General features: G+C 45.2%; 1 long non-coding RNA gene across 1 annotated transcript; it reads right to left on the bottom strand.

Moving 5' to 3' along the window:
• Positions 1-58,362: 58,362 nt before the first annotated feature.
• LOC134929335 (uncharacterized) lies at positions 58,363-111,196 on the bottom strand. Its single transcript, XR_010178485.1, has 3 exons — positions 111,082-111,196; positions 99,904-99,968; positions 58,363-58,418 (listed from the first exon to the last, which is right to left on the bottom strand). It is a non-coding gene; the product is annotated as an uncharacterized LOC134929335 (long non-coding RNA).
• Between the last annotated feature and the right edge of the window lie 32,983 nt (positions 111,197-144,179).

Below are 144,179 nucleotides of genomic sequence, written 5' to 3'. Positions count from 1 at the left end.
TGATTGGAGGGACAATCCCAAATATAGAATTAATACGCCATTGGAACAAAGAAATAGATTCCTCCCATTAGAGAGAGAGAGTTAAGGGAGGATCCGGCATTCAGCAGGAATCAGAAACGATTACTGACTCCGGTTCCCTTATCATAGACACAGAAAATCAGAAAGAGATAGAACCAGAAAGAGGAGGGATCAAGATCTTCAACATTAGTTCTCACAATTTGTCTATTTATGAGACTAAGGTCCTATAGAAGGGTATTAAATACTCCCCCACCACCTCTATTAATAAGTTCTCCACTTTTGTGGACATACATAAGTTAATTAGAAAACTGTGCCTTAAAAAGTTTTTTCTAATGAGGGAATGTACACAAGAAGTAAGTACTATAAACATAGAAGCCACCACCCCCTTTAAACCTAGATCTATCTTATTCCCGCAACATGTAAAAGGCAATTTTATGGAAACTTTTTCCTCTCTAGTACAAGATGACCTGAAAAGTATTAATAATCAAGGGGTCAAACTCAAATGTAACCTTACAATGAAGGAGAGGGAGGCATTAAAACAACTTAAAAATAACCAAGAGCTGGTGATTAAACCAGCAGATAAAGGGGGAGTTATAGTGGTCATGGATAGAAGCTGGTACGTCCATGAAGTAGAGAAACATCTGAGTGACAAAGACACTTACCAAAAGCTGAGAGCGGACCCTACAATTAAAATTCAAACGAAACTAGAAGAATTAGTCAAAAGGTATGGAGATATAGATGTACTCACCAAAAAAAGAACAGGAGTTCATCGTGAATAAGGATCCTACAGTCCCTGTGATCTACCTTTTACCAAAGGTTCATAAGGATGCACGGCATCCACCCGGGAGACCAATAGTCTCAGGGATCGGATCAGTGACAGCCAATTTATCCGAAATGGTGGATTTCCACCTGCAATCTTTGGTATTGAACAACAGATCACATTTACAGGACACAAAAGACCTTCTGAACTTTCTACAAACAGTCCCATGGGAAGATAATATGTACATGGTAACGGCGGACGTCAAGTCCCTTTACACCATCATAGACCATCAGATGGGTATAAGAGCTGTAGTAGACTCTCTTAGCTCAAGTGCTATAGAAACGAACACTCAGAATTTCATCATTGAGAGTGTAGGCTTCATTCTGGAGAATAATTACTTCATGTTTGATGGTGACTATTTTATGCAGAAAGTCGGCACGGCCATGGGCACCAGGTTCGCCCCAAGTTATGCGAATATCTTTATGGGTAAATGGGAAACCGATTTTATCTGGGGATCCCACCCATTTGGGGCGAACTTGGTGTCCTGGAAACGTTACATAGACGACGTTATTTTTCTGTGGAAGGGTGAAAGGGAAAAACTGGATAAGTTCTGCATTAATCTTAATGACAATCCTTGCCACATAGAATTCACCTTTAATGTGAGTAACGTTGAGGTGAATTTCTTGGATGTTACCTTGTACGTAAAGGATGGTACTTTATGTACCAAAACATTCACCAAACCGACCGACTCACAGACCTACATTGATAAAAACAGCTGTCACCATAGGAATTGGCTTGATTCAATTCCGAACAGCCAATTTAAACGTATCAAACGTAATTGTTCTGATGAGGCTGTATGTAATGAACAATTAAATCAGCTGGAAAGTAGATTCCAAAGATGTGGCTATGAAGAGGCTTCCCTAAAAATAGTTAAAAACACAGTTTCTCATCTGGATAGGAAAACTCTCTTAGATGATAGAGAAAAAGTAGAAACAACTAACAAATTTGAATATGCCTTCACAACAGGCTACAACGTACAACACAAAATTCTAAAAAAGTCTTTTAGAAAACATTGGGGGGTACTTAGAAAAGACCCCATTTTGAAGGAAGTATTGCCTGAACAACCCCTCTTTATATATAGAAAAGCCCCGAACCTTAGGAACGCCTTGGTGAGAAGTGATCTCCCACCTATTAAAAAGGAAGGTATAAGGAACTCTAAGGGATTCCATAGGTGCGGTTCCTGCTTAGGGTGCAGGGAAATTACCACAGATAGTGGGAAAAAATTAGAAAATCTTGATATTAATGGGACGGTCCATGAAATATGGGATTTTATCACGTGCAATGTAAAAAATGTAGTCTATACCATCGAATGCTCGTGCCATTTATTTTATATTGGACGAACTTCGAGACAGTTAAAAATACGCGTGGGAGAACATCTTAGGAATATCAGAAGAGGGTTGGACACTCACGCATTGTCTAGTCATTTTAAAAAACATCACAACTGTGACCCTAAACAGATTATCAGATTTGTGGGCATTAAGAGGGTAGAATGTGGTCGTCGACAGAAAGACATCTCTAAACATCTGGCTAAAGCAGAGATGGAATTGATTTACAAATATAATACACTTCTACCCCATGGGTTAAACTCAGATTTCGAGCTGAAGTGGTTTCTTTAGTGGACTCCCCCCCCTTGTATACTCCTTTCCCTGTTAATTAGAAACTTTTATACACTACTAATAATTTTTGGTATAGTTTGAGGGTTTTATATAGTGTTTTATGTCATGTGGACATTTTTTGTTTTAGGATATTCTATGCTATTTATGCTCTTTTCATATTTGAGATTATGATAACAATTTTTAAGATTATATTTTATATATTTATTAAATGTTTTCTCTGTGTATTTTGTATTTTGTATGCACCATCTAAGGAATCCAATTCTCTATTGGCAGTGACGATTTCTACAAGAGAATGGGTGAATTTGGTATTAATATGTGAACCTACTATGAAATGTAAGAGAAGCTGCCCGATATCCATTGATTTTCACAATAACAGATTTGGACACTATTGTCACTTAGCAACAAGACCTGTGGCCAGGATAAGAAGATTCCCTAATGATTTAACCAGGGCGGATATGATGATCGTTTGGTGCTCGGGTAAGGGCGGAAGTGTCCACTCGATGATAATAAAATTGTGTGGAGATGCATGGAGTCTCGCGAGAATATGGATGTGTTGGTCGGGTAAGGGCGGAAGTGCCTGCCCGACATGCAGAGCTTGACGACGGAGTGTCATGATGAGAGGGCAGATATGACGGTTGGGTAGGGGCGGAAGTGCCCGCCCAGCATATAGAGACTAAGAAGGATGCGGCCACGCGATAGGATAAGGGGGAGAATATGGGACATGTTGTCACGTGACCCGACACGTGATTGCATGTGATTGGACACTAGAGACGGTTTCTAAGGTTACTGTTAATAACAACATGGAGGCAGCCATTGATGAACAGGTGCTGCTATTTGGAAAATTGGATGTTCTTGCTTATTGGTTGTCTCTTAAATAAATAGGTTGGTTTTTTTTGTGATGACACACTTACCTTGAAAAAGGGTCTGGAATAAACCTGAAACGCGTTGGTGCAGTACAGGGAATCACCCAGACGATATTTGGTGGAAGTGACTACCGGATCCAGGGAGCTGAAAACCCGGGAGGCTGCCTGGGACTGCTATAACATCCATGCGATTTTGAGAACCTGTTTGGTTCTCCGAAACGTCCGGTAATTACATCACCATTATTTACTGGGATTTGTCCTTGTCACTTGTGTGTTACAATCATAATGTGTATGATTTTATTCGATCTTGTTTGTCTGCATATGTAATTAAAAAAACGGTGCTACACTATTCTGTCATCATTTCCTCTGTTTTATGGTCATCTTGAGAGGGAATAAGACAAGAAGAGAGACACTACACGAATCACGGGGAGATTGACCCATTATATGCTGAAGATTCAAGTTACTTACAGGAATGTATACCGTCAATTTTTGACACGCTGTGAAAATCTCTTTCAGTTGTGTACTTTTGTGGTTCATTTAGAAGGGCGCCTTATATCCTATTCACCTACTTTTTGTCCACTATTGTATCTTTGGGGGTGAGGGAAACGCCCCTGCTGTGTGATTTGGATCAAGGCTGCACCTTGTTTATTGCGCACTTCTCTGAAGTCAGATCTTTCGTGTTTGATATTGTTGCATCCACTGTCCATTCCTCAGAGGCCGTGGACCCATATCTCTATGGACTTTGTCACCAAATTGCCCCTCTCCAAGGGTCACAATACTGTCTGGGTAATTATCGACCGTTTCTCTAAGATGGCACATTTTGTACCTTTGACCGGGTTACCATCAGCTCCCAAGTTGGCTTTGTTATTTATCCGAGAACATTTCCGCCTGCACGGCTTACCTCAGGAAATCATCTCTGACCGGGGGGTACAATTCACTGCAAGATTCTGGAGAGCTCTCTGTGCGGCCTTACAAATAAAACTCAAGTTTTCATCCGCTTACCATCCACAAACCAATGGGCAAACTGAACGCGTCAATCAAGATTTAGAGACTTTTCTCCGTGTTTATCTCTCTCCCTCGCAAGATGATTGGGTGGGACTGTTGCCATGGGCTGAGTTTGCCCATAATCATCTGTACCACTCTTCGACTGGTGAGTCCCCATTTTTCATTAATTATGGGTTCCATCCTCAAGTTCCTGAATTACCCATTTGTCCTCCGGAGGATGTTCCTGTTGCAGCCTCTACTCTTCGGCACTTCAGTCAAATTTGGAGTCGAGTTCATGCTAATCTCAAGAGAGTCTCCGGCCGCTATAAGTTCTTTGCGGATAGGAAGCGACGAGCAGCTCCCCAATACAAGGTTGGTGACAGGGTATGGCTCTCCACCCGCAACCTCCGGTTAAGGGTGCCCACTATGAAGTTCGCCCCAAAGTTTATTGGTCCTCACCCCGTGTTACGAGTCCTGAACCAGGTTGTCTGCAAATTGGGATTGCCTTCCCACCTCCGGATACCAAACTCCTTTCATGTCTCTCTCCTTCGCCCCCTTATTTTAAACCGGTTCCATTTAAATTCTCCGAGGCCAACCTCTGCAGAGTCTGAAGCTGGAACGGACTTTGAAATCAAAGCTATTCTTGACGTTATCTTCACAAGAATCTACAGTATTTGGTGGAGTGGAAAGGTTTTGGCCCCAAGGAGAGGAGCTGGGTCAAGGCTACTGAAGTTATGGCTCCCCGACTGGTGCGGATTTTCCATTCCAGACATCCAACAAAACCTGGAAAGTGTCCGGGGGCCACTCCTGGAGGAGGGGGTACTGTCACACGCCATAGGCGGCGTTCACCGCGCTTACCCCTGCATGCCTGCTGGTCTGTGTTGCAGCCTCCGCCTTCGGTGGTCCACGGGCTCTGGCGTCTGGCTGGCGCAGCTCCCGGCGGCTCCCCGGGGCAGGGGCGCCGCCATGACACCCGGCATCACGTGGGCGGGGAGCAGGTGATGTCATCAGACTGTTCCGCCAATCCAGCGGAGGCGGGAGATTCAAAGGCAGACGCCGGGCAGAGCCTCGGCGCCTGAGTATCGTCTTTTCCCCTGAAGTGGATGCCAGTGTTCTTGTTCCCGGCGAATCTCTCTGCAGTCGTACCCCAGTGTCTCCGGCACTTCCAGGTGCCAGTTGCTGCACAGTTCCAGCGTATACAGCAGCTGGTGTGTTCCTCTGCAATCCAGTCACCAGTGCTTCTTGGAGTCAGTGTGGGCTGTGGGCTAAATGCAGCTCTCAAGTTCTACAAGTCATCAGTGTCTTTAAACACCGCTCTCAAGTTCTACAAGTCATCAGTGTCTTTAAACACCGCTCTCAAGTTCTACAAGTCATCAGTGTCTTTAAACACCGCTCTCAAATTCTACAAGTCATCAGTGTCTTTAACCACCACTCCCAAGTTTTGCAAGTTGCCAGTGTCTTTAACCACCGCTCTCAAGTTCTACAAATCATCAGTGTCTTTAATCACCGCTCTCAAGTCATACAAAACATCAGTGTCTTTAACCACCGCTCTCAAGTTCCACAAATCATCAGTGTTTTTAATCACCGTTCTCAAATCATACAAATCATTAGTGTCTTTAACCACCGCTCTCAAGTTCTATAAATCATCAGTATCTTTAGTCACCGCTCTCAAGCCATACAAATCATCAGTGTCTTTAACCACCGCTCACAAGTGTTTCAAATCATCAGAGTCTTTAACCACCGTTCACCAGTTCTTCAAATCATCAGTATCTTTAAAAACATCACTCACAAGTACTTCTTTTCCTGGAATCTTTAACATTGCTTACAAGTTCTCCTATAGGCCTGGACATTCCCCCCATACGTTCCTTCTCTGCTATGTGACATTGTGTTGCTCCCTTCCTGCAATAAAGTTCTTTAATATTTTCACCAAGCTTTACTGTCAGAGTCCTGTATGAGGAAGACCTATATCAAGCCATCCCTGTTCCGACCCAACTGTGGTTCCTCTCCCCTACCATCGGGAGAACCCCCGAGTTCACAACACCCCCAACCTAGGTCAGTGACAGGTATAAGTAAGTCTATTGGGCCTGTTTCAGAGAGTCTGTAAGCAAAAATGTGTGACATTATAGTAGCGCACAATTTGTTCCCTTACGTAATCTAGCATAGCATACTAACTTCATACAATTTAAAAGTTTTACTTTGCGTGAAGTTCTTTCTTAAGTATAAATACTTTTGAAAATGTTTATTTTTATTATTAGGATTGTGCCAAATGTAAATACACCCTTAGAAAAACAACATCTTCATTTTAACACCTTATAGTAATCCAACTGTGTTCACTGATATGTGCTAAATTTAATATAGTTATTAAAAAAACAATATTGGAATAACATATTGACATCAAAAAATAATATCCTGAGCACCTGGTGAAGACTAATAAATCATTAAACACTGTGAAACATCAATGGGTGGGCCCAGCATACAGTCTCCTTCTGCCAGTGAACATAATTTTATACTTCCAATATACATTATTTTAAAATATATATACAAGTGTGTGTGTGTGTGTGTGTGTGTGTGTATATATATATATATATATATATAAGTTGTAACACTGTAGGGGTGCAAGGTGCCTTTTCCTGGGGAATATGGCAGCACGCAGCAGCTGAGGAACAACACAAGTCCAGTTTATGGTACAACTGACCCCGGCCAGTTTTATTGAAACAGAAAATAAAACAAACCCCAAAATAAAAATACCTTGCCTGTCCGGCACTAACTAAACATAAGATGTTCCTAACTGTCACTAAACAAAACACAGAGTTCTTCAGTACATACTGTATAGCTTACTTGCATCAGAAAGCGTGTCTCTCACACACAGATCCTGCAGCCTTCCCAGGCAGTCTGCCCATACTAATCAGGTTAGAAGCACTATATCACTCTTACACAGCTGAAACCCTGATTAGCCCTCTGTGAGGCCAAAGACCCGAACTGGGCCCAATGTCTAGAACTCGCCTTATCTCTCTCTCAGAGCCTTTACCCAGCTTTTACAGCAAACTGAAAAGGTTCAGACAAAACAAAAAGCATTTTTCCTAGAAGTTAACATTTTCTAAAACATGTAAGACAAGAACCTGGGACAAATATACCTGCCCTCAAACACTATCCCAGTGTTCTTGTCACATATCCCCCTCCCCTGTTTCGACCTAGGGGCCGGAACACTTGTAGCCCCCAAACAGAAGATGCGAGACAATGCATCTGCGTTGGCCAATTGTGTTCCCGGTCTATGTTCGACAGTAAACTTAAAGTCCTGCAACGCTAGAAACCATCTAGTTACACGAGCATTCTTGCCTCTATTTACATACATCCATTTTAAAGGGGCATGGTCTGTCACTAGTCTGAATTGTCTACCCAAGAGGTAATATCTCAAGGTATCTAGTGCCCACTTAATGGCCAAAGCCTCCTTTTCCACAATGGCATACCTTTTTTCATGCTCATTGAGTTTCCTACTCAAATAAATGATAGGGTGTTCGTCCCCATCTCTGGTTTGGGACAGCACAGCACCTATCCCTACCTCTGAGGCATCTGTCTGTACCACAAATTCTTTTGAAAAATCTGGTGTTATCAACACCAGTTGTGAACACAAAGCCACTTTTAACGCTTGGAACGCCTTTTCTGCATCAGGGTTCCATTTCACCACATTTGACTGCTTCCCTTTGGTAAGGTCTGACAACGGCACCGCTGTGGTCGCAAAATTAGGAATAAACCGTCTATAGTACCCAGTAATTCCCAAAAAAGCCCTTACCTGTTTTTTATTCACTGGACGAGGCCAGTTTTGAATAGCATCAACTTTATTCAATTGGGGCCTAATCAGACCTCTGCCTATGGTGAAGCCCAAGTATTTGACCTCCTCCATTGCGAGGCAGCACTTCTTTGGGTTAGCAGTTAACCCTGCCTCTCTGATTGAGTCCAGTACTGCTTGTACTTTAACCAAATGTGACCCCCAGTCTGTACTGTGAATTACCACATCATCCAAATAGGCAGCTGCATATTTTCTATGGGGCCTCAAAATTTTATCCATCGCCCGTTGAAAGGTTGCTGGAGCCCCATGCAACCCAAAGGGTAACATCTTATACTGGTACAGCCCCTCCGGAACCGAAAAGGCTGTTTTTTCTTTGGCGCTATCAGATAAAGGTATTTGCCAGTAACCTTTGGTCAGGTCCAATGTGGTGAGAAACCTGGCTGTTCCCAGCCTTTCTACAAGCTCATCCACACGGGGCATGGGGTATGCGTCAAACTTGGACACCTCATTTAACTTACGAAAGTCATTACAGAAGCGTATGCTACCGTCGGGCTTCGGGATGAGCACTATGGGACTGGACCACTCACTGTTAGACTCCTCTATGACTCCAAGTTCTAACATGGTTTTAACTTCCTTAGAAATAGCTTCTCGCTGAGCTTCAGGAATCCTATATGGCTTTAAATGAACCCTGACCCCTGGTTCTGTGACAATGTCATGTTTTATTATGGTCGTTCGGCCAGGCAGCTCTGAAAATACCTCCCTATTTTGGATGAGAAATTCTTTAACCTGATTGTTCTGATCAGCTGATAATGTCTCTGACACCTTCACTGCGGGAAGCAACCGGGGTGAAGACACCGAAGGGCAAGGCTCCGCTGACAGAGACAACCTATCTTTCGAGGGTTTGATTAAGTTAACATGGTAGATCTGTTCGGGTTTTCTCTTTCCCGGCTGGTATACTTTGTAATTAACCTCATTCACTTTTTCCCTAATCTCAAATGGACCCTGCCATTTAGCTAGGAATTTGCTTTCCACAGTGGGTACCAAAACAAGAACTCTATCTCCAGGAGCAAATTCCCGTATCTTGGCACTCCGGTTATAGACCCTCTGTTGAGCACTTTGGGCCTGTTCCATGTGCTCTCTGACAACAGGTACCACGGCTGCAATCCTATCCTGCATTTGTGTTACATGCTCAATAACGCTTCTATAAGGAGTGGGCTGTCCTTCCCACGTCTCTTTGGCAACATCCAACAGCCCTCTGGGGTGTCTACCATACAACAAATCAAATGGAGAAAACCCCGTAGAGGACTGAGGAACTTCTCTGATGGCCATTAACAAGTAGGGCAACAAACAATCCCAGTTTTTCCCATCTCTCTCAACAACCTTTTTTAACATACTTTTTAATGTTTTATTAAACCTTTCCACCAACCCGTCAGTTTGGGGATGGTAGATGGACGTCCTGAGGTGAGTGACCTTAAATAACTTGCACAATTCTTTCATGATCCTTGACATAAATGGAGTACCTTGGTCAGTCAAAATTTCTTTTGGTATTCCCACTCTACTAAATACCTGCACCAGCTCCCTAGCTATCGCCTTGGTTGTGATAGTGCGTAAAGGGACAGCCTCAGGATATCGAGTGGCATAGTCCATAATTACCAGGATATACTGATGGCCCCGAGCAGACTTTAACAAGGGCCCCACGAGATCCATGGCTATTCTGTCAAACGGGACCTCTATAATAGGCATGGGAACTAGTGGGCTCCTGAAATGGGGTCTAGGGGCATGATACTGGCATTCAGGACAGGAAGAACAATATTCAGACACTTCTTTATAAACCCCTGGCCAAAAGAACCTTTGTAAAACTCTTTCAGTGGTTTTTTCTGCCCCTAAATGTCCTGGGGTAACGTGACTATGAGCTAAATCTAGTACCGTTCTCCGATAAGGCTGGGGAACTACCAGCTGTTCCACCACATCCTCACCCCTTTTGACAATGTGGTACAAGAGCTCATTACAGATGGCCATGTGGGGATACGTAACCCTGTCACCTGGTACCACAGGTTCCCCATTAACAATCTTAACATTCTCTCTAGCCTTTATTAAGGTAGGATCCTTTAACTGTTCAGACGCAAACAGATCCTTCTTTACCTCCAGGTCAGGCACGCTTTCAGTTCTAACTACTATGTCTCTGTTCCCGGCAAGAGGGTCCTCACTGGACTCCCCATCTGTCACTTCCCCAGCCAAACTAGCAAAAGGCAAAGGGCCAGAAAGTTCCGAAGACCCACGTACATCCATAAAATCACCGGTATTATCAACTGGCTTTTTACTTCTCACATCTGTTGATAACCGTGATTCCCACAGTTTCCAAAAATGAGGAAAATCCCTCCCTATTATGGCCTCATGCACCAAGGTAGGGACCAGTCCCACTTTAACCATTGCTGACCCACAACAAGTTTCTATATTCACCTCAGCAGTGGCATAATGTTGGGTATCCCCATGTATGCAAGTTACCCCAATAGGTATTTGCTGGACCTTTAAGGGGTTCACTAACCCAGCTTTCACGAGGGTAACTAAACTTCCTGAATCTAGCAAGGCCTCTACCCGGTTACCTTCTAAGAACACATCACACATTTGTTTTTCCAGCTCAGGTGAAGGTACCACAGTACAGGCTAACCTAGCAAAGAAAGAAATTCTGCGACATTCAAAGGCAGCATCACATTGCATGGGTTCTTGCGTGACTGGGCAATTGGCAATAACATGACCTGGTATACCACACCTAAAACATTTAACCACACGATTATCAACCCATTTGGGCAGCATAGACCGTTCTAGCCCCATTGGCCTGTTTCCAGGGCCAGTGTTTACAGTCTCTCCAGCCTTGCATTCTCTTAACCGCCCAGCAACGTTTTCCCACGGAACAGTCTTACCAGTCTTTACTGAAGGGCGCTGTCGAGGATCTATGGGTTGCTGGGTGGTCATCAGTAGTTCCTCTGCTGCCAAATACCTCTCTACCATGTCCACTAATTGGTCAGCAGTACCCGGGTTTCCATGGCTCACCCACTTGCGCAGGACCATGGGCAAAGATCTCAAGTAGCGGTCCATGACGACTCTTTCCACCATCTGGGGACCAGTTAATGTCTCTGGCTGCAGCCATTTTTTTGTTAGCTGAATAAGGTCGTGCATCTGGGAGCGCGGAGGCTTCTCCATGGCGTACAGCCAACGGTGCACCCGTTGTGCTCGTACTGACAGCGTGACTCCCAGGCGGGTCAGGATCTCAGTCTTTAGTTTATCATAGTCCCGAGCCTCAGCAGGGCTTAAATCAAAGTAAGCTTTTTGGGGCTCACCTGACAGGAAAGGTGCCAGCAGACTGGCCCACTGTGCTTTCGGCCAGTTCTCACGCTCGGCAGTCCTTTCAAACGTGGTCAGATAGGCCTCCACATCATCAGCCTCTGTCATTTTCTGCAGGAAGTGACTGGCTCGTATAGAACTAGAGCTGGTTGGAGCACTGACGGCCACATCTCCAACCCGAGCTGCAAGTCTCTGCACCACTTCTGCTAAGGTCTCTCTATCCTGACGCTGTTGCCTGTAAAGTTCATCAACAACTGCCTGCTGTTGTCTCTTATTTTCCTCCATTGCCACCTGCTGCTGTCTGTTGGCCTCCTGCTGTAGTCTCCAATTTTCCTCCATTGCCACCTGCTGCTGTCGGTTGGCCTCCTGCTGAGCCGCTGTAGCTTGCAGCAAGGCTTTAAGCAGATCCTCCATGTCAACAGATTTTTCAGGCGGCTTTGCAGCTGCTTTCACCCAGGACATATATCAAACCCTCAGGGGTGAGTCTCAGTAACTTCACACTGGGCTGTATCTGCATAAACCACCGTTTTCTGCAGGCCTCACAAAGCTGCTGCTTTCACTTATGCGCAGAACGGCCTGCTCGCATTCTCCACCAAGTTGTAACACTGTAGGGGTGCAAGGTGCCTTTTCCTGGGGAATATGGCAGCACGCAGCAGCTGAGGAACAACACAAGTCCAGTTTTATTGAAACAGAAAATAAAACAAACCCCAAAATAAAAATACCTTGCCTGTCCGGCACTAACTAAACATAAGATGTTCCTAACTGTCACTAAACAAAACACAGAGTTCTTCAGTACATACTGTATAGCTTACTTGCATCAGAAAGCGTGTCTCTCACACACAGATCCTGCAGCCTTCCCAGGCAGTCTGCCCATACTAATCAGGTTAGAAGCACTATATCACTCTTACACAGCTGAAACCCTGATTAGCCCTCTGTGAGGCCAAAGACCCGAACTGGGCCCAATGTCTAGAACTCGCCTTATCTCTCTCTCAGAGCCTTTACCCAGCTTTTACAGCAAACTGAAAAGGTTCAGACAAAACAAAAAGCATTTTTCCTAGAAGTTAACATTTTCTAAAACATGTAAGACAAGAACCTGGGACAAATATACCTGCCCTCAAACACTATCCCAGTGTTCTTGTCACAATATATATATATATATATATATATATATATATATAAAAATATAGATATATACATATAGATATATATATACAAATGTTCAAACTTACTCAGGGCAGTGTGGACCCTAAAAAAGCAGCTTACTGGTGTGCCTTCCCAGGGATTTAGCAAACCCCATGTATACACCAAGAACAAAGAGGCGACACTCCCAGCTTGATAAAAGTGAAATAACCTTTAGTGGTACATCGACATTATGGGGGATCTCACCCTGTCATCAGGATAACATGTGAACAGTGTTTTAAAAAAACTAAAAATCTCATTAAATTTAAAAAAGACAATCTAGTTAAGTGCAGGATTATGCTGAACATAGGGGGTCATTCCGAGTTGTTCGCTCGTAATTTTTTTTCGCAACGGAGCGATTAGTCGCTAATGCGCATGTGCAATGTCCGCAGTAAATTTGCTATGCAGTTAGGTATATTACTCACGGCATTACGAGGTTTTTTCTTTGTTCTGGTGATCGTAATGTGATTGACAGGAAGTGGGTGTTTCTGGGCGGAAACTGGCCGTTTTATGGGAGTGTGTGAAAAAACGCTACCGTTTCTGGGAAAAACGCGGGAGTGGCTGGAGAAACGGAGGAGTGTCTGGGCGAACGCTGGGTGTGTTTGTGACGTCAAACCAGGAACGAAACTGACTGAACTGATCGCAGATGCCGAGTAAGTCTGGAGCTACTCAGAAACTGCTAAGAAGTGTCTATTCGCAATTCTGCTAATCTTTCGTTCGCAATTTTACTATGCTAAGATTCATTCCCAGTAGGCGGCGGCTTAGCGTGTGCAATGCTGCTAAAAGCAGCTTGCGAGCGAACAACTCGGAATGACCCCCATAGAGTTTACAATTGGCTGCATACCACCAACAGGCCCCCTAGGAACATTATTCATCTTGCCAAGTACATGGGACAGCCAAGAAGACCAGTAACTTATACCAGCACTTCGGCAAGCGACAGTGATCAAGCTCAAGCACCATCAAATGTCCCTTTAGGCGTGGATACCCAGGTATACAAGGCCGGGTCAAGAATAAACCCATGAGAAGAGGCAGGCAGACACAGAGGCAGAGGTGTAAATAGGCCGCCAAAGGGTCCGAGGACCTGATCTTCAATCTTTCTAGCACTCCACTGACTGATATTGAAAAACAAGTTCTATGCAAAGGACTTAGCTTTGCGCCAACGCATTTCCATGATGAGTTTCAATGGAAAGTTGATCATTTCAGATTCCATAGAAAACTGAAATTAAAAGAAGTTTTTGACAAAAATAAGCACAAACATAAAATGAGTACACAGGTGTCAAGTCCAGTGTCGCAGAAGAACAGTTGACAGGGACTGCACCAAGTACATTTAAACCGGCTTCGACCCTCAGTCATTTAATCCTTCAGTTCGTACATTCTCTAGATTACTTGACTTAAGCAGCAGAGATCCATCGGGCTCCTCCACCTTTGTGCACCACAATTTAACCAAGGAAGAGCAGTTAGCTCTCAAAAATTTGAGTAAACGCCAGGATAACATAATCCGGAGTGTTGACAAAGGTGGGGGAATCGTTGTGATGGATCTTCCTATGTATAAATTGGTGTGTTCAAAACTGCTGGATGATGCGAATACTTATATTAAACTTACTTATGATACTACTGAGAGATTTAAAAGTGAACTTGAGGCATTAGTACAAGAAGGAGTTAATAAGGGTTATATTGACACTGATACTAAAGTGTATTTATGCTGTGGGGCCCATTTTTTACCATATTCACAAGGTGGACAAGTATGCTCAGAATCCCCCTGGCAGACCAATTATTTCTGCCATCAGTTCACTGTGTGAACCTGTAGCAATATTCTTGGATTCATTTTTGCAGCCAATTATTCAGACTACCCCCACACATCTCAAGGACACTTCTTCTTTGTTGAGATTGTTAGGTGATATTGAACAAATCCCTGACAATCTGGTATTGGCCAGCATAGATGTGACTAGCCTCTATACATGTATCCCGCATGATCTAGGGTTGTCTGCAGTTTACCAGCTAATAGTTGACAATCCATTATACACAGGCCCTGATATACTTTTTTTTGTTAAACTTTTGGAATTTACGTTAAAGTATAACTACTTTTTGTATGATGGGTGTTTTTTTCTACAACAGGTGGGGTGTGCTATGGGGAGTTGCGTGGCCCCGTCATATGCTAACTCCTTTATGCACATTGTAGAAAATAATTTATTTTTTTCAGACATGGCCATCAAACAATGTGTTTAAATATCATGGTTACATCGACGATATTTTGCTATTTTGGTCAGGAGACATTTCTAAATTGAATGAGGTCATTGCACAACACAATCGTCTAGTAGTCCAGCTAAATTGACAGCTACTACCAGTTACACCAAAATCCATTTTTTGGATGTTATTATTAGTATTATTAACAAACAAGTGCAGACCAGTTTATATGTCAAACCGATAGATCGTAACACTATTCTGAGGTATAACAGCTTTCACCCGAATGCTACCATAGATAGTTTACCTTTTTCTCAATTTTTAAGAGTTTGCCGTATTACCAGGGACACCGGGGACAGAGAGGTACAGCTAGAATTAATTAAACAGAAATTCTTGCAGAGAGGATATCCAAACGCATTATTATTACAAGCTAAAGCCAAGGCATTGTCCTTTGACAGACAGGATCTCATCCAGGAGAAAGTGAACAAACGCTCATCACCCCATCAGAGGATTCCATGGGTGACGAGATACACAGTTAAGAGCAAGAAGACAAGTAAAAGAGCTAAGCAGCTCTGGCCTATTATAAAAACGGAACCGGAGTTACCCTTGCTGCATAACACACAGATCCTTCCTAGTTACACACGGGGACCTAATATTAGGGACCTTTTAGTCAGGACGGACATTACAGGGATGCGGCCGTCCAAGCAACATTTCCTGAGCAAGAAAGGGGGCTGCTATAGATGCACAGGATGCACGAAATGTAGTGCCCTGATTACGGGTAAAGAATTTGTCATCAAGTTTCCTCTGACATGCACTTCAAGATTTGTTGTGTATCTCCTGTCTTGCCCATGTGGTTTACACTATGCGGGCAAATCAGAGAGACAGTACAAGGAGCGCATTGCACAACACAGAACAGCGATAAGAGCTGCACTCATAGCAGGTACTAGTGACCAGGCTGTGGCGAGGCATTTCGCAGTGGCCAGATATAGCATCTCCACTTTGCAATACAGAATCCTAAATCATTGAGGGGTGGTGATCGCTCAAAAAAACTCCTACAATTAGAGGCAAGGTGGATTTTTACCCTTGATACCGTTAATCCCAGGGGTTTAAATGAATCCATTAGTCTTTCATGCTTCATTTAAAGTGTAGAACAACATATTTAGTATTATCATAGAGTCCTCTTAGGTCAGTGTAGTGCGTTCATTCTCTGTAATATGCCCAATTGGTTCTTTAACTATATATATGCAGGGATGCACAAATGTGTTCTATTTATAAGCCAGAGGTTTTTCTATACTGTAATCACTGCCGCAGATGTAATATTTGGGATATTTAACTCTGTGGCATCTCATGGCGACATTGTGAATAGAGTTTTATATATCACATATATTCTGTATATCTGTTTTGACATTGTAGATTAAGCTTGGAGTGATGATGCATACTGTAGATCTGTGCCATTGATTGCATCACAGATATTATTTCTTATTTAATTTGGTTGTTATTTTATGTTATACATTTTGTCACCATACACAGTGGATTGTTCACTTGTATTGTGAGACATTTGTCTCACATCTTATTGATGCTTTGCACAGTTCACATTATGTATTATGTGTTTGTTTATTGTTAACATGGTGACCTAGTATGTGTGCTCTGTGTTCCCATTCTCCCCTCCGGCGCAGGCCCCAAGGGTTTGTCACTTCCAGTGATGTCATTGACTGGAAGCCGGAAGTCTTCAGTGGAGTTCCGGGACTGCGGCCGGCGGCGAGCGGGAAAGGACTCGTCTGTGAGTATAAATGTTTGTTTTAGCACTGTTCACATGTTATCCTGATGACCAGGTGAGATCCCCCAAAACGTTGATGTACCACTAAAGGCTATATCGTTTTTATCACGCTGGGAGTGCCGCCTCTCTGTTCTTGGTATATATATATATATATATATATATATATATAATACAGAGTTCCCCCACATATGGTGGAAGAACGATAGCACTCTCCAGACTTGCGTAATTAGTATAAACACCAAATTTATTCAAGGAATAACCCTCTCTCTATATTTCTAAAATAGAGGGGGGTTAACCATTAGTGACCGTCAATATTTTGTGCCGCCGGGGCACCTGGCCACCCGGGTGCAAAGACAAACACGAAAACACACCGACTACCTTGTGCTCATTACTCACAGCATCATCACTCTGTATTACCTGTGGGCGGACATGTTGCTATATATGCCCGGTTCTGCCTTTGACAGGGCCAGATTCAAAATGTCGTATGTCTGTGCAAATAGTATCCCCCTTGTCACACGGGTCTGATCTATCTGAAGAACTCTGCTACTGGGGGACCCCACAGGCGTTAATCACTGTATTTATATATGTTAGTATACATTTGTGTTTTATATATATGTATGTATAGTACGTATATGTGTACATATATATATATAACATGTTTCCTCACAGTTTCTTATTATTATTTTTCTTCCGGAATTGCTATGTGCGACTCTCAGGTTCCCGGTATACCTTACCAGTATACTAGCAACACTATGGCTAGTATACTGTATGTCCTTTCCTATGCCGCCCCCCCATCGAGTTTAGCTTCTAACTACACCAACGTTGCCGTGGTAACCGCATGACTTCCGGTCCTGACCGGAAGTGAGGTAGCGGCAACAGGTTGTTGCCGTAGCAACCCACACGCCGCCGTCGCCGCAGCTACGATGCTGCCATCGTTTTGCACTTCGGGACACGGGTAGGATTATGGTGACTTTAATAATCCTCCCCCATGCGCCCACGATGCACAACTTGGTGTTTACATCGGTACGGGTCCGGTCGCGTCGATACTTCCGGTCTGGACCGAAAGTGACGCACCCGGCCGTGGCCGGTCTACATCCACTGATTGCAGTGTACTCAGGTATATATAGGGGGCCTGGGAGGCTCTTTACAGATTTTCTGGTTCCTATTGTGTGCTGCTGATAATGCCGCTGTTGTACTGGACTCTATGTTGACTGGCAAACTACCTTGAGAAAGGTCCTATCATGGGACCGAAACTTTGGTGAGCCCTTTCCAATTTTTGTGACTTGAAGTTTGATGGAACCAATTCCTTGAATAAATTTGGTGTTTATACTAATTACGCAAGTCTGGAGAGTGCTATCGTTCTTCCACCGTATGTGGAGGAACTCTGTATTGTACTATAAGTCTGACTCTTGATTGGGCCAGGCTTTGATTGGCACCCCAGCCGCTATCTGTGTTGGGTGAGAGTGTGGGACTTCCCTTGTATATATATATATACATATATATACATTTTTATATAAAACACACATTACCCTGAATGTGCTTAATGCACTCAAGAGTCACCACAGTCTGGTGGTAAACAGTTCTTCCAACTCTTAATTAATTGTACCAGCACAAATGTCCATCAGATATTCATCGGCAAGTGGCCTGCAGCTGAACCTAATTAAAAACCCAAAGTCTGATGCAGGTCACAATTTCTATCAAAGACAAAGAGGCAGCGCCCCATAATGCATTAAAAGATTTATTATTGAAATACAGGTAAAATATCCCTCCGGTATTTTGTTTCCCATACCGTAAGAACAAACTCTTTGGATTGATTACCACATCATCTATAACAATAACTGCACCGTGCAGTGCTCCAAATCTCAACACTTATCTCCTCCCGGATACCTGCTTCATGCTGTCGGCTTTCTCACTGTTAGCTTTTACGTGTCAGGAACACAGTAGTAATCTACTGGGTGAAGCCACTGCTCTGGTGACATCAGGGAATCCCGCCCTAATGCACTTCTTATCCAGAGGGCTGACACATGAAAGCCAGCAGTGAGAGAGCGGGCAGTGTGGTGCTCCTCGGGTAACGCCAAGAACCATGGATTAATATTTACTTACATTAAGATGTCTCACATTTATATCTCTATAGATTTACCAAGTTTTTAACACTCATTTATAACCGTGAAATCAGGACAGTTAGTATATATATAAATGTATATAAAACAGAGTTTAGCACTCGCCATAGTAAACTCACTGACCTTAATACATAAATAATGAGGTTTTAGTTCATGGATTGATTAAGACATTTAAGCTTACAGCCCAGCATCAAGGGACCCCATTTCCTTGCAAATCTTACTTTATCACCCATATTTTGAGAACATGGCAACTGCTATCACATCAGAGTCAACCTGACAATATGCTACCTGGTTTTAAGCTCACCTGCCAACTACAGTAACTCATGGCTTTTAAAAGTTTTTGTGATCACAGCTTTCTCATGCACCCCTGTGTTTTCTAATTTATTGTAAACCTGTGTCAACTGCTTCCTTGGTGGTAATTTAGGGCCGTGTGTGTGACAGTAATATTAACTCCAAGGGTAGAAAATGTTCCCAAACTTGGAGGTAAATTAAACACCTTAAATATCCATGCACAGGTTATCTGGGGAAATATAATACCCATAAAATTTAATTTGACCTTGCTCATTTTCACATTTCTCCAATTAATAATATATGTCAGTTCTTAACTTTTTCAAGCAAAGTAATATATGTTTGTGATGCTACAAATTGGACAGAACAAAAGGATAATATTAACTTGCGCCTAAAAGGCTGCACTCGGGTCACCACTCCTAAGGAGCACCACTCCTCACACAATGCACAACCAGAAAAAGTGGAACGGCTCCCAAGCGCTGCTTTATATGTATACACAGGTAGCTTCTTTTAGAACTCCACAGACAAATCCTCAAAAGAAAAAAAAGGACATATTCATGCAATGTAACTGTCCATATATGTGTTATTCACTCGTATAGATGATCCTCAACTGACCTCTGGGCAGTGCCCTATGTTCACATCAAGGTTTCTTTATATTTCCAAATTTCATACAATCACTTCTTAACTTATTGGTATATGGCTCACCTTCGGTAAATACCCTATGTGCATCAAAAGGTTTCTTTCTAGTACCCCATTCATCTGGATCAGGCTGGGCGATACCGGGCTCTTATACCATCATGATATATGGAGTATATCAGAACCAAAAGACAATGCAATGTCAGGTATAAACCGATTTATTTGTAAAAAATATAAAAATATATATACATTCACTGTATCATAGGTCACCAAACGTACACAGTATTCCCAACCGGCAAGATCTATATCACCGCACACTCCTCAGATGGAAAAGACGAGGGAAGAAAAAAAGGGAATAATGCGTGGGTAAAGAAGATGTAACTAAAAATGGTCTTTACCAATTCCTCACGGTAGGTGACGTGGTGAACCTAATAAGAGTGTCGCAATTCCACCGACGCGTTTCGGAAACACTGTTCCTTCATCAAGGTGTCTAGTAGAGCTAGTAGATCTCTTAAAACATCATTGATGAATTGCTGTAAAGTTGTATGGGAATTACGTAGACTGAAAGGCTTTGCCAAATACTTAAAATGTCCATATTGGTGTCTGAAGGCAGTTTAATACTTACTGTATCTGTTGGACAAATACACACAAGATTGCAAGTCCCACACAAGTCAGGCCTGATAGGAATCTCAGCCTTCTGCAGCCTCTCAAGCAATAAGGGAATTTCAATGAATTTGTAACTTTTTTTGTATTTAAATCTAATTATATTTGTCTCCTACAATCACTGCTGGGACATAAAGTAGAGTCCTTCTCAACAACTAATAAGGTATGACAAGTTGGAGAAGTGATGACATATAAAGCCCTTTATAAGATTTTTCATCCAGATATTCAACTATGTTTTTTTAATTCTGGATCAGAAAGAGAATAAATCCTCCTAAAACACAATGATAATTCTGGTACCAACCCAATGGTATAGTCAAAATTTAAATCAGATGGTAATTGATTTACATTCTTTTTATCACAGGCAGCCCAAATTCTTTGTATTGTGTTGATGATTTATGCAAATCTAATCTGGAAGACAGTTAAGTTTACAATATTCAGTTATGAGATTATGAATAGATAGCCAGGGGATTCCCAAAATAATTTGAAAGTTTGAGTCAAGCCATTAATGAAAGTTTATAGCTCCACAATGTCCTAGCTTTACAACCTTTATAATGGCTTCATACTGTAAATTACTGGCCAAGAAGACAAAAGGAGATCAACCTAAATTTACATAGTTAAATTTACTGTGGTTACACTGTACAAAGGTGATGTTCATAAGTATTGGCCAGGTGGACAATTAGACGTGACCTGAGTTAATGTCTAATAGGGAGACCAATGAGATCACAGAGGGCCTTCTTCTCCTTGAACCAGGGGGTTAGTGAGTTGGAGATGGAATTTAACTGACTGTGCTCTTTAGAGAGAACTTTTTTAAAGTATGTCTCATAGCAAAGGCTCTATGAACATTCTAGTACCTACTCTAAAAAGGTTTTTTTCTCTTGCACAGGGGGAGATGTATCAAACCTTCCAAGGAGGACAAGTGGAGAAGTAGCCCTTAGCACTATCAGCTTCTAGCTATCATTTATCTAGTACATTCTACAAAATGACAGCTAGAAGTGATTGTTTGCTATTGGCAATTTTCTACACTTTGCTATTGGCAACTTTCTACACGTGCCTTCTTTAGAGGGTTTGATACATCTTCCCCACCATCATATATGAATTTGAATGCATAATTAGAGGGGTTTCCAAATGCATTTCACAATCTTCTGTCAAAGTCAAAAATATTACATAGAGAGAACATTCAAACCACACACACATTTAAGTCGCTATACTTGCAAATATGCGCAGCGAGCACCAGACATCATGGAGATTTAAAATTAGCTAATGAATTAATGTCATGGATGTGTATCATTCGAACCGAACCAGATAAACACATCATGTTTGGTATTGAAGCAAGCAGAATGAGGTGTGGGTTAGTTTGAGGCCTGTTGTGTTGTTGTGGGACATTGCAGCGGATAGATATGATTATATGTATAAAAGCTGGGATCACTGTGTTGGGAACAATGGATGATCAAGACAACCCTTTACTAAGTTTTCAGGGCTGAACCTGATTAGCATATACAAGGGAGCTAGAGAGACCCCTCCCCCAGGAACAGACACACAGGAAGAGTAGTTCCTGTCTGGGGAGGTGAGAGTCAGTGTTGCTGTTTTGCCTCAGAGAAGCAGATGTGATGTGGCTGCGCTCAGAAGCATGGCTGGATCCTCCAGGAAACAAAGGCTAAGTATCATAATTTCAATATCTCATGGCTGATTGGCATAGAGTAGTTTTAAATGTGTGTTTTGTGGTGGGGTAGTTGTGGAATGATGGGTAAGCATAGAGTGGTTGGTTTGGAGAAACAAATGGCTTGGGGATGGTGAGGCTTGCGCAGCTGTGTGAATGTAACTTGTAGCATAGCATTTGTGGTATTTGTTTGCCTATGGAGATTTAATAAGATGGTTCTAGGAAGTTGGATTGAAAGTGTGAAAGGTGATTTAGATTGTTTGGAATTGTAAAATCAGAACATATGCATTGTTTTGAGGCTTGGACATTTTGGAATAAAATGGAGTCTTGTGTTTTCTGCTATGTGATTGTGGTGTAGTAGAGAGTGCCATGTGTTTGGACCTGCAAATCTAAAATGGCTGCTGCTGGATGTCTTCCCCTCCCCCTTTCAGCCATGTGGTGCAGTCTTTGGAATTATGGGAGTTTTCTCAAAATGGAGTCTAGCTTCCATCCCATGCGGTATTCAGCATTGACTAACTGCGCAGCGATTGTCTCTCACATGTGTAGTTTTATCTGCAACCATGTTGTCTCTTATTTAATGTTATCGTGAGCCATTTCTCTCTATCTCTCTCTTCTTCTCTTCCCCTTCCATTTTCCCATAAATAGTAATTGTATTGTATTGTATTTCTGGTGTAGTTATCTGGTTAGGTAGTCTCTGTTATATTGTAGTGTATCATTTGTACTGTGTTTCTTTTTGCAAGTATAATAGTCATAATACATATAATAGGCTTTGGACCCTAAACCCAGGTATCTGTGTATTTCTTATAGTGTTAAGTATTCTCTGAGCGTCGGTGACGCTCAAACAGCTTTGTAGTTAATCAGGTTACACCAGGTTGCACTTACACCCTGTCTCTACACTAAGGTATACTGTGTATCTCATTGTTAAAGGTATAGATATAAAGGTTTAACGTTGTGAGCGTCTGCGCCGCTGGTGATCTTCTTGTGGTCTCGAGCGTCCGCTACGCCATAGCGAAACATTACGTTAGTCAGCGGCCAATAGCGTGCCTGCCTGTGATCTCTGGGCCGTGAGCGAACGCGATGCTTGAGCGTCTCGCCTACGGCTGAGCGATCGTTACGCAACTTGCGTACCCTTACGGTACTTCTTACGTAGATAGCGTACAGTGTTCTTAGACCTCATAAAGGGTAATATATACGATAAATATTTAGCTTTGTTAGATGGGGGCTCGTCCGGGATTTGAACCCGGGACCTCTCGCAAAATGCTGAAAAAAAAAACCCCCAAAAAAAACAAAAAAACACCCACGTTAATGTATTGTGGTATCAGTAAGACGCTGATAGGAAATTTTAAGGGACAAGGCGTTTCTCATAATATTTAAGATGCTAAAATGTATTTTTATTGTCGCAAAACCAGGTTCAAATGGATCATATCGTGTTTGATTAAGATTAGATTGTTTATCTGTTTAAGTAGGTTTAAAAGTACATTTAAAAGTTACTTTGGGAACTAGCATGGTGATTTTCTTTATGGCAGGAGAGGCCGCATGGTCTGTCCACCATTTTGTGTGACCCTCATGGAGGTGGAAGGGGGAGGAGCAGCGGCCATTTTGGGAAGGTCAAATTTTTTTTTTTGAACGGCTGCTTTTCAGTTGACTCAGGAAATAATCAGCCACCCATTGTCAAAAATAATAATAATAATAAATAAAAATAAAAAAATAAAAAAAATCACCATTTATGAGTTACCAATGCATTTATTTAACCAGTGTCATAGTCAATTATAAATAGTTCAGATAGGGCTTAATGAAAGTTGTTGTTTTGTTTTTTGTTGTGTTTTTTTTTCTTTTTCCCCTCTCACCTCCAAGATTCTAGGATTCTCTGCTAGTTGTGAGATGGGCCATTGAAATGCAAATGAACTTGTGTGACTGGTTTGCTGTTTTTTTTCTCTCCCAGCAGTGAAGGAGATTGCATTCACAGATAGTTTGAAAGCACATTCGTATGCAAATTGGAAGCACTGAATAAGGTCTCATATATGTAATAAGTGATAAGTACATATATGTAATGTCTATATGTCTGTGCTTACATCAATGTATGTTATTAGATTAATTTAGAATTGCAGTTTCATCTGTGTACTTTCACATATCTCACCTTCCTGTTTGCCATTTGCATTGATAACGTGCTGAGAAAATTTGCTGCTAATTTAAAAAAAAAAAAAGGTAAGGGAGTAATTGAAAAAAAAAAAAAACAAGCACACAGCATAGAAGATACTGTGTGGTGTTTGGTAAGCGTTTATATAGTGAAATATTGCTTATAGTAAGGCGATACAGAAGCCACAAGATCATAGCACAAATTGATTTCAGTTTCCAAAACTTAGTTTAAATACCTTACTTTACTGTAACGCCTCTGGGGAGAGCTATCAGACTACGGGAAATGATTTTTCTGATCAGAAAACTATAAGAATGATAGTGGGTTGAAAACGGTATGAGTGTATTGAATCCCGCTTTGTGGACTTTGTGATCTATGTGATAAAACGGTATTGAATCCCGCTTTGTGGACTTTGTGATCTGTGTGATCTTTAGTGGAACGTGATGAGCACGGTCTGAGTGAAAACGTGCAACAGAGTGTGATAAAGTTTTCGTTGTATTACGCTCTGGCTGTTTTGGAGCACAGTAGGGAGACTCCAATGATCCTACCATTTATGGGCAACAAGTGTCTATAAGTGGTACGATTGGACCGCACGGTTGTATGAGTGACCAATAACGCAACGTGATATGAGGTCGTATATCCATGCGTAAATCTTGCCCTCATACGTGTTGTAGGGAGCACATGCAAGCGTGATTTGTGTAAAGATAAAGGAAGGGAATTTTCTCAGGAAAATCTCTAGAGATAGGGCCTGCAACGGCTACACGTGTCTGCTAGAAGGCGGACCGGAGATACCCGGAGCAGAAGAAGTTCAGTGGAAGAGCTTTAAGGATTTCCAACGAAGTTCTGTGTTTGGTGCATTTTAGGAAGTTTTTCTGTGTTAAAAAGGTCCACAATGGCAGCCAAGTGCACAACACAGAGACGGTCGGAGGTCAGGATTCAGACTCCAGAGGTTTGCAGACCCCGAGGGTCTGCTCGGTTAGTAATGTGGGGGAAATATGGTCCCCACACTGAGACCTTTTGTGATGAATGGACACGAATGACTGCGGGGGATAAGGCACCATTTCCCGGGATAGGTAGTTTTGACTCAGAGGTGTTGCATAATTTAAGGCAAAGGATCAGTCTCATAAAATCCTGGAAACAACGAGTTAAACCTGATGATTGTTTGCAGTTATGGCAACAGGAAAGTGAAATGCAAAGAAATGTAACTTACATATCTAACTTTCATCTTGAGAGGAGAGACATGGCAATGAAGAGGATTATGGTTGCAGAGAAATGGCACAATATTGTACGATAAAAATGCACTTAGTAACTGTATTAAGAATGAAAGTGTTAAATGTAATAATGTTTATGAAAATGAAAGTGTAAAAATTACAAATGTTAACCTGTGCAAGTCGCACCCCATGTTAAACTTCCCTCAGGATTACCAACAAGAAAGTGAGCCCAGAACGATGTCGGCACCTCTTCCAGAAGCCATCCTACAAGACATCCAGGTGGACGCGACCAAATTGGTAAAGGCAATAATCAAACCCCCTAACGGAGGGTCAGGTGAGGTCGTGTCCACAGGTACGTACAATGTTTTATATCACGCACAAACAAATGTACCCCATATTGTAAGACCAAAACAAGGTGATGTAATTGAGTTTAGTCCTGTCAGGGTGATCACAGACCCCAATGGGAAGACTGACGATCAGGGAACCATTCCCGTCAAGGACAGTGCAATGCGCCATCCCTGGTCCCGGACAGAATTGAGATCAATCATGTCTGATTACCCAGATCCTAGGAAAGATCTAACTGTATGATCAAAGATTCACAGAAGGTATATGAACCCCCTAGACAACGACATAATCATGGTATCCAAGGAATCAGGTAGGTACAGGGAAAGCGGTTGATGGTGATGAGCATCCAAGCGTTTGAGGAGGCATCAAATCAACCAAAACCCCAGGCCATTGGCACATGGAGGAACTTAAGGATTTGTGATCTGTGCAAAAGAGAAGGGCATTATGCCAGTAACTGCAACAGCCCACATAAAATCAGACCCCCTAGACATGAAAATGAGCAAAAGTTATGACACACCAAATTATAATCAGGGATCATATAGGAAGGATTTTGGGCCACACCCATAATATATAGTCAGGAAAGGTGATCATTAGGACTGATGGTAAGCCTGAGGTAACGGTTAATAAATTGGGAGGTCATTCACTGAAAGACACAGGAATGACCAGGTGAAACGTTGTAAATGTATCTGTGAAATGTTTTTTTCTCTCTCTCTCTCTATCCCCATCTCTGACGAGTATTGGTAAGAATTCACACATTGCATATCCACTTGGTCCTTGCAGAAGTCTACCAAACCCCAGCATGACCTCCGCCACAATGTATTTCTGGCCAGATACAGACAGTGGAGTAATGCAGGTGCTGGTGGGGAGGGACTGCTCAAGGAGACCATTAGACACGTAGATATGACAGCCTGATAATCTAACAATGTTTTCTTAATGTTGACAATGTTTTAAAAATGCTTTGTTTCTCTTTTCCTATTGATGGTTAATGTCGAGTTATGTAATATATATATGCATATGAATTGTTCTCTATCTTTTTTTTTTTTTTTTTTTTTCTCTCTCTTCTCACTCATGTTTTCATGGTTTAAAGATGGTATGTCACCCCTCAGTTGGACCAATGGTAATGCCAGATTTTTGCTCCTTACAGAAAGATCGCCGGTTAGGAAGGAATATTGCATCACCAGAATGTTCGTTTGGAAGACTGAGAGACAGCACCTTTGAGAGGACAGCAGAACAAGAAGAACAACAAGACGAGAGAACTTATTATCGTAACAAGTTCTCTCCCCCTCAAACTGATTTCTTATACCCCCTTTACAAATTTCTTCTTTTCTCCTCCTGTAAGATGGACTTGCCCCAAGAGACTGTGATATGGATTTTCCTGTTGACCATGATGTTGACCAGAACAGTCTGTTTCGGTGAGAGTACCAGTGAGGTCGAGAAAGGATCCAGAAAGGTCCTGATGACTGAGACGGAGGTGTAAATTTCCAATAGCAACCCAATCACCAAGCAAAGGCGAGTACCGGGCACGATCTAACAACCATGTTATTTGTAAACAATTGTGAAGGATTGTTAATTCAAAAAGAAAATTGTATCTGTAGGCTCTGTGACAATCTGGTAGAGGATGGATGCATAAAGAAATGCCAATCCAGTTTTAATATCCATATGGACCGGCATCCATTGAGTGACTATCACTCCTTAGTGGGTAGTGTGTTAAATAAAACAGATTGTTGGGTATGCTCTCAAGTACCTCAGGGTCATAGTAAATCAGGGCTAGTACCATTTCCTTTAACGGTAGGGGAGGTACTTGAGCTAAAGGGTGGGAGACCGGTGGACAGGAGGTTTAATAGCTCCAGCCCTCCTAGTTTGAAGCTCCACCAATACCATGTGGATAGGTCCCTAATATGTTTTAACATCTCCAATCCCCGAAAGCCGGGAAATTGGGAAGTGTCATGGAGCAACCAAACCATGACCTTTTCGCATAGAGCAGATAGAATGCCTACAGATACAGAGCTTGTACGCCACATAGCCAGTAGAGGAAAATCTTTCCGGTATAGGTATACCTTAGGAAATAGGATTACGAGAGTTGGAGAAGTATCACCAGGATACTGTGCACATATCGTACAAACTGATACGTGTACTAAACAGATGGGAGAATTAGGGTTAGGAGAGTTCACATGGAAAATGTGTAACATGGTAATGACATATTCCGTCCCATATGTTCTCCCCGATGATGCATATTTCATATGCGGGAGAAAGGCGTATGAGCGGCTTGCCCCAAACTCTGAAGGATTGTGTTATATTGGAAAAGTACTACCTGAGGTAATGAGTCTAAGGAGTGAGGAAACTGTAATTAACCTGGATTTGATTTATGACCCAATGATAGAAACAATGATGTGATGAAAATGCGGTTATACGGTCCGTTTCTTTCACCTGTTTTTCTGCTTTTCCCCAAGATAAAAAGACCCCCTTGGACGAGGAAGTTGACGAGACGCTATACAGACAACGAATAGACCAAAGAAGAAGTTTTGACAACTTGAGATACGGACATTTGATGAACTTTGCCATGGATCCCCAGTTTCCCTAGTATTCTTAAACTTACGCTAGCCCAACATTTTTTGTAAATCTAATGGCATTGACAAAGCTTTTTGCTCACGCCTAAAGAGCAAAACAGCGCAAAGAAGACGACTTTCAACTGATACCGAACAAAACTTCAACCGACAGATGTACATTAACCTGACATAGAATACCACTGCATTTTCCATAAGTGTTCTTTATTTTTATCTCTATAACCCTCAGGTAATGACACACATAGTCGATAGGGAATACAGGCACAGATATCAGCAATCACATACCTCCCCCATTCATGTATCATCAACTAAAATGTGCTCCCCCATTTTGTTACAACCACAGCCGAAATGAGCTCGGTAAAGTTTGACAGCCCATCCACAGACCCTTAGTACGGGATAAGAAGGAATTCAAATGTATACTTCGCAATACCTCGAAGCTTGATGTACAACACGTACGGCACGATGATACATGACCCCCCAAACATGGATTCATACATACATACTTCTGCTATCTCACTAGGTCATACCTTTTTCCCACCTTCTTCTCTCCTCCCTTACCCAATCATAGAAATGTATTTACATATGACATATATTTTTCTCTTTTTGAAATGTTTTAGGAAATGGCAGTTATTGGTGACTGCCAAAGGGTGGACTGTCAAAGTCAAAAATATTACATAGAGAGAACATTCAAACCACACACACATTTAAGTCGCTATACTTGCAAATATGCGCAGCGAGCACCAGACATCATGGAGATTTAAAATTAGCTAATGAATTAATGTCATGGATGTGTATCATTCGAACCGAACCAGATAAACACATCATGTTTGGTATTGAAGCAAGCAGAATGAGGTGTGGGTTAGTTTGAGGCCTGTTGTGTTGTTGTGGGACATTGCAGCGGATAGATATGATTATATGTATAAAAGCTGGGATCACTGTGTTGGGAACAATGGATGATCAAGACAACCCTTTACTAAGTTTTCAGGGCTGAACCTGATTAGCATATACAAGGGAGCTAGAGAGACCCCTCCCCCAGGAACAGACACACAGGAAGAGTAGTTCCTGTCTGGGGAGGTGAGAGTCAGTGTTGCTGTTTTGCCTCAGAGAAGCAGATGTGATGTGGCTGCGCTCAGAAGCATGGCTGGATCCTCCAGGAAACAAAGGCTAAGTATCATAATTTCAATATCTCATGGCTGATTGGCATAGAGTAGTTTTAAATGTGTGTTTTGTGGTGGGGTAGTTGTGGAATGATGGGTAAGCATAGAGTGGTTGGTTTGGAGAAACAAATGGCTTGGGGATGGTGAGGCTTGCGCAGCTGTGTGAATGTAACTTGTAGCATAGCATTTGTGGTATTTGTTTGCCTATGGAGATTTAATAAGATGGTTCTAGGAAGTTGGATTGAAAGTGTGAAAGGTGATTTAGATTGTTTGGAATTGTAAAATCAGAACATATGCATTGTTTTGAGGCTTGGACATTTTGGAATAAAATGGAGTCTTGTGTTTTCTGCTATGTGATTGTGGTGTAGTAGAGAGTGCCATGTGTTTGGACCTGCAAATCTAAAATGGCTGCTGCTGGATGTCTTCCCCTCCCCCTTTCAGCCATGTGGTGCAGTCTTTGGAATTATGGGAGTTTTCTCAAAATGGAGTCTAGCTTCCATCCCATGCGGTATTCAGCATTGACTAACTGCGCAGCGATTGTCTCTCACATGTGTAGTTTTATCTGCAACCATGTTGTCTCTTATTTAATGTTATCATGAGCCATTTCTCTCTATCTCTCTCTTCTTCTCTTCCCCTTCCATTTTCCCATAAATAGTAATTGTATTGTATTGTATTTCTGGTGTAGTTATCTGGTTAGGTAGTCTCTGTTATATTGTAGTGTATCATTTGTACTGTGTTTCTTTTTGCAAGTATAATAGTCATAATACATATAATAGGCTTTGGACCCTAAACCCAGGTATCTGTGTATTTCTTATAGTGTTAAGTATTCTCTGAGCGTCGGTGACGCTCAAACAGCTTTGTAGTTAATCAGGTTACACCAGGTTGCACTTACACCCTGTCTCTACACTAAGGTATACTGTGTATCTCATTGTTAAAGGTATAGATATAAAGGTTTAACGTTGTGAGCGTCTGCGCCGCTGGTGATCTTCTTGTGGTCTCGAGCGTCCGCTACGCCATAGCGAAACATTACGTTAGTCAGCGGCCAATAGCGTGCCTGCCTGTGATCTCTGGGCCGTGAGCGAACGCGACGCTTGAGCGTCTCGCCTACGGCTGAGCGATCGTTACGCAACTTGCGTACCCTTACGGTACTTCTTACGTAGATAGCGTACAGTGTTCTTAGACCTCATAAAGGGTAATATATACGATAAATATTTAGCTTTGTTAGATGGGGGCTCGTCCGGGATTTGAACCCGGGACCTCTCGCAAAATGCTGAAAAAAAAAAACCCAAAAAAAAACAAAAAAACACCCACGTTAATGTATTGTGGTATCAGTAAGACGCTGATAGGAAATTTTAAGGGACAAGGCGTTTCTCATAATATTTAAGATGCTAAAATGTATTTTTATTGTCGCAAAACCAGGTTCAAATGGATCATATCGTGTTTGATTAAGATTAGATTGTTTATCTGTTTAAGTAGGTTTAAAAGTACATTTAAAAGTTACTTTGGGAACTAGCATGGTGATTTTCTTTATGGCAGGAGAGGCCGCATGGTCTGTCCACCATTTTGTGTGACCCTCATGGAGGTGGAAGGGGGAGGAGCAGCGGCCATTTTGGGAAGGTCAAAAAAATTTTTTTGAACGGCTGCTTTTCAGTTGACTCAGGAAATAATCAGCCACCCATTGTCAAAAATAATAATAATAATAAATAAAAATAAAAAAATAAAAAAATCACCATTTATGAGTTACCAATGCATTTATTTAACCAGTGTCATAGTCAATTATAAATAGTTCAGATAGGGCTTAATGAAAGTTGTTGTTTTGTTTTTTGTTGTGTTTTTTTTTCTTTTTCCCCTCTCACCTCCAAGATTCTAGGATTCTCTGCTAGTTGTGAGATGGGCCATTGAAATGCAAATGAACTTGTGTGACTGGTTTGCTGTTTTTTTTCTCTCCCAGCAGTGAAGGAGATTGCATTCACAGATAGTTTGAAAGCACATTCGTATGCAAATTGGAAGCACTGAATAAGGTCTCATATATGTAATAAGTGATTAGTACATATATGTAATGTCTATATGTCTGTGCTTACATCAATGTATGTTATTAGATTAATTTAGAATTGCAGTTTCATCTGTGTACTTTCACATATCTCACCTTCCTGTTTGCCATTTGCATTGATAACGTGCTGAGAAAATTTGCTGCTAATTTAAAAAAAAAAAAAGGTAAGGGAGTAATTGAAAAAAAAAAAAAAACAAGCACACAGCATAGAAGATACTGTGTGGTGTTTGGTAAGCGTTTATATAGTGAAATATTGCTTATAGTAAGGCGATACAGAAGCCACAAGATCATAGCACAAATTGATTTCAGTTTCCAAAACTTAGTTTAAATACCTTACTTTACTGTAACGCCTCTGGGGAGAGCTATCAGACTACGGGAAATTATTTTTCTGATCAGAAAACTATAAGAATGATAGTGGGTTGAAAACGGTATGAGTGTATTGAATCCCGCTTTGTGGACTTTGTGATCTATGTGATAAAACGGTATTGAATCCCGCTTTGTGGACTTTGTGATCTGTGTGATCTTTAGTGGAACGTGATGAGCACGGTCTGAGTGAAAACGTGCAACAGAGTGTGATAAAGTTTTCGTTGTATTACGCTCTGGCTGTTTTGGAGCACAGTAGGGAGACTCCAATGATCCTACCATTTATGGGCAACAAGTGTCTATAAGTGGTACGATTGGACCGCACGGTTGTATGAGTGACCAATAACGCAACGTGATATGAGGTCGTATATCCATGCGTAAATCTTGCCCTCATACGTGTTGTAGGGAGCACATGCAAGCGTGATTTGTGTAAAGATAAAGGAAGGGAATTTTCTCAGGAAAATCTCTAGAGATAGGGCCTGCAACGGCTACACGTGTCTGCTAGAAGGCGGACCGGAGATACCCGGAGCAGAAGAAGTTCAGTGGAAGAGCTTTAAGGATTTCCAACGAAGTTCTGTGTTTGGTGCATTTTAGGAAGTTTTTCTGTGTTAAAAAGGTCCACAATGGCAGCCAAGTGCACAACACAGAGACGGTCGGAGGTCAGGATTCAGACTCCAGAGGTTTGCAGACCCCGAGGGTCTGCTCGGTTAGTAATGTGGGGGAAATATGGTCCCCACACTGAGACCTTTTGTGATGAATGGACACGAATGACTGCGGGGGATAAGGCACCATTTCCCGGGATAGGTAGTTTTGACTCAGAGGTGTTGCATAATTTAAGGCAAAGGATCAGTCTCATAAAATCCTGGAAACAACGAGTTAAACCTGATGATTGTTTGCAGTTATGGCAACAGGAAAGTGAAATGCAAAGAAATGTAACTTACATATCTAACTTTCATCTTGAGAGGAGAGACATGGCAATGAAGAGGATTATGGTTGCAGAGAAATGGCACAATATTGTACGATAAAAATGCACTTAGTAACTGTATTAAGAATGAAAGTGTTAAATGTAATAATGTTTATGAAAATGAAAGTGTAAAAATTACAAATGTTAACCTGTGCAAGTCGCACCCCATGTTAAACTTCCCTCAGGATTACCAACAAGAAAGTGAGCCCAGAACGATGTCGGCACCTCTTCCAGAAGCCATCCTACAAGACATCCAGGTGGACGCGACCAAATTGGTAAAGGCAATAATCAAACCCCCTAACGGAGGGTCAGGTGAGGTCGTGTCCACAGGTACGTACAATGTTTTATATCACGCACAAACAAATGTACCCCATATTGTAAGACCAAAACAAGGTGATGTAATTGAGTTTAGTCCTGTCAGGGTGATCACAGTCCCCAATGGGAAGACTGACGATCAGGGAACCATTCCCGTCAAGGACAGTGCAATGCGCCATCCCTGGTCCCGGACAGAATTGAGATCAATCATGTCTGATTACCCAGATCCTAGGAAAGATCTAACTGTATGATCAAAGATTCACAGAAGGTATATGAACCCCCTAGACAACGACATAATCATGGTATCCAAGGAATCAGGTAGGTACAGGGAAAGCGGTTGATGGTGATGAGCATCCAAGCGTTTGAGGAGGCATCAAATCAACCAAAACCCCAGGCCATTGGCACATGGAGGAACTTAAGGATTTGTGATCTGTGCAAAAGAGAAGGGCATTATGCCAGTAACTGCAACAGCCCACATAAAATCAGACCCCCTAGACATGAAAATGAGCAAAAGTTATGACACACCAAATTATAATCAGGGATCATATAGGAAGGATTTTGGGCCACACCCATAATATATAGTCAGGAAAGGTGATCATTAGGACTGATGGTAAGCCTGAGGTAACGGTTAATAAATTGGGAGGTCATTCACTGAAAGACACAGGAATGACCAGGTGAAACGTTGTAAATGTATCTGTGAAATGTTTTTTTCTCTCTCTCTCTCTATCCCCATCTCTGACGAGTATTGGTAAGAATTCACACATTGCATATCCACTTGGTCCTTGCAGAAGTCTACCAAACCCCAGCATGACCTCCGCCACAATGTATTTCTGGCCAGATACAGACAGTGGAGTAATGCAGGTGCTGGTGGGGAGGGACTGCTCAAGGAGACCATTAGACACGTAGATATGACAGCCTGATAATCTAACAATGTTTTCTTAATGTTGACAATGTTTTAAAAATGCTTTGTTTCTCTTTTCCTATTGATGGTTAATGTCGAGTTATGTAATATATATATGCATATGAATTGTTCTCTATCTTTTTTTTTTTTTTTTTTTGTTTTCTCTCTCTTCTCACTCATGTTTTCATGGTTTAAAGATGGTATGTCACCCCTCAGTTGGACCAATGGTAATGCCAGATTTTTGCTCCTTACAGAAAGATCGCCGGTTAGGAAGGAATATTGCATCACCAGAATGTTCGTTTGGAAGACTGAGAGACAGCACCTTTGAGAGGACAGCAGAACAAGAAGAACAACAAGACGAGAGAACTTATTATCGTAACAAGTTCTCTCCCCCTCAAACTGATTTCTTATACCCCCTTTACAAATTTCTTCTTTTCTCCTCCTGTAAGATGGACTTGCCCCAAGAGACTGTGATATGGATTTTCCTGTTGACCATGATGTTGACCAGAACAGTCTGTTTCGGTGAGAGTACCAGTGAGGTCGAGAAAGGATCCAGAAAGGTCCTGATGACTGAGACGGAGGTGTAAATTTCCAATAGCAACCCAATCACCAAGCAAAGGCGAGTACCGGGCACGATCTAACAACCATGTTATTTGTAAACAATTGTGAAGGATTGTTAATTCAAAAAGAAAATTGTATCTGTAGGCTCTGTGACAATCTGGTAGAGGATGGATGCATAAAGAAATGCCAATCCAGTTTTAATATCCATATGGACCGGCATCCATTGAGTGACTATCACTCCTTAGTGGGTAGTGTGTTAAATAAAACAGATTGTTGGGTATGCTCTCAAGTACCTCAGGGTCATAGTAAATCAGGGCTAGTACCATTTCCTTTAACGGTAGGGGAGGTACTTGAGCTAAAGGGTGGGAGACCGGTGGACAGGAGGTTTAATAGCTCCAGCCCTCCTAGTTTGAAGCTCCACCAATACCATGTGGATAGGTCCCTAATATGTTTTAACATCTCCAATCCCCGAAAGCCGGGAAATTGGGAAGTGTCATGGAGCAACCAAACCATGACCTTTTCGCATAGAGCAGATAGAATGCCTACAGATACAGAGCTTGTACGCCACATAGCCAGTAGAGGAAAATCTTTCCGGTATAGGTATACCTTAGGAAATAGGATTACGAGAGTTGGAGAAGTATCACCAGGATACTGTGCACATATCGTACAAACTGATACGTGTACTAAACAGATGGGAGAATTAGGGTTAGGAGAGTTCACATGGAAAATGTGTAACATGGTAATGACATATTCCGTCCCATATGTTCTCCCCGATGATGCATATTTCATATGCGGGAGAAAGGCGTATGAGCGGCTTGCCCCAAACTCTGAAGGATTGTGTTATATTGGAAAAGTACTACCTGAGGTAATGAGTCTAAGGAGTGAGGAAACTGTAATTAACCTGGATTTGATTTATGACCCAATGATAGAAACAATGATGTGATGAAAATGCGGTTATACGGTCCGTTTCTTTCACCTGTTTTTCTGCTTTTCCCCAAGATAAAAAGACCCCCTTGGACGAGGAAGTTGACGAGACGCTATACAGACAACGAATAGACCAAAGAAGAAGTTTTGACAACTTGAGATACGGACATTTGATGAACTTTGCCATGGATCCCCAGTTTCCCTAGTATTCTTAAACTTACGCTAGCCCAACATTTTTTGTAAATCTAATGGCATTGACAAAGCTTTTTGCTCACGCCTAAAGAGCAAAACAGCGCAAAGAAGACGACTTTCAACTGATACCGAACAAAACTTCAACCGACAGATGTACATTAACCTGACATAGAATACCACTGCATTTTCCATAAGTGTTCTTTATTTTTATCTCTATAACCCTCAGGTAATGACACACATAGTCGATAGGGAATACAGGCACAGATATCAGCAATCACATACCTCCCCCATTCATGTATCATCAACTAAAATGTGCTCCCCCATTTTGTTACAACCACAGCCGAAATGAGCTCGGTAAAGTTTGACAGCCCATCCACAGACCCTTAGTACGGGATAAGAAGGAATTCAAATGTATACTTCGCAATACCTCGAAGCTTGATGTACAACACGTACGGCACGATGATACATGACCCCCCAAACATGGATTCATACATACATACTTCTGCTATCTCACTAGGTCATACCTTTTTCCCACCTTCTTCTCTCCTCCCTTACCCAATCATAGAAATGTATTTACATATGACATATATTTTTCTCTTTTTGAAATGTTTTAGGAAATGGCAGTTATTGGTGACTGCCAAAGGGTGGACTGTCAAAGTCAAAAATATTACATAGAGAGAACATTCAAACCACACACACATTTAAGTCGCTATACTTGCAAATATGCGCAGCGAGCACCAGACATCATGGAGATTTAAAATTAGCTAATGAATTAATGTCATGGATGTGTATCATTCGAACCGAACCAGATAAACACATCATGTTTGGTATTGAAGCAAGCAGAATGAGGTGTGGGTTAGTTTGAGGCCTGTTGTGTTGTTGTGGGACATTGCAGCGGATAGATATGATTATATGTATAAAAGCTGGGATCACTGTGTTGGGAACAATGGATGATCAAGACAACCCTTTACTAAGTTTTCAGGGCTGAACCTGATTAGCATATACAAGGGAGCTAGAGAGACCCCTCCCCCAGGAACAGACACACAGGAAGAGTAGTTCCTGTCTGGGGAGGTGAGAGTCAGTGTTGCTGTTTTGCCTCAGAGAAGCAGATGTGATGTGGCTGCGCTCAGAAGCATGGCTGGATCCTCCAGGAAACAAAGGCTAAGTATCATAATTTCAATATCTCATGGCTGATTGGCATAGAGTAGTTTTAAATGTGTGTTTTGTGGTGGGGTAGTTGTGGAATGATGGGTAAGCATAGAGTGGTTGGTTTGGAGAAACAAATGGCTTGGGGATGGTGAGGCTTGCGCAGCTGTGTGAATGTAACTTGTAGCATAGCATTTGTGGTATTTGTTTGCCTATGGAGATTTAATAAGATGGTTCTAGGAAGTTGGATTGAAAGTGTGAAAGGTGATTTAGATTGTTTGGAATTGTAAAATCAGAACATATGCATTGTTTTGAGGCTTGGACATTTTGGAATAAAATGGAGTCTTGTGTTTTCTGCTATGTGATTGTGGTGTAGTAGAGAGTGCCATGTGTTTGGACCTGCAAATCTAAAATGGCTGCTGCTGGATGTCTTCCCCTCCCCCTTTCAGCCATGTGGTGCAGTCTTTGGAATTATGGGAGTTTTCTCAAAATGGAGTCTAGCTTCCATCCCATGCGGTATTCAGCATTGACTAACTGCGCAGCGATTGTCTCTCACATGTGTAGTTTTATCTGCAACCATGTTGTCTCTTATTTAATGTTATCGTGAGCCATTTCTCTCTATCTCTCTCTTCTTCTCTTCCCCTTCCATTTTCCCATAAATAGTAATTGTATTGTATTGTATTTCTGGTGTAGTTATCTGGTTAGGTAGTCTCTGTTATATTGTAGTGTATCATTTGTACTGTGTTTCTTTTTGCAAGTATAATAGTCATAATACATATAATAGGCTTTGGACCCTAAACCCAGGTATCTGTGTATTTCTTATAGTGTTAAGTATTCTCTGAGCGTCGGTGACGCTCAAACAGCTTTGTAGTTAATCAGGTTACACCAGGTTGCACTTACACCCTGTCTCTACACTAAGGTATACTGTGTATCTCATTGTTAAAGGTATAGATATAAAGGTTTAACGTTGTGAGCGTCTGCGCCGCTGGTGATCTTCTTGTGGTCTCGAGCGTCCGCTACGCCATAGCGAAACATTACGTTAGTCAGCGGCCAATAGCGTGCCTGCCTGTGATCTCTGGGCCGTGAGCGAACGCGACGCTTGAGCGTCTCGCCTACGGCTGAGCGATCGTTACGCAACTTGCGTACCCTTACGGTACTTCTTACGTAGATAGCGTACAGTGTTCTTAGACCTCATAAAGGGTAATATATACGATAAATATTTAGCTTTGTTACTTCCAATCTGTGGAACATTGGAGCAAGTGCGGGAGTCTGGGGAAGTGGGTGACGAACCTAGTACTGACCCTGGACATACAGTATATGTACACATTGATCTTTTTATACACTGAATATATAGATGGTCTATAGTATGGTCTGTATCAAAGATAAAATATTTAATATAAATAACATAAATGGTCAGGAAAATGTTATATAAATACACATTCATAGAAGAACCTGTTGGAGTCAGAAATATACATTACAAACACACACTCTCCCACCTCAAGGTAAGGCTCCTGTCTCTTATTCTTGGCTGCTACTCTATGTTCCAGTGCACTGATTGAGGGCTCAGAGCCACATATACAGCAAATTTGATAGAAAAAGCTGCTACCACTGGGCCTGTACAGCAGCTCCGCTCTGTCCCTTCAACTGCATGTTGCGGTGGCAGCTCAGGTAATCGTATCATATACAGTACTGTTGCTATTGTGGTCATAATTTGAGCTGCTGGCCAAGAGGAAGGGTGTTTCCGGGCAACCAGAAACCTCACCTGTATTTGCCTATGAATTTGATAAATACATCAAGATTGACTGGTGTTTCAACTCTGGTCAGTTAGTCCTTCATTTGGTCAGAAATTACAGAAATGAGTTTTTTGGGTAGAGGCATTCAAGACGGTGTCAGCCACCAATCACTGGCACTCAGCCTTATACTCTGTCACAGCGAATTTACTTTTACACAATCAATTTAGCCTAGCTTCAAGAGGCACACATCACCAATGATCATCAAAAACTTGGGAAATAATGGAGTATAGATTCTGAAAAACATTACCCTCTTTCTCTACATAAGGAGAAGTCCAAACAAGGGCTTCCTCAGTCAAAAGATTAATTATGAAAATGATCTTCTTGTTGTCATTAATCAACTGTGCCGCTTGCACTTGAAAATAAATGATTGAGGAAACCTCTATATAGGCGACTTAGAAAACATTGTTGAAATTTGTGCAGCAGCAGAATCATTATTTCTTCAGTCTTCCTGAATTCCTGAAAATGTGTTAATTTTCACTTTAGGTAGAAGTGATAGTATGTATATTATTTGGTACTAGTAAATTAATAATATGTTTACATTCATGGATTGATCAAAAACATTTTTCTTCCTGTCTTTAATCTGTATATAATATCAAATATGTTCCGATGACAAATGTTGGTCATAAAAAGTAGACCTCATCCGTAACGATAAGTTATCCTAACAAGCTACACTCATAAACTTTAATTAGAAATAAAGTCAATTAGTATAATTATTTAGCTGTGCTTTTTAACACAACTTAATGTACCACCTGAAAGCCAGATGCTCATTAAGCAACAAAATACCTTTGAAAATATAAAAATTATCTTCTTGGCTGACTAATAGTATTTAGTTTGTAATGGAAGAACAACACAATGCAACTATTTTATTGGAATTAAATGTAATGTATTGGAAAAAAAAATAGAAGATGACCCAATGTACCCTGCTATGTGTTGGAAAAAAAAAGTATTTCAGAAATGTTACAGTGGGATTTAAAGCAGCATTTTTCTTTTAAATATAAAATCTTTTTAACTAAAAAAAAAAAACATTGCCGCTTTAAACCCTGTGGTAAAATAATACAAGATTTTTACTTTTTCAAACTTGAATCTAATTATATTTTACATTATATCCAATTTCTTGTTTGTGTATAATTGTGTTGATTAAAAAGATGCATTGCATATAGCCTAAAGACAATAATCTTTTTTTTAAATGAAATTACTACAAGGTAAGAGGGAAATTTAGAGATTTAGATACATGTGTAAGATGGAAGGAGCACATTTATGGAGCATTTTGTGACAATTGTAATACAGTAATAAATGAGTGATTATTACAGATGTGTCCTGAATTACAGGCACTGAATTATGAGAAAGAATTACAAGGTTAGATTTGTTTACACTGGAAAAGAGGCGGCTGAGAGGGGACATTATTAATATTTATAAATACATAAAGGGACAATACAAGGATTTATCAGACAATCAATGTATCACAAAAACGCTACACAGAACACAAGAACACCCCCTGAGGTTCGAAAGAAAAAATTTCATACACAACATTGGAAAGGGTTCTTCACAGTAAGAGCAGTAAGGATTTGGAATTCTCTGCAAGAGAAGGTAGTAATAGTGGACTCAGTCAATAAGTTTAAAAATGCACAATGTAGTACTGGTAATAATATTAATAATAATAATACTATTAACAATATTATTTCTCAGCGCACAAGAGGTTTCTGTATGTAAATATTTTAAAATTGGTCGCTAACCATACAATAGAGCTGCTCCCATATGAGTACTCTGTGGTACTCACTGGTATAACACAAAAAAAGAATATGATATATAGTATCACAAGGGAGCGCTGTACAATATTCAATGATTCAGATAACGATTTATTTAGTAAAATCTTTTGATATAAAAATTATCTAAAATCAATCAATATAATAAAAAATATATATAGAGTACACCAATATTTATCACTTGCACGTATAGAGATCCATGATACCACGAACAGTAAATATGAAGTCCACAGACATTATATATAAAGGAGCTCCAATAAAGGATGTTGTAAGCACACTGCTGGTGCTATTTGTAACTCCAATGAGGAACTGTTAAATGGATTGAAAGTGAGCCTCGTGTCCTATTTAGCAAACAAGCCGGAGTTACTTGATGGGTTCACACAATGTAGAAGATCCCACAGAGGCAATGCTCTTACGTGCCCTCCCCACCGCTGAATACGAACTCTCACCACTGCCGTTCGTAGTCCTCAGTACAGCTGGCTATCGCGCAGTGATCTAGTGGTAACGGGTGGATGCAGCGGTACGTCTGTGTCCACGGGGAGGGGGAGCGTGGCTCCGGGTAGCAGCAAATGGGTTTGATACAAAAGCCTCAGGTCTGTGGATATTTCTGGGTGGTCAGGATCACGTACAGTAGGTGCAGTGGTATTGTCCCTTAACGTGTTTCTCCGTGCTTATTGAACATACGGTTTCATCAGAAGTTGTCCCTGTTTTTTTAATTCTTCTTTCTTATCTCTCACACCCTCATCTCTCTCTCGCTCTTGCCCTCATCTCTCTTTCTCTCTCTGGCCCTCATCTCTCTCTCTCTCTGGCCCTCATCTCTCTCTCTTGCTCTCATCACTCTCTCCCTCGCCCTCATCTCTTTATCTCTCTCATCTCTCTCTCAACCCCATTTCTTTTTCGCCATCATTCTCTCTCTTTCATCCTCTCCCTCTCTTTCTCACCCTCATCTCTCTCACCCTCATCTCTCTCTCTTGGCCTGATCTCTATCTTTCGTCCTCTCCCTCTCTCTCTCTCTCTCTCTCTCTCTCGCTCACTCATCCCCATCTCTCTCTTTTCCCCATGTCTCTCATCCCCATTTCCCTCTCTCTCCTCATGTGTATCTATGTATTTATTTATCTATTCTATATAAATATATTTATATAAAATAATCACTTTGACAATTATATTGACAGGGGCCCCCACAAGTTTGTTGCCCAGGGGCCCCCACAGACCTTAGTCCGACCCTCAATATAGCATTTCGTATGCAGATAGAGCTGCAGCCACACACAGAATGTAGGCATGCCGCATATCATTTTACCCGGCAGAGTCTGCTTGTGCAATTCATTTTCGGCAAAATAAGATGCCCGACATTAGGAGCGCTGCCTGGGAACTGCAGACTCATCACCCCAGGGGTCTTATGTAATGGAATGTGAGATGGTTGGAGCTTCGAACAGCCGTCGAACTTGTATGGTTTTGTAAAGCAGCAAACATTTATAAGGCAAAAACCAAACTAGTTTTGCCTTGTAAATGTTTCCTGCGTTATAAAAAATGTACGAGTTCTGCCAGAATCTCGGAGCTGTGGCCGTGGTGCATGGCGTATTGAGGCTAGATGTATGAGAACACATTTGTACACTCATAAATTAATTTTCCACAAGTAACACCTTGCTAGTGGGAACATGCAGAAGCAAGAACAGCAAGAGGAGAGATTGATGATGTCAGGGTCCCACCGATCATCTTACATGCCAGATTCTAGGTGAGAAATCAATGGTCACATGTAACATTAGCTGCATACACCTCAGGGGCAGTTTAAGTAAGGAAAGGGCTAATGATCTAATGTGATTACTGCTTTTTAAATGAACTCAAATATTTTATAAACATAATGCAACTTATTACACTTTTTGCTTGAATTAAACATTAAAATATTATAAATGACAAATATAGCTGCAAACAAATATTGGGGCTGATGCAGAGTGAGTACGATGGTTGAGAAGTGTATCTTGCGCTACACATGCTCAGTAAAGGAATGGACGCATATGCGCCAATGCAGACTTATACAACTCTGAAGCTTACACTCATATGTGCCTTCAGGGATGGGCATTCTATCAGTGGCGGAGCACAATATCATACCTCCCAACATTTGACTGAGGGAAAGAGGGACATCTTCACGTGCGCGCCCGAAAGGGGCGTGGCCTACTGAAAAGAGGGTGTGGCTTCACGGGAGGACCCGCGATCGTGAGCCACGCCCATATTTTTCACTGAGGGGGCATGTGCACAGAGTCTATTCAAGCAGCGAGTGACAGAGCCTCCCAACTGCCCCCCTCCCCCCCCCACCGCGGGACACTGCGACCCGCGGGTGGGACAGCGGGACAGTCCCAAAAAAATGGGACTGTCCCATGAACATCGGGACAGTTGGGAGGTATGCAATATGTGTGTTTTAATGCTCATGCAGACCTGAAAAAAAAACATATACAAGGAGTTCAAAAAGTCCCCCCGCAGTTATCGCTGTCTCTGGCTGCTGATCTCCTGTGCAGCGCATTTACCCATGTTTTTCCCTAGTGGAAATGGCCACGCATTTACCCGTGTTTTTCCCTACCCGGGGGCGCGCATTTACCCGTGTTTTTCCCTACCCAGGGGCGCGCATTTACCCGTGTTTTTCTCTAGTGGAAACGGCCCCCCCTGCAAATTCCCGGATCAAGTGATCCGGGAATCCTACCCGGGTAGCTTGCCGGGTTGAACACTGTGAACGGGAGCGACACGGCTCCCGTTCACAGTGTATGGGAGGGTGGCGCTGGGAGATCATGTGATCTCCCAGCACTGCCCCTGCCGTATCACTAGCAGCGTCACCAACCCAGCAATATGCCGGGTTGGTGAGCGATGTGGGAAAGGGGGCTGTAGCACGGGTCGCAGCCGTGTCAGGCAACACGGCTGCGACCCGTGCTACAGTGGAAAAGGGGTATTAATGTAGATAAGTGCAAACAAATTATCTCTTATTTCATGTGACTGAAGTGTTTAAAAAAACAATTATGTTGTCATATTAGTTAGCACACAGTCTCTGAGGGGAGACTTGGATAGCACACAATCACTGCGGAGGAACATTTTTACTCCCTGTATATACCTGTTAGGAAAATACATTGATGCTGATGACTTGTAATTAACCAGGCGTATTTGCTGTCTATATGCAGGTGTACGCTACTCCAGATTTGTACAGCTCTGCTTATAGGCAGATGTAAGCTATTTTTTACGCTGTATGTGATAAGTAGTTTATGCCTATTTTGTGAAATGAATATAGGGTGTTAGTAATTACAATCCAAATGGTTTTATTCTGTAACAGTAATCTATCCTTCTCTATCTAGCAGACCAGCTTACTATTGTTAAATTGCTGAAAGTAGGCTGCTAGCCTTTTACACGTGTTATTTTTGACAGCTTTAATATATTTAGTAAATCCTACCAAAATTTATCTTAAAACTAGCTGTTCTACCCATTCTTCGCACGTGAGTTTCTGATTTTTACCCATTGTAAATATAAATGAGTGTTAAAAATTTGATGGTTCATGGTGTTACCCGTGGAGCACCCGTATCAGATATGGTATAAAGTGACAGGACCATTTTGTAGTTTGTTTAATTCTACCCATTGGAGGTGCAATCCAAATTTTGATCCGATTGTCTGTTTGAGCATTATCGTTCACACAACCCAAGCCACACATTGGTAATGACATCATGTCAATCCCCTTTTCATCTCCGTAGGGGAGTGTATTGAAATTCTAATTACGTAGTTTTCCTATTTCCCACCTGAAGAACACCTATGTTAAATATCAGCTTCCTAACATATCGGGAAGTAAGAGAATTAGGGGTACATTTACTAAGCAGTGATAAGAACGAAGAAGTGAGCCAGTGGAGACATTTCCCCATCAACCAATCAGCAGCTCTGTATCATTTTATAGTATGCAAATTATAGATGTTCCTTCAGTGCTGATTGGTTGCCATGGGCAACTTCTCCACTGGCTCACTTCTCTGCTCTTATCACTGCTTAGTAAATGTACCCCTTAGTGATGAATCAGTGAGTGAGTGAGGGCCTTGGCATTTATTAGAGATGAGCGCCTGAAATTTTTCGGGTTTTGTGTTTTGGTTTTGGGTTCGGTTCCGCGGCCGTGTTTTGGGTTCGAACGCGTTTTGGCAGAACCTCACCGAATTTTTTTTGTCGGATTCGGGTGTGTTTTGGATTCGGGTGTTTTTTTCCAAAAACACTAAAAAACAGCTTAAATCATAGAATTTGGGGGTCATTTTGATCCCAAAGTATTATTAACCTCAAAAACCATAATTTACACTCATTTTCAGTCTATTCTGAATACCTCACACCTCACAATATTATTTTTAGTCCTAAAATTTGCACCGAGGTCGCTGTGTGAGTAAGATAAGCGACCCTAGTGGCCGACACAAACACCGGGCCCATCTAGGAGTGGCACTGCAGTGTCACGCAGGATGTCCCTTCCAAAACACCCTCCCCAAACAGCACATGACGCAAAGAAAAAAAGAGGCGCAATGAGGTAGCTGTGTGAGTAAGATTAGCGACCCTAGTGGCCGACACAAACACCGGGCCCATCTAGGAGTGGCACTGCAGTGTCACGCAGGATGGCCCTTCCAAAAAACCCTCCCCAAACAGCACATGACGCAAAGAAAAAAAGAGGCGCAATGAGGTAGCTGTGTGAGTAAGATTAGCGACCCTAGTGGCCGACACAAACACCGGGCCCATCTAGGAGTGGCACTGCAGTGTCACGCAGGATGGCCCTTCCAAAAAACCCTCCCCAAACAGCACATGACGCAAAGAAAAAAAGAGGCGCAATGAGGTAGCTGTGTGAGTAAGATTAGCGACCCTAGTGGCCGACACAAACACCGGGCCCATCTAGGAGTGGCACTGCAGTGTCACGCAGGATGTCCCTTCCAAAAAACCCTCCCCAAACAGCACATGACGCAAAGAAAAAAAGAGGCGCAATGAGGTAGCTGTGTGAGTAAGATTAGCGACCCTAGTGGCCGACACAAACACCGGGCCCATCTAGGAGTGGCACTGCAGTGTCACGCAGGATGTCCCTTCCAAAAAACCCTCCCCAAACAGCACATGACGCAAAGAAAAAAAGAGGCGCAATGAGGTAGCTGTGTGAGTAAGATTAGCGACCCTAGTGGCCGACACAAACACCGGGCCCATCTAGGAGTGGCACTGCAGTGTCACGCAGGATGTCCCTTCCAAAAAACCCTCCCCAAACAGCACATGACGCAAAGAAAAAAAGAGGCGCAATGAGGTAGCTGACTGTGTGAGTAAGATTAGCGACCCTAGTGGCCGACACAAACACCGGGCCCATCTAGGAGTGGCACTGCAGTGTCACGCAGGATGTCCCTTCCAAAAAAACCCTCCCCAATCAGCACATGATGCAAAGAAAAAGAAAAGAAAAAAGAGGTGCAAGATGGAATTGTCCTTGGGCCCTCCCACCCACCCTTATGTTGTATAAACAAAACAGGACATGCACACTTTAACCAACCCATCATTTCAGTGACAGGGTCTGCCACACGACTGTGACTGATATGACGGGTTGGTTTGGACCCCCCCCCCAAAAAGAAGCAATTAATCTCTCCTTGCACAAACTGGCTCTACAGAGGCAAGATGTCCACCTCATCTTCACCCTCCGATATATCACCGTGTACATCCCCCTCCTCACAGATTATCAATTCGTCCGCACTGGAATCCACCATCTCAGCTCCCTGTGTACTTTGTGGAGGCAATTGCTGCTGGTCAATGTCTCCGCGGAGGAATTGATTATAATTCATTTTAATGAACATCATCTTCTCCACATTTTCTGGATGTAACCTCGTACGCCGATTGCTGACAAGGTGAGCGGCGGCACTAAACACTCTTTCGGAGTACACACTTGTGGGAGGGCAACTTAGGTAGAATAAAGCCAGTTTGTGCAAGGGCCTCCAAATTGCCTCTTTTTCCTGCCAGTATAAGTACGGACTGTGTGACGTGCCTACTTGGATGCGGTCACTCATATAATCCTCCACCATTCTATCAATGTTGAGAGAATCATATGCAGTGACAGTAGACGACATGTCCGTAATCGTTGTCAGGTCCTTCAGTCCGGACCAGATGTCAGCATCAGCAGTCGCTCCAGACTGCCCTGCATCACCGCCAGCGGGTGGGCTCGGAATTCTGAGCCTTTTCCTCGCACCCCCAGTTGCGGGAGAATGTGAAGGAGGAGATGTTGACAGGTCGCGTTCCGCTTGACTTGACAATTTTGTCACCAGCAGGTCTTTCAACCCCAGCAGACCTGTGTCTGCCGGAAAGAGAGATCCAAGGTAGGCTTTAAATCTAGGATCGAGCACGGTGGCCAAAATGTAGTGCTCTGATTTCAACAGATTGACCACCCGTGAATCCTTGTTAAGCGAATTAAGGGCTGCATCCACAAGTCCCACATGCCTAGCGGAATCGCTCCCTTTTAGCTCCTTCTTCAATGCCTCCAGCTTCTTCTGCAAAAGCCTGATGAGGGGAATGACCTGACTCAGGCTGGCAGTGTCTGAACTGACTTCACGTGTGGCAAGTTCAAAGGGCATCAGAACCTTGCACAACGTTGAAATCATTCTCCACTGCACTTGAGACAGGTGCATTCCATCTCCTATATCGTGCTCAATTGTATAGGCTTGAATGGCCTTTTGCTGCTCCTCCAACCTCTGAAGCATATAGAGGGTTGAATTCCACCTCGTTACCACTTCTTGCTTCAGATGATGGCAGGGCAGGTTCAGTAGTTTTTGGTGGTGCTCCAGTCTTCTGTACGTGGTGCCTGTACGCCGAAAGTGTCCCGCAATTTTTCTGGCCACCGACAGCATCTCTTGCACGCCCCTGTCGTTTTTTAAAAAATTCTGCACCACCAAATTCAAGGTATGTGCAAAACATGGGACGTGCTGGAATTTGCCCATATTTAATGCACACACAATATTGCTGGCGTTGTCCGATGCCACAAATCCACAGGAGAGTCCAATTGGGGTAAGCCATTCCGCGATGATCTTCCTCAGTTGCCGTAAGAGGTTTTCAGCTGTGTGCGTATTCTGGAAAGCGGTGATACAAAGCGTAGCCTGCCTAGGAAAGAGTTGGCGTTTGCGAGATGCTGCTACTGGTGCCGCCGCTGCTGTTCTTGCGGCGGGAGTCCATACATCTACCCAGTGGGCTGTCACAGTCATATAGTCCTGACCCTGCCCTGCTCCACTTGTCCACATGTCCGTGGTTAAGTGGACATTGGGTACAACTGCATTTTTTAGGACACTGGTGAGTCTTTTTCTGACGTCCGTGTACATTCTCGGTATCGCCTGCCAAGAGAAGTGGAACCTAGATGGTATTTGGTAACGGGGGCACACTGCCTCAATAAATTGTCTAGTTCCCTGTGAACTAACGGCGGATACCGGACGCACGTCTAACACCAACATAGTTGTCAAGGACTCAGTTATCCGCTTTGCAGTAGGATGACTGCTGTGATATTTCATCTTCCTCGCAAAGGACTGTTGAACAGTCAATTGCTTACTGGAAGTAGTACAAGTGGGCTTACGACTTCCCCTCTGGGATGACCATCGACTCCCAGCGGCAACAACAGCAGCGCCAGCAGCAGTAGGCGTTACACGCAAGGATGCATCGGAGGAATCCCAGGCAGGAGAGGACTCGTCAGAATTGCCAGTGACATGGCCTGCAGGACTATTGGCATTCCTGGGGAAGGAGGAAATTGACACTGAGGGAGTTGGTGGGGTGGTTTGCGTGAGCTTGGTTACAAGAGGAAGGGATTTACTGGTCAGTGGACTGCTTCCGCTGTCACCCAAAGTTTTTGAACTTGTCACTGACTTATTATGAATGCGCTGCAGGTGACGTATAAGGGAGGATGTTCCGAGGTGGTTAACGTCCTTACCCCTACTTATTACAGCTTGACAAAGGGAACACACGGCTTGACACCTGTTGTCCGCATTTCTGGTGAAATACCTCCACACCGAAGAGCTGATTTTTTTGGTATTTTCACCTGGCATGTCAACGGCCATATTCCTCCCACGGACAACAGGTGTCTCCCCGGGTGCCTGACTTAAACAAACCACCTCACCATCAGAATCCTCCTGGTCAATTTCCTCCCCAGCGCCAGCAACACCCATATCCTCCTCATCCTGGTGTACTTCAACACTGACATCTTCAATCTGACTATCAGGAACTGGACTGCGGGTGCTCCTTCCAGCACTTGCAGGGGGCGTGCAAATGGTGGAAGGCGCATGCTCTTCACGTCCAGTGTTGGGAAGGTCAGGCATCGCAACCGACACAATTGGACTCTCCTTGTGGATTTGGGATTTCAAAGAACGCACAGTTCTTTGCGGTGCTTTTGCCAGCTTGAGTCTTTTCAGTTTTCTAGCGAGAGGCTGAGTGCTTCCATCCTCATGTGAAGCTGAACCACTAGCCATGAACATAGGCCAGGGCCTCAGCCGTTCCTTGCCACTCCGTGTGGTAAATGGCATATTGGCAAGTTTACGCTTCTCCTCCGACAATTTTATTTTAGGTTTTGGAGTCCTTTTTTTACTGATATTTGGTGTTTTGGTTTTGACATGCTCTGTACTATGCCATTGGGCATCGGCCTTGGCAGACGACGTTGCTGGCATTTCATCGTCTCGGCCATGACTAGTGGCAGCAGCTTCAGCACGAGGTGGAAGTGGATCTTGATCTTTCCCTAATTTTGGAACCTCAACATTTTTGTTCTCCATATTTTAATAGGCACAACTAAAAGGCACCTCAGGTAAACAATGGAGATGGATGGATTGGATACTAGTATACAATTATGGACGGGCTGCCAAGTGCCGACACAGAGGTAGCCACAGCCGTGAACTACCGCACTGTACTGTGTCTGCTGCTAATATATAGACTGGTTGATAAAGAGATAGTATACTCGTAACTAGTATGTATGTATAAAGAAAGAAAAAAAAACCACGGTTAGGTGGTATATACAATTATGGACGGGCTGCCGAGTGCCGACACAGAGGTAGCCACAGCCGTGAACTACCGCACTGTACTGTGTCTGCTGCTAATATATAGACTGGTTGATAAAGAGATAGTATACTCGTAACTAGTATGTATGTATAAAGAAAGAAAAAAAAACCACGGTTAGGTGGTATATACAATTATGGACGGGCTGCCGAGTGCCGACACAGAGGTAGCCACAGCCGTGAACTACCGCACTGTACTGTGTCTGCTGCTAATATATAGACTGGTTGATAAAGAGATAGTATACTCGTAACTAGTATGTATGTATAAAGAAAGAAAAAAAAAACACGGTTAGGTGGTATATACAATTATGGACGGGCTGCCGAGTGCCGACACAGAGGTAGCCACAGCCGTGAACTACCGCACTGTACTGTGTCTGCTGCTAATATATAGACTGGTTGATAAAGAGATAGTATACTCGTAACTAGTATGTATGTATAAAGAAAGAAAAAAAACCACGGTTAGGTGGTATATACAATTATGGACGGGCTGCCGAGTGCCGACACAGAGGTAGCCACAGCCGTGAACTACCGCACTGTACTGTGTCTGCTGCTAATATATAGACTGGTTGATAAAGAGATAGTATACTCGTAACTAGTATGTATGTATAAAGAAAGAAAAAAAAACCACGGTTAGGTGGTATATACAATTATGGACGGGCTGCCGAGTGCCGACACAGAGGTAGCCACAGCCGTGAACTACCGCACTGTACTGTGTCTGCTGCTAATATATAGACTGGTTGATAAAGAGATAGTATACTCGTAACTAGTATGTATGTATAAAGAAAGAAAAAAAAACCACGGTTAGGTGGTATATACAATTATGGACGGGCTGCCGAGTGCCGACACAGAGGTAGCCACAGCCATGAACTACCGCACTGTACTGTGTCTGCTGCTAATATATAGACTGGTTGATAAAGAGATAGTATACTCGTAACTAGTATGTATGTATAAAGAAAGAAAAAAAAACCACGGTTAGGTGGTATATACAATTATGGACGGGCTGCCGAGTGCCGACACAGAGGTAGCCACAGCCGTGAACTACCGCACTGTACTGTGTCTGCTGCTAATATATAGACTGGTTGATAAAGAGATAGTATACTCGTAACTAGTATGTATGTATAAAGAAAGAAAAAAAAACCACGGTTAGGTGGTATATACAATTATGGACGGGCTGCCGAGTGCCGACACAGAGGTAGCCACAGCCGTGAACTACCGCACTGTACTGTGTCTGCTGCTAATATATAGACTGGTTGATAAAGAGATAGTATACTCGTAACTAGTATGTATGTATAAAGAAAGAAAAAAAAACCACGGTTAGGTGGTATATACAATTATGGACGGGCTGCCGAGTGCCGACACAGAGGTAGCCACAGCCGTGAACTACCGCACTGTACTGTGTCTGCTGCTAATATATAGACTGGTTGATAAAGAGATAGTATACTCGTAACTAGTATGTATGTATAAAGAAAGAAAAAAAAACCACGGTTAGGTGGTATATACAATTATGGACGGGCTGCTGAGTGCCGACACAGAGGTAGCCACAGCCGTGAACTACCGCACTGTACTGTGTCTGCTGCTAATATATAGACTGGTTGATAAAGAGATAGTATACTCGTAACTAGTATGTATGTATAAAGAAAGAAAAAAAAACCACGGTTAGGTGGTATATACAATTATGGACGGGCTGCCGAGTGCCGACACAGAGGTAGCCACAGCCGTGAACTACCGCACTGTACTGTGTCTGCTGCTAATATATAGACTGGTTGATAAAGAGATAGTATACTCGTAACTAGTATGTATGTATAAAGAAAGAAAAAAAAACCACGGTTAGGTCACTGGTATATACAATTATGGACGGGCTGCCGAGTGCCGACACAGAGGTAGCCACAGCCGTGAACTACCGCACTGTACTGTGTCTGCTGCTAATATATAGACTGGTTGATAAAGAGATAGTATACTACTAATATTATATACTGGTGGTCAGGTCACTGGTCACTAGTCACACTGGCAGTGGCACTCCTGCAGCAAAAGTGTGCACTGTTTAATTTTAATATAATATTATGTACTCCTGGCTCCTGCTATAACCTATAACTGGCACTGCAGTAGTGCTCCCCAGTCTCCCCCACAATTATAAGCTGTGTGAGCTGAGCAGTCAGACAGGTATATAATATATATAGATGATGCAGCACACTGGCCTGAGCCTGAGCAGTGCACACAGATATGGTATGTGACTGAGTCACTGTGTGCTGTGTATCGCTTTTTTCAGGCAGAGAACGGATTATAAATAAAAGTGGTGGTGGTCACTGGTCACTATCAGCAAAACTCTGCACTGTACACTACTGAGTACTCCTAATGCTCCCCAAAATTAGTAAATCAAGTGTCTCTCTAATCTATTCTAATTCTAAACGGAGAGGACGCCAGCCACGTCCTCTCCCTATCAATCTCAATGCACGTGTGAAAATGGCGGCGACGCGCGGCTCCTTATATAGAATCCGAGTCTCGCGATAGAATCCGAGCCTCGCGAGAATCCGACAGCGTCATGATGACGTTCGGGCGCGCTCGGGTTAACCGAGCAAGGCGGGAAGATCCGAGTCGCTCGGACCCGTGAAAAAAAACATGAAGTTCTGGCGGGTTCGGATTCAGAGAAACCGAACCCGCTCATCTCTAATTTATATATATATATATATATATATATATATATATATATGTATATAAAACTATTATTATTATTTTTAGGAGATGTACTAAGACTTGGAGAGAGATAGAGATAAAGTAGAGAGAGATAAAGTACCACCTACCAATCAATTCCTATCTGCCACTTTACAGGCTATGTTTGAAAAATGACAGTTAGGAGCTGATAGGTAGGTAGTTAATCTCTCTACACTTTTATCACCCTCCAAGGCTTTAGTACATCTGCCTCTTTTTCTTTATTTAAAACTACTAAAATTCTACAAAGTACATTGAGGGGATCATGACATATTATCATGACAAATTACTTACAATGACATGAGACAGAACAAATAAAAAATGTACTGTAGGGTATTGTGACAATACTTCTCAATTACCAGTTTCACGGACTTTGCATTTGTGTAGCATACCTTATTTTGTAGGTGAATGGGTATAGGGGGTGATTCAGTAAGGATCACATAAGCAATCCTTACAGTATTACTGCTCGGGCAGGACCCATTCTGCGCATATGCAAAACGGGTCCTGTGATCTCAGTGCAGGAATGCAAATGCCTCTGCCTGATTGACACGCAAAGGCGTCCAAATGGAGGGGCTGGAGCGGGGGCGGCTGGCATTCGAGAAAACAGGGGTGTGTCACCCCTGTTTTCCGGGAGTGGTGAGGCCAAGGACTGCGTCATGGATGCAGTTTCCTTGGCCTCCCAAGGCCTCCAGTAATGACAAGCCTGAGTAAACTCAGGCTTATTCAGCCTGGCTTCGCAGATGAATGGTCATGATGTTAATTTCAGATGCAATTGCATTGCAAATACAGGAAGGAGGTGGTATGCACCTCCTCCTACATTTGCATTGTTAAGGATGGCAATCGCAAAGCTACTGCAAACAGCTTTGCAATTGCAATCCTTAGTAAGTCACCCCAATGGACAGCACCTAAGGAGTGTGTAAGAGTATTGTGCACTATATAAAGTTAGGTTATGTTTTGTTTCTGAAATGTTGCCAGACGAATTATCAAGTGTGTTGAAGGAAGTCTATACATGGCCATGTCCTCTGTCTCCCTCTGAGACAGGAAGCCCTGAACAGCCATGGATAAATTTACTAAGATTCGCATTTAGCCCGAGTTTAAACATGATCGGCATCACAGAAGTAGATGGTAGGATGTTTACATTTCAAACACTCAAATTTACTAAGATTAGTGTTTAACAAAATTAGTGATGAGCGGGTTCGGTTCCTCGGAATCCGAACCCCCCCGAACTTCACCCATTTTACACGGGTCCGAGGCAGACTCGGATCCTCCCGCCTTGCTCGGTTAACCCGAGTGCGCCCGAACGTCATCATCCCGCGGTCGGATTCTCGCGAGATTCGTATTCTATATAAGGAGCCGCGCGTCGCCGACATTTTTCACTCGTGCATTGGAGATGATCGTGAGAGGACGTGGCTGGCGTCCTCTCAGTTTCTATGTTCAGGGGGCTGCAAATATCTGTGCTCGGTGTGCTGCAAATATCTGTGCTCAGAGTGCTGCAAGTGCAAATATCTACGTTCTCTGCCTGAAAAACGCTCCATATCTGACTGTGCTCAGTGTGCTGCAAATATCTGTGCTCAGTGTGCTAATTGCTTTATTGTGGGGACTGGGGACCAGCAGTATTATATAGTAGGAGGACAGTGCAGAGTTTTGCTGACCAGTGACCACCAGTATTATACGTTCTCTGCCTGAAAAACGCTCCATATCTGTGCTGCATTGTAGTATATAGTAGGAGGACAGTACAGAATTTTGCTGACCACCGGTATAACTATATATATAGCAGTATGGTACAGTAGTCCACTGCTCTACCTCTGTGTCGTCAAGTATACTATCCCATCCATACCTGTGGTGCATTTCAGTTTTGCACAGTTTGCTGACCACCAGTATATAATATATAGCAGTACGGTACAGTAGGCCACTGCTCTACCTACCTCTGTGTCGTCAAGTATACTATCCATCCATACCTGTGGTGCATTTCAGTTTTGCACAGTTGCTGACCACCAGTATATAATATAGAGCAGTACGGTACAGAAGGCCACTGCTCTACCTACCTCTGTGTCGTCAAGTATACTATCCATCCATACCTGTGGTGCATTTTAGTTTTGCACAGTTTGCTGACCACCAGTATATAATATATAGCAGTACGGTACAGTAGGCCACTGCTCTACCTACCTCTGTGTCGTCAAGTGTACTATCCATCCATACCTGTGGTGCATTTAAGTTTTGCACAGTTTGCTGACCACCAGTATATAATATATAGCAGTACGGTACAGAAGGCCACTGCTCTACCTACCTCTGTGTCGTCAAGTATACTATCCATCCATACCTGTGGTGCATTTCAGTTGTGCGCAGTATATATAGTAGTAGGCCATTGCTATTGATATATTACTGGCATATAATTCCACACATTAAAAAATGGAGAACAAAAATGTGGAGGGTAAAATAGGGAAAGATCAAGATCCACTTCCACCTCGTGCTGAAGCTGCTGCCACTAGTCATGGCCGAGACAATGAAATGCCATCAACGTCGTCTGCCAAGGCCGATGCCCAATGTCATAGTAGAGAGCATGTAAAATCCAAATAAATAAAGCTCAGTAAAATGACCCAAAAATCTAAATCAAAATCGTCTGACGAGAAGCGTAAACTTGCCAATGTGCCATTTACGACACTCCTAGATGGGCCAGGTGTTTGTGTCGGCCACTTGGGTCGCTTAGCTTAGCCATCCAGCGGCCTTGGTGCACCTCTTTTTTTCTTTGCATCATGTGCTGTTTGGGGACTATTTTTTAAATCTGCCATCCTGTCTGACACTGCAGTGCCACTCCTAGATGGGCCAGGTGTTTGTGTCGGCCACTTGGGTCACTTAGCTTAGTCACACAGCTACCCCATTGCACCTCTTTTTTTCTTTGCATCATGTGCTGTTTGGGGACTATTTTTTTGAAGTGCCATCCTGTCTGACACTGCAGTGCCACTCCTAGATGGGCCAGGTGTTTGTGTCGGCCACTTGGGTCGCTTAGCTTAGTCACACAGCTACCTCATTGCGCCTCTTTTTTTCTTTGCATCATGTGCTGTTTGGGGACTATTTTTTTGAAGTGCCATCCTGTCTGACACTGGAGTGCCACTCCTAGATGGGCCAGGTGTTTGTGTCTGCCACTTGGGTCGCTTAGCTTAGTCATCCAGCGACCTCGGTGCAAATTTTAGGATTAAAAATAATATTGTGAGGTGTGAGGTGTTCAGAATAGACTGAAAATGAGTGGAAATTATGGTTATTGAGGTTAATAATACTATGGGATCAAAATGACCCCCAAATACTACGATTTAAGCTGTTTTGAGGGGTTTTTGTAAAAAAACACCCGAATCCAAAACACACCCGAATCCGACAAAAAAATTTCAGGGAGGTTTTGCCAAAACGCGCCCGAATCCAAAACACGGCCGCGGAACCGAATCCAAAACCAAAACACAAAACCCGAAAAATTTCCGGTGCACATCACTAGACAAAATAGTGTTTGTTGAACGTAAATGCAACTGTGTTTTCCCAACTATGTTTTCATGAAAACACATAAACACCCACGGACCTTTGATGCTTTCAGTCCACTCCGTGTTTGCAAAATACGCACGAACATGGAAGTCACTTACAAGCTTGTTTCATTGGTTCAAACTGTCACTTGTGCCAGTGGCATGCCAGAACCTCATAAATATTCTCCAAACTGTCCGGGCATTGTGGGATTAGTTAGAGGAGTTGAGAGGAGAGTGCAGGCGAGTTGGTGTATTGATGACATTTTGAATTTGTGATTTCCGAGTGCTGACATATGAGTGCAAGTAGTCTTGTAAACTTTCTTTTCTTGTTTATTAATAGCCTGTCTTCATGTTCTGTCATTGTCATATTGTTTTTTGTCTCTTGTCAGTTTTTCTTTGTGTGTATCTGTTGGGGGGGGGGGGGGGGTCCTGTTAATGTAGTGGTAGTACAGGAGTGTTTTTGTCTTTATTTTTTGTGTTCTGAGTTTTTACATCACAGTTAGGATGATTTCAGGGGCGGAGGGTAGTCAGGTGGAGTGAGATGGAGGTGGCAGCCCAGGATCCCCAGGACAGTGATGGGGACAGTGAGGATCTGACTAGGCAGTGCACCAAGATGAAGACGTACTGCAGTGTGAAGTTCACATTTGCAGAGAATGTGGCCCCGGTGCAGGAAGTCCTGAGGCATCACTGTCTTCTCTTTGGCTGTGAAGCTGCCTGCATCTCCACGCAATGCAAGAATGCCATCTGGGAGAAGGAGGTGACAGCCATCATTGTGAGGGGCATATCCAAAGGAGTGAGGACACCTGCAAGAAGTGGCTATCAGGCATCAAAAGCCGGGTAAAAAGAAAGATGGCCAAGGAAGCAAAGGCGGTCCGGCAGTCAGGCTCTGGCTCCCCTTACCAGGCAGAATACCTGGAATACAAGAAGCCACTGAAGATCATCATCCCTCCAGAGGTGATTCAGAGTGCTAATATCTATTACACGGATGAGCCTAGGTGGCCTGGAAAGTGTAAAATCATTTTAAACCACATGTTTTTCTTAACCACTGTCCAATCTATTTTAAATGATGTAAAAAATAGACTTTTTTTTTAAATATTGTGTCTGCTGCCTGTTAGTTTAACTTTTGTAATGCAGACTTAGACAAAATGTGAATGAATTAATCATTGCAGTAACATGTAGACTGTATTTTTTTTTCTTCATATTTGTAACTTGACGTGTCAAAGTTAGTCCCAAAAAACATGTGTCATTATCGTATAAGGGGCCTAATTCAGTAAGGATTGCAAATTCTGCTAATTAGCAGAATTTGCAATCCTTTTGTTAGCATGCTGCGGGGTGCCCATCGCATGGCAAGGCCACCCAGCATGCTGACCGCTGCCTCCACTCCCTTCAACAAGCAGAAATTGCGATTGCATCACAATTTCTGCTTGTTAGCAGAAATTAAGGCTGCCTCCTGCCCGCCGCAATGTCTCCTACAGCGTAGCCGCCGCGATCACGCCCTCGCCATGCCCAGTTCACACCGCACCTTCCCCCTTTTGCCAGCCTCCACCCCCGCAACGCTCCGTCTCTGCCCTAGAAATGGAGCATCGCCACCCCCTTCCCGCCTCGTCGCCACCCCCTGGCCCGATCCACTCGCAAAAATTACAAAAAAAGATGCGGGTGCATGCTCAGCGCCCGTCCTGCGCATGCGCCCGCATTTTCTTCGGGGGGGGCACAGAAAAAGCTGGTGCATGCACAGGATGGGCGCTAGCGCATGTGCCCACATCTTTTTTGTAATTTTTGTGGTTGGATCACACACTGCGATCCAACATGAATTAGCCCCAATGTACTGAATAAACAGCAGTACTTTTGTTGTTGAACATTAGTGTTTTATTAAGATTTGGCAATATTTTGACATCCAATAAGAAGTTTTTAATTGCAATTTCACTTTTTTTGCGTCATAAAAAAAGTATAATAATTGTTAGCAATGGGCCTGATTCAGGTTTTTGGTACTTTACGCTTGCACTGGTCCTGTACTGCTCATGTGCAGTACGTGTCTGCGACGTTGCGACCCCAGAGGTCATGCAGCCTGCCATGCAATGATGTCACAGATGATCCAATACGGGCCCTCATTCCGAGTTGATTGTTTGCTAGCTACTTTTAGCAGCTGCGCAAACGCATAGTCGCCGCCCACGGGGGAGTGTATTTTCGCAATGCAGGAGTGCGAACGCCTGTGCAGCCGAGCGGCAGCAAACACATTTTGTGCAGAACAAGACCAGCCCTGTATTTACTTATTCTGTGCGATGATTGATGCGTCGAAGTTCCCGGTATTCGCGTCAGATACCCGCCCAGCAAGTGCCCGGCCACGCCTGTGTTTTTCCAAACACTCCCAGAAAATGGTCAGTTGACACCCAGAAACTCCCACTTCCTGTCTATCTCCTTGCGTCCGCCAGTGCAACTGGAAGCGTTGCTAGAACCTGTGTAAAACCACAAAGCTCTTTGTACTTGTACGACGTGCCTGTGCATTGCAGTGCATACGCATGCGCAGATTAGCCTCGTTCTGTCATAATCGCTGCGCTGCTAAAATCCGTAGCGAGCGATCAACTCGAAATGACCCCCACTGTGTGTCCTAGGATGCAGCACAGATCAGTAATGCAGTGGGAGGCGTGACCCCTCCTGCTGCATCACCAAATTAGTGCTATCGCTGCTGCTTCCATGTTAGCAGCGATAGCAACTCCAATCAGGCATTCCCGTCAAGCTTGGATCCCAAAACAAGGCAAAACATCATTGTCCAGGAGTCAGGTTGCATATAAAAGTCCCTACCTCGTGGTCAGGCTCCATTGCACACTGAAGAGCAGAGGGAGAGGGTGTGGGATTCTGAGATTTTGAACTGAAAAGAAAAAAAAAAAACATTAGCACTTGTAGATTAAGTTCTTTATTTGTTTTGCCAGCACCCAAGGGTTTGCAACATTTAGCAATCGGAATAATACATTTTGGCAACCATGCTTGATCCCAGGTTTAAGTCATACGTAATGTCTTTCTTTCCAACTGATAAAGACATGCAAAGAGCTCCTTGCAAACAAGTTGTCAGCTCAAGTGGCACATAACACGATGACTTCTCCTGCTTCAGCTTTTCCTGCAAATGCTGCTGCCATGAAACAAATGTACCTTTTCCAAGAGACCCACTGGTCACTCAATGCACACAATGGCCCTCATTCCAAGTTGATCGCACTTAGCAACTTTTTGCTGCTCGTGCGATCAACTTGACGCCGCCTATGGGGGAGTGTATTTTAGCATAGCAGGGCTGCGATCGCTTGTGCAGCCCTTCTATGCTAAAAAAGTTTCCTGCAAAACAAGACCAGGGTAAGAGTTACTTACCCTGTGCGACGGATCCAGCGACGAAGGTCCCGGTATTGACGTAGACAACCACCCTCCAAATGCTTGGATCCACCTGCGTTCGCCTCACCACACCTTGAAAACAGTCAGTTGACGCCCTGGAATGCCTCCTGCCTGTCAGTCTTCATGCGGTCGCCAGGCTACGACACGTGTGCGCATTGCAGGCACCACGCAGCCACAGTCCCGACCTGTTCGCACCGCAGCAAAGAACCGCTGCGTGCAAACGAGTCGGAATGACCCCCAATATTATGACATCTGCTCAGGCTTAAGAGATTTGCCTACAATGAATGACATCTTTACCATGACTCCATTTTATACAATAAGCATCAATAGAATGGTGTATTATTTTACTAACAATTTACAAATTAGCATTTCACAGTCTCCCTGAACACTGGAAAGAAAAAAATTGGAGCCCCTTGTACAAACTAGTTTTGCTTAACTTAAGTTGCCAAACCTCCAGTATGTACTGTACTCGGAAAGAGTGTTTAGCACAGCCAGGAACCTTGTAAGCGATCGGTGTAGAAAGCTACAGTACTAAAATGTGTAAAAATTGCTATTCATAAAAATGAACTATACATTTTTTTAGTAAGACCTTTGCTGCCAATTACAACACAGTAATGAGGCTTCATTGTTTGCATCACCTGCATGAGCACTGGACATCTGAGTAACTCTGGTAAGATCACGCTGCTGGAGCCAGTGAAGCTGTGTCTGAGGACATACATAAACATAGAAACATAGAATTTGACGGCAGATAAGAACCACTTGGCCCATCTAGTCTGCCCATTTTTTTTACCCTTTAGGTAATCGCAACCCTTTTTGATGCAGACACTGGTTTAAGCACGTCCAGAAAATGGAGCCGACCCCCCCCCCCCCCCATTTTCAGGAATGCTGCCTGTAGCTGTCCCCAAATGCCAGAAACATGTCAATCATGCTGCAGCGTTTGGGGCACTGGGGCATGGCAAGCAACATTGCAGCCCAGATCTGCACATGCGCAGTGCAGCTTCTGCACATGCACAGATATAAAAACATTGGCGATGTATGTAACGGGTGAATGTACATCTCTGAAATAGGCCCACAGTTGGGCATAACATCAGTATAATATTTCACCTTGGCAGAATCATGTTGCACAGAGGGAGAGTAAATTTTAAATTTGTGGATAAAAGCTGGGCACACACCTAAGCCAACCCAGCATTGCTGTACACACTATACAATCCACCGTATGACAACGCAATATATCGTTACATGCTTAATGTACTGTAACTACACCGCATTGTCCATGGCATCGGCCCATCTAAGGTGCAGCCCATCAGAATGGTTGATTCGACCACACAAATCATAAAACACTGTATTGGGTGGATTTGTGAGTTCACACTATACAATGGATGTTGCGTTTCGTCATGGATCGCAACATCGTCCAATATAATTCATAGTGTGTACTCAGCTTTTCAGGGAGAGGTTGTGTCCTAACTTAACTCTCACTCATTGTGCAAAAAAAAAAAAAAACCTGCCCAACATTACATTTATGTGCTACATGCAAAATTACAAAGCTTTACCCTGCATGCAATAATATATATCCTATATTATAAAAGCCAAGTCTGCTCCATACCTTTGTTATGTGCGCTGCCGGCCACTAGAGGCCGCCACATGGACCAAATAGTTCCTTTGTGTGCTGGAAGCTGACACAGCTCAAAGTGAAACTAGTACTGCAGTGAGATGTTACAGTCTCCTACCCTGCTGCTGCTAATATTAAAAATACTGATCTGACTGTTTCATACTTGCTGCATAGGAGAGAGGAGGCTTGGGAGAGAGAGTGGGGTAGGGGCAGATAGGGACTTGGGGAGAAAGAAAAAGGGCAGGAGGGTTGGGGCAGATAGGGACTGGGGATAAGGGGGGGGGGCTATGGGCAGATAGGGTATGGGGGAGGGGTTGTGTTAGATAGCGACTGGGGAGAGAGTGGAGTGGTGGGGCAGATAGGAACAATGGAGAGAGAGATGCAGATTTTTTCAATATAGTCACCTCTGTGTGACACGGACACACACACTCTATTTACACTGCATCCCACACCGTATACTGCCACTATATACTGTACACTACACCCCCATCCTCTATCATATTCTGCACCCACCACCATATACTGACCCTATATACACACTTCACCCCCATGTCCCTCCATATAGTACCCCTATATACAGGGCACCGTCTCCTCTATATACTAATCCCACCATATACCGCATACTCTGCACCCACTCTTCCATATAATATGCTGCAACCCCAGTGTCATGAAACAGAGGTATTCAGCGCTCCCCAGCCGCGCTCTCTCCTACCTCCACCGCACTCTGTAGCGCTGTCCGTCATCCGCTGGACCAACTGGCGTCCTGCACTATGCCTCCACTGCCAGCGCTTATGGATCCGATGCACACACCACACCGGCAGTTCCCTCCAAGACCGGTCATGGATGGCGCCATAACAGTTTTGATCAGCTGACTATTCAAAGTCCAATCAGAAACCATTTCTCAGTCATGTGATCTTTACCTCCAATCAGAATCGAGCCAGGGTGATAAATCCTGAATCCCAGCACAGGCAAATCACCAGTACTTTGTTGTCTATCAAACTGCTTTGAGCTCCTGATGCAGTTACCATTTATAGCACTCCCTGGCTTCCTACTGCCAATCCCAGTGATCCTCAAGGACTGCTCAGCTCCATCATAAAAGCATATCCAGGTTCACAGGTACAGCCAATCCCAGTGATCCTGAAGGGCTGCTTAATTTCATCATTGCAGCATATCCAGATTCACAGGTACAGCCAATCCCAGTGATCCTAAAGGGCTGCTCAGCTTCATCATCGCAGCATATCCATACTAGAGATGAGCGGGTTCGGTTTCTCTGAATCCGAACCCGCACGAACTTCATGTTTTTTTTCACGGGTCCGAGCGACTCGGATCTTCCCGCCTTGCTCGGTTAACCCGAGCGCGCCCGAACGTCATCATGACGCTGTCGGATTCTTGCGAGACTCGGATTCTATATAAGGAGCCGCGCGTCGCCGCCATTTTCACACGTGCATTGAGATTGATAGGGAGAGGACGTGGCTGGCGTCCTCTCCGTTATAGTAGAAAAGAGTAAAGACTGAGTGACTTAGTTATAATTGTGGGGAGGATTGGGGACGGGGAGCAGCTGTTAGGGAGTACAGTGATTTAGATTAGGAGAGAGAGAGAGAGAAAAATTGACCTGATTTACTGGAGCTTAGGAGTACTGTAGAAGAGAGTGCAGAGTTTACTAGTGACTGACCACAGTGACCACCAGACAGTGCAGTTTTATTTAATATATCCGTTCTCTGCCTGAAAAAAACGATACACACAGTGACTCAGTCACATACCATATCTGTGTGCACTGCTCAGCCCAGTGTGCTGCATCATCTATGTATATATTATATATCTGACTGTGCTCAGCTCACACAGCTTATAATTGTGGGGGAGACTGGGGAGCACTGCAGTGCCAGTTATAGGTTATAGCAGGAGCCAGGAGTACAAGACAGTCACATACCATATCTGTGTGCACTGCTCAGCCCAGTGTGCTGCATCATCTATGTATATATTATATATCTGACTGACTGCTCAGCTCACACAGCTTATAATTGTGGGGGAGACTGGGGAGCACTGCAGTGCCAGTTATAGGTTATAGCAGGAGCCAGGAGTACATATTATATTAAAATTAAACAGTGCACACTTTTGCTGCAGGAGTGCCACTGCCAGTGTGACTGACCAGTGACCTGACCACACTGACCACCAGTATAGTTAGTAGTATACTATATTGTGATTGCCTGAAAAAGTTAAACACTCGTCGTGTGACTTCACTTGTGTGGTGTTTTTTTTTTTATTCTATAAAAAACTCATTCTGCTGACAGACAGTGTCCAGCAGGTCCGTCATTATATAATATATATACCTGTCCGGCTGCAGTAGTGATATATATATTTTTTATATCATTATTTATCATCCAGTCGCAGCAGACACAGTACGGTAGTTCACGGCTGTAGCTACCTCTGTGTCGGCACTCGGCAGTCCGTCCATAATTGTATACCACCTAACCGTGGTTTTTTTTTCTTTCTTCTTTATACATACTTACTACGACATCTCTTTATCAACCAGTCTATATTAGCAGCAGACACAGTACAGTACGGTAGTTCACGGCTGTGGCTACCTCAGTGTCGGCACTCGGCAGTCCGTCCATAATTGTATACCACCTAACCGTGGTTTTTTTTTCTTTCTTCTTTATACATACATACTACGACATCTCTTTATCAACCAGTCTATATTAGCAGCAGACACAGTACAGTACGGTAGTTCACGGCTGTGGCTACCTCTGTGTCGGCACTCGGCAGTCCGTCCATAATTGTATACCACCTAACCGTGGTTTTTTTTTCTTTCTTCTTTATACGTACATACTACGACATCTCTTTATCAACCAGTCTATATTAGCAGCAGACACAGTACAGTACGGTAGTTCACGGCTGTGGCTACCTCTGTGTCGGCACTCGGCAGTCCGTCCATAATTGTATACCACCTAACCGTGTTTTTTTTTTCTTTCTTCTTTATACATACATACTACGACATCTCTTTATCAACCAGTCTATATTAGCAGCAGACACAGTACAGTACGGTAGTTCACGGCTGTGGCTACCTCTGTGTCGGCACTCGGCAGTCCGTCCATAATTGTATACCACCTAACCGTGGTTTTTTTTTCTTTCTTCTTTATACGTACATACTACGACATCTCTTTATCAACCAGTCTATATTAGCAGCAGACACAGTACAGTACGGTAGTTCACGGCTGTGGCTACCTCTGTGTCGGCACTCGGCAGTCCGTCCATAATTGTATACCACCTAACCGTGGTTTTTTTTTCTTTCTTCCTTATACATACATACTACGACATCTCTTTATCAACCAGTCTATATTAGCAGCAGACACAGTACAGTACGGTAGTTCACGGCTGTGGCTACCTCTGTGTCGGCACTCGGCAGTCCGTCCATAATTGTATACCACCTACCCGTGGTTTTTTTTTCTTTCTTCTTTATACATACATACTACGACATCTCTTTATCAACCAGTCTATATTAGCAGCAGACACAGTACAGTACGGTAGTTCACGGCTGTGGCTACCTCTGTGTCGGCACTCGGCAGTCCGTCCATAATTGTATACCACCTAACCGTGGTTTTTTTTTTTTTCTTCTTTATACATACATACATACTACGACATCTCTTTATCAACCAGTCTATTTTAGCAGCAGACACAGTACAGTACGGTAGTTCACGGCTGTGGCTACCTCTGTGTCGGCACTCGGCAGTCCGTCCATAATTGTATACCACCTAACCGTGGTTTTTTTTTCTTTCTTCTTTATACGTACATACTACGACATCTCTTTATCAACCAGTCTATATTAGCAGCAGACACAGTACAGTACGGTAGTTCACGGCTGTGGCTACCTCTGTGTCGGCACTCGGCAGTCCGTCCATAATTGTATACCACCTAACCGTGGTTTTTTTTCTTTCTTCTTTATACATACATACTACGACATCTCTTTATCAACCAGTCTATATTAGCAGCAGACACAGTACAGTACGGTAGTTCACGGCTGTGGCTACCTCTGTGTCGGCACTCGGCAGTCCGTCCATAATTGTATACCACCTACCCGTGGTTTTTTTTTCTTTCTTCTTTATACATACATACTACGACATCTCTTTATCAACCAGTCTATATTAGCAGCAGACACAGTACAGTACGGTAGTTCTCGGCTGTGGCTACCTCTGTGTCGGCACTCGGCAGTCCGTCCATAATTGTATACCACCTAACCGTGGTTTTTTTTTCTTTCTTCTTTATACATACATACTACAACATCTCTTTATCAACCAGTCTATATTAGCAGCAGACACAGTACAGTACGGTAGTTCACGGCTGTGGCTACCTCTGTGTCGGCACTCGGCAGTCCGTCCATAATTGTATACTAGTATCCATCCATCTCCATTGTTTACCTGAAGTGCCTTTTAGTTGTGCCTATTAAAATATGGAGAACAAAAATGTTGAGGTTCCAAAATTAGGGAAAGATCAAGATCCACTTCCACCTCGTGCTGAAGCTGCTGCCACTAGTCATGGCCGAGACGATGAAATGCCAGCAACGTCGTCTGCCAAGGCCGATGCCCAATGTCATAGTACAGAGCATGTTAAATCCAAAACACCAAATATCAGTAAAAAAAGGACTCCAAAACCTAAAATAAAATTGTCGGAGGAGAAGCGTAAACTTGCCAATATGCCATTTACCACACGGAGTGGCAAGGAACGGCTGAGGCCCTGGCCTATGTTCATGGCTAGTGGTTCAGCTTCACATGAGGATGGAAGCAATCAGCCTCTCGCTAGAAAAATGAAGACTCAAGCTGGCAAAAGCACAGCAAAGAACTGTGCATTCTTCGAAATCCCAAATCCACAAGGAGAGTCCAATTGTGTCGGTTGCGATGCCTGACCTTCCCAACACTGGACGTGAAGAGCATGCGCCTTCCACCATTTGCACGCCCCCTGCAAGTGCTGGAAGGAGCACCCGCAGTCCAGTTCCTGATAGTCAGATTGAAGATGTCAGTGTTGAAGTACACCAGGATGAGGAGGATATGGGTGTTGCTGGCGCTGGGGAGGAAATTGACCAGGAGGATTCTGATGGTGAGGTGGTTTGTTTAAGTCAGGCACCCGGGGAGACACCTGTTGTCCGTGGGAGGAATATGGCCGTTGACATGCCAGGTGAAAATACCAAAAAAATCAGCTCTTCGGTGTGGAGGTATTTCACCAGAAATGCGGACAACAGGTGTCAAGCCGTGTGTTCCCTTTGTCAAGCTGTAATAAGTAGGGGTAAGGACGTTAACCACCTCGGAACATCCTCCCTTATACGTCACCTGCAGCGCATTCATAATAAGTCAGTGACAAGTTCAAAAACTTTGGGTGACAGCGGAAGCAGTCCACTGACCAGTAAATCCCTTCCTCTTGTAACCAAGCTCACGCAAACCACCCCACCAACTCCCTCAGTGTCAATTTCCTCCTTCCCCAGGAATGCCAATAGTCCTGCAGGCCATGTCACTGGCAATTCTGACGATTCCTCTCCTGCCTGGGATTCCTCCGATGCATCCTTGCGTGTAACGCCTACTGCTGCTGGCGCTGCTGTTGTTGCTGCTGGGAGTCGATGGTCATCCCAGAGGGGAAGTCGTAAGACCACTTTTACTACTTCCACCAAGCAATTGACTGTCCAACAGTCCTTTGCGAGGAAGATGAAATATCACAGCAGTCATCCTACTGCAAAGCGGATAACTGAGGCCTTGGCATCCTGGGTGGTGAGAACCGTGGTTCCGGTATCCATCATTACTGCAGAGCCAACTAGAGACTTGTTGGAGGTACTGTGTCCCCGGTACCAAATACCATCTAGGTTCCATTTCTCTAGGCAGGCGATACCGAAAATTTACACAGACCTCAGAAAAAGAGTCACCAGTGTCCTAAAAAATGCAGCTGTACCCAATGTCCACTTAACCACGGACATGTGGACAAGTGGAGCAGGGCAGGGTCAGGACTATATGACTGTGACAGCCCACTGGGTAGATGTATGGACTCCCGCCGCAAGAACAGCAGCGGCGGCACCAGTAGCAGCATCTCGCAAATGCCAACTCTTTCCTAGGCAGGCTACGCTTTGTATCACCGGTTTCCAGAATACGCACACAGCTGAAAACCTCTTACGGCAACTGAGGAAGATCATCGCGGAATGGCTTACCCCAATTGGACTCTCCTGTGGATTTGTGGCATCGGACAACGCCAGCAATATTGTGTGTGCATTAAATATGGGCAAATTCCAGCACGTCCCATGTTTTGCACATACCTTGAATTTGGTGGTGCAGAATTATTTAAAAAACGACAGGGGCGTGCAAGAGATGCTGTCGGTGGCCAGAAGAATTGCGGGACACTTTCGGCGGACAGGCACCACGTACAGAAGACTGGAGCACCACCAAAAACTACTGAACCTGCCCTGCCATCATCTGAAGCAAGAAGTGGTAACGAGGTGGAATTCAACCCTCTATATGCTTCAGAGGTTGGAGGAGCAGCAAAAGGCCATTCAAGCCTATACAATTGAGCACGATATAGGAGGTGGAATGCACCTGTCTCAAGCGCAGTGGAGAATGATTTCAACGTTGTGCAAGGTTCTGATGCCCTTTGAACTTGCCACACGTGAAGTCAGTTCAGACACTGCCAGCCTGAGTCAGGTCATTCCCCTCATCAGGCTTTTGCAGAAGAAGCTGGAGACATTGAAGGAGGAGCTAACACGGAGCGATTCCGCTAGGCATGTGGGACTTGTGGATGGAGCCCTTAATTCGCTTAACAAGGATTCACGGGTGGTCAATCTGTTGAAATCAGAGCACTACATTTTGGCCACCGTGCTCGATCCTAGATTTAAAGCCTACCTTGGATCTCTCTTTCCGGCAGACACAAGTCTGCTGGGGTTGAAAGACCTGCTGGTGAGAAAATTGTCAAGTCAAGCGGAACGCGACCTGTCAACATCTCCTCCTTCACATTCTCCCGCAACTGGGGGTGCGAGGAAAAGGCTCAGAATTCCGAGCCCACCCGCTGGCGGTGATGCAGGGCAGTCTGGAGCGACTGCTGATGCTGACATCTGGTCCGGACTGAAGGACCTGACAACGATTACGGATACGGACATGTCGTCTACTGGCACTGCATATGATTCTCTCCCCATTGAAAGAATGGTGGAGGATTATATGAGTGACCGCATCCAAGTAGGCACGTCACACAGTCCGTACTCATACTGGCAGGAAAAAGAGGCAATTTGGAGGCCCTTGCACAAACTGGCTTTATTCTACCTAAGTTGCCCTCCCACAAGTGTGTACTCCGAAAGAGTGTTTAGTGCCGCCGCTCACCTTGTCAGCAATCGGCGTACGAGGTTACATCCAGAAAATGTGGAGAAGATGATGTTCATTAAAATGAATTATAATCAATTCCTCCGCGGAGACATTGACCAGCAGCAATTGCCTCCACAAAGTACACAGGGAGCTGAGATGGTGGATTCCAGTGGGGACGAATTGATAATCTGTGAGGAGGGGGATGTACACGGTGATATATCGGAGGATGATGATGAGGTGGACATCTTGCCTCTGTAGAGCCAGTTTGTGCAAGGAGAGATTAATTGCTTCTTTTTTGGTGGGGGTCCAAACCATCCCGTCATTTCAGTCACAGTCGTGTGGCAGACCCTGTCACTGAAATGATGGGTTGGTTAAAGTGTGCATGTCCTGTTTATACAACATAAGGGTGGGTGGGAGGGCCCAAGGACAATTCCATCTTGCACCTCTTTTTTCTTTTATTTTTCTTTGCGTCATGTGCTGTTTGGGGAGGGTTTTTTGGAAGGGACATCCTGCGTGACACTGCAGTGCCACTCCTAAATGGGCCCGGTGTTTGTGTCGGCCACTAGGGTCGCTAATCTTACTCACACAGCTACCTCATTGCGCCTCTTTTTTTCTTTGCGTCATGTGCTGATTGGGGAGGGTTTTTTGGAAGGGACATCCTGCGTGACACTGCAGTGCCACTCCTAAATGGGCCCGGTGTTTGTGTCGGCCACTAGGGTCGCTAATCTTACTCACACAGCTACCTCATTGCGCCTCTTTTTTTCTTTGCGTCATGTGCTGATTGGGGAGGGTTTTTTGGAAGGGACATCCTGCGTGACACTGCAGTGCCACTCCTAAATGGGCCCGGTGTTTGTGTCGGCCACTAGGGTCGCTAATCTTACTCACACAGCTACCTCATTGCGCCTCTTTTTTTCTTTGCGTCATGTGCTGATTGGGGAGGGTTTTTTGGAAGGGACATCCTGCGTGACACTGCAGTGCCACTCCTAAATGGGCCCGGTGTTTGTGTCGGCCACTAGGGTCGCTAATCTTACTCACACAGCTACCTCATTGCGCCTCTTTTTTTCTTTGCGTCATGTGCTGATTGGGGAGGGTTTTTTGGAAGGGACATCCTGCGTGACACTGCAGTGCCACTCCTAAATGGGCCCGGTGTTTGTGTCGGCCACTAGGGTCGCTAATCTTACTCACACAGCTACCTCATTGCGCCTCTTTTTTTCTTTGCGTCATGTGCTGATTGGGGAGGGTTTTTTGGAAGGGACATCCTGCGTGACACTGCAGTGCCACTCCTAAATGGGCCCGGTGTTTGTGTCGGCCACTAGGGTCGCTAATCTTACTCACACAGCTACCTCATTGCGCCTCTTTTTTTCTTTGCGTCATGTGCTGATTGGGGAGGGTTTTTTGGAAGGGACATCCTGCGTGACACTGCAGTGCCACTCCTAAATGGGCCCGGTGTTTGTGTCGGCCACTAGGGTCGCTTATCTTACTCACACAGTCAGCTACCTCATTGCGCCTCTTTTTTTCTTTGCGTCATGTGCTGTTTGGGGAGGGTTTTTTGGAAGGGACATCCTGCGTGACACCGCAGTGCCACTCCTAGATGGGCCAGGTGTTTGTGTCGGCCACTAGGGTCGCTTAGCTTAGTCATCCAGCGACCTCGGTGCAAATTTTAGGACTAAAAATAATATTGTGAGGTATGAGGTATTCAGAATAGACTGAAAATGAGTGGAAATTATGGTTTTTGAGGTTAATAATAATATGGGATCAAAATGACCCCCAAATTCTATGATTTAAGCTGTTTTTTAGGGTTTTTTGAAAAAAACACCCGAATCCAAAACACACCCGAATCCGACAAAAAAAATTCGGTGAGGTTTTGCCAAAACGCGGTCGAACCCAAAACACGGCCGCGGAACCGAACCCAAAACCAAAACACAAAACCCGAAAAATTTCAGGCGCTCATCTCTAATCCATACTCACCGGTACATCTAAACCTAGTGATCCTGATGGGCTGCTCAGCTTCATCATCACATCATAGCCAGACTTACCGGTTCCACCAATCCCAGTGATCCCGAAAATCTGTTCCTGCAACGCCATTCCAGCATTTCTCAGCGTTCCTGTAAAGCTGCTTCTGCAAATCCGTTGCACCATCTCCAGATCCACTGGTTAATCTGATCCCATTGATAGTGAACTGATGTTTGAACTTCCCAGCAATCCCATTATACTGGTAATCCAATATCCCAGTGTTCCAGTTCCCATATAGCTGGTGTCTCTCACCAACTCTACTCACCTGATCCAGCATCCAGTCATCCTGATCCTGAGTTGCCTAACTGTCCCATCTATGAATGAGTAGACATTATATTAAGCTTGCCCAATTCTTTCCTAAGATCTCAAGCCAAAACCCAGCAGCTCAATTTGGTCCGGATTCACAAATAACCTCAGTCGTGACATCCAGGTTACTTTCCATCCCGGGACTCGGCAACAAGTAGCAGCAGTAACCAGGAAACGATGCAGGAACCACCAGATGATACCTCAGCACTCAGAGTGGAGGCATCGGGGACACATGTGGCCACTTACTGGCTCGGGGAGAAGGTGAATCAGTCTGGCAGGAAGAGGTGAGACCCTGTGTCAGGTGAGTAGTGCGGTGACCGGGAGGGACAGAGGTGGATTTAGACCTCATGGGGCCCTAAGCAAGGCACTGATTTGGGGCCCCCCTTCCTCAAACAATCCCCCATCCCAGTCAGTAAGTGTATGCCAAGTCCATTATTCATGTTACACTACACAGTAGTACCCCTTATACACATTACGCAACACAGTAGTTCCTTACACACATAATACCAACAGTCGTAGTGCTGCTTACACACATACTGCCCACAATAGCTGTGCCCCTTACACACATAATGCCCACCGTAGTAGTGCTGCTTACACATATAATGCCCACAGTAGTAGTGCTACTTACACACATAATGCCCACAGTAGTATTGTGTCCCTTACACAAATAATGTCCACAGTAGTAGTGCCGCATACACACAATGCCCATAGTGGTTGTGCCTCTTACAAATATAATACCCATAGTAGTAGTGGCCCTTACACATTTAATACCCATAGTCCTCCTTACACATATAATACCCACAGTAGCTGTGCCGCTTACACATAAATTATAATGCCCACAGTATTAGTGCAACTTACTGTACACACATAATGCCTACATTAGTAGTGCTGCTTACACACATAATGCCCACAGTAGTAGTACCGCTTCCATATATAACACCCACAGTGGTTGTGCTGCTTACATACATAACGCCCACAGTGTTTGTGCCACACACACATAATGCCCACAGTGGTTGCACCGCTTACACATATAATGCCCACAGTAGTTTTGCCCCTTACCCCTGCCCCTGGATCCTGAAGCCTATGGCGGAAGCTCCCTGCACAGAAAAGGAGCCAGGAGGGGAGAGAGACTGCTGCTGCAGTATGATTCATTGCTCAGTGCTGCCGCCCGCCAGTGGGACAGGAGGCGCTGGGAGCAGGAGACAGGACAGGAGGTGCCACTGTGCTGGGACCGGGAGACAGGACAGGAGGCACCACCGCGCTGGGGCCAGGAGACAGGACAGGAGGCGCTGGCAGGCACCTAACCTCCCACACCGCCCTTCCCCAACCTCCCACACACTGATTGTAGAGTTCCATTGCTCCAAATGTAATGACAGCAGCACTGGCAGGCACAACCCCACCAACACCATCGACAAGTCCAATTTCCCGCTCACGCCCCCCTGCCCCACACACACTGGTTGTGTGGCACACTAATGGCAACAGCACACCACTCATTGAAGTTCTGATAGTCAGTGAGTCTCCGTCCGATCCTCCGTTCAGCAGGCGTGCACCTCACAGTCCTCACCTCTGGGGTCCTTTCTCTCCCACTCTCCATGCTGGTCACGTGTGCCACTATGCAGGACAGGAGGCGGGCTAAGTTGTGACTGCCAGAGCAGACTGTGTGTGGGCGTGAGCTGGTGCCGACTCCCAGCGACAGTTGTCCAATCAATGTGCGCTGACAGCCTGCTGGGGCCTGGCTGGCTCAGATGTATTCTGAAAAAAAGATAAGTCCTCTGCAGCGCTGCTCAATTACCGTTGGAGACCGCAGCTGGGCCCACTGAAACCCCTTTCAGACAGAATTGTCTGAAAGTCCAAACAATTACCCGGCATTTCAGTGGCGGGTAGTTTTGCCGGGACCTGCCTGACCCCCTTCCCCCTTTCACACAGACATGCAAATTACCGGGTCGAGAATTTCGACCTGGTAATTTGCAGATCAACACGGGTATTTTGTCTGTGTAAAATGGTCAAGCCGTGTCATAATTCCTGTGTCTCCGACCCTGGTAAATTCCAGGGTTGAAGTCCCGGGAATTACAACATGGGTTGACCCTTTCAAACAGAAAAAGGACCCATGTGTTTCATGAAATTACAGGGTGGAACTGCTTCATCCGGTAATTTCATTTTCTGTCTGAAAGGGGTATAAGACTCGCCGGGCCCTAAGCCCTGCCTGGGTTGCCTAGCGGTAAATCTGCCCCTGTGGAGGAGGGGTCAGTGTTCGGGCTACAGATGATGCAGGTGAAGAGGAGGCAGATAACTGGCTCAGTTGCTTAACAGAGCTGTGCGGGGACTGGTGAGCTTACACGTGCCAGTACGATGTACAGTAAATAGTGCAGCATCATTATAACCTGCCCATTTCAGGTATACAGCATCTAGATTTAAAAAAGTTTAATGCTACAAACAACAGTGTCGTGCGGTGAGGTGAGACATAGCCTTTCCCGTCATACTAACGTACACGCCAGAGTTTTTACTATATAAAATATATGAAAAATACAAAGAATATATTAGAAATATCTTCTTTGTATTGTTCTAATCATTTTTATAGTCAAAACTCTGGAGTAAAATGTCTGTGACAAGTGACACAGTGTCTCCCCTGCCTACATTTTCCGCACATCTCTGATCAAAACTCACCAAATTTCTAGCAGTATATGCTATACCTCCCAACTGTTCCGATTTTCGCGGGACAGTCCCGTTTTTTTGGGATTGTCCTGCTGTCCCACCCGCGTGTTTTGTTCATATGTTTGTAAATCCAGTCATAAGGACACAGAGACATGTGAGTTCACTGCTGTGCTGTTTTATTCCATCACCAACTCCAGGCACACTGCACACTGGACCACCCACTTCCAGCGACATGATTTCATCTCTGGTTGGTAGTTTGAAATGTTCTTGTTTAATAGCTTTGTTTAAATCTCTGGGGTCTAGACATATTCTGAGTTGTCCATTCTTCTTTTCAACAATTACTAAGGAGCTTACCCATTCAGTAGGCTCATCAACTTTCTGTATCACACCCAAGGCTTCCATGCGATTTAACTCTTGTTTCAGTTTTTCTCTCAGCGCAAATGGAACTTTTCTACAGGGGTGTATCACTAAAGAAACTTGCGTGTCTATATTTATTTTATGCTCTCCAGGTAAACAACCTAGACCTTCAAACAAGTCTCTGTATTCTGTAAACATCGATTTGCAGTCATCTTCTACTTGTGACGTTACCATAAAAACTTTCTTTAGTAATCTTAGTTTCTCACAGGAACTTAATCCTAGAATCGGTTGCATGTTTTTATCCACAATCAGTAGAGATCTTTTAAACTGTTGTCCCTTATATTTCAGTGTCACTAAGCATGTACCTTTCACAGGAATTTCCTCCCCAGTGTACCCTGTAACTTTCACTTTGGCTGGATGAATTTTAGGTTTTACTCTAAAAGTCTTGCAGTCTTGAAACAATATTAAATTCACCTGCGCGCCAGTATCAAGCTTAAAGGGAATGACAATCTCGTTCACAGTTAAAGGGACAATCCATTCTTTCTTATCTGCACTGCAAAGTTCAATGCAATCCACAAAGAATTCCTCTGATTGTTTAACAGCATGCACATTGGTTGTTTCACTTTTAATTTTACAGCATTTGGCAAAGTGATTAAGTCTACCACATTTCATGCAGGTTTTACCATAAGCCGGGTACATTTTAGGATTGTGAGCATTTCCACATCTACTACACATTTCCTTATGAGACTGAGGCTTAGACTGCTTCATTCTTGAGAATGGAGGTTTGCTTGGCTCTGTTTTCTGCGCTACATGGACAGCACCATCAGCGTCCTTGTGTAACTTTTTGGATTGAAATCTAGTTATTTTTGCAGATCTACACATAGTCACTGCCTTGTCTAGTGTTAGGTCTTGCTCTCTCAGCAGTCTCTCTCTGAGTCCATTATCAAGTATTCCACAGACAACACGATCTCTAATCAGTGAATCCTTTAAATCACCAAACTCACAGGTTTTACTGAGTGATTGCAGCTCTGTAACATACTGATCAAATCCATCTCCAGACTTCTGATCACATGTGAAAAACGTATATCTTTCATGTCACATTTTTCCTTGGCACAAAGTAATCTTCAAACTTTTGCATTATAGAAGATAGCACCATATTCTGCCCCTCAGCAAACTGAAAACTATTATAAGTGTCCAGCACATCCTCTCCTATCACATGGAGGAAAATGGATGCCTTAGTTTTGTCAGCCTCTGTATCAGCTCCACATGCAGCAAGATATATATTAAACCTTTGCTTAAATCTTTTCCAGTTTTCAGACAAGTTACCAGACATCAGCATGCCGGTTGGAGTAACTAGTTTATCCATGGTTACTCACTGTTTGAAGAGAGGAGCACACGGCAGGCTTTGCAGACACTGAGTATCACAGCCTTACAGACTGCTGCAGGATTCTTTCACACTCTGAGAGCACTAGCAGTCCAAGTTAAACTTCTTCTGACACCATGTTTTGTTCATATGTTTGTAAATCCAGTCATAAAGACACAGAGACATGTGAGTTCACTGCTGTGCTGTTTTATTCCATCACCAACTCCAGGCACACTGCACACTGGACCACCCACTTCCCAGCATCCCCCTGGTCCTAGGGACCATCACTGAAGATTCAGGCTTACACATATTAGTAAGGGAGTGTCTACAAATATTAAGCATTCTAATACACTAACATCACACTGTGGGCCACAGTGTCCCGCGGTGGTGGGGGGGGGGGGGGGGCAGTTGGGAGGGTCCTGAACTCTCTGCTCTGCTAAGCAGAGCAGCAGTGAATAGACGCTGTGCGCACGGCAGGGCTTAGGGCGCTGCAGTAGAAGGATTTTTTTTCCAAAGTAGATTTTATTGCAAAGCTTCATACAAAACCATACAGAATAAATCCAGTAGCAATGTAAGACATATAACCTGAGCAACAAACGAAGCAATGCCGTTTTAACTTATAGTAAAAACATTACAAAATAAAGAGCCCAGTAGTAGGAATTTTTTTATCCAATCTACAGCAGCAAAGAGATCTGTGGGCCTATTTTGCAGTGTGGGCCTGGAGCTGCAGCTCCATCAGCCCCATTGTTAATCCGGCCCTGCTCGAACACACTCGGCATGAAAGATCCCCGGCTTCCAGCAGCAGGACTTCCAGAAACCCGGCAGCTCCTGTGTGAGTAGCGAACGTCCTCCTTATATAATCCGGCCCACATTTTGACAGGCTTTTAACTACTGTAGTATGTATGTATTTTGCACTCCTTTGCTTGATTTACTTCTCATACTAAACTCATAATTTCTGGTAGACTCTTGAATATGGGGCAAAGTCTCCTGGGAAAGTGGGCAACTCATCCACATCCCAGAATTCTATATTGAAGTAGGTGGGGCAAGCTATGTTATGTTCCAATTTACTATGATTGGTAACATTCAGATGTAGCTATGCTCATTTTTGCTGCAATGCAACACGGCTAATGGAATTAATTGAGCGAATTAATTGAGCTACAAATAATCACAACCTGGCGCAGCAGCATGCCGCATCGCAGTAAGATGAGCATGACTACATCTGTAGCATCTGTACAGCAATGTATTCATGTCAAACACACAACAAATACAAACACACAACACTGTGATTTGTGCTCACAACAAAAATGACCCTCAATATGAATTAATGAAGATAAGGCGCAAATGTGAAAATAAATGCAGCAATGAATAAAAAAAATATATTTTCTTGTGACTGTCATATCAACCCCTCCAAATAAACTCAGAACGTGTTGCTGTAGAGCCATCGATGATTGAGCTTCTTGTTTCTTCTTATCATAGTCCAAAAATCAAGATAATTATGAGTCTTGGTGTTTACAGCAGCTTAAACTCATCAGAAGGAGAGAAAATGTAAAGCAGCTCTTATTATATGCTTAATGTGTACAATATCTCTTGTAGGCTTTAAATCCTTCCTGATCATTGTCAGCTCTGCTAACTCGGCAGGAGATAGATGCAATTTATTTCTCCTTATTATTACATCACAGAAGAATACACATGTACTTGTGGCGGAATATAACAAACAGACAGTGAAATTTTGATAATCAGATAGTGCTTTCCCAGCTCTACACAGAACTCTGACCTCCCTCCTGTTGTTCTGTTCCCTGGAGACAAATGGTGTTATTCAAAGAAACTAATTTTGTTGTGCCATCAGTGTGTTAGCATTTTTTCTTGTAACTGAAAGCAATTGAATGCAGACATCTGCCTACTGCATGCTGTTTGTCTCGCCCCCCCTCCTTACCCCCCCCCCCCCTCCCCACCCCCCAGTCCTTTCTCCAGATCACTCGCACTGTCAGAACTTGTGCGGCAAGTGAAATTATTATATATATTTAGCAGGAAATGATGTGAAATCAATATTTGTATTTTTTGCATTGCAGCCAGAGGAAATAATGTTTGCATTACGGTAATGTGTTCTGAAACTGCAGCCTTAGCCGCCTGACATCTCTGAAACACAGTGCAATTATTGATGTATTTGCAAACAAATCGCCTTGCTCTAACACTCACTGAGAGAGTGGGAGTTTCCACCGTGGTGTCTGTGTGTCTCGTTCACATCACATGCTTATTTTTTTTTTTTTTAATTTCTAGAGCAAGGTTGGTGACAGCTGAAGAGGTCTGTATTTTCTGAAGAGCAGCATGATGGTAGAGAGGAGCTGGGCTCCTGGGGGAGAACTAATGGTTCCTCTCCTTCCTGCACAGAGATAAAGACTTATAATAAGCGTGTATGTTCACCATCTGGCTCTGTGCATGTGGTCCTTATGGAGGCGAAAGCGGCACAATCTGTAAATGATCAGGAGCCATAGAACACCCTCCAGAGAATCCACGATGCAATCAAGGTGACAGATGGCATGGACACTGCTGTGGCCTTACAGAGAAGAACAAAATCACCTTCAATAAACTCTGACTGGAATGGGCATGAGCACCTCAAAAAGTCAGTTTGTCAGTCAAACTGCGACAGCAAGCTGCATTGAGGGAGACATAGCGGCCAGCTCTCTGTTTTCAATCGTTTCCATCTGACTAAGCCTGAACTATGATCTTTTTCTTTTTTTTTCTCCAGCAAATTGTCCTTTCTGTTTAGCTGAAGCAGGCCAGCAAATTACCAGATCATAGTTTTATTGAAGGAAATTGAAAACATGATGTCCTCAATTCTGGGGACAAACAGCTGGCAGGTGCTGTGACGTACAGGAACATCTAATGGACCCCCTGATAGTCTGATCCCTTCACCTCCCATGCATAGTACTCTCAGCATAGCATCAACATCACAGTTTAAAGCAGCAATTTTATTACAATTTCATTTAAAAATGTATGTTGTTGTGGACAATATCGTTTTTTGGAGGTTTTATTTTTCATCACAAGTCCTGCTTCCATAAACTGATTTTTTTGTCTTTACTGCAGAATTGCCATTGTACTACAGTATATTTAAATGTGATTTATTGATGGTACTACTTAAGACAGTAAAAGGATGCCCATATCATCATTCTATAAATCTATTGCAATAAGCTATGAACTTTTTGCCGTTCTATTTTTATTAATAATAGTTCTATTTTTATTAATAATATTTATACTTCAATATAATCATGTGATCATTCTGTATGCTTTTGTATTAAAATCAGACTTTATTCTGATGCAAAATTAGGTTCATCTGTGTGCAGAATTAAATAATAATAATAATAATAATAATAATAATAATAATATATACCTTATTCAGTATACAGTATTATATGACTTACAGTTTTCAACCATGCAAATATATATATATATATATATTTACAGTATATTTAAAATAATGCTATCTTCAACCTGTATACCATTATCATTGTTTTTAACTATAAGAAGGAAAATACGTTACTATATGTAATTTTTGTGGGTCAGTTTTGCCGTGTAATTGCTGAAAAAAAATCTAGTCTTTTTCCCCATTCAATATACAATACTATAGAAAAGAATACTGATAACAATGACAGCAACAAACTACTTAGTCAGAAAGTGTGGAACACAAGTAACGAGATGTACACATGCATACAATGTGGTTTGTCTGGTAAGAAGAATCAAAATCCCATAGTACCAATCATATACCTGCTCTCATTGTCTAAGGCCGGGTACACACTAGGAAAACATGTGTACCCAGCAACGGAGCAATGCAATGTAATGCATTCACTGCATTTAAAATGCATGCCATCATTGCCTGCGTCTTACCATTGGACGAGCACCATTCCTGATGGGACAACCCAGGGAACGACCCACGCAGGGATGTTTGTAGGGCCGGGCGAGCCATGGTGCCATGGCCAGTGTCTGCAATGGTATTCCATAATACTGTTGAAAATGTCCCACCCAAAATGGGCACTGCCTTAGAGGAGACAGATGCTAGAAGCCCTACTGGACATCTAGCATCTGTCAGTGAAAAGAAGAGAACAGTGCTACCTGGAAGTACCAGGAGCCACTGAGGGGACATGCTGCAGTGACCAAAGTGACCATGGGCACCAAACGGGAGGCGGCCCGCTGCATGAAACCCCCTGACAACGAGCAAGATGTTTAAAAGATACCCATACTGTGGGGCATATTAAGGTGTCAGGGACATAACTGTGGAGCATTATAAAATGTCAGGGGCATTACTGTGTATGGCTTATCATGGTGCATTGGGCATTACTGTGTGGGGCATAATATGGTGCAGAGGGCATAATATGGTGCAAGGGGCATTACAGTGTAGTGCATAATATGGTCAGGGGGTATTACGGTGTGGAGCATAACATGGTGAAGGGGGCATTACAGTGTGGTGCATAATATGGTGCAGGGGTTATTACAGTGTGGTGCATACAGTTCTGCAAGAATGGCGGTACGGGGCGGTACGACGTACCGGTAAAAAATTCCCAGCCGGTACATCATACGACCGGGCCACCACCTTGCAGACACCGTGGAGAGAGGAGAGCGTAGCATGAACCTCTCCTCTCCTACTCACTTCAGTCTGTTTTCAACCCTGTGAGTCCAGCAGCTGTGGCGTGTACTCAAATGCCGGTTCGTGAGCCAATCAGAGCTCGCGGGCCGGCAGCCAATCAGGGTCTGCCGCTACCAGACTGCGAGCTCTGATTGTCTCGCGGACCAGCGCCAGAATCTGATCTATGGGACGCCGCGGCTGCCACAGAAGGAGACCAGTCTGAGGGCAGGGGAGGTGCATGCTGCGTTCTCCTCTCCCTTCCTCGATAGCAGCAGCAGACAGTGCCAGGCCCAGGCAGCAACAACAATGGTAAGTTGCGCTGCTGGGGGCATATCTGGCACTGTGGGGGCATATCTGGCACTGAGGGTGCATATCTGGCACTATGAGGGCATATCTGGCACTGTGGGGGCATATCTGGCACTATGAGGGCATATCTGGTAACGTGGTGGCATATCTGGTAAAGTGGGGAAATATGTGTATCTGGCACTGTGGGGGCATGTGTATCTGGCAATATGGGGGCATATCTGGAACTGTGGGGACATATGTGTATCTGGCACTGTGGGAGCATATCTAGCATCGTGGGGGCATATATGGCACTGTTGGGGCATATGTGTATCTGGCACTGTGGGGGCATGTGTGTATCTGGCACTGTGTGGGCATATCTGGCATTATATAGGCATATCTGGCACTGTGTGAGCATATATGTATCTGGCACTGTGGGGACATATGTGTATCTGGCACTGTGGGGGCATATGTGTATCTGGCACTACACTGTTTGGGTCATATGTGTATCACGCACCCATTTTCATTGGCCATACCCCATGTGGCATGTGGCCCCACCCATTTTTTGCCATGCACGCTAGAAGATTTTTCTTCTACTTGCACCACTGGTTGCATAATATGGTGTGGGAAGTATTACAGTGTGGTGCATAATATGGTGAAGGGGCATTATGGTGTGGTGCATAATATGGTGCAGGGAGTATTACAGTGTGGTGCATAATATGGTGAAGGGGCATTATGGTGTGGTGCATAATATGGTGCAGGGGGTATTACAGTGTGGTGCATAATATGGTGAAGGGGCATTATGGTGTGGTGCATAATATGGTGCAGGGAGTATTACAGTGTGGGGCATAATATGGTGAAGAGGGCATTACTGTGTGGTGCATAATATGGTGCAAGGGGCATTATGGTGTGGTGCATAATATGGTACAAAGGGCATTACAGTGTAGTGCATAATATGGTGCAGTTGCAGAGGGTTAGGGTTAACCTTAGAAATATAGAATTTGATGGCAGTTAAGAACCCACACACACTAGGGTTCATTTTTACTCAGGAGCCTGTTAACCTACCAGTATATTTGTTGATTGTGGGAGGAAACCGGAGTACCCGGAGGAACCCCGCACAAGTACGGGGAGAGTATAGAAACTCCACACAGTTAGGGCCGTGGTGGTAATCGAACCTACGACCTCAGTGCTGTGAGACAGTAATGTTAACCATTACACCATCTGGTTAGGCAGTAGAGAAAGGTAGGCACTGGGGTAGGTGGCACTAGTGGGAGTTTAGGGTTAGACACTAGATCAGGCATCCCCAACCACGGTCCTCAAGGCACACCAACAGTGCAGGTTTTAGTGATATCCAGGCTGCAGCACAGATGGTTAAATCAAAATAACTGAGCTACTAATTAAGTCATCTGTGCTGAAGCCTGGCTATCACTAAAACCTGCACTGTTGGTGTGCCTCGAGGACCGTGGTTGGGAATGCCTGCACTAGAGGGAGGGGTAGCATACTCACCGCCAAACCATTTCATCAGATAACTCACCTGGAACTTTGAGTCAGCTGACTGTCAGACCACAACACACTGCTGGAGCTGTCAAACTAGGTAAGTGAAACCAGTGCACCACCTGTTTTGTTGACATTCTAATCATATCGATTTATCATCAGTGTCAATATGATGTATGTTGACATGCTGCATGTTGACATTATGATAATGGGGTAAATTTACTAAGGTGGGAGTTTTTTTTAGAACTGGTGATGTTGCCCATAGCAACCAATTAGATTCTACTTGACATTTATCTAGTTGCTTCTAGAAGATAATAGCTAGAATCTGATTGATTGATTGATTGATTGATTGATTGGTTGGTTGCTATGGGCAACATCACCAGTTCTAAAATACTCCCACTTTAGTAAATGAACCCCAATTTCGGCATTCTCATGTCTACATTATGGGGGTAATTCAGACCTGATCGCTAGGCTGCATTTTCGTACAGCGGGCGATCAGGTCTAAACTGCGCATGCGTATGCACCGCAATGCGCAGGTGCATTGCACGGTTACAAAGCATATCGCCGCTCATCGATGGGTTTGTGCGAAGGATCCATTTGCACGGGCATACGCAGGGAGAAGGCGTTTGTGGGTGGCAACTGACCGTTTTCTGGGAGTGTTTGGAAAAACACAGGCATGACCATGCGTTTGCAGGGCGGGTGTCTGACGTCAATTCTGGACCTGAACAGGCAGAAGTGATTGCAGTGGATGACTAAGTCCTGGATTGTGCAGACACTGCACAAAATCAGTTTGCACAGTTCTGCTACATATGCGATCGCACACTTGCACAGCTAAAATACACTTCTCCTGTAGGCGGCGACTATCTGTTTGCAGCAGTGCAAAAATCGCCTGCTAGCAATCAGGTCTGAATTAGGCCAACTGAAAGTCAAATGATTCATGTCAACAAAACAAAACAAACCTGGTACTGATTTTAGGTGCAATCCATTTTAGGTGCAATCCAATGTCATCCTTTTACTGTATGTTAGATTTTAAACAGTTTAATTTCTTGGTTTAAAACAAAATCAATTTACTGACTCGTGTTGACCATGTTGATGTATCCATATAAGTCTATTTGGCTCTTTAGGAATATATACTTAGAGGATTAAGGTGCATACAGACGGTGAGATTTTGGCTATCTTCAATTTTGACTATGCGATATGGTCTATGCGATCTTGACTATGTGTGATTGTGATATTGGCTATGTGCGATTTTGACTATACTTTAGTACCAGTTAGTAAAAATTGACTTTCCATCACAGTCTATCTAACCTTGCGATACCGATCCCGCAGAACTGCGCATTGGGATTGCCTCGGTATTGCAAGGAGACTAACTTTCCTTGTGATTTTGACTGTATAGTCAAAATTGCAAGGATAAATCTCACCGTGTGTACTCACCTTTAATCTACCTTCTCCAAGGGAGCAGTTCTGAATCTGCAAACAATGTTGGATTTAAATTCCCTTTTGTCAGGGTAGTGGGACCTTATACACATAGGTGTCAGGTTTTCACAACTATAGTATCCTTTAAGTCTGGGAAAAGACATGGATGGATATGTATGAAGGGTTGTTATCTGTATTTCAGTAACTGCACACGTTATATGCTGCAGTTGCCATTTCCCTGCATATAATAATAACCCAGGGAAATTATCAGAATAACAGGGGCATCATTATCAGCGCCACTCTACCTAGATAGGACGTTGATCTGGTTTGGCAAACTACAGTATGACTGGACAGTGGCACCACTAGTGTATTTATAATGGGTGCAAGGTGTGCAGTGCACACAGGCCCCAGGATCCGGGTGGGGGGGGGGGGGGCACACACTGCACACTCTGCACCCATTTAATTATACTCATCTCTGGGTTGGCTCAACACTGTCTGCAGTGCAGCAAATATCACTTGGAAAATGGCAGCTGTGGCTTTTTTTACTGTTAATTCACGCCATGTTCCTGGAGACCTGCGCATGCACAGTAGACTTTGGCACAATGCCAGAGTCTACTGCACAGCTGGCGAGGAGGGGGTCCAACCGGAGACTGCACACAGGCCCCCTTCTCTCTTTAAAGCGCCTCTGAGTGGCACTGACCGTTCCATCAACCATCAGTTTTAGCAGCTGTCATTGCGGAATGCACAACACTGTCCCTGGCTGTTGGAATATGCAGCCAGGGATTGCGCTTACAAAAAAATACAAAGTTTTTTTTTTTTTATAAAGCCACTGGTGCTGCTGGGAACTTTGACCACCACATGTGCAGAATCCTTGTAAGTGCCAGTCAAATAAGTTGAAAGAGTGAGAGTGCAATTCACCAGAGAGGTTAAAACTCTCCCTCTTCAGCAAATGATTATTCATACATCTGAGAGGTGTTTTTTTTTTTTTTTTTTCTTTCTTCACCACGATAAAGGGCAAAGCAGGGCCATACATTTAAAGAATATTAGGCATATGTTATTGTTAACACATCTGCCCCTGGTTACAGTCATGGCTTTAACCAGTGCTGTGGACTGGAGATAGGCAACCACCCAGGGATGTGCGGTGAGCTAAATGGCTGAGGAGGCACTGGCTAGCACCAGAGCCAGATTTATACGCAATATATGAGCCAAAGGGTACATCTGGGCATTATACACAGGTGCAGCAGTATAAAGTCCTGGAAATTTGGTGAGTTTTGTTCAGAGATGTGCGGAAAAGATAAGCAGGTGAAGCAGTGAACTTTTTACTCCAGAGTTTTGGCTATAAAAATGATTAGAATAATGCAAAGAAGATATTTCAAACAAATTACCGGTATTTATATTTTTCATATAATTTATACAGTCAAAACTTTGGCACAAACGTTAGTATGACAGGAAATGCTCTGCCTCACCTGCCTTACCCCACGTCACTGCGAACCACCCACGGTGCAAAGCTGTAGGGGGGCACAGGATAATTACATTTTTGGGATAATTTGGTTAGAGTTGAAAGCTAGGGGGCATCAGCTTTCCTTCATGCCCCAGGCATGAAATTCCTAGCTATGGCTCTGGTTACGTGCTTTGCTATTTGTAAGAAATCTTTGTAACCAAAGCCATAACAAGGGATTTTGCACATGGGGCAAGAAGGTAAATTGATGCCCCTAGTACCTACCTCTATCATTATAATAATATATTGTCTGTTGCGAATCTCAGGTATAACTGGGCCACACTACTGTGGAGTTGCACGATTAGTGCACCCTCCTACCTTTGTGGGAGTCAATGAATAACTATACAAAATGTGTTCAATCTGTAGTCTGACTGTATTTGTCAACCACCAGCACAGATGGCAAAGTGGAAATGCATAATGAACAATGTGGGCTTAACAGATGTCCTAATTGCCCAATTAGATAAAACAAAGAATATGAATGCCTGTAACACAAAACATTACAATATAAAATGATTGTGTCTACAGATGAGAATGCACCTTTCCATAGACAGGGGCTGTTATATGTCAGTCTGCATGGACAAGGGTAGTTACATATCATCTTGCCACCTAAATCTTAATACTTCCAAAACAGAATTTTATTTTGTAATAATGGGGGTGATTCCGAGTTGTTCGCTCGCTAGCAGCTTTTAGCAGCATTGCACACGCTAAGCCTCCGCCCACTGGGAGTGTATCTTAGCTAAGCAGAAGTGCGAACGAAAGATTAGCAGAATTGCGAATAGAAATTTCTTAGCAGTTTCTGAGTAGCTCCAGACTTACTCAGCCATTGCGACCAGCTCAGTCCTTTTCGTTCCTGGTTTGACGTCACAAACACACCCAGCGTTTGCCCAACCACTCCCCCGTTTCTCCAGCCACTCCTGCGTTTTGCAACTCGAACGCCTGCGTTTTTTCGCACACTCCCATAAAACGGCCAGTTTCCGCCCAGAAACACCCACTTCCTGTCAATCACACTACGATCAGCACAGCGATGAAAAAGCTTTGTTATGCCGTGAGTAAAATACCTAACTTTTGTGTAAAATAACTAAGCGCATGCGCTCTGCGAACCTTGCGCATGCGCAGTAAGCGACTAATCGCAGGATGGCGAAAATCGGCAACGAGCGAACAACTCGGAATGACCCCCACAGTGGCGCACCCAGGGGCGGTTTCCGAGCACCCAGAAACCCCCCTCCACCCAAAAAAAATATATATATATTTTTTTTTTTTTGCTGCATGAGTATTATTAATGGCTGTCTAGCGTCCTCTACAGCCTGCTTTCTTCCTGGTGGCACTTGTAAGTGCTTAATAAAAGTTTACTTTATTTTAATTATAGTACATATATATCCATGTGCAATTTGTGCATACATATATACACATGTATATACATACATACATGTAAACACACACACATATGATATATATACATGCGTATTTATACGTGTACTGTATGTGTATATATATATATATATGCATGTTTAATATGCTATGTGTATATGTATATAAATATATACATAGGTGTATATACGGTATATATATGTGTAGATATGTAGATATATATATATATATATATACACATACACACACACTAGTTTTACGGACCCAGCATTTACTGTGTCACCTCAGTCCCCACCCCGTGCTTGGCTCCACCCAGTTCTGGAAACCCCCCCATGCAAATCCTGCGTTTGCCACTGCCCCAATATTTCCACCGGCCAATAGTACTTACCAACCTGATATCTCTATCACTGTTGATAACTCGTCTATCTACCCCACCCCACAAGCTCGCTGTCTAGGTATCATCCTTGACTGAAAAACCTATCTATAATACAGCTGTATCTTACATAAGACACTGCAAAACTCTAATCCATGCACTCAGTATCTCTCACATTGATTATTGCAATAGTCTCCTTACTGGTCTTCCCCAAAACAGACTATCACCACTGCAATCCATTTTGAATGCAGCTGCGAGGCTAATCTTCCGTCGCTAAATGTTCATCATCTGCTGCCCTCTGTCAGTCCTTCCATTGGTTACCAGTATTCTAATGTATTCAATATAAAATACTTTTACTCAGTGGTGTAACTAGAAATTTTGCTCCCCCAAGCCAAAAAAGTTTCTGGCGATTCCCCCCCCCACTTGCCATTTGAAAAGGAAAGGATTTGCAGAGCACTCCAAAAAGGAAGTGTGGCCTCACTGCAAGGGCGTGGCATTGCGGGAAAATATTACCTTATACCCCAGTTTTGTAACCTGCACATCCAGACATTGGCCACCACAGGAAAAAAAAAATTCAGATTCATGCCCCTTACATTATTTGTCATTTGTCCTCCTTATATTAATGCCCATTACACATTATGCCACACACCATAATGCCCCTGACACATTATACCACACACCATAATGCCCCTTACACATTATGCCACACACAATGCCCATGATACATTATGCCGCACCACAATGCCCCTGACACATTATGCCAAACAACACAATGCCCCAGACACATTGTGCCACATACCATAATGCCCGTGATACGTGTCATTCTCATTGGCCGGGGTGTAATGCTTATTGCCAGGGGTTTCAGGCTCTGGGTGTCATGCTCGTTGGCAGGGGTGTAATGCTCATTGCCAGGAGTTTCATGTTCTGGGTGTCATGCTCATTGCCCGGGGTGTAATGCTCATTTCCAAGGGTTTTCATGCTCTGGGTGTGTAATGCTCATTGCCCGGGGTGTAATGCTCATTGCCAAGGATGTTTATGCTCTGGGAGTGTCATGCTCATTGCCAGGGGGTAAGTGTTGGCGCCACCGACACTGAAAACTCCCAGCACTTTCATACAGGGACAGGGGAGTCAGAAGCTAGAGGTCAAGTATGATCTCTAGCATCTTTCTCCTCAAAGGCAGCATCCATTTTGGGAGGTACATTAACATATTTACATGCAGACTGCTAGTCTGCGTGGGAATCTGCTGCGCTCCCCTAAGCCTGGCGCCTCAAAGCCCCTGCAGTGGCTGCGGAGTCTCTAGTTAAGCCACTGCTTCTACTTACATATAAGGTTATTAACCAAACTGTACCAACATACATCCTCTCGCCTATCTCAAAATATCTTCCAACCTGACCACTCACAATCACACAAGATCTGCCTCTTAGCCACATGCATTACTCGCTCCCACTCACAGTTACAGGACTTCCTTTGGGCTGCTCCCACTCTGTGGGATGCCCTCCTACACAAAATAAAACTTTAGTCTCCAAATCTTCAAGCAGTTCCTGAAAACTCACCTCTTCAGAAAAGCTTATCATAGTAAAATGAACTAAAACGTAAACAAAATTGCACCTTAACGATGCCTCTGAGATCCAACAGTGGGAAGGAAAAACATATTTTAGACAAAAATGTGTGTGATACCCCCAAATAATTAACCAGCCAATACCAGCCCCTACAGCCTGGGCTGGTATTGGAAAAGTGGATGAGGTGGGGGCATGGCATATGGTTGTACAGTGTGGGATTCCCCCAGGATCATTAACCAACCCTGGACTTCTCTGTCTGAGCTGGTATTGGAAAAGTGGATGGGTGAGGGGGGGCTTGGTGTGTGGTTATACAGTGTGAGATACCCCCCAAATCATTAACCAACCCTGGACTTCTCTGTCTGAGCTGGTATTGGAAAAGTGGATGGGTGAGGGGGGGCTTGGTGTGTGGTTATACAGTGTGAGATACCCCACAAATCATTAACCAGCCCCGGACTTCAACTTTATTTTTAAACTGCAATTTTGATTTCAGTTTGGACACGACACTCACAAATCTAAGTCTCTCTGCACATGTTACATCTGCCCCACCTGCAGCGCAGCATGCTGTTGCACAGGTACACCTCAGAATCGGGTGTAGTATGTTATGCCGGCGCTTGGCATCCCGGCGCCCAGCATACCGGCACTGGGATCCCGACCGCCGGCATGCAGGCAGTGGGGTGAGTGCAAAAGAGCCCTTTGCGGGCTCGCTGCGCTCGCCATACTGCGGGCACGGTGGTGCGCAACGCGCACCACTCTATTTCATCTCTCTTCAGGGGTGCCGTGGACACCCCAAAAGGGAGAATAGTTGTTGGTATGCCTGCTGTCAGGATTCTGGCATCAGTATGGTGAGTGCCGGGATCCCGTCAGCTGGCATATCAAATGCCTCCCCTCAGAATCAATTTGTGTGTATAAGCATCAAAATGACACAGTTAGTTTATTCTGTAAATAATTGAGCATATCTTTAATTAGGGCAGATTTCTCGTTATCTTCCATACATACTGGGATATTCAATTCCCCTGACTTGCTGTTGGGTGTAATGTATCGCTCCCGGGGGCTATCTAATTAGCCCCGATAAACCAGCACGTGCTGCGGCTTATTGGGCATTTTGTTTCACCTGCCTCCGGCAGGCGAAGCAAAATCCCCGATAACAGCCTCGTTTTCATATGAAAACGGGGCTATTTCACTCGAAAACACACAAGTTTCACTGAACCTGTGTGTTTACGGGTGTTAATGCATGCTTTACCGGCCGAGCTAATCGAATAGCCCGACAACAGCACCCAAAGAAACATCGATAGAGTTGTATCATATGAATATGTTGCTACTGCATTCATTATCCTCAGTAAAAAAAATGTTTACTGAATGGCCTGTCACCTTTCTCTGCGATTCCACCCCCCCCCCCTTCCCTCCCCCCCAAAAAAAGGATTTTACACTTTTCTCTGATTGCTTAATAGTTAATTGTATTTTGTGTATGCAAGGTACTGTTCGGTCTAATTAAATTAATAGACTAAAAAATCCAGTATGCTGTACAAAAAAGAAACAATCTGTGTATTTTGTTATTGCATTGACTACGTAACAACACTCTGTACAGTACCATAAACCCCCCCCCAAAAAAACCCAACAACATTACTATTGTCTTTAGTTGTAGTCTTTTACTACTATACTCTGTTACTGCCACTGGTTCTATTTGCTGCTATGTATGTTTTTGAATTCTAAACAGTCAATTTGATATCTAAAATTTTTACACCTACAGATTTCTTAACTAAAAAGAAAAAGACGATGTCAATGATAATTAAAAAGATAGAGATATGGTTTAGTACTTGTCCTTCCCCTTAATCATTACTGACATGAGACTGAGCAAGTTAAAGACTAGTAATGACCTCAGATATAACCCTCCATCATCTCACACATCTCCTGTAAATGTTTAATGTGCCACTTCACCTGTGTCCAGAATAGTGTCACCACTTTCCTAGTCTTAGTGACCACTGACCTCCAGAGCTCACACCCCTTTCCTGGAAACACATCGACTTCAATAAATGCCAGTCCTATCATAATACATTCCAGAAATATGAACTTATTTCTACTATTTTTTCCCCACAAATTAAATTATGATGCAAATATTTTACAAATTAAATCAGATTTAGGGACATTAATTGAACTTTGCACTTTAATATTATATAGACTGATACCCAGGTTCAGTCATCAACAAGGTTTATTCCCGGGGCTGTTTAAGAGAGGAGAGGGCTCGTGTGTAGGGCACAGATGAGCCCCCTCCTCTCTGGCAGTGTGGTAGACTCTCGTTTTTTATCAGTGTCTACTGCACATGCACAGGTCTCCGGGAAAATGGCTGCTGCTCCATTTTCCTGGTGGTTTCTGACTGCAGTATTCAGGGGCGCAAGTTCGTACCAGGATTCTGGAGGCGATATAGTTGTTGGTACCTCCCTCTGCTGCATTCACTAATAACACACCAGCAGCACCCAGATACACTTGCTCCTCCTCCTGCATTCGCTACTAACACCCCAGCAGCACCCTGACACATACTCTACTCCCACTGCATTAACTTCTAATACAGCACCCAGACTCATGCCCTCCCACCATGTATTCACTGCCAACACTACAGCAGCACCCAGACACACACTCCTCCCCCAATTAACTAGCAATACTTTAGCACATACAAACTACCTATTGCTGATCAGGGTCTACCGTTCTTGCTATTTGCTGCTCCAACAGAGGCAGCAGGTCCTGCATGTATGAGGGGGAAGAGCCAAATGAGGCGGGAGAGCCATGTACTTCAGCCTTTGACCGCCCTTTTTATGTATATTAGTGCTGTTTCCTTACTAAAGTCCTGTCTCTAGGATAGGACCAGACTCCGGGGTGGGGACATCGGGAGAAGGCAGACCGCAGCACATGCTACCTGGGCTCCCTGCTTATTCCTGCTCTGTGGCACATTAAGCAGAAACTAGAACAATGGAGGAGATCAGGGTGTCCCCTTCAGGGCTGGTGCCCGGAGGCAAACTACCATCAGTGGTGTAGCGTGTAACCATGGTGCCTGGAGCACATGTGTGCTACGGCGCCCCCCCTCTTCCCCAAATGTGCATGTGGGGTTAAAATAAGAATTTACTTACCGATAATTCTATTTCTCATAGTCCGTAGTGGATGCTGGGGACTCCGTAAGGACCATGGGGAATAGCGGCTCCGCAGGAGACTGGGCACATCTAAAGAAAGCTTTAGGACTATCTGGTGTGCACTGGCTCCTCCCCCTATGACCCTCCTCCAAGCCTCAGTTAGGATACTGTGCACGGACGAGCGTACACAATAAGGAAGGATTTTGAATCCCGGGTAAGACTCATACCAGCCACACCAATCACACCGTATAACCTGTGATCTGAACCAGTTAACAGCATGATAACAGAGGAGCCTCTGAAAGATGGCTCACAACAATAATAACCCGATTTTTGTAACAATAACTATGTACAAGTATTGCAGACAATCCGCACTTGGGATGGGCGCCCAGCATCCACTACGGACTATGAGAAATAGAATTATCGGTAAGTAAATTCTTATTTTCTCTAACGTCCTAAGTGGATGCTGGGGACTCCGTAAGGACCATGGGGATTATACCAAAGCTCCCAAACGGGCGGGAGAGTGCGGATGACTCTGCAGCACCAAATGAGAGAACTCCAGGTCCTCCTCAGCCAGGATATCAATTTTGTAGAATTTTACAAACGTATTTGCTCCTGACCAAGTAGCTGCTCGGCAAAGTTGTAAAGCCGAGACCCCTCGGGCAGCTGCCCAAGATGAGCCCACCTTCCTTGTGGAGTGGGCATTTACAGATTTTTGGCTGTGGCAGGCCTGCCACAGAATGTGCAAGCTGAATTGTACTACAAATCCAACGAGCAATAGTCTGCTTAGAAGCAGGAGCACCCAGCTTGTTGGGTGCATATAGGATAAACAGCGAGTCAGATTTCCTGACTCCAGCCCTCCTGGAAACATATATTTTCAGGGCCCTGACAACGTCTAGCAACTTGGAGTCCTCCAAGTCCCTAGTAGCCGCAGGCACCACAAATAGGTTGGTTCAGGTGAAACGCTGAAACCACCTTAGGGAGAAACTGAGGACGAGTCCTCAATTCCGCCCTGTCCGAATGGAACATCAGATAAGGGCTTTTTCAGGATAAAGCCGCCAATTCTGACACGCGCCTGGCCCAGGCCAGGGCCAACAGCATGACCACTTTCCATGTGAGATTTTACAAACGTCTGAACTTCAGGGACTGAAGCTAGTTCTTTTTGGAAGAAAATTGACAGGGCCGAAATTTTAACCTTAATGGACCCCAATTTCAGGCCCATAGACACTCCTGTTTGCAGGAAATGTAGGAATCGACCCAGTTGAATTTCCACCGTCGGGCCTTACTGGCCTCGCACCACGCAACATATTTTCGCCAATTGCGGTGATAATGTTTTTGCGGTTACATCCTTCCTGGCTTTGATCAGGATAGGGATGACTTCATCCGGAATGCCTTTTTTCCTTCAGGATCCGGCGTTCAACCGCCATGCCGTCAAACGCAGCCGCGGTAAGTCTTGGAACAGACAGGGTCCTTGCTGGAGCAGGTCCCTTCTTAGAGGTAGAGGCCACGGATCCTCCGTGAGCATCTCTTGAAGTTCCGGTTACCAAGTCCTTCTTGGCCAATCCGGAGCCATGAATATAGTGCTTACTCCTCACCATCTTATCAATCTCAGTACCTTGGGTATGAGAGGCAGAGGAGGGAACACATACCCTGACTGGTACACCCACGGTGTTACCAGAGCGTCTACAGCTATTGCCTGAGGGTCCCTGGACCTGGCGCAATACCTGTCGAGTTTTTCCCAACGGTTTATAATCATGTGGAAGACTTCTGGGTGAAGTCCCCACTCTCCCGGGTGGAGGTCGTGCTGAGGAAGTCTGCTTCCCAGTTGTCCACTCCCGGAATGAATACTGCTGACAGTGCTATCACATGATTTTCCGCCCAGCGAAGAATCCTTGCAGCTTCTGCCATTGCCCTCCTGCTTCTTGTGCCACCCTGTCTGTTTACGTGGGTGACTGCCGTGATGTTGTCCGACTGGATCAACACCGGCTGACCTTGAAGCAGAGGTCTTGCTAAGCTTAGAGCATTGTAAATGTCCCTTAGCTTCAGGATATTTATGTGAAGTGATGTCTCCAGGCTTGACCATAAGTCCTGGATATTCCTTCCCTGTGTGACTGCTCCCCAGCCTCGCAGGCTGGCATCCGTGGTTACCAGGACCCAGTCCTGAATGCCGAATCTGCGGCCCTCTAGAAGATGAGCACTCTGCAACCACCACAGGAGGGACACCCTTGTCCTTGGTGACAGGGTTATCCGCTGATGCATCTGAAGATGCGACCCGGACCATTTGTCCAGCAGGTCCCACTGGAAAGTTCTTGCGTGGAATCTGCCGAATGGGATTGCTTCGTAGGAAGCCACCATTTTACCCAGAACCCTTGTGCATTGATGCACTGAGACTTGGCTCGGTTTTAGGAGGTTCCTGACTAGCTCGGATAACTCCCTGGCTTTCTCCTCCGGGAGAAACACCTTTTTCTGGACTGTGTCCAGGATCATCCCTAGGAACAGAAGACAAGTCGTCGGAACCCGCTGCGATTTTGGAATATTGAGAATCCAACCGTGCTGCAGCAACACTACCTGAGAGAGTGCTACACCGACCTCCAACTATTCCCTGGATCTTACCCTTATCAGGGAATTGTCCAAGTAAGGGATAACTAAAACTCCCTTCCTTTGAAGGAATATCATCATTTCGGCCATTACCTTGGTAAAGACCCGGGGTGCCGTGGACCATCCATACGGCAGCGTCTGAACTGATAGTGACAGTTCTGTACCATAAACCTGAGGTACCCTTGGTGAGAAGGGTAAATTTTGACATGAAGGTAAGCATCCTTGATGTCCCGAGACATCATGTAGTCCCCTTCTTCCAGGTTCGCAATCACTGCTCTGAGTGACTCAATCTTGAATTTGAACCTCTGTATGTAAGTGTTCAAAGATTTTAGATTTAGAATCGGTCTCACCGAGCCGTCCGGCTTCGGTACCACAACAGTGTGGAATAATACCCCGTTCCCTGTTGCAGGAGGGGTATCTTGATTATCACCTGCTGGGAATACAGCTTGTGAATGGCTTCCAAAACTGTCTCCCTGTCAGAAGGAGACATCGGTAAAGCCGACTTTAGGAAACGGCGAGGGGGAGACGTCTCGAATTCTAATTTGTACCCCTGAGATATCACCTGAAGGATCCAGGGGTCTACTTGCGAGTGAGCCCACTGCGCGCTGAAATTCATTGAGACGGGCCCCCCACCGTGCCTGATTCTGCTTGTAAAGTCCCAGCGTATACTGAGGGCTTGGCAGAGGCGGGAGAGGGTTTCTGTTCCTGGGAACTGGCTGATTTCTGCAGCCTTTTTCCTCTCCCTCTGTCACGGGGCAGAAATGAGGAACCTTTTGCCCGCTTATCCACGAAAAGACTGCGCCTGATAATACGGCGTCTTCTCATGTTGAGAGGCGACCTGGGGTACAAACGTGGATTTCCCAGCTGTTGCCGTGGCCACCAGGTCTGAAAGACCGACCCCAAATAACTCCTCCCCTTAATAAGGCAATACTTCCAAATGCCGTTTGGAATACGCATCACCTGACCACTGACGTGTCCATAACCCTCTACTGGTAGAAATGGACAACGCACTTAGACTTGATGCCAGTCGGCAAATATTCCGCTGTGCATCACGCATATATAGAAATGCATCTTTCAAATGCTCTATAGGCAAAAATATACTGTCCCTATCTAGGGTATCAATATTTTCAGTCAGGGAATCCGACCACGCCAAGCACATCCAGGCTGAGGCGATTTCTGGTCGCAGTATAACACCAGTATGTGTGTAAATACATTTTAGGATACCCTCCTGCTTTCTATCAGCAGGATCCTTAAGGGCGGCCATCTCAGGAGAGGATAGAGCCCTTACAAGCGTGTGAGCGCTTTATCCACCCTAGGGGGTGTTTCCCAACGCACCCTAACCTCTGGCGGGAAAGGATATAATGCCAATAACATTTTAGAAATTATCAGTTGTTATCGGGGGAAACCCACGCATCATCACACACCTCATTTAATTTCTCAGATTCAGGAAAACTACAGGTAGTTTTTCCTCACCGAACATAATACCCCTTTTTTTTTGGTGGTACTCGTATTATCAGAAATGTGTAAAACATTTTTCATTGCCTCAATCATGTAACGTGTGGCCCTACTGGAAGTCACATTTGTCTCTTCACCGTCGACACTGGAGTCAGTATCCGTGTCGGCGTCTATATCTGCCATCTGAGGTAACGGGCGCTTTAGAGCCCCTGACGGCCTATGAGACGTCTGGACAGGCACAAGCTGAGTAGCCGGCTGTCTCATGTCAACCACTGTCTTTTATACAGAGCTGACACTGTCACGTAATTTCTTCCAACAGTTCATCCACTCAGGTGTCGACCTCCTAGGGGGTGACATCACTATTACAGGCAATCTGCTCCGTCTCCACATCATTTTTCTCCTCATACATGTCGACACAAAAGTACCGACATACAGCACACACACAGGGAATGCTCTGATAGAGGACAGGACCCCACTAGCCCTTTGGGGAGACAGAGGGAGAGTTTGCCAGCACACACCAGAGCGCTATATATATACAGGGATAACCTTATATAAGTGTTTTTCCCCTTATAGCTGCTGTATAGTTAATACTGCGCCTAATTTGTGCCCCCCTCTCTTTTTTAACCCTTTCTGTAGTGTAGTGACTGCAGGGGAGAGCCAGGGAGCTTCCCTCAAACGGAGCTGTGAGGGAAAATGGCGCCAGTGTGCTGAGGAGATAGGCTCCGCCCCCTTATCGGCGGCCTTATCTCCCGTTTTTTTATGTATTTTGGCAGGGGTTAAATGCATCCATATAGCCCAGGAGCTATATGTGATGCATTTTTTGCCATCCAAGGTGTTTATTATTGCGTCTCAGGGCGCCCCCCCCAGCGCCCTGCACCCTCAGTGACCGGAGTGTGAAGTGTGCTGAGAGCAATGGCGCACAGCTGCAGTGCTGTGCGCTACCTTGTTGAAGACAGGACGTCTTCTGCCGCCGATTTTCCGGACCTCTTCTGCCTTCTGGCTCTGTAAGGGGGCCGGCGGCGCGGCTCTGGGACCCATCCAAGCTGGGCCTGTGATCGTCCCTCTGGAGCTAATGTCCAGTAGCCTAAGAAGCCCAATCCACTCTGCACGCAGGTGAGTTCGCTTCTTCTCCCCTTAGTCCCTCGATGCAGTGAGCCTGTTGCCAGCAGGTCTCACTGAAAATAAAAAACCTAAACTAAAACTTTCACTAAGAAGCTCAGGAGAGCCCCTAGTGTGCACCCTTCTCGTTCGGGCACAGAGATCTAACTGAGGCTTGGAGGAGGGTCATAGGGGGAGGAGCCAGTGCACACCAGATAGTCCTAAAGCTTTCTTTAGATGTGCCCAGTCTCCTGCAGAGCCGCTATTCCCCATGGTCCTTACTGAGTCCCCAGCATCCACTTAGGACGTTAGAGAAATGATGCTACACTGCTGTGTCCCTTATTCACATTACACCAGACAGTAGAGCCAATTCACGTTTTGCCACGCAGAGCCCACTGCGCTGCGACACCGGTTGAACCCGTGTTTAGCACAGGTCACTGCGGGCCTCTGGCTTATGCACTTTGTGATATGATAGTAGTTTCTGCCACTATCACAGGGGGTGGCCAGCCAGTCAGAAGCAAAGAGCCAGAAAAGACCTGTAGTCAAGAGCAAGATATGAGGGTGTGGCCTAGTTGTCACAAAGCCACACCCCATTTTTGTGTGCACACCTTTCGGTATGACGTTTGTAGAAGTATGACCTCATATCATAACCCCGTTTTTCGTTATGTTGTACAGTGCCAGATACATATAATGCCCCAGTACAGTGCCCATACAATAAAAACACCAAAAAATGGGTGCCTCCACAGTGCCAGATACATATATGCCCCCACAGTGCCAGATACATATATGCCCCCAGTGCCAGATACACATTTCCCCAGTGCCAGATACATATGTCCCCACAGTGCGAGCTATGCCCCACAGTGCCAGATACACGTCCCCACAGTGCCAGACACACATGTCCCCACAGTGACAGATATGCCCCCAGTGCCTGCTATTCTCCCAGTGCCTGCTGTGCCCCCAGTGCCAGATATGCCCCCAGTGCAGATACACATGTCCCCACAGTGCCTGCTATGCCCCCAGTGCCAGATAGACATGTCCCCATAGTGCTAGATATGCCCCCAGTGCCAGATATGCCCCCCAGTGCCAGATACACATGTCCCCACAGTGCCTGCTATGCCCCCAGTGCCTGCTATGCCCTCAGTACCAGATACACATGTCCCCACAGTGCCTGCTATGCTCCCAGTGCCAGATATGCTCTCATTGCCTGCTATGCTCCCAGTGCCAGATATGCCCCCAGTGCCAGATATGCCCCCAGTGCCTGCTATGCCCCCAGTGCCCAATATGCCCCTAGTGCCAGATAAGGCCCAGTGCCTGCTATGCCCCCAGTGCCTGCTATGCTCCCAGTACCAGATATGCCCCCAGTGCAGATACACATGGCCCCACAGTGCTCACCAGCCACCGCCCCCCCCTGCTCCCCTCCATTCTGCTCCCCTCCCCGCTCACCGCGCTGCTGCTGCTTCTGCTCTCTTCTGCGGCGGTGTCCCTCTTGAATTAGGCACCGATCTGTGAGCCAATCAAAGCTTGCGGTCTGGCAGCCAATCAGGAGCCTTAGCTGCCGGTCCGCAAGCTCTGATTGGCTCACGGGCTGGTGCCGAATTGCATCGAGACACCGCCGCCGGAGAGGCGTGTGTGTGTCTGGGGCTGGGGGCAGCGGTGGCCAGGAGCCAGCCGAGCCACATGCGGCGGATGAAAGAGCCGCATGCGGCTCGAGAGCCACGGGTTGGCCACCGCTGCACTAACATATCAGTTCAGTACAGGGGGGCAACATTAGTGTGCCTGGCTCAACATTCAATGCACAAAGCGAAAATTTGTACTGCAAAATGAGATATCCAAATGAACTTAGCGGCTATTCATAAAACAGTGAAAAGAGTGGAAAAGTGAGCCAGTGGAGAAGTTGCCAATGGCAACCAATCAGCATTGACGTATCATTTATCAAATGAATTCTATAAAATTATAAGTAGCAGCTGATTGGTTGCCATGGGCAACTTCTCCACTGGCTCATTACTCCACTCTTTTCACTGCTTCATGAATAGACCCCTTCAAGAGGAGACAGCACAAGTACCTAGTTAATTCCTTGTCCACAGAGTCTTTTTGTTCCTGCCAAATTCTGTTGGACACGTTTTATACAATACTGATACCCAAGTAAGAAACTGCATTTACAGGTTTCCATGAAAACAATGTAGTTAAAACTAAAAAATTCTAAATGTGACACGTGAAGGGTAGGCAGTGCAAATATCCCTATCTATTCATTAAAAAAAAAGCATTGTGTATACTAGAAGGCGAAAAGCATTGAAATACTGGAAGTCAGCTCTGCAGTGTATGGTTTCTTTTTTTTCTGATGATCAAAATATTTTATATATTTTTGAGCTGGTCAAGTTTTCCCTCAATACAGTGTTAACTTAATTATAAACCAGTTCCAAACATAAGTCTGTTTATCAAGTAACCATAAAAAGTCCTATTTTCTATTGGCAAAATAGAACATATGTTTCAAGGATATTCATCAAGAAAATGTTATTGGGGTAACTGCACTCACCTGCTAATGATATTGGTAAATAGTGGCTAACCGCATTGCCGCCGACCTGTCGGAGTCCCTACTACTCACGCATGACCTGGCATTGCCGGATCACACAGGATGACTGCACCTGGAAACCCAGTCTCGGGCTTCTACATACAGATTTGTTAAAAGTTAAAAATAAAAAATAATTATAAAAATAGGAAACAAAATTCACTGCATGGGGAAGCTATTGCATGAGAGTCTCTGCAATGACAATGAACAATATCCATCACATCCCGTGGGGCTTTATAAATACAGTACAGAGAATCCCTCAATCCGCTGAAAATGGCTGTTTGGTATAGACCCCCCCATAAAAATTTTGGAATCCGCCGGCCCAATCCGGTCTGAAGATCGACACTGTCTAGGTCGACAATGTTTAGGTTGACCACTATAGGTCGACAGTCACTAGGTCGACAGGGTTGGAAGGTCAACAGAGTTTCTAGGTCGACATGTGCTAGGTCGACAGGTCGAAAGGTCGACATGAGTTTTTCACATTTTTTTTCTTTTTTTGAACTTTTTCATACTTAACGATCCACATGGACTACGACTGGAATAGTAATCTGTGCCGAGCGAAGCGGAGCGAGGCACCTTGCCCGAAGCATGGTGAGCGAAGCGAGCCATGCGAGGGGACACGGTGCTCTAATTGGGGTTCCCGGTCACTCTACGAAGAAACCGACACCAAAAAAAAACTCATGTCGACCTTTTGACCTGTCGACATAGCACATGTCGACCTAGAAACCCTGTCGACCTTCCAACCCTGTCGACCTAGTGACTGTTGACCTATAGTGGTCAACATAAACATTGTCGACCTAGACACTGTTGATCTAATGATCCACACCCAGAAATTTTACTTTACAAACACTTGTTACAAAAAGACCAATATTTTCACATGGTAATAAGTAATAACTTCCCTGATATCTTATTACTGCGCTTGTATAACATTATAAGTTATTCCCACATAAACATTTCCAAAATGACTTATTTCAGTTTTTATTATATCTTTGCTACATAGATATTGATTTTTCAATAAATAAGTAATTTCCAGTAATTTATATAAATGCTGTCTCTTTATTGAGCATTTCTGTCCACGCCTACACTGTTTTATTCTTGCCAAATAATGGAATATAATTGCCAGGACTTTATTTTCAGAATGAAAAGATTTTATGGTAAATAATATATCCTTCCCATGGATTCATTTTTAAGAGGTTTTATTAATATTATTTTAATTTCCCAAACTAGAGGCAGTTTTGATTTCATTTTTATTTTTGTCTTTTAACTTTATGAAATGCACAGACATGGCCCAGTGATCGCTAGCACAGAACAGCAATACTCTGGTCTTTTATGTACATATGAAGGAGTATCTAACAGAATGCTATGAAATGAGCCAGAAAGATTTCACATTTTGTTGGCATCTGTGAGCATCGCAATATGAGAACCATATGACTACGGGCAGATTGGTAGATCAGCTCAAGCATGTGCAGTACATCTTGACCTATGTCTGTTGGATGGATTATTGGGCTTTCTCCTTAATTTGTAGATTAATAGTGAGAACAGTTTTAGAATAACAGATTGACAAATGACAGAAATGTCCATGTGTTTACAGAGGAAAATAAAAGTATTAATTGCTGTCACAGGAGACAGTATTTGTCTTAAACTTTTGAAATTTGCAATACGTCCAACAATTCATCATCACAGTTACAGGTAAACTATACACTTATGTACTGTAGGCTGAATTTGTTTTATTATTATTTTTTTGCAGGTTCTATACAGTATCCTTGGTGCTGTACAGTGAATATATATCATAACAGTGAAACTTGACATATTCTACATATAATAAATGTAAGTTGGCATATCATAGCAACAACAAAGAGCAGAAAACCAACATACAAGGTAGGACATGGTAAAGAGACATGGGTAAGGTAACTCACCGTATCTAGACAGGCAAGTGGAGGGGAGTCACATGTATGGGAAGAGTGTTCAGCAATCAGTGAGCCTGTAAGGTAATCATACAGTGTCAGAGTTGCTGAATGGGACTAGGAGACAAGGGGCACAGGTGTCATGGAAAGTGATAGGTAGGTTCAAACATGAGGAAAGAGGGCGCTGCCCATGAAAGATCTCATACTAAGGGGACTCCAAAACCTAAATTACCATGAGCAGACCAGCCACTTAAAAATACATCAGCTGTGGCCTATAAGCTAAGTTAGGCCACAGCTGATGCATACTAATGTAGGTCAGACTAAGTATACCTGTATTGGTGGCACAGTGGAAAGTCAGTTGTACAAATCATGTTTGTAGTATTTGTATGGTATAAGTGAAGTGTATAATAGCAGATCACCTAAATAATTATTTTTGCTCAGTATTTACTACAGAAGGAGTAGGGAAGAGGCCACAGTTAAGTTGCAAGGACATTCATAAAAATAAGGTAGATGAAACTACATTTACAGAGGAGAAGGTCCTAACTGAACTTTCAAAACTAAAAGTGGATAAATCAATGGGGCCAGATGGGATATACCCAAGGAAACTAAAATAGCTAAAAGATGTGCTGATGGCACCATTAACAGAATTACTTAACCAGTCAGTAAATACAGGTGCCATTACAGTGGACTGGAAAAGAGCGAATGTAGTTCCACTGTACAAAAGTGGAAGCAAGGAAGAAGCAAGTAACTACAGACCAGTAACCCTTACATCAGTAGTAGGGAAAGTAATGGAAAAACTATTAAAACAAAGAGTTGTGGAATATCTTAAATCAAACATCTTACAGGATCCAAAACAGCATGGATTTACTGGTGGGAGATCATGCCAAACAAATCTTATTGACTTTTTTTGACTCTGTGATGAAAATAATAGATCAAGGGGGAGCTGTAGATGTAGCAGATATAGACTTTAGTAAGGCATTTGACACTGCCCCAAATTGCAGACTGCTAAATAAACTTGAAAGCATTGGGGTGGATTATAAAACAGTTAAATGGATACGAACCCGGTTGCAGGATAGGAAACAGTTGTAGTAAATGGAGTGCAATCTGTTAGGCGCCGGGGTCCGCTCGTCGGTGCGGCCCGGCGCCTAGCAACCAGGGACGCCGTGCGCGTACAGCCGCCGGCTCCCTGGCAACGCTAGACGCCGGGTGCACGGAGCCGCTCTGACCTTAGCAACGGGGACGCCACGTTCGGCCGCGTTCCCCGTTGCTGGGTCTGTTCTAATTATATTTTGGTGTGCTGGCCGTGCAGCATGCAAGCTGCACGGCATTACCTGAGATTACCTTGTCTGGATCCTGATTGGAGGGTTCCTGAATAAAGGCACTCTCAGGACTTCTTACAGACGCCGGTGATAGCTTCCTGTTTGCCTGTGTCAGCTACAGAGAGTTTCCAGTCCTGCTCAATCCGGTTGTTCCTGTCCTCAGTGATCCTGTACTCGGAAGTTTGTCATCTATTCCTGGAGTCTGACCGAGCACCTTTAACATCCTGTGGTGTTCGTGAGTCGCGGCGCAGCCGTGTGTTGCGGCTTGTCCGCTTACTGTTTATTATTTAGTTTATTTGTGTTCTGGAGCTTTTGCGGAGGATTCCGCTCCCACAGATCCACTCTGGTATCCAGCGGTGCTGGATAGGAGTAACGGATCAGTGGATCTTTGGTTGTCCTTTTCCCTGGCGGCTAGTCCGCACATACCTTTGGTTTAAGTTAGTTAGCTTGTAACCCCTGGCCTGGTTGCTTAGTCAGAGGGCCCCTTGTTATCACCCTGTCTCGGATTTCCCTTTGTCTCCCATTAAGACCTGCGGGGGCATCGGGGTTGGGCAGACATAATCCGCCCTTCGAACGCGGCTGCCATGGGCTCAAGCAACCATAGTCTCGCAGGGGATTTCTGATAACACGGGCGAGACAACGGAGTTAGGGCGCCAGGGGTTACTAGGCTCTCCTGCTCCCACAACCAGCATATCTTCCCAGTACTCAGACCTCTGCCATAAGATCACCTCTGGTCTGGAGTACGGGAATCATAACATTATCACCGGCCAGACAAAAGAAAAATTTTTTTTAAATTAACAGGAGTTAATCTTTTTTTTCACTTATTCAGTTGGGAGATTTTGTCGGCCTCATGAATCCCGCCGGTGTTGGGCCAAATCCTGGCCAGCTTCTAGTTAGTCAGATTCAAGAACTTACTCAGATGGTTCAGGATCTGTCCCTCCGGGTGAGGTCACAGGAAGATCTGTTACAGACTTCCCCGAGGGTCATCCCTGAACCAAAAATGCATCTGCCTGACCGTTTTTCTGGGGATAGAAAACAGTTTTTTAATTTTAAAGAGTCTTGTAAACTTTATTTTCGTTTAAGACCAGTCTCCTCAGGTACGGAGGCTCAGCGGGTTGGAATTATTATTTCTCTGCTTCAGGGGGATCCTCAGACCTGGGCTTTTGATTTAAAGACAGACGATCCGGCCTTATCGTCTGTAGACGCCTTTTTAAAATCTTTAGGGCTATTGTATGACGACCCTGATAGAGAGGCGTCCGCTGAGAGTCAGTTGCGTGCTCTTAGACAGGCTAGGAATCCCGCAGAGAGTTATTGTACGGAGTTTCGCCGTTGGTCGAACGACTGTGGATGGAATGACCCAGCCCTACGCAGTCAGTTTCGCCTCGGCTTATCTGAATCTATAAAAGACAGTCTCCTTCAGTATCCCGCTCCTGAGACTCTCGATAAACTCATGGAGCTCTCTATTAAGATAGATCGTCGGCTCAGAGAGCGGAGGGCTGAAAAAGGGGCATCTGTCGGGTCTACTCCTTGTGTTCTTTCCATTCCTGTTGACATGGAGGAGCCTATGCAGATAGGTCTTTCCAAATTGTCTCCTGAAGAAAGAACCAGGAGGCAAAATTCTGGTCTTTGTTTATACTGTGGAGGTAAGGGACATTTTGCCCGTAGTTGTCCGAACAAGTCGGGAAACTTCCTGACCAAGTGAGTTGTGAGGGGGTTCACTTTGGTCTGCAGCTTATCTCCTCAAATAATTCACTGTTAGTTCCTGCTAAAGTTTCCTTTGGCAGCCTCTGTTCCTCGGTCTCTGCTTTTGTGGACAGTGGAGCTGCAGGGAACTTTATGGATTTAACATGGGCCAAGGCCTTAGGTATTCCTCAGTTAACCTTGGGTAGGTGTGTCACCATGCATGGTTTAGATGGGAGTCCCTTGTCCAATGGGGTTATTTCTCTATGCACACCTCCTGTTTTACTCTCGGTAGGAGCTCTGCATTCTGAAAAGATTGAGTTTTTCCTTACCCATTGTCCAGCAGTTCCTGTGGTTCTGGGTCACCCTTGGCTGGCCTTTCATAATCCCATCATTGATTGGCAGTCGGGGGAGATCTTACAATGGGGTACCATCTGTAATAAAGAATGTATTACGCTTCCTATCCGAGTAGCTGCCGCCGTTCCCGCACCCATTCCTGGGGAATACCAGGATTTTGTTGATGTATTTTCCAAGGGCAATGCGGATATTCTGCCTCCCCATAGGCCTTATGATTGTGCCATTGAGCTAATTCCTGGTGCCACGTTGCCTAAAGGAAGGTTATATGCATTGTCTGGTCCTGAAACTGTGGCCATGAATGAGTATGTGAAAGAAAGCCTTGGGAAAGGATTTATCAGGCCATCTAAATCCCCTTTAAGTGCAGGTTTCTTCTTCGTAGAGAAGAAGGATGGTTCACTCAGACCCTGCATTGACTTTAGAGCTTTGAATAAAATCTCAGTAAAGAATACTTACCCTCTGCCGCTGATCTCTGTCCTCTTTGATCAGCTACGTTCGGCTGTGATTTTTTCTAAGATTGACCTGAGAGGAGCATATAACCTCATCAGAATCAAGTCAGGGGATGAGTGGAAAACGGCATTCAGTACTCAGTCAGGCCACTATGAGTATCTGGTTATGCCATTTGGCCTGTCTAACGCTCCGGCAGTTTTCCAGGATCTCATTAACGATGTGCTCCGTGAATTTCTTGGAAGATTCGTTGTAGTCTACTTAGACGATATTTTTATATATTCTGACTCTGTAGAACAACATGTTACCCAGGTGCGTCAGGTTCTAAAGAAATTACGTGAAAATCACCTATATGCCAAGCTGGAGAAGTGTGAATTTCATGTCACGGAGGTATCCTTTTTAGGGTACATTATTTCCCCTCGGGGATTCCGTATGGAACCAAAGAAGCTCCAAGCCATCCTTAGTTGGGCGCAACCCACCAACTTAAAAGCAATTCAGCGCTTTTTAGGGTTTGCGAACTACTATAGAAGATTTATTCACTCTTTCTCTGACCTAGTTGCTCCCATTGTGGCACTGACTAAGAAGGGAGCAGATCCTACCAATTGGTCACGTGAAGCTGAGTTATCTTTTCAGGCCTTGAAACAAGCCTTTGTCTCAGCCCCTGTCCTTAGACATCCCAACCCAGAATTGCCTTTCATGGTTGAGGTTGATGCCTCGGAGGTTGGAGTAGGGGCTATCCTTTCTCAGAAGGATCCGGATTCCCTTGAATTACATCCTTGTGCCTTTATGTCCAGGAAATTCTCATCTGCAGAATCCAACTACGATGTTGGTAACCGGGAATTGATGGCTATTAAATGGGCTTTCGAGGAGTGGAGGCATTGGCTTGAAGGAGCGACTCATACCATTTCAGTTTTGACTGATCACAAAAATCTTCAATACATTGAATCAGCTAAACGACTGAATGCCCGGCAGGCTCGTTGGGCTTTATTTTTTACTCGTTTCAAATTTATTATCACCTTCAGGCCAGGTTCCAAGAATACTAAGGCAGATGCCCTGTCACGCAGTTTTCTTCCAGTTCAAGACAACAGTCCTGTTACTCCCATACTTCCGTCTTCAGTCATTCGGGCAGGCCTCACACAGGATGTATTTACCCAGTTAAAGCTGCTTCAACATCAAGCTCCTGGAAATACTCCTGCTGGTCGTCTTTTTGTCCCTGAGTTTTTGAGAGCAACTGTTTTGACGGAGTTTCATGATAGCAAAGTTGCCGGGCATCCGGGAATCGCTAAGACTTTGGAATTAGTCTCCCGCTCAGTATGGTGGCCTGGTCTTTCCAAAGACATTAAAGAGTTTGTTTTTTCGTGTCAGGTCTGTGCACAGCATAAAGTTCCCCGTTCTTTGCCTATAGGTCAACTTATGCCCTTGAATGTTCCTCTTAGGCCATGGTCGCATATCTCCATGGATTTTGTGGTGGACCTCCCTCTGTCAGCCGGATGCCGAGTCATATGGGTGGTAGTGGACCGTTTTAGCAAAATGGCCCATTTCATTGCTCTTCCCCGATTGCCATCTGCCCAGGGATTGGCAGTCTTGTTCCTCCGCCATGTTTTCAGACTCCATGGCTTACCCACTGATATTGTTTCTGATCGGGGTCCACAATTCATTGCACAATTTTGGAAGTCTTTTTGTGCTTCGTTAAAGATGAAATTATCTTTAACGTCCGGCTATCATCCCCAGTCCAATGGGCAGACTGAGCGAGTTAACCAATCTCTAAAACAATATTTGCGTTTGTACTCGGCCAAACTCCAAAATGACTGGTCTGAGTTTCTTCCATTGGCGGAGTTTGCTTATAATAATGCCTGTCATTCCTCCACCAATGTGTCTCCATTTTTTGCAGTTTTTGGTTTTCACCCCAGAGCTAATTCATTTTTTCAACATTCCTCTGTCTCCTCTCTGGCCCTGACCTCTCATCTTAAACTTATTTGGAGAAAAGTGCACCTGGCTCTCAGAAAAGCAGCATTCCGGGAAAAAAAATTTTCTGACAGGCTCCGGCGGCCGTGCACTTTTAAAGTAGGAGACAGGGTGTGGTTGTCGACTCGCAACATTAAACTTCGACAAACCTCAGCCAGATTGGGTCCTAGATTTATTGGACCATTTCACATTATCAAAAAAGTCAATCCAGTTGCTTTCCGGTTACGTTTACCAAAAACTTTGCGGATCGGAAATACCTTCCATTGCTCATTGCTGAAACCATATGTTTCGTCTAGTAGATTTCCTCGTAAAATATCTCAGGGGAGATCACCAATAAATGTACAGGGTCAGCAGGAGTTCTTGGTGGAGAAGGTTCTCGATTCCAAGTTGTCCCGGGGTCGGCTTTATTTTTTGGTACATTGGAGAGGTTATGGGCCAGAGGAAAGGTCTTGGGTCCTGGATGAGGATCTTCATGCCCCGAGGCTCAAAAGGGCATTTTTTCGAGAATTTCCTCAGAAACCTGGCTTTAGGGGTTCCTTGACCCCTCCTCAAGGGGGGGGTACTGTTAGGCGCCGGGGTCCGCTCGTCGGTGCGGCCCGGCGCCTAGCAACCAGGGACGCCGTGCGCGTACAGCCGCCGGCTCCCTGGCAACGCTAGACGCCGGGCGCACGGAGCCGCTCTGACCTTAGCAACGGGGACGCCACGTTCGGCCGCGTTCCCCGTTGCTGGGTCTGTTCTAATTATATTTTGGTGTGCTGGCCGTGCAGCATGCAAGCTGCACGGCATTACCTGAGATTACCTTGTCTGGATCCTGATTGGAGGGTTCCTGAATAAAGGCACTCTCAGGACTTCTTACAGACGCCGGTGATAGCTTCCTGTTTGCCTGTGTCAGCTACAGAGAGTTTCCAGTCCTGCTCAATCCGGTTGTTCCTGTCCTCAGTGATCCTGTACTCGGAAGTTTGTCATCTATTCCTGGAGTCTGACCGAGCACCTTTAACATCCTGTGGTGTTCGTGAGTCGCGGCGCAGCCGTGTGTTGCGGCTTGTCCGCTTACTGTTTATTATTTAGTTTATTTGTGTTCTGGAGCTTTTGCGGAGGATTCCGCTCCCACAGATCCACTCTGGTATCCAGCGGTGCTGGATAGGAGTAACGGATCAGTGGATCTTTGGTTGTCCTTTTCCCTGGCGGCTAGTCCGCACATACCTTTGGTTTAAGTTAGTTAGCTTGTAACCCCTGGCCTGGTTGCTTAGTCAGAGGGCCCCTTGTTATCACCCTGTCTTGGATTTCCCTTTGTCTCCCATTAAGACCTGCGGGGGCATCGGGGTTGGGCAGACATAATCCGCCCTTCGAACGCGGCTGCCATGGGCTCAAGCAACCATAGTCTCGCAGGGGATTTCTGATAACACGGGCGAGACAACGGAGTTAGGGCGCCAGGGGTTACTAGGCTCTCCTGCTCCCACAACCAGCATATCTTCCCAGTACTCAGACCTCTGCCATAAGATCACCTCTGGTCTGGAGTACGTGAATCATAACAAATCTATGGAGGGAAATGTTACCAGTTGAGTACCCCAGGGATCTGTACTTAGGGGGTAATTCCAAGTTGATCGCAGCAGGATTTTTTTTAGCAGTTGGGCAAAACCATGTGCACTGCAGGGGAGGCAGATATAACATGTGCAGAGAGAGTTAGATTTGGGTGGGTTATTTTATTTCTGTGCAGGGTAAATACTGGCTGCTTTATTTTTACACTGCAAATTAGATTGCAGATTGAACACACCACACCCAAATCTAACTCTCTCTGCACATGTTATATCTGCCTCCCCTGCAGTGCACATGGTTTTGCCCAACTGCTAAAAAAAATCCTGCTGCGATCAACTTGGAATTGCTACCTTAGACCAGTTCTCTTTAATATCTTTGCTGGTGACATTGTAAATGGTATTGAAGGGAAAGTATGCATGTTTGCAGATGATACAAAGATTTGCTACAGGGTAGACACACCGGGAGGGGTAAAACAAATGATTGATGACCTAGCTAGGCTTGAGAAATGGTCAAGAATGTGGCAACTACAGTTTAATGCAAAAAAATGCACAATCATGCACTTGGGTCTCAAAAACCCAAAGACTGAATATAGAATCAAGGGTACTATAATGGAAACTACTGAGGAGGAAAGGAATTTAGGAGTCACTATTTCAAGTGACTTAAAGGTAGGATAGCAATGAGAAAGGCAAGTCAGCAATGAGGCAAGCAACAAAGCAATGAGAAAGGCAAGTCGGATGCTTAGTTGCATAGCGAGAGGAATCAGTAGCAGGAAAAAAAAAGTAATAATGCCACTGTATAGGCCATTAGTACGGCCTCATCTGGAATTCTGTGTCCAGTTCTGGAGACCATATCTTCAGAAGGATATAAATACATTAGAGAGTGTACAAAGAAGGGCAACTAAAATGGTGCACGGCCTACATCACAAAACTTACCCAGAAAGGATTAAAGATCTTAACATGTATAGTTTGGAGGAGAGAAGGGAAAGGGGGGACATGATAGAAACTTTCAAATATACCAAGGGTTTTAACAAAGTTCAGGAGGGAAACATTCTTCAAAGGAAAAGAAGTATTAGAACTCGAGCACATACACTGAGACTGGAGGGAAGCAGATTCAGGGGAAATTTAAGGAAAAATTACTTCACAGAAAGGGTAGTAGACAAGTGGAATAGCCTCTCATCAGAGGTAGTAGAGGCTAAGACTGTAGAGCAATTGAGATAGGCATATGAATATCCTTACAAAGAATTAAGGTTCAAAAAGGGTGAGATTACTTAAAGGATAAAAAAAGGGGCAGACTAAATGGGCCAATTGGTTCTTATCTGCCACCAAATTCTATGTTTCTATGAAGTGGAAGTTCTACTAAGGGTAAATCCATCTCCACATCATGTAGATATAGAGAGTAAAGTAAACATATATACAGAGAATTTGATGGCAGATAAGAACCACTCGACCCATCTAGTCTGGCCCTTTTTTTAACCTTTGGGTAACCTAGACCCTATTTGATCTTTTTTTCTTTGTAAGGATACTCTAATGCCAATCCCATGCATGTTTAAATTGCTCTACTGACTTAGCCTCAACCACCACTGATGGTATGCTGTGACTTTTGGCTGGGGAATATAGGTGCAGATCAGAGGCTGTAATGCTGCCAAAACATGGTTGAGGTACTGAGAAAAGGTGGATTGTGATATCCCTAGCACTCTACCAGTAACAAACTGAAAATTGAAAGAACCCAGAAAATGCAACACACTCAGATGCTTATGCAGACCTGAAACAGAGCATGAGCATGTTGTCTCAGGGTCTAAGTCTAGTTTGACTTGGTCATACAGATGGAATATGTTGTTACGACTGAGCTGGAACATTGGTATGACTTCACCATCAGATAATGCGTTCAGGTTCAAATGCCCCTAAAAACCATGGCCTGCACAGCTTCTGTTGTATCTGCATAACCTGCTGAACCTGCTCAGTTTCTTGCCCCTGGGTCCTTTCAGCCTGGTGGTAGAGGCTCTGATACCCCAGCCATGTGCTCTGGAGAGCTGTTGTAGTGAACTCAGCCATTGTTCAAACACACACAAATGTATGCAGCTGATTGGCCCCTTTTATAGCAATCATACTTGTGTGCAAAGTCAATTCAAGTTGAAACACATTGCTGATGGGGTGGCACTTGATATACCGGCTGTCTGGATCCTGACGCCCACCATACCGACCCCGGAATCCCGACCGCCAGTATACTGGCAAGTATTCTCCCTCTTGGGGTGTCCATGACACCCCTGGAGGGAGAATAAATAGCATGGCGCACTTAATGCGCCACCGTGCCCGCAGCGAGCCCATGAGGGGCTCTTTTGTGCTTGCCCCACTGCCAGCATTCCGGCGGTCAGGATCCCAGTGCTGGTATGCTGGGCGTCGGGATCCCAAGCGCCAGGGAAACATACTACACCCTGCTGATGAGGTGGTCTTTTTGAAACTTCTATTTTGACCCGAGTTTGCATCATTCTTGGGTGTGTTTGCAAACACAATTCTTGGTAAATTTCCATGTTGTGTTGGAAAGTACTTGCGAGTTTGGCTGATGGTTTATTGAATCATGGGCCTAATTCAGATCTGATCACAGCAGCAATTTTGTTAGCTAATGGGCAAAAGCATGTATACTGCAGTGGCGTGCGGTGAGCTCAGTGGCTGGTGAGGCACTGCAGCCTTAATGTCAGCTGTGTCCTGCCGATGCCCGCCACCGCACCCAAGCCAATGCCTGTTACCACCGCTGTCCCTGGGTCAGTGAGAGACAAAGAAAGGCAGAGGGCGATTCCAGGGAGAAGCAGTGGGTGACAGCAGTGGGTGATGCTAGGCAGAGGGTGACAGGGAGAGGGTGTTGCCAGTGAGAGGGTGATAGCAGTGGGTGACACCAGGGAAAGGATGACAGCAGTTTGTAACAGGGAGAGGGTGACAGCAGTGGGTGACGCCAGGGAGAGGATGATGCCAGGGAGCTGGTGACAGCAAGAGGGTCACAGGGAGAGGGTGAGAGCAGTCTGTGCAAGCTGTGGGTCAATGGGAGAGGGTGACAGGAAGAGGTTGATGCCAGGGAGTTGGTGACAGGAAGAGGGGGAGAGGGCGACTGCAGTCGGTGCCAGCTGTGGGCAACGGGGAGAGGGTGACAAGGAGAGGTTGACGCCAGGTAGAGGGGGACAGTGAAAGGGTAGAGCAGTGTGTGCCAGCTGTGGGTAAGTACAGGGAGAGGGTGACAGCAGTCGTTGACAGCTGCGGGTGACGGGAAGAGGGTGACGCCAGGGCGAGGATGGCAGGGAGATAGTGACAGCAGTCGGGGCCAGCTGTGGCTGACGGGGAGAGGGTGACAGCAGTCAGTGCCAGCTGTGGGTGATGTCGAGAGGGTGAAGCCAGGGAGAGGGTGACAGTGAGAGGGTACCAGCAGTCGGTGACAGCTGTGGGTTACAGCAGTCGGTGACAGGAAGAGGGTGACGCCAGGGAGAGGGTGACAGTGAGAGGGTACCAGCAGTTGGTGCCAGCTGTGGGTTACAGCAGTCGGTGACAGTGAGAGGGTGACAGGAAGAGGGTGACGCCAGGGAGAGCACATTACTGTCCCATCTACCAGCAGTATAGAATACAACATAAGGAGTACAGCCTGAGCCTTGGGTCCCTGATAAAGCAAGGGTGAGCTCAGCCCATTACAAACTAAAGTACTCGCCACTCTCCCCCCGCCGCAGGCCCCGCTGCACATAGGCGTGCGCAGCACATTTTATTAGGGGGTGCACCGTCGTAGAGGCGTGTCTAGTACCACCTACCTACTGGGCATGTCTTGCAACAACTATCGGGCGTGTCTAGCACCGCCTACTGGGTGTGTCTAGCACCACCTATTGGCATTCTTTTCTATTCAATATGCACCTTACCTGTATGGTGGTTTCTCATAACGGGGAACCTCTGAAGAAATGTATCCTTCCTGGGCAGACAGCGTCTTCAGTCGGTAATCACTATTCATGTAGGAGATCACATGATCCGGAAGATGCCTGTTTGTGTAGGAATATAACCAATGTCATCATCATACAACAGAGGTTCAACCAGACTCGTGTCACCTCCTTCCCTCTGCATCTATCAGCCACACCATTACCCCTTCTCTGCATCTCTCAGCCACACCATCATCTTCGTACTGCGTCATCTCTCAGCCACACCATCATCTCCTCCCTGCGTCGTCTCTCAGCCACGCCATCATCTCCCATCTGAATCTCTCGCAATACCCCTCACTTTGTCTCTCATTCTCCCCACTTCACTCTGTGGCTCTGAGCCTCCCACCCTTCTTCCTGTGCCTCTCAGTCGCCCGCCCTTCACTGTCTCTCAGCCTCATCAGTGGAGTTGGTGGGCCCAGCAGGAGAACACAGGCAGGTGGGCGACCGTTCGCGTGTTGTGACATCATCGGGTCACATCGCACAGTACATTGAGGCGGAGGAATAGTATGGGGCAGTGGGCAGGATGGGAGTAGTGGTGCATAGCAGGGGGGCAGGATGGGAGCAGTGGTGCATAGCAGGGGGATAGGAGGGGAGTAGTGGTGTGGAGCAGGGGGGCAGGATGGGAGCATTGATGCAGAGCGGGGGGCAGGATAGGAGCAGTGGTGCTGAGTTGGGGGGGAAAGCAGGGGGAGTAGTGGTGCAGAGCAGGGGGGCAGGATGGGAGTAGTGGTGCATAGTAGGGGGGTAGGATGGTAGTAGTGGTGCATAGCAGGGGGGTAGGATGGGAGTAGTGGTGCATAGCTGGGGGTAGAATGGGAGTAGTGGTGTGGAGCAGCAGGGGCAGGATGGGAGTAACGGTGCTGAGTTGGAGGGGGGGTGTGAGGGGGGTTGGGCAGGATGGAAGCAGTGCTGGGAAGGAGCGGCCAGTTAAGCATGTCACCTCACCTGTAGCTCCCGGCCGCGATCTCTCCCTCCGTCCTATTTACAAGCTGCTCCCCTCTTCTCTGGCTGCCTCACACCAGGCAGACGAGGAGTCCGTGTGTCAGGCGGGCGGAGGAGTCCGTGCACCGGGTGGTTGGGCGGCCGGGCGGAGGAGTCCGTGCGCTGGGCGGGCGGCCGGGGGAGTCCATGTGCCGGGTGGGCGGGCAGGCCAGCGGGCGGGCGAGGAATATTCCAGTGTAAAGGGTATCGCGGCTCCTATCTCCCCTCTGCCTCTGGCCGGACTGCATTACACTGGGAGGGGTGTAGGCCACCGCACATGTAATAGGCCACCGCACATGTAGATGACAAGTATTAAAAAATACATGCTGTGTTTCTTCGTCGTCGTCCCCCCTCCATCCCCGCGACTGGCCAATGACATCAGTGTTAGTGACAGGAGGTGTGCTTTCATTTAGGCTGAAAGCACGCCTCCTGTCAAAGAGGCACTTATAGTAAGTGCCACTTCGGATGATTTTTTTAATGGCCTTTCACTGCCCAAAGCTTAGCCCCGCCCCCTGCTTCCGGCCATTTCCCATGGATAGCGGGAGGCACTGACAAGTAAAAAAGATTAAAATAATGTAAAGGCTAAAGCAGATAGTTATGACACAGAATATGTGTCATAAGTATCTTCTTTACATTATTTTAATCATTAATGACAGGGGAGGCACTGCCTCCCCTGACTGCATGTCCCTGGTATACTGCGGGGGGCAGATATAACATGTGCAGAGAGTTAGATTTGGGTGGGTTATATTGTTTCAGGGCTGGGTAAATACTGGCTGCTTTATTTTTACACTGCAATTTAGATTTCAGTTTGAACATACCCCACCCAAATCTAAATATCTCTGCACATGTTATATCTGCCCCCCCTGCAGTGCACATGGCTTTGCCCATTAGCTATCAAATTTGCTGCTGAGATCAGATCTGATGTGGCCCCATATTTGCATGATAGGTGTAGTGATCCTGTGTGACCCGGCAATGCCAGGTGACGCAGGATCAATAAGGACTCTGACAACTCTTTCTTTTCCACCTAGTAGATCTTTTTTTGCCTATCTTGATTTAAGCTGTTTTGTATAACCTTTTTTCGGTAATTAATTTCTCTTTTTGATGACTAAAATTCACCGCGCCTACGGTATGTTTAAAAAAACAACAACACATTAATAATACTTATGTCCATTAGCACTAAATATAAATATAATGGGGGTAATTCTGAGTTGATCGCAGCAGCAAGAAAGTTAGCAATTGGGCAAAACCATGGGGGTAATTCCAAGTTGATCGCAGCAGGATTTTTGATAGCAATTGGGCAAAACCATGTGCACTGCAGGGGGGGCAGATATAACATGTGCAGAAAGAGTTAGATTTGGGTGGGTTATATTGTTTCTGTGCAGGGTAAATACTGGCTGCTTTATTTTTACACTGCAAATTAGATTGCAGATTGAACACACCCCACCCAAATCTAACTCTCTCTGCACATGTTATATCTGCCTCCCCTGCACTGCACATGGTTTTGCCCAGTTGCTACCAAAAATCCTGCTGCGATCAACTTGGAATTACCCCCCATGTGCAGTGCAGGGGGGCAGATATAACATTTGCAGAGAGAGTTAGATTTGGGTGGGTTATTTTATTTCTGTGCAGGGTCAATACTGGCTGCTTTATTTTTACACTGCAAATTAGATTGCAGATTGAACACACCACACCCAAATCTAACTCTCTCTGCAAATGTTATATCTGCCCCCCTGCAGTGCACATGGTTTTGTCCAATTGCTAAAAAATGTCCTGCTGCGATCAACTTGGAATTACCCCCAATATAAATATGTCAGGCTATACTTTTTGCATCCAGTTGTTATATAATATTTATAAATAGTGTATTGGATTCCCTCCTATTCACCTCTACATATATATATCCCTTTATTAATTTAGGTTGTAGGCTCTATGACCAGCACTCCCTTACTGTAGATCCATGTACTTACTGTATTTAAGCCCTGACATCGTGATGATTGGTATAACAGTGTAATACATTATTTAAATATGAGCAGGGAATGACTGGAAAATAAGCATTTTACCCATGGTGGCACTGAACATGTTTATACAAATAGATAGTTTTTGGAGAATTTTTTGCCATTTAATTCTACTTGCTCTTTTCTCTCTTTCTCTCAGTTATAACTGTATTTGTGCTACACTTTATATAAATCTTCCCACTTCTCCTTCTCCTTTCTGTTTATGTAGTTGAAATATTTCCTGATGCATTTTGAAATCTGAAATAAGGATTTCCTTATTTGCTGCGGTGGAATGTGCTAATTACTGATACTGTTGTTTGGACCTTTTGAGATTTCCGTACTGCAGATTCAAGTCTTCCTGTAGAAGCTTAAACATTTGGCCTAGTTTTCATACAAAGATCACTATTCATTCAGTACCACATTTGTAACTCAATTCCATATAATCTAATCTCTTTTCTTAGTTTCCGTAGTAGAAGTAAGTGCTTTAATTTTACCAGTGTGATGATTATGGGGGCTTGGAAAGAGACAAAGGCCCTCATTCCGAGTTGTTCGCTCGCTAGCTGCTTTTAGCAGCTTTGCACATGCTAAGTCGCCGCCTACTGGGAGTGAATCTTAGCTTTGCAGAATTGCGAACGAAAGATTCGCATAATTGCAATTAGAAATTTGTTTGCAGTTTGAGTAGCTCGGGACTTACTCTGCCACTGCGATCAGTTCAGTCAGTTTCGTTCCTGGTTTGACGTCACAAACACACCCAGTGTTCGTTCAGACACTCCCCCGTTTCTTCAGACACTCCCACGTTTTTCCCAGAAACGCCAGCGTTTTTTCGCACACTCCCATAAAACGGCCAGTTTCCGCCCAGAAACACCCACTTCCTGTTAATCACACTCCGATCACCAGAACGATGAAAAATCCTCGTTATGCCGTGAGTAAAATACCTAACTTTTGAGTAAAATAACTAAGCGCATGCGCTCTGCGAACCTTGCGCATGCGCAGTAAGCAACTAATCGCAATATAGCGAAACTCGGCAACGAGCGAACAACTCGGAATGAGGGCCAAAGTGGAGAAAGATAAAGTACCAAACAATCAGTTCCTGATGTTTTTCAAACACAGACTGTAAATTGTCAGGAAATGTTTGGTTGGTACTTTATCTCTCTACTGTATCTCTCTCTCCAAGCTTCGATACATCTCCCCCTATGATCTATTATTACTTCATCATACTTCATACACTGTAGTTTTATGAAGGTGGTTAAATAAATAAGGTAACAAGACCTGTCAATGTGTAAATGTATTCAACTTATACTGTAGAGCAATTTAAATATGCTTGGGATAGGCATATGAATATCCTTACAAAGAATTAAGGTGTTGAGATTACCAAAAGGATAAAAAAAGGGGCAGACTAGATGGGCCAAGTGGTTCTTATCTGCCGTCAATTTCTATGTTTCTATACATACAGTATCCAGTATATATAATCAATAGTATGGCCTTAGTTTTGTGGTCAGTATTACAGGTTGAGTCTCCCTTATCCAAAATGCTTGGGACCAGAGGTATTTTGGATATCGGATTTTTCCGTATTTTGGAATAATTGCATACCATAATGAGATATCATGGTGATGGGACCTAAGTCTAAGCACAGAATGCATTTATGTTTCATATACACCTTATACACAGAGCCTGAAGGTAATTTTAGCCATTATTTTTAATAACTTTGTGCATTAAGCAAAGTGTGTGTACATTCACACAATTCATTTATGTTTCATATACACCTTAAACAACTCAGCCTGAAGGTCATTTAATACAATATTTTTAATAACTCTGTGTATTAAACAAAGTTTGTGTACATTGAGCCATTAGAAAACAAAGTTTCACTATCTCACACTCACTCAAAAAATTCCGTATTTCGGAATATACCGTATTTCGGAATATTTGGCTATGGGATACTCAACCTGTATTAGATTTTTGAATTTGCGTGGACATTTGTAAGATTTGCTGGACATTTTGTAATCAATAACAAATGTTAAAAGAGAAAATTGTAGCTTATGTATGTATACAGCAAAGGACCTCTATGAGCTACCTAAATGTTGTTGCACAAAGTGTGGTTAGGCTAAAGAGAACTGAATCCTCATAAAAATAAAATCAAAACAAGACACAATGGCAGAAAAGGTGCGAAAGTGCATTGATAAAGATTTTAATTAACTCATGAACTTTTAATTAAAACTATAACGTGTCAGAAAATGAATAATGCAGAAGGGTTATAAAATAGCTAGGTTTTATGCTTAATACTCTGTCTTATTTCTTTTATGGAAGTAGGAAATTAAAATAAAAAATGATGGATCTGCCATTGCCAGTTCTACTTAAAATGAATACATTTTAAAAGAATTGGATAAGCTATTTAAGTACAATACATAGCTATACAAAAAGTTACTGAATCTCTACTCATCAATGATATCCAAAGCTGTTGATAATAAGAGTGTTTTGCCAGAAATGCCTTCTGATGCCACTGATTACTTGTTTAAACACCATACATTACTGACTGGCAAAGCTTATAAGTGTCAATGTTGGGCTGACAAATGGCCTGATTTATAAGAGGACACAAAGGGGCTGATTCAGACCTGATCGGTGCTGTGCGTTTTCGCACAGCAGTGATAAGGTCTGAACTGCGCATGCGCCGGTGCCACAGTGCACTGGCGCATGCCAGACAGCCAACGGCTGGCGTAGCCCTGCATTCGCCTTTGCCTGATTGACAGGCAGAGGCGGTCGCTGGGCGGGAGGGGGCGGGCCAGTGGCGTTTGGCCGCCGTATAGGGGGCGCCGTCCGGGCAATGCAGGCGTGCCCGGACAGTTTGGGGGGGGGGCGAGCCGCGGCAGCTGTGTGATGTCACACGCAGCAGCTGCTGCCCGGGCAGTGACGAATAGCTCCCTGTCAGCGCGCAGGAGCTGCACTGGCTGGGAGCTACTCTTCAAGTACAAAAGCATCGAGCAATGCTTTTGTACTTGTGCGACGGGGCAGGGACTGACATGCGGGGCGGACTAGCTCTGTGCTGGGCGTTCCCCCACATATATGCGTCAATGCTTTGGGGACGTGTCTCAGCCTGCATCATGCACAGTTGTAGTAGTGATGGACATTCTGTACAAACCTGTCCGATGGTGCATCCAATGTGCTACCGAAAGTGCATCTTTGTACCCAAGCAGTATGCTTTGTACCCAAGCACTGGAAAAAAGATGATGGCGGTGGGCGTTTCTGTTCAAATAATAGCAGGTGCGTGTTTAGCATATTAATGTGTGAAAACTCAGATGCAACCTCATCCACATCTGCATAAGGCCTCAAGTCCATTCAGGCAAGTATCCTGTAAATACAGAAGAAAATTGATGAAAGAAAATTGGAATATATGTGGCTTTAAATAAAAGCAGTACTGACTATGTATGATATATGAATGTTGGTCACATTGGGTATTGGGAGGAAATTGAGAAAGTTTAGAAAATTGAAATTGGAACATTTGTCTCAACAAACAGTTTTAGACCAAACTGCTGCAGGTATTAATGCAAAAAAGATAATAAAACTGTGTGTAGGCGCTGTTCACTTGCAGTATACTATTCTTAAATCCTTCAATATTCGTGAGTGGTACAGCGGGAAACACACCCTCTTAATTAAGAACTTACATTAGGGTTCTCACTCGCAGGCCAAACAAGGTAACTTTAACCCTCAATATAATTTCTTCAACATATAATAAAACGGGATAACTTCATAAAAGATGATCACTTACATATTAATTCTGTCACGCGTTCACATAAGGGTATCTTTAGATCGCCCCAGGAAACAGCTGTCCAGTCTAATGTACAGTCCCAAAAGCTGATGTTTAATATTAAAAGATGATTTACAATAAAATCACGAAGTGTGCAGCACAGCAAGAACAACACTAGGAGTCTGGTGCGGAAGCTGGTCTCCACTCGCGGCTAAGTCTGGCTGCAGTCACGGACAGGGTATAGATGATATGCACCGCTCACTCGATCACTGGTGAAGTTCGTTGCTGAAGCTGGTTACACGTAACGGCAGGTCTCTAACATGTTTCGGGGATTCCTATCCCCTTTATCAAAGAGTGCTGCCTGCTCCAACAGTTCAGGTTTATAAAGGCCAGGTCTCCAAGTCATATGATCGCTCTGTCCATTCACAGAATCACAACATGCACATCACACCAGGGGTATAATAAGCAATCAGCTATTTCTAACTACAATACCTGGCTAATATACACATCCATTTCCCTAATACTGCATGGTAACAATAGGATAAATATTTTCAATCACAGATATACAAATTAATATACAGTACATATAATAAATACAAGTACATAGCAGGCATAAAAAAGTATTTATAAATATATACAAATATATATATAAAGACATAACTATATAAAAATATATAATATCTATTATCAGCACTAAGTAGATGGTACAAAAATTGGACTGTGCAAATGTAACAAATGATTAACACTATTGCATACCTCCCAACTTTCTTATTTTATAAAGAGAGACACACGAGTGGCGTAGCCGCTCGCGCTCCCGAAAAGGGGGCATGGCCTATGAAAAAGGGGTGTGGCTTCATGTGAGGGCCCATGGTCGTGAGCCACGCCCCCGTTTTCATCACTGAGGGGGCATGCCCAGCACTCTGTGAGCTGCTGGCATGCCCCCTCTTCTCCTGTCACCAGTGAATAGACGCTGTGTGCATGTGCACAGCGTCTATTCACCGCTGTTCTGCTAAGCCTCCCGACTGACCCCCTTCACTGCGGGACACTGCGGCCCGCTGGTGGGACAGCAGGACAGTCCCAAAAAACCGGGACTGTCCTGCGAAAATCGGGACAGTTGGGAGGTATGCTATTGCCCTGTACATAACCACTCATCCATCAAAAATACAGAAAGGATAAGAGACAATTAGTAGGTATATAATAATCTGACAAACATAAAGAAGAAGACAATACACAGTAAATAAACCACTCAGTTTCGAAATCGCTATTAAGCCCGCTAGAGGCTAACGTTCTAAACTGAAATATAGTTTTCATTTCTTGTTTTGCTAAAACTTATTTAGAGTTCTTCACTCTCCAATTCCCTCTAACAAGCTGAATACCGCAAAAAGCTTTTAAATGTTTAATGTCAGGTGCATGCTTGGTTTTAAAGTGCAGTGACATATTATGTTGCTCATACCCCTTTTTTATATTGTGCACATGTTCGCTCATTCTTTCCTTCAGCATATGCCCAGTTCTACCTGTATACTGTGGGCCACATTCACATTCCAACAAATAGATGACATTTCTGCTGGTACAAGTTATGAAATAATGTATTTTACAAGATTTTTTGGTGACATTAGATCTATATTCTGTAATTTTATTGTTCATCTTGCAGTTTTTGCACATAGTACGAAAACTGCATCTATAGAACCCTTTCAACACAATGCGTGTAGTCATCCTATTGAAAGGAAGAGAACTATTAACCACGGTGTTGCGCAAATTTTGTGTGCGTCTATACGTAAATTTTGGTTTGTCGCTAATGAATTCTTTAATATCAGGATCCCTGGTTAAAACGGCCCCACTGCTTTTTAATAATATTTTCCACTACTCTGTGTTGTGTAGTGAAACGAGTTATAAATCTAATATCACTACCCTGATAGAAGATTTTTTCTCTAACATCGATGGTCTATCTGCACTCAAGGTGTCCAGTTTCGCTTGTCTAACTAAACCAATATCATATCCTTTGGCTACAAAGTTCTCTTCCATCTGGTCGGCTTGTGTTATAAATACCGAAGAGTCTGTACAGTTACGTTTGAAACGTTGAAACTAACTTTTAGGTATACTCTGTATCCAATTATGGTGATGATTACTGTTAAATCCTATATACGAGTTACAATCTGTCGGCTTACAATAATTCTTAGTTAGAATTTTCTCTTCTTCTACATAAATCGTGAGGTCCAGGAAGTTTACTGCAAAATTGCTTATATCAAAATCAAGCTCAATACCTTTACCATTCTGATTCAAGCATTGGCAGAAGCAGGGCAGTTGAGAGACGTTACGGGCCCAGGTACTTTTCAAGGGGCGTGGCCTAATCATAGGACGTGTAGTCATGTACCCGTACAAGAAAATACTGAAAAAAATAGTATTTTAAGCACCTCCATGGTCACACTGCAGCACAGTACACAGCAGAGTGTGCTGGGCTAAGGAAAAGAGCTGCAGTTGCTGCTGCCAGGGAAGGGGGAGGGGCCTGAGCCCCTACTGAACCCACACTGGGCCCCTCCATCAGATCTGGGCCCGGGTAATTTGTACCCTCTCCCCCCTCTCTCGGCACCACTGGGCAGAAGAGACTCATTGATGATTGGTCTCCCCCCAAATAAAAACCACGTCATCTATATAATGGGCCCAGAGCACCAGGCTGGCACCCCATTGGTGGCCAAACCACTGTGTGGCTGCAGTTTACTGGTCAGCGCAGAAACCACATTTTGATTCTTGTGCTGCAGGTGCTGTATGGGCACAGAAATACGCCTAATCCCGAACAAAATCTGTTCAGACAATAAATCCAATTGGTCAATAACCTCATCTGAATGTGTATGGGGTCATCATCCAATCAGGCTGATGATGCTCTGTCACATCTTTTAGATTTACTGTATACAGTATATGCATAAGGTCCATCTATTTGGCATTTGCTGCGTATGTCTTACGTGGGGGCTTGTTCAAACTGGAGGATTCATAGCAGTCAGATGACCTCAGTGATGGGCAGTCGGCAGCCTCGGGGTTGAATGCGACCTTCCAAGCCTTTACTAGCAGCCTCCAGTTCCTCTCACAATTGTTTGTTATAACTTATAATGCTTACAGACGTTATTACAGATAGGTGGCTTTTTTTAAATTAATTGAATGTATTATTTACCCTGCAACTGAAATGAAAAGTAACGTGCGGCCCTGTAAGACTAAGGTTAGAGGGCTGTCTAGTCCATGCGCCCCCCAAACTGTATCAGGATGCCAATCACTGGACTATGGCCCTCATTCCGAGTTGTTCGCTCGTTATTTTTCTTTGCATCGGTGCAATTTTCCGCTAACTGCGCATGCGCAATGTTCGCACTGCGGCTGCGTCAAGTAAATTTGCAATGAAGTTTGGTATTTTACTCACGGCATTACAAGGTTTTTTCTTCGTTCTGGTGATCGGAGTGTGATTGACAGGAAGTGGGTGTTTCTGGGCGGAAACTGGACGTTTTATGGGTGAGTGTGAAAAAACGCTACCGTTTCTGGGAAAAACGCGGGAGTGGCTGGAGAAACGGGGGAGTGTCTGGGCAAACGCTGGGTGTGTTTGTGACGTCAAACCAGGAACGAAACTGACTGAACTGATCACAGTGGCAGAGTAAGTCTCGAGCTACTCAGAAACTGCAAAGAAATGTCTATTCGCAATTTTGCGAATCTTTCGTTCGCAATTCTGTTATGCTAAGATTCACTCCCAGTAGGCGGCGGCTTAGCGTGTGCAATGCTGCTAAAAGCAGCTTGCAAGCGAACAACTCGGAATGAGGGCCTATGGGCGTAATTCAGACCTGATTGCTGCAAATTACACTGTCCTGCGATCAAATAGTTGCCACCCAGGAGGAGTGAAAATTCGCCCCCATGCAAGTGTGCAAATGCATGTGTACGTCAGCGCCCCCTCAGTCAGCGGACAGCTGCAAAACCATCCGCATCACACTCACCATCTAATGTTTTTCCCATTCTGGGCAGTGTGTGCAGTCTGTGCATAGCTCAATACTTACTCCTCCAGTGCGAAGAAATCAGGCTGATCGGGTCCAGAGCTGACATCACAAACCTTTCCAGACACTCCCAGAAAACGCCCAATTACCACCCACAAATGTCCACTTCCTCTCAGTCATCTTGTGAACACCCGTGCGATCTAAGTTTTCACACCATCCTATCGCTGCTGTCCGTCGCGCATGCACATTTCGGTGCATACGCACGCGCAGTAGTTTGATAATCGCCCGCTGTGCGAAAATGCACAGCAGCGATCAGGTCTGAATCAGGCCCAATATACACCCCCCACCACCACCACCACCCATCCCCACATAGCTGCTTTACGTTGAATGGTCCCTGAGGTAGTAAGGATTATAATGATGTCTACATGAGTTCATTGCTTGGATGACTTTAAAAACCCCAGGAAAACAAATCTGGTGAGTCTGATTAAAATTAGTTTATCAGCTATAAGATGAGGGAACCTGGCCAGTTTCTTGCCCTGTACTGTAGATTGTATTTTGTACATACTGTAGGCCTTTCTACACACTGGGGATGAGTCTGAGTCAGACGTATCTGTGAAAACTGACTCATTTGCCACTTTTGAGCCAAATCGCGTGCGTCTGTATTGCAAATCATGGTGTGCATATGTGCCACACAATGGGCCCAAAGTTGCAAGTAGGTGCGTGCATATCACGATTGTACTAACTGGGGCCAGTGTGAAATACCTGTAGGTGTTTCTGGGTGGCAACTGGGTGGTGAGTATCAAATGGGAATGTTGTGGGCATGTACACATGTAGCCAGCCTCATACTTGCCACAATGCGTATGCACGGGCATACACATCATGGCAAGCTGCAGGGTATGCTGTGCTGCAACTAGTCGCTCCATAGGAGTCTATGGCGTGCGTTGGCACACTAGTCACGCCATCCATACTGCGATGCATACAAATCATGGGATGGGTGAGCGTGGCAACATCTGTATGTATAGTTCTGTGCAATTCTGTGTTGTGCGTATGGTCAGGCCCTTTCAGAGGTTTAAAGAGGCCCAGAGGAAAACTGAATTATTCAGACCTGCAGTAGCAGCATACGCAGGCTGAAGCCCAGTGAATTGTGTGCACGCACAGCAGCCGCACTGCATGTGCGCACACAGTGAGATGTGAGGTCATCAGGCAGAGGCGGTCGCGGGGGGTGTCGACAGCATTGCGCAGTGTTTGGGGGATGCAGTCCAGACAACACAGGCGTGTCTGGACTACTTGCTGGGCGGGCTGCGGCAGCTGCGTGACGCCACAAGCAGCCGCTGTAACCCTAAACATGGCAGGTAGCCGCCTGCCTTTGCAGCTAGGCTGCGTAGGCAAAGTGCTACTCGTCAGGTTCATAAGCACTGCCACCGTGCAATGATTTTGCATGTCTGTGGGGGGGTGGGAGTGGCAGGACCTGGGATGTGGGGCGGACTTGCCCTGTGCTGGGCGTCCCCCCGCATGCCAAATATTTTGATCGTAGATGTGCGTTTTTTGGCGCATCTACGATCAGGTCTGAATTAGGCCCTAAGAGCCTCCACCCCCCTTCTTTATTAAAAAAAAAACAAGCATTAAAAATGCATTTAAAATGTATATTACATTTATTTTAATGCTTAACTTTATGAAAATGTACACATAAAATATGGTATACATATACTGATGTTCTGGAGTGCTGCAGATTTCAAATTAGAAGTGGTTTTCTAGCTTACATGCTAGATTTGAAATTTTATTAGTTTATTATTAAATTTCCAAATTAGCAAATGGATAAAAAAAAGGCGAACAATATGTCAAAAAAGTTTGAGGCCCCCTGCCAGTCGGAAACCCAGGAATTTTTTCCCCTACCCCCTGCATGTGGCAGATAGCACAGAGCTGGTGCAAGTGCCAGTACTAATGGTTACACTACAACAGTTGGCATAATAGGGTTCCACAATATCTTTGCCTGCGGCGCGTTTGCATCGCATGCTGGTGGTCCCGGCACAGCATAACGTATGGTATCCGTTCAGATGGTCGACAGTATTATGGTCGACAGTCATTAGGTTGAACACTATTGGTCGACATTGACATGGTCGACACATGAAAATGTTCGACACGTGGAAAGGTCGACATTGCTTTTTTTTTTTTAAAAAGTAGATTTTTAACTTTTTCATACTTTACTATCCACGTGGACTATGATTTGGAACAGTAACCTGTGCAGAGTGAAGCGGTAGCAGAGCGAGGCACCTTGCACGCAGCATGGGTACACTAATTGGGGTTCCTGGTCATGTTACAGAAAAAATGACACCAAAAACAGTTCAAAAATCCATGTCGACCTTTTCATGTGTCGACCTTTCATGTGTCGATCATTTGTCCATGTTGACCATGTCCATGTCGACCAATAATGGTCGACCAAATGACTGTCGACCTTAACATTGTCGACCATTCATACCTGAACCATAACGTATTGCCCACTACTTAGTAAAAAAAGGGAAAAAGTTGCATTGCGGTCGTGGGCAGTGGGGGAGCAAGGCTCCGTTGAAACGGGGGAGGTGGTGGCACTTAACGGCAATGGGCAGTGAGGAGCTGTGCTCCCGCAAACTGTTCCTATAATTAATTTTGTATGCTGCATAGTAGCAGAACATTAGATTTGTTGCAAAGATGTGTGAGGAGGACACATCTGTATGCACAGCAATGACGTGCAGTGGGGTGAGGCAGCACCTTTCCTGTCATACTGTTGTGTAAACTAGTGGTTTGACTATATAAAGTAAATGAAAAATACAAAGAATATATAAGAAATATCTTCTTTGTATTATTTTAATCATTTTTATAGTTTCTGGAGTAAAAAGTCTATGGCAGGGGAGGCAGTGCCTATCTTTTCCACACATATCTGATCAAAGCTCACCAAATTTCCAGCAGTATATACTGCTGCACCTGTGTATTAGGGCGTGGTAGGAGGCAAGGGGAGCTGTCCGGGGGACATGGCAACATGTTTGCATCATCATGGCTCCGCCATCGCTAAACAGCGCAGAGAAAACAGGCATTGTATAGTGGGAGATGGAGCAATGATGATGCGATTCAGTGCGAACCGCGTCATTTGATCCCCCCGGACCGCCAATTTGTTCTCTGCTGTGGGCAGCCGAGGGGGGTGCAGGGGGCTGGCAGGGAAAGTGGGGGAGACTTGCCCACCTTTCCGGGGGGGCTGGAAGGCCACCCAATTTTCGGGAGCCCTTTCCGGGGGATCCGGCCTGAAGATCGACACTGTCTATGTCGACAATGTTTAGGTCGACCACTATAGGTCGACAGTCACTAGGTCGACAGGGTTTCTAGGTTGACATGTGCTAGGTCGACAGGTCAAAAGGTCGACATGAGTTTTTTAAAAAATATATTTTTTAAAACTTTTGCATACCTAACGATCCACGTGGACTATGATTGGAATGGTAATCTGTGCCGAGCGAAGCGAGCCATGCGAGGGGACACAGTGCACTCATTCGGCTTCCCGGTCACTGTACGCAGAAAACGACACAAAAAAACTCCCTCATGTCGACCTTTTTACCTGTCAACCTAGCACATGTCAACCTAGAAACCCTGTCAACCTTCCATCCCTGTCGACCTAGTGACTGTCGACCTAAACATTGTCGACCTAGATACTGTTGATCTAATGATCCACACCCCTTTCTGGGAGGGTAGGCAAGTATGATTATGCTCCATTTGACAGCAATACTGTATCTGATAACGGGAAAAACGAGACTGATGGCGTCATTGCTGTACTTCTACACAACATTCAAATAAACAATGTACCAATTTGTGCATGAAAATAAGAGCATTCATTCATCAGAGACCTATATGAGAACACAATTACACAACCTTCTATGCACATGCAGAGGATATGAAGTAAGTGCTGACTTTGTTACAGAATTATCAACACTGTTCTTGAAATTACCGTACTTAGAATTTAGCAATGTTTCCATGCTACAGTATACACTATAATTTACTGTTATTCTTGTTTATTTGAATGCATGCAAAAATAAGATTTTACTTACCGGTAAATCTATTTCTCGTAGTCCGTAGTGGATGCTGGGGACTCCGTAAGGACCATGGGGAATAGACGGGCTCCGCAGGAGACATGGGCACTATAAGAAAGAATTTAGGTTCTGGTGTGCACTGGCTCCTCCCTCTATACCCCTCCTCCAGACCTCAGTTAGAGAAACTGTGCCCAGAAGAGCTGACAGTACAAGGAAAGGATTTTGGTAATCCAGGGCAAGATTCATACCAGCCACACCAATCACACCGTATAACAAGTGAAAACAACCAGTTAACAGTATGATAAACAACAGAGCATCAGGCCAACCCTAATGCAACCATAACATAACCCTTATTGAAGCAATAACTATATACAAGTATTGCAGAAGAATTCCGCACTTGGGACGGGCGCCCAGCATCCACTACGGACTACGAGAAATAGATATACCGGTAAGTAAAATCTTCTTTTCTCTAACGTCCTAGTGGATGCTGGGGACTCTGTAAGGACCATGGGGATTATACCAAAGCTCCCAAATGGGCGGGAGAGTGCGGATGACTCTGCAGCACCGATTGAGCAAACACAAGGTCCTCCTCAGCCAGGGTATCAAACTTGTAAAACTTTGCAAAAGTGTTTGAACCTGACCAAGTAGCCGCTCGGCAAAGCTGTAATGCCAAGACCCCTCGGGCAGCCGCCCAAGAAGAGCCCACCTTCCTAGTGGAATGGGCCTTAACTGATTTTGGCAGCGGCAATCCAGCCGCAGAATGAGCCTGCTGAATCGTGTTACAGATCCAGCGAGCAATAGTCTGCTTTGAAGCAGGAGCACCAAGCTTGTTGGAAGCATACAGGATAAACAAAGACTCTGTTTTCCTGACCCTAGCCGTTCTGGCTACATAAACCTTCAAAGCCCTGACCACATCAAGTAACTCGGAATCCTCCAAGTCAGTAGTAGCCACAGGCACCACAATAGGTTGGTTTATATTAAAGGATGAAACCACTTTCGGCAGAAATTGTGGACGGGTCCGCAATTCTGCTCTATCCGCATGGAAAACCAGATAGGGGCTTTTATGTGACAAAGCCACCAACTCTGAAACACGCCTAGCCGAAGCCAAGGCTAATAGCATGACCACCTTCCACGTGAGATATTTCAACTCCACCGTTTTGAGTGGTTCAAACCAGTGGGATTTCAGGAAACTCAACACCACGTTAAGATCCCAAGGTGTCACTGGAGGCACAAAAGGGGGCAGAATATGCAGCACTCCCTTTACAAACGTCTGAACTTCAGGTAGAGAAGCCAACTCTTTTTGAAAGAAAATGGATAGGGCCGAAATCTGGACCTTAATGGAACCCAATTTGAGGCCCAAACTCACTCCGGACTGCAGGAAGTGAAGGAAACGGCCCAGCTGGAATTCCTCCGTAGGAGCATTCCTGGCCTCACACCAAGCAACATATTTTCGCCATATACGGTGATAATGTTGAGCTGTCACGTCCTTCCTAGCCTTTATCAGCGTAGGAATGACCTCATCCAGAATGCCTTTCTCTGCTAGGATCCGGCGTTCAACCGCCATGCCGTCAAACGCAGCCGCCGTAAGTCTTGGAACAGACAGGGCCCCTGTTGCAACAAGTCCTGTCTTAGAGGAAGAGGCCACGGGTCCTCTGTGAGCATTTCTTGCAGATCTGGATACCAAGTCCTTCTTGGCCAATCTGGAACAATGAGTATTGTTCTCACTCCTCTTTTTCTTATTATCCTCAGCACCTTGGGTATGAGAGGAAGAGGAGGAAATACGTAGACCGACTGGAACACCCACGGTGTCACCAGGGCGTCTACAGCTATCGCCTGAGGGTCTCTTGACCTGGCGCAATACCTCTGTAGCTTTTTGTTGAGGCGGGATGCCATCATGTCCACCTGTGGCAGTTCCCACCGACTTGTAATCTGTGCGAAGACTTCCTGATGAAGTCCCCACTCTCCCGGGTGGAGGTCCTGTCTGCTGAGGAAGTCTGCTTCCCAGTTATCCACTCCCGGGATGAACACTGCTGACAGTGCGCTTACGTGATTCTCTGCCCAGCGAAGAATTCTGGTGGCTTCCGCCATCGCCACTCTGCTCCTTGTGCCGCCTTGGCGGTTTAAATGAGCCACTGCGGTGATGTTGTCTGACTGAATCAGAACCGGTTGGTTGCGAAGCAGGGTCTCCGCTTGACGTAGGGCGTTGTATATGGCCCTTAGTTCCAGGATGTTGATGTGAAGGCAAGTCTCTTGACTTGACCACAGACCTTGGAAATTTCTTCCCTGTGTGACTGCACCCCAACCTCGGAGTCTTGCGTCCGTGGTCACCAGGACCCAGTCCTGAATGCCGAATCTGCGGCCCTCGAGAAGGTGAGCGCTCTGCAGCCACCACAGGAGTGATACCCTGGCCCTGGGGGATAGGGTGATTAACCGATGCATCTGAAGATGTGATCCGGACCACTTGTCCAGTAAGTCCCATTGAAAAGTCCTCGCATGGAACCTGCCAAAGGGAATGGCCTCGTATGATGCCACCATCTTTCCCAGGACACGAGTGCAGTGATGCACTGACACCTGTTTTGGTTTTAATAGGTTCCTGACCAGTGTCATGAGTTCCTGAGCTTTCTCCATCAGGAGATAAACCCTTTTCTGGTCTGTGTCTAGAATCATGCCCAGGAAAGGTAGACGAGTCGTAGGAACCAACTGCGACTTTGGAATATTTAGAATCCAGCTGTGTTGCCGTAACACTTCCAGAGAAAGTGCTACACTGATCAGCAACTGCTCTCTTGATCTCGCTTTTATGAGGAGATCGTCCAAGTATGGGATAATTGTGACTCCTTGCTTCCGCAGGAGTACCATCATTTCCGCCATTACCTTGGTAAATATTCTCGGTGCCGTGGAGAGCCCAAACGGCAACGTCTGAAATTGGTAATGACAATCCTGTACCACAAATCTGAGGTACGCCTGATGAGGTGGATAAATGGGGACATGAAGGTATGCATCCTTTATGTCCAGAGACACCATAAAATCCCCCCCTTCCAGGCTTGCGACGACCGCTCTCAGCGATTCCATCTTGAACTTGAACCTTTTCAGGTATATGTTCAGGGATTTTAAATTCAATATGGGTCTGACCGAACCGTCCGGTTTCGGGACTACAGACATGGTCGAATAATAACCCCTTCCTTGTTGAAGGAGGGGAACCTTGACCACCACCTGTTGAAGATACAATTTGTGAATTGCAGTTAACACTATTTCCCTCTCGTGGGGGGAAGCTGGCAGGGCCGATTTGAGGTATCGGTGCGGGGGCATCTCCTTGAATTCCAGCTTGTATCCCTGAGACACAATATCTATTGCCCAGGGATCCAACTGGGAGTGAACCCACTTGTGGCTGAAATTTTGAAGACGTGCCCCCACCGGGCCTAGCTCCGCTTGTGGAGCCCCAGCGTCATGCGGTGGATTTTGTAGAGGCCGGGGAGGACTTCTGTTCCTGGGAACTAGCTGTGTTGTGCAGCTTCTTTCCTCTGCCCCTGCCTCTGGCAAGAAAGGACGCACCTCGGACTTTCTTGTTTTTCTGTGATCGAAAGGACTGCATTTGATAATACGGTGCTCTCTTAGGCTGTGAGGAAACATATGGCAAAAAATTTGACTTTCCAGCAGTAGCTGTGGAGACCAGGTCCGAGAGACCCTCCCCAAACAATTCCTCACCCTTGTAAGGTAAAACCTCCATATGCCTTTTTGAGTCGGCATCACCTGTCCATTGCCGAGTCCACAGAACCCTTCTGGCAGAAATTGACATAGCATTTATTCTAGAACCCAGTAGACTAATGTCTCTTTGAGCATCTCTCATATATAGGACAGCGTCTTTAACATGCCCCAAGGTCAACAATATAGTATCCTTGTCTAAGGTATCAATTTCCTCAGACACGGTATCCGTCCATGCTGCTACAGCACAACACACCCAGGCCGACGCGATCGCCGGCCTCAGTAAGGTACCTGAATGTGTATAAATGGACTTCAGGGTAACCCCCTGTTTGCGATCCGCAGCATCTTTGAGGGTAGCCGTATCCTGTGACGGCAGGGCTACCTTCTTGGATAAGCGTGTTAAAGCTTTGTCCACCTTAGGGGAGGATTCCCAGCGTAAACCTGTCCATTGGCGGGAAAGGATACGCCATAAGAATCTTTTGGAAATCTGCAGTTTTTTATCTGGAGATTCCCAAGCCTTTTCACATAACTCATTTAGCTCGTGTGAGGGGGGAAAGGTTACCTCCGGCTTCTTTTCCCCATACATATGTACCCTTTTGTCAGGGACTGGGATTTCCTCTGTGATGTGCAACACATCCTTAATTGCTATGATCATATAACGGATGGATTTAGCCAATTTTGGCTGTAACTTTGCATCATCGTAAGCGACACTGGAGTCAGAATCCATGTATCTGTGTCAACAATTTGGGACAGTGGGCGCTTCTGAGACCCTGACGGCCTCTGCGACATAGGATCAGGCACGGGTTGGGACCCTGACTGTCCTGAGGCTTCAGCTTTTTCGAACCTTTTATGCAAGGAATTAACATTATCATTTAAAACCTTCCACATATCCATCCAATCAGGTGTCGGCGCCGTCGGCGGAGACACCACATTCATTTGCTCCCGCTCTGCTTCCACATAGCCTTCCTCATCAGACATGTCGACACAAGCGTACCGACACACCACACACACAGGGAATGCCCTTTTTGAAGACAGTTCCCCCACAAGGCCCTTAGGAGAGACAGAGAGAGAGTATGCCAGCACACACCCCAGCGCTATAAACCCAGGAATAACACAGTAACTTAATGTTAACCCAGTAGCTGCTGTTTATATATTGTTTTCTGCGCCTAATTATGTGCCCCCCCTCTCTTTTTACCCTCTTCTACCGTGTATCTGCAGGGGAGAGCCTGGAGAGCTTCCTCTCAGCGGAGCTGTGGAGAAAAAATGGAGCTGGTGAGTGCTGAGGAAGAAGCTCCGCCCCCTCGGCGGCGGGCTTCTGTCCCGCTTAAATATGCAATTTTTTGGCGGGGGCTCATACATATATACAGTGCCCAGCTGTATATATGTTAAACTTTTGCCAAAAGAGGTCCCAAATGCTGCCCAGGGAGCCCCCCCCCCCCCCCCCCCCCTGCGCCCTGCACCCTGCACCCTTACAGTGACCGGAGTATGTGAGGTGTGTGGGAGCAATGGCGCACAGCTGCAGTGCTGTGCGTTACCTCAGTGAAGAACGGAGTCTTCTGCCGCCTGTGAAGTCTTCTTTGCTTCTCATACTCACCCGGCTTCTGTCTTCCGGCTCTACGAGGGGGACGGCGGCTTGGCTTTGGGATCGGACGGTGAGGGTGAGATCCTGCGTACGATCCCTCTGGAGCTAATGGTGTCCAGTAGCCTAAGAAGCAGGACCTAGCTTCAGAGAGTAGGGCTGCTTCTCTCCCCTCAGTCCCACGATGCAGGGAGTCTGTTGCCAGCAGAGCTCCCTGAAAATAAAAAACCTAACAAAATACTTTCTCTCAGCAAACTCAGGAGAGCTCACTGAAAAGCACCCAGCTCGTCTGGGCACAGTATCAAACTGAGGTCTGGAGGAGGGGTATAGAGGGAGGAGCCAGTGCACACCAGAACCTAAATTCTTTCTTAAAGTGCCCATGTCTCCTGCGGAGCCCGTCTATTCCCCATGGTCCTTACGGAGTCCCCAGCATCCACTAGGACGTTAGAGAAAGTAGACATTTACTTAGGCCTGCCATACTATCCTTTTAAACAGGAACACTCATGAATTACACAGGTTCTGTGGTCGATTAAAACCAGGTGAAATGCAGACTTGAAGTCAGACAGCCACAGAACCTGTGTAATTCATGAGTGTCCCGGATTAAAAGGATATTATGGTAAGTCCATACCTCCCAACCAGGAGCGTCGGAATAGGGGGGGCAAGGGGGCAGCTCGCTCCCCCCAAACATGAGCGAGGCGCCCAGGTCCGGCGCTACCTGCTCAGAGTCTGCAAAGTAGGGAGGCGCACTCCCTGCTCTGCTACTCTGCTGCTGCGCCTGTCACACTGCATGACGGGCAGCAGCGCTGGCAGCACAGGGATGGGAGGAGGGGTTAGATCATATTCACTGTGAGAGCAGCAGCAGGGGAAGTCCCTGCAACTCACTGCGGTGCCTCTTGTCTCCTCCCCTCCCTGGTATCAGCAATAAGGTCAGAGGAACATGTGCCGAGCAGTGATTGGAGGAGCTCGGCACATGCTGATTTGAAGAACCCTGATTGGAGGAACTGTCACATGCAGGGCTGTTTCTAGCCAATTTGGCTCCCAGTGCGAGATTAAAAAATGCGGTCCCCCCATGACATAAAAAAATGTGCCCCCCCCGCACACCTAGATAAAAAAAAAAACTTGCGCGCGCACCCGGCAAGGGGGCGTGGCCTCATCTAAATGGGTGTGGACTCATTTAAATGGGCATGGCCTCTTCTGAAAAGACTACCTCACAATCCAGTTTTTGACCCTGCTCCAAAAGATCACGACCACCGCAGGAAAAAAAAATTCTACCATATTAAGCCCCACACAGTAATGCCCCCTGCACCATATTATGCCACACACCGCAATGCCCTTGATATATTAAATCCCCACACCACGGCAGGCAAGTCCCCATTTTACACATTGAGAGAGAATACTTACAGAGGCGATTACCGCTCTTTGGCCCGCCTCACCAGTCGCTCCTCGCATCTGCCCCCCTCTCCGCAGCATCTGTCCCCCCTTCTCTCTGCCCAGCATCTGCTCCCCCTCTTTCTCTCTGTCAAGCATCTGCCTTCCCTCCTGTCTCTCTGCCCCCCTCTCCGCAGCATCTGTCCCCCCCTCTCTCTGCCCAGCATCTGCCTCCCCCTCATTCTGCCCATCATCTGCCCCCCTCTCCGCAGCATCTGTCCCCCCTTCTCTCTGACCGGCATCTGCTACCCCTCTCTCTGCCCAGCATCTGCCTCCCCCTCTCCACAGCATCTATCCCCCCTTCTCTCTGCCCATCATCTGTCTCCCTCTCCGCAGCATCTGTCCCTCCTTCTCTCTGCCCAGCATCTGCTCCCCTTCTTTCTGACCATCATTTGCCCCCCTCTCCGCAGCATCTATCCCCCCTCTCTCTGACCAGCATCTGCCCCCCTCTCCGCAGCATCTATCCCCCCTCTCTCTGACCAGCATCTGCCCCCCTCTCCGCAGCATCTGTCCCCCCTTCTATCTGCCCAGCATCTGCTCCCCCCCTTTCTCTCTGTCAAGCATCTGCCTTCCCTCCTGTCTCTCTGCCACCCCTCTCCGCAGCATCTGTCCCCCCCTCTCTCTGCCCAGCATCTGCCACCCCTCTCCGCAGCATCTGCCCCCCCTCTCTCTGCCCAGCATCTGCCTCCCCCTCATTCTGCCCATCATCTGCCCCCCTCTCCGCAGCATCTGCCCCCCCCTCTCTCTGCCCAGCATCTGCCTCCCCTCTCTCTGCCCATCATCTGCCCCGCTCTGCAGCATCTCCCCCCCCCCTCACTGCCCAGCATCTGCCCCACCTCTCTCTGCCCAACATCTGCCTCCCCTCCTCTCTCTCTGTCCAGCATCTGCCTCCCGCTGATGGTGCTCCTGTATACCAGCGCCTCTGCCCCTGCTCACGCCGGCACTGGGAGCGCTGCGGTTGGATACTTGCCGCGCAGCGGCGGAACTACTGCACCGGGGCCCAAAGCAACAAAGGGGCCCACAGCAGTAGTATGAGCAGTACTAATAATGAGTCAAACTGACTCATTATAGTACTCCAAGTACGCAGCCGGCTGCAGGACATGACAAAGAGGAAGGAGGCGGTCCAGGGGCTTCTGTTTCCTTCCATCCCCTCCTCTCTCCTCCGACCTCCTCCGCTGGTGCTGACACACTGCTGCTTCTGGCTGGGGTCTGACCGTGACATCTGATCTTATGACGTCCCCAGTGCAAAAATTGAGGAGAGGACACCCACTGCAAGGTACCCGCTTTTGCAAGTTTGGCAATATACCAGAAAGCAGCCAGTGCTTACCAAGCACTATGAGATATTAATTTATGTACTGTATGTGGGGCTGAACTATCAAGCTGACACAGAGACCAGCCAGGGTACAGTAAATTCAACTTCCTGCACACCGTCAGAACACCTAACGCTGCATCCCCATGCACAGAATCCGACACCTGGGAGTTATGTGTCCTAACCCTCCCCCTCTACCCCCCTAACCCTACCTACCTGCAGCCTCACCCTAACCCTCCAATCAGGGCCGGTTCAAGGGCGCAGAGCGCCCCGGGCAGGAAAGGGGCGTGGCCTAATACAGGGGGCGTGGTGAGTCACGCCCCCTGTACATTGAAAGCGCCGCTTGAATGCTGAGCGGTGCGCGATGACGTCATCGCGCACCGCACAGCAAAAGGTCCTCTCCACGAAGAGAAACTAGACGCTATGCGTCTAGTTCCCTTCGTGGAGAGGACCTTTGCTGTGCGGTGCGCGATGACGTCATCGCGCACCGCTCAGCAGTTACTCTCCACGAAGGGAAACTAGACGCATAGCGTCTAGTTCCCTTCACAGGAGGCGCCGAGGACGGGGACGGCAGCGGGCAGCGGAGGCGGACGGGGGACACAGCGGGCAGCAGTGGCGGATCTTGCCACGGTGCGGCGCCCTCCGGATGGCGCCAGCGCCCTCCGGAAGGCAGCGCCCCGGGCAAAAGTCCTGCTTGCCCGTGGCAAGAACCGCCACTGCCTCCAATCCTCGCAGCCTAAACCTAACCCTCCCTCACCACAGTCGAACCCTAACCCCTCCGCCCCTCTTTAGTGCCTAACCCTCCCCCCTTAGTGTTTAACCTTCCCTCCCTGCAGCCTAACCCTCCCCCTTAGAGCCTAACCCTCCCCACCCCGCAGACTAACCCTCCCCGGGGGTGCATAACCCTAATCCCCCCTTTCCCATGGACTAAACCTAACCTCCCCCCTCCCCACAGCCTAACCCTAACACCCCCTTCCCGCAGCCTAAACCTAACCCTTCCACTCCTCCACGGCTTACCTCTCCGGTTGCCCAGCACACAGACGTCCAGGATCCGGCACCGGGATTGTGATCCTATTCGGGATGCCAACGCCAGCATTCCGAGCAGTGTCGGGATTCCGGCATAGGTATTTCGACTGCCGGGATCCAAACCAGATCCCATGCTTACCATGTTACTGGTAATGCTAATAATTATAATGATGCACCTACACATATGCCTTTCATGTCACCCACTGTCACAGTGTGCTGGGAAGCTAGGGGCACCAAACTCAGATTATATCTTGCCCCCCCAACCTAAAAACGTTCTGACGCCCCTGCTCCCAACAGCGATGGACTGGGGCTCTAATTCGGCCTGGGCATTCGTGAGCGCGATTCGGTGCGTGCGCTCATCACGGGGGGCGCGCCACCACATTGCCGCCGCAATGTACGGGGGCATGCCACGAGTCATGGGGATGTGGACTCGTGGCACGCCCCCGTTACCACCAACTTTGACTATACTTTGTACTAGATAGTACACTAGATAGTCAAGATTGACTTGCCTGCACAGTCTATCTAGCCTTACGATACCGACCCCGCGGGAGCGCGCATCGGGATCGAATCTGTATCGTAAGCTGCCTAACACCTTGAGATATACACTAACTTTTCATAAGATTTTAACTATATAGTCAAAATCTTACAGATTTAGCTCACCATGTGTACACACCTTAAACCTATGTTTATTATACAATGGTCCTGATTCTGAGATTGGAGTAAAATCTAAACAAGCAAATAACCATGCACCTGGGAAAACCATGTTGCAATGCAAAAGGTGCAAATACATTTATTTTATCAATTGCTTTGCATACAGCAGAGGTTCTTAAACTTAGGGGGTAATTCAGACCTGATCGCTGGGCAGCGATTTTTGCAGTTCTGCGATCAGATAGTCGCCACCTACAGGGTGAGTGGGTTTTCGCTGTGCAGGTGTGCGTTCGCATGTGTAGCAGAGGTGCACAAACTGATTTTGTGCAGTCTCTGCGTAGCGCAGGAATTACTCAGCTGATGCGATCACATCAGGCTGATCTGGGCCGGAGATTACGTCACACACCCTCCCTGAAAACCCTTGATCCCGCTTGCGTTTTCCCTGACATTCCCTGAAAACGGTCAGTTGCCACCCACAAACGGCCTCTACCTGTTAATCTCCTTGCGATAGCCCGTGCAAATGGATTTTTTGCACCATCCCGTCGCATGGTGCTGATGCCCGTTACAGCCGTGCGACATGCCGTGCAGTGTGGTGCATGAGCATGCACAGTTCAGATCTGAAAAATCTGAATTACCCCATTGGTTCTCAAGGCAACCCAAAGGACCAAGTTTTAATTATTGCCATGTTTGGCCACAGGAGACTTAATTAGTACCTCAGTCAATTTGATTTAACCATCTATGCTTAGCATTGGACATATTTAAAGCCAGGACTGTTGAGGTGCCTTGAGGACCACATTTGAGAACCTCTTGCATGCAGGGTAAATATTGGCTGCTTTTGCAAGTAGACCACTGTGCTGGGCAGCTTAATTTTTATCCTAAAATTTAGATTTGATTTTGGAGACCCCTCCTAAATATAAATCTCATGTGACCAATGTGGAATCCCGACACCACTCGGGAGGGGAGGCGGTCAAGATCCCGCTGGACGGGATCCCGGCGGTCGAAATACCGATGCCGGAATCCCGACCAGCACAATCCCGACATATTCTCCCTCCGTGGGTGTCCACGACACCCATAGAGGGAGAACATAATAGTGTGCCCGCAGCGTGGTGAGCTAAGCGAGCCCGCAAGGGTCCGCATTCCGCTCGCCACCCCTGTCAGGATTGTGTGGTCGGGATTCCGGCGTCGGGATTTCGACCGCCGGGATCCCGTCCAGCGGGATTTAGTACTGATCCCCTCGAGAGACCAGCGGCAGAATACCAACAGCCAACATCCCAAAGATTAGTATCGGGGTACAGCATACCTCCCAACATGACCCTCTCCAGGAGGTACAGAATGCTCTGCTCCTGGACTTCCCTCTTAAATTACAATTGCCCTCACCTGTGGTGAAACACCGTTTTTTATCCATTAACCTGTTCAAAACAGGTGCCAGTTTTGTGCGGCTGGCACTTTTCGTGTTTTGTGTTCTGGTTTTGGTTCTAATTCCACTTTCGTGTTTTGGTTTTGCCAAAACCACCCTTTCGTGTTTTGGTTTTGGATCTGGATGATTTAAAAAACAAAACAAAACATAAAAATGGCTAAAATCACAGAATTTGGGGGTACTTTTGATCCTACGGTATTATTAACCTCAATAACATTAATTTCCACTCATTTTCAGTCTATTCTGAACACCTCACACCTCACAATATTGTTTTAGGCCAAAAGGTTGCACTAAGGTGGCCTTATGACTAGAGATGAGCGCCTGAAATTTTTCGGGTTTTGTGTTTTGGTTTTGGGTTCGGTTCCGCGGCCGTGTTTTGGGTTCGAACGCGTTTTGGCAAAACCTCACCGAATTTTTTTTGTCGGATTCGGGTGTGTTTTGGATTCGGGTGTTTTTTTCCAAAAACACTAAAAAACAGCTTAAATCATAGAATTTGGGGGTCATTTTGATCCCAAAGTATTATTAACCTCAAAAACCATAATTTACACTCATTTTCAGTCTATTCTGAATACCTCACACCTCACAATATTATTTTTAGTCCTAAAATTTGCACCGAGGTCGCTGTGTGAGTAAGATAAGCGACCCTAGTGGCCGACACAAACACCGGGCCCATCTAGGAGTGGCACTGCAGTGTCACGCAGGATGTCCCTTCCAAAAAACCCTCCCCAAACAGCACATGACGCAAAGAAAAAAAGAGGCGCAATGAGGTAGCTGTGTGAGTAAGATTAGCGACCCTAGTGGCCGACACAAACACCGGGCCCATCTAGGAGTGGCACTGCAGTGTCACGCAGGATGGCCCTTCCAAAAAACCCTCCCCAAACAGCACATGACGCAAAGAAAAAAAGAGGCGCAATGAGGTAGCTGTGTGAGTAAGATTAGCGACCCTAGTGGCCGACACAAACACCGGGCCCATCTAGGAGTGGCACTGCAGTGTCACGCAGGATGGCCCTTCCAAAAAACCCTCCCCAAACAGCACATGACGCAAAGAAAAAAAGAGGCGCAATGAGGTAGCTGACTGTGTGAGTAAGATTAGCGACCCTAGTGGCCGACACAAACACCGGGCCCATCTAGGAGTGGCACTGCAGTGTCACGCAGGATGTCCCTTCCAAAAAACCCTCCCCAAACAGCACATGACGCAAAGAAAAAAAGAGGCGCAATGAGGTAGCTGTGTGAGTAAGATTAGCGACCCTAGTGGCCGACACAAACACCGGGCCCATCTAGGAGTGGCACTGCAGTGTCACGCAGGATGGCCCTTCCAAAAAACCCTCCCCAATCAGCACATGATGCAAAGAAAAAGAAAAGAAAAAAGAGGTGCAAGATGGAATTGTCCTTGGGCCCTCCCACCCACCCTTATGTTGTATAAACAAAACAGGACATGCACACTTTAACCAACCCATCATTTCAGTGACAGGGTCTGCCACACGACTGTGACTGATATGACGGGTTGGTTTGGACCCCCCCCAAAAAAGAAGCAATTAATCTCTCCTTGCACAAACTGGCTCTACAGAGGCAAGATGTCCACCTCATCTTCACCCTCCGATATATCACCGTGTACATCCCCCTCCTCACAGATTATCAATTCGTCCCCACTGGAATCCACCATCTCAGCTCCCTGTGTACTTTGTGGAGGCAATTGCTGCTGGTCAATGTCTCCGCGGAGGAATTGATTATAATTCATTTTAATGAACATCATCTTCTCCACATTTTCTGGATGTAACCTCGTACGCCGATTGCTGACAAGGTGAGCGGCGGCACTAAACACTCTTTCGGAGTACACACTTGTGGGAGGGCAACTTAGGTAGAATAAAGCCAGTTTGTGCAAGGGCCTCCAAATTGCCTCTTTTTCCTGCCAGTATAAGTACGGACTGTGTGACGTGCCTACTTGGAAGCGGTCACTCATATAATCCTCCACCATTCTATCAATGTTGAGAGAATCATATGCAGTGACAGTAGACGACATGTCCGTAATCGTTGTCAGGTCCTTCAGTCCGGACCAGATGTCAGCATCAGCAGTCGCTCCAGACTGCCCTGCATCACCGCCAGCGGGTGGGCTCGGAATTCTGAGCCTTTTCCTCGCACCCCCAGTTGCGGGAGAATGTGAAGGAGGAGATGTTGACAGGTCGCGTTCCGCTTGACTTGACAATTTTGTCACCAGCAGGTCTTTCAACCCCAGCAGACCTGTGTCTGCCGGAAAGAGAGATCCAAGGTAGGCTTTAAATCTAGGATCGAGCACGGTGGCCAAAATGTAGTGCTCTGATTTCAACAGATTGACCACCCGTGAATCCTTGTTAAGCGAATTAAGGGCTGCATCCACAAGTCCCACATGCCTAGCGGAATCGCTCCGTGTTAGCTCCTCCTTCAATGCCTCCAGCTTCTTCTGCAAAAGCCTGATGAGGGGAATGACCTGACTCAGGCTGGCAGTGTCTGAACTGACTTCACGTGTGGCAAGTTCAAAGGGCATCAGAACCTTGCACAACGTTGAAATCATTCTCCACTGCACTTGAGACAGGTGCATTCCACCTACTATATCGTGCTCAATTGTATAGGCTTGAATGGCCTTTTGCTGCTCCTCCAACCTCGGAAGCATATAGAGGGTTGAATTCCACCTCGTTACCACTTCTTGCTTCAGATGATGGCAGGGCAGGTTCAGTAGTTTTTGGTGGTGCTCCAGTTTTCTGTACGTGGTGCCTGTACGCCGAAAGTGTCCCGCAATTCTTCTGGCCACCGACAGCATCTCTTGCACGCCCCTGTCGTTTTTTAAAAAATTCTGCACCACCAAATTCAAGGTATGTGCAAAACATGGGACGTGCTGGAATTGGCACAGATTTAATGCACACACAATATTGCTGGCGTTGTCTGATGCCACAAATCCACAGGAGAGTCCAATTGGGGTAAGCCATTCCGCGATGATCTTCCTCAGTTGCCGTAAGAGGTTTTCAGCTGTGTGCGTATTCTGGAAAGCGGTGATACAAAGCGTAGCCTGCCTAGGAAAGAGTTGGCGTTTGCGAGATGCTGCTACTGGTGCCGCCGCTGCTGTTCTTGCGGCGGGAGTCCATACATCTACCCAGTGGGCTGTCACAGTCATATAGTCCTGACCCTGCCCTGCTCCACTTGTCCACATGTCCGTGGTTAAGTGGACATTGGGTACAGCTGCATTTTTTAGGACACTGGTGACTCTTTTTCTGAGGTCTGTGTACATTTTCGGTATCGCCTGCCTAGAGAAATGGAACCTAGATGGTATTTGGTACCGGGGACACAGTACCTCCAACAAGTCTCTAGTTGGCTCTGCAGTAATGATGGATACCGGAACCACGTTTCTCACCACCCAGGATGCCAAGGCCTCAGTTATCCGCTTTGCAGTAGGATGACTGCTGTGATATTTCATCTTCCTCGCAAAGGACTGTTGAACAGTCAATTGCTTACTGGAAGTAGTACAAGTGGGCTTACGACTTCCCCTCTGGGATGACCATCGACTCCCAGCGGCAACAACAGCAGCGCCAGCAGCAGTAGGCGTTACACGCAAGGATGCATCGGAGGAATCCCAGGCAGGAGAGGACTCGTCAGAATTGCCAGTGACATGGCCTGCAGGACTATTGGCATTCCTGGGGAAGGAGGAAATTGACACTGAGGGAGTTGGTGGGGTGGTTTGCGTGAGCTTGGTTACAAGAGGAAGGGATTTACTGGTCAGTGGACTGCTTCCGCTGTCACCCAAAGTTTTTGAACTTGTCACTGACTTATTATGAATGCGCTGCAGGTGACGTATAAGGGAGGATGTTCCGAGGTGGTTAACATCCTTACCCCTACTTATTACAGCTTGACAAAGGGAACACACGGCTTGACACCTGTTGTCCGCATTTCTGGTGAAATACCTCCACACCGAAGAGCTGATTTTTTTGGTATTTTCACCTGGCATGTCAACGGCCATATTCCTCCCACGGACAACAGGTGTCTCCCCGGGTGCCTGACTTAAACAAACCACCTCACCATCAGAATCCTCCTGGTCAATTTCCTCCCCAGCGCCAGCAACACCCATATCCTCCTCATCCTGGTGTACTTCAACACTGACATCTTCAATCTGACTATCAGGAACTGGACTGCGGGTGCTCCTTCCAGCACTTGCAGGGGGCGTGCAAATGGTGGAAGGCGCATGCTCTTCACGTCCAGTGTTGGGAAGGTCAGGCATCGCAACCGACACAATTGGACTCTCCTTGTGGATTTGGGATTTCAAAGAACGCACAGTTCTTTGCGGTGCTTTTGCCAGCTTGAGTCTTTTCAGTTTTCTAGCGAGAGGCTGAGTGCTTCCATCCTCATGTGAAGCTGAACCACTAGCCATGAACATAGGCCAGGGCCTCAGCCGTTCCTTGCCACTCCGTGTGGTAAATGGCATATTGGCAAGTTTACGCTTCTCCTCCGACAATTTTATTTTAGGTTTTGGAGTCCTTTTTTTACTGATATTTGGTGTTTTGGTTTTGACATGCTCTGTACTATGCCATTGGGCATCGGCCTTGGCAGACGACGTTGCTGGCATTTCATCGTCTCGGCCATGACTAGTGGCAGCAGCTTCAGCACGAGGTGGAAGTGGATCTTGATCTTTCCCTAATTTTGGAACCTCAACATTTTTGTTCTCCATATTTTAATAGGCACAACTAAAAGGCACCTCAGGTAAACAATGGAGATGGATGGATTGGATACTAGTATACAATTATGGACGGGCTGCCGAGTGCCGACACAGAGGTAGCCACAGCCGTGAACTACCGCACTGTACTGTGTCTGCTGCTAATATATAGACTGGTTGATAAAGAGATAGTATACTCGTAACTAGTATGTATGTATAAAGAAAGAAAAAAAACCACGGTTAGGTGGTATATACAATTATGGACGGGCTGCCGAGTGCCGACACAGAGGTAGCCACAGCCGTGAACAACCGCACTGTACTGTGTCTGCTGCTAATATATAGACTGGTTGATAAAGAGATAGTATACTCGTAACTAGTATGTATGTATAAAGAAAGAAAAAAAAACCACGGTTAGGTGGTATATACAATTATGGACGGGCTGCCGAGTGCCGACACAGAGGTAGCCACAGCCGTGAACTACCGCACTGTACTGTGTCTGCTGCTAATATATAGACTGGTTGATAAAGAGATAGTATACTCGTAACTAGTATGTATGTATAAAGAAAGAAAAAAAAACCACGGTTAGGTGGTATATACAATTATGGACGGGCTGCCGAGTGCCGACACAGAGGTAGCCACAGCCGTGAACTACCGCACTGTACTGTGTCTGCTGCTAATATATAGACTGGTTGATAAAGAGATAGTATACTCGTAACTAGTATGTATGTATAAAGAAAGAAAAAAAAACCACGGTTAGGTGGTATATACAATTATGGACGGGCTGCCGAGTGCCGACACAGAGGTAGCCACAGCCGTGAACTACCGCACTGTACTGTGTCTGCTGCTAATATATAGACTGGTTGATAAAGAGATAGTATACTCGTAACTAGTATGTATGTATAAAGAAAGAAAAAAAAAACACGGTTAGGTGGTATATACAATTATGGACGGGCTGCCGAGTGCCGACACAGAGGTAGCCACAGCCGTGAACTACCGCACTGTACTGTGTCTGCTGCTAATATATAGACTGGTTGATAAAGAGATAGTATACTCGTAACTAGTATGTATGTATAAAGAAAGAAAAAAAACCACGGTTAGGTGGTATATACAATTATGGACGGGCTGCCGAGTGCCGACACAGAGGTAGCCACAGCCGTGAACTACCGCACTGTACTGTGTCTGCTGCTAATATATAGACTGGTTGATAAAGAGATAGTATACTCGTAACTAGTATGTATGTATAAAGAAAGAAAAAAAAACCACGGTTAGGTGGTATATACAATTATGGACGGGCTGCCGAGTGCCGACACAGAGGTAGCCACAGCCGTGAACTACCGCACTGTACTGTGTCTGCTGCTAATATATAGACTGGTTGATAAAGAGATAGTATACTCGTAACTAGTATGTATGTATAAAGAAAGAAAAAAAAACAACGGTTAGGTGGTATATACAATTATGGACGGGCTGCCGAGTGCCGACACAGAGGTAGCCACAGCCGTGAACTACCGCACTGTACTGTGTCTGCTGCTAATATATAGACTGGTTGATAAAGAGATAGTATACTCGTAACTAGTATGTATGTATAAAGAAAGAAAAAAAAACCACGGTTAGGTGGTATATACAATTATGGACGGGCTGCCGAGTGCCGACACAGAGGTAGCCACAGCCGTGAACTACCGCACTGTACTGTGTCTGCTGCTAATATATAGACTGGTTGATAAAGAGATAGTATACTCGTAACTAGTATGTATGTATAAAGAAAGAAAAAAAAAGGTGGTATATACAATTATGGACGGGCTGCCGAGTGCCGACACAGAGGTAGCCACAGCCGTGAACTACCGCACTGTACTGTGTCTGCTGCTAATATATAGACTGGTTGATAAAGAGATAGTATACTCGTAACTAGTATGTATGTATAAAGAAAGAAAAAAAAACCACGGTTAGGTGGTATATACAATTATGGACGGGCTGCCGAGTGCCGACACAGAGGTAGCCACAGCCGTGAACTACCGCACTGTACTGTGTGTGCTGCTAATATATAGACTGGTTGATAAAGAGATAGTATACTCGTAACTAGTATGTATGTATAAAGAAAGAAAAAAAAACCACGGTTAGGTGGTATATACAATTATGGACGGGCTGCCGAGTGCCGACACAGAGGTAGCCACAGCCGTGAACTACCGCACTGTACTGTGTCTGCTGCTAATATATAGACTGGTTGATAAAGAGATAGTATACTCGTAACTAGTATGTATGTATAAAGAAAGAAAAAAAAAACCACGGTTAGGTGGTATATACAATTATGGACGGGCTGCCGAGTGCCGACACAGAGGTAGCCACAGCCGTGAACTACCGCACTGTACTGTGTCTGCTGCTAATATATAGACTGGTTGATAAAGAGATAGTATACTCGTAACTAGTATGTATGTATAAAGAAAGAAAAAAAAACCACGGTTAGGTGGTATATACAATTATGGACGGGCTGCCGAGTGCTGACACAGAGGTAGCCACAGCCGTGAACTACCGCACTGTACTGTGTCT

The sequence above is a fragment of the Pseudophryne corroboree genome, chromosome 5 (genome assembly GCF_028390025.1).
Source record: "Pseudophryne corroboree isolate aPseCor3 chromosome 5, aPseCor3.hap2, whole genome shotgun sequence".
NCBI lineage: Eukaryota > Metazoa > Chordata > Amphibia > Anura > Myobatrachidae > Pseudophryne > Pseudophryne corroboree.
The sequence above is the reverse complement of the archived record's forward strand: the minus strand, read 5'-3'. Positions and strand labels throughout refer to the sequence as shown.